Raw genomic sequence first — 137,170 nt, forward strand, 5'->3', positions numbered from 1 at the left:
GAGATTTGGTTTGTCAGCTAAAAAATTCAAAAACTTCTATAGATGTACAGTGGAGAGCATTCTGATTGGCTTCATCTGATTGGGGGTGGGGGCCACTGCACAGAATCAAAGTAAGCTACAGGTAACTATGGACGATGAGATAAAGAAATCTTTATTAGCAAGAAGAACTTTAATTCAAAATAGGCTTATTCCTTTTACAATGGATAATAAACTTTTACATAATTGGTTTCAAAAGGGGATTAAATAAATAGGTGATTGTTTTGAAGGAGGTATATTGATGTTGTTTGATCAATTAAAAAACAAATATAAAATATCAAATAACACCCTTTTCTGTTATTTTCAATTAAAGGCCTATTTACGAGATAAACTGGGTCAAACAATGTTAATGCCAAAACCTAGTGAAATAGAAGTATTAATTCAAAAAGGAAAAATTAAAAAATTTACATCTTGTATGTACAATTTGATTCAAAAACAGACAATTAAATCAGGAATTCATAAATCAAAACAAAAATGGGAATCTGATTTGAATGTTAAAATTGATGGAAAAAGCTGGTCAAGATTATGTTCTGATAGTATGATAAATACAATAAATGTCCGACTTAGATTAGTACAATATAATTTTTTGCATCAATTATATATAACACCACAGAAAATAAATAGATTAAATTCAAATATGTCTGACCAATGTTTTCGATGTAATCAAGAAATTGGTACTTTTTTACATTCTACTTGGTCTTGTTTTAAAATTCAACCATTTTGGATAAATCTAAGACTTTTATTGGAACAAATTACTGGAGTACAACTCCCACATAGCCCAATATTATTTTTATTCGGAGACATTGAAGGGACAATACCGAAACTTAAATTGAATAAGTATCAGAAAAAATTTATAAAAATTGCATTGGCAGTAGCCAAAAAAGTTATCGCAGTTACTTGGAAATCTGACTTATATTTAACTATGGATCATTGGAATAATGAAATATATAGCTGTATTCCACTTGAAAAAATTACTTATAATCTAAGAAATGAATATGATATATTTTTGAAAATTTGGCACCCATATCTACAAAAGATAGGACTAAATATATAGGTCCTTTGAAGATAAAATTACAAAGTAATTGGGAAAAATAAAAATTAAAATTATTTTGAACTCCATGGAACATGTGGGGATCCTCCGATATTCAGGCAATCTTTCTCTTTTTTCTTTCTTTTTTTTCTCTCTTTAGATAAGGGTTTAAGGGGAGGGGGAGGGTCAATATTATTTTTTTTCATTATTCTAATATTTCATTTTCTATGTAATTCTCTAAAAATGTAATAAATAATTTTTTTTAAAAAGTAAGCTACAGATAGAGGTAAACTCAGTCAGCTCCATCTTGGGTACTGGCCTCCGTAGTATCCAGGACATCTTCAAGGAGTGGTGCCTCAGAAAGGTGGCGTCCATCATTAAGGACCTTCATCACCCAGGACATGCCCTTTTCTCATTGTTACCTTCATGAAGGAAGTACAGAAGTCTGAGTGCATACACTCAGTGATTCAGGAATAGCTTCTTCCCCCCCCCTTCTCTATTCCCCATCCCCTTTTCCCTCTCCCACCTTATCTCCTTCACCTGCCCATCACTGCTGCCTGGCCTGCTGAGTCCCTCCAGCATTTTGTGTGCATTGCTTGGATTTCCAGCATCTGCAGATTTTCTCTTGTTTGCCATGGAGTAGTCTTCTTGGGTGAAGGATGTGTTATTTCTGTGGGCCCTGAGGTGACTGTTGAGCCCAACGTAGGGACCATAGACCCTTCCATAGATGAGGAAAGATGTTTTTGTGGTTGGGTGGATGGTAGTGGTGCACTCTTTCTATCAGTTACACAAGGTCTCTGCGTGCTCCCAATGAATGGACTCGACATACCCAATCTCAAGCCGAGCACTCCTCACTTGGAGAGGTTGTGAGTGGAGATTACCAAGAGTCGATGGGTGGTGGGGGTGGGGGGTGTATGATGTATTTCTTCATGGAGGCACTGAGCACATCCCTGAAACTTCCGTTTTGTCTGGCTGGTGATCTTTTCCTGTGACAACGAGAGTGGAAGGAGCAGCCAAAGGCAGGTACAAGAAAAGCTTTTAAAATCAAAGACGAAAAAAGGTCACAGTCAAGTTTATTGTCACATGCACAAGTACATGTATGCACAGGTGCGATGAAAAACTTACTTCCAGTAGCATCATAGGCACATGGCATCGTTTAAGCAGCATTCACAAGAAAAACATAAGCTAAACATAAATTATGCACAAATTTTACAAGAAAGAACACAGTTAGAATAAAAACACAAAATCCCTTTTAGTGCAAAGTGACTGAAGTGGTCATTGAGTTGCTGTACTGAGGAAGTGCTGGTTGATTGAAGAACCAATTGGTTTAAGGAAAGTAACTTCTTAAACCTGGTGGTGTGAGACTTCGGGCTTCTGTATCTCCTGCCCAGTGGTATCTGTGTGAAGAAGTCATGGGCTGCATAGAATCAGAATCTGGTTTAATATCACCAGCATGTGTCATGAAATTTGTGAACTTAGAGGCAGCAGTAGATGATAAATATAGAGAAAAAACTGAATTACTATAAGTATATATATATATATGTGTGTGTGTATTAAATAGATTAAATAGGTAGTGCAAAAACAGGAATAATAAAAAAATCACAAACAGGAGAAAATCTGCAGATGTTGGAAATCCAAGCAACAGACACAAAATACTAGAGGAACTCAGCAGGCCAGGCAGCATTCTGTGAAAAAGAGAACAGTTGCCGTTTCGGGCTGAGATCCTTCAGGAGGACTGGAGAAAACAGAGGAGTAGGGTTGAAAGGTGGGGGGAGAGGAGGGAGAAAGGCAAGGTGATAGGTGAAACCTGGAGTGGGAGGGGTGAAGTAAAGAGCTGGGAAGTTGATCGGTGAAAGAGATATGGGGCTGGAGAAGGGGGAATCTGATAGGAGAGGACAGAAGGCCATGGAAAAAGAAAAGGAAGGGGGAGGAGTATCAGGGGGAGGCGATGGGCAGGTAAGGAGATAAGGCGAGAGAGGGAAAAGGGGATGGAATATAAAGTGTTGTTCTTCCAACCTGAGTGTGGCTTCACCATGTCAGTGAAGGAGGCCACAGATATCAGAATGGGAATGGGAAGTGGAATTAAAATAGGCCATTGGGAGATCCCGCTTTTTCTGAAGGTGCTTGGCGAGGCGGTCTCCCAATCTACGTCAGGTCTCACCAACATACAGGAGGCCACATTGGGAGCACTGGACACAGTAAATGAACGCCAACATACTCACAGATGAAGTGTCACCTCACTTGGAAGGACTGTTTGGGTCTCTGAATGGTAGTGAAGGAGGACGAGGTGTAGGGGCAGGTATGGCACTTGTTCCACTTGCAAGGGTAAGTGCCAGGAGGGAGATCAGTGGGCAGGGATGAATGGACCAGGGAGTCATGTAAGGAGCGATTCCTGCAGAAAGCAGAAAGTTGGGGAGAGCGAAAAATGTGCTTGGTGGTGGGATCCCGTTGGAGATGGCGGAAGTTACAGAGGATTATGTGCTGGACACTGTGGCTGGTGGGGTGGTAGGTGAGGGCAAGAGGAACCCTGTCCCTGGTAGGGTGATGGGAGGATGGGGTGAGGGCAGACGTGCGTGAAATGAAAGAGATGCAGTTGAGCGCAGCGTTGATGGTGGAGGAAGGGAGACCTTCCTTCGTTCTGAAATGAAAAGTCTCATCCTGAGAGCAGATGCAACTGAGGAGGAATTGAGAGAAAGGGATGGCGTTTTCACAAGTAACAGGATGGACTACACCACGGACTGTGGTAGATTATTCCCATGTAGAAAGCACATTCCTTTTACAGTATCTGTTTGTAAGAGTAAGAGTGTTTGTATTTTAGTGTCTGTCTGTGTCGCACGGTCTTGGTTAATGTCTGTCTGTGTTACAGTGTCTATGTTAATGACTGTCTGTGTTGCACTGTCTGTGTCAATGTCTGTCTGTCTGCATTAGTGTCTTTGTGTTGCAGGGTCAATCTGTGTTAATGTTTGTATTACAATGTGTGTGTTCGTCAGTCTGTGTGTCATGTTATTTTGTGTGCCTGTGTTGGAGTATCTATGAGTGAATGTATGACAGAGAGTGACAACAGTTATGGTGCGAATGCACAGTGATGTTATGCGCCTTGGTTTTAGGATAGTGGGTAGCTGGCTGTGGGTGTCGGCAGGATTCCACGGCCTAGGTTAGTTTCCAAGGAGGGGAATCACTTTCATTACACTTAAAGAGCTGCAAGGGGACGACAAATGATCAGATTTCTCTGATGAAGAACATACTTTTATCCACAACATTTGTAAAAGAGCAGTACATGAAGTTCGAGTATCGCAGTTCAAATCCTTCAATGTAGCTCCTTACAGTCAAATGGCACTGCAGGGTACCTTCTACCACTTACAGCACTGATATTACATTCAACATTTGCATTATGTATTCAGGCTGAGGTTTAATTGCCAGCTTCCAGTCTTGAAGATGTTACATGCAGACTTTGAGAAGAGGCACAAAATCTGTGTTGCTGTAGTTTGCTGATGCACTCTAATTTTGGAGGCATCAGATCTTTAGCTGCCTTAACAAATCCACAGTCAGGAGGGGGTGGGACGGCTGCCAGAATAATTCGTACCTCGCTTGCAGATTGTTAACTGCAGGCTGCACCTGTTCTCTTGTGACGGGGGCCCCAGCTCAGCCCTTCATAACATCATCCCGATATTCTAATAGCAGGCAAAGTCTGCACCGTGCTCACCAGCTTTGTTTACATCAAAGTGAAGCTGTTGTTGTTTTTACACTTCAAAGAGCTCTGCCGGGGATTCAGCTCGGAGGGAAACAGGAAATAATCAACAAGGTCATTAGCAAGATGTTCAGATCAGGCACACTAAAGCTTTTAATTCTTTAAGGCTTGTTCTCTTCTTGCTTGCTGTTTGTCTCTTTGTTTCCTTATTTACCTTCCCTGTAACTTGCTTCACCCACTTTGCTCTTTCAGTCCCCTGGCCTTTTGTCACTCCGGTTAGCATTAGACTCCGTCCCTGCATCTGTACAGGATCACCGCTCTCCTTTCTCCGGGCAACTTGCTCACTTCCAGATTTTACATACCCCGCCAGGCAAAAGTAAATTTATTATCAAAGTACACACGTCATCATACACTACCCTGAGATTCATTTTCTTACAGGCATTTCTTGGAAAATAAAGAAATACAATAGAATTTATGAAAAACTATACATAACTAAAGACTGACAGAAACTAATATGCAGAAGACAAATTGCGCAAATACTGTGTATCCCTCTCAACCCCATTCTCCTGCCTTCCCCTGTAACCTTTGATCCCCTGACTAATTAAGAACCTATCAACCTCTGCTTTAAATATACCCAATGACTTGACCTCGATAGCCGCCTGTGGCAATGAATTCCACCAATTCGCTAACCTCTGCCTAAAGAAATTCCTCCTCATCTCTGTTCTAAATGGATGTCCCTCTATTCTGAACCTGTGCCCTCTGGTCCCAAAATCCCCCACTATGCTATAACCTCCTACAAAGTTAAATCAAGCGACATGGAGGACAGTAGGGCTTCGCTTCCAGATGAGCTCAATGCCTTCTATGCTCGCTTTGACCCTTTTGATCTCAGTATCTGAAGCTGACGTGTGAGCTGCTTTCAGGAGGGTAAATCCAAGGAAAGCATCCAGACCGGACAGAGTACCTGGCCATGTACTGAAGACCTGTGCTGACCAACTAGCTGGTTTGTTCACTGAGATCTTTATCCTTAAGCAGGCTTCAATTATACTGGCTTCCAGGAAGACCATGGTGACCTGCCCCAATGACTGTTGTACTTGCATCCACAGTGATGAAGTGTTTTGAGAAGCTGATGATGAAATATATCAGCTCCTGCCTGAGGGGCAACTTGGAACCGCTCCAATTTGCATACCGGAGCAACATGTTCACAGCAGATGCTATCTCATTGGCTCTTCACACAACCCTAGAACATCTGGACAGCAAAGATGCATACATCAGCATGTTCTTTATTGATTACAGTTCAACATTTAATGCTATCATCCCATCAAAACCAATCAATAAACTCCAAGACCTGGGCCTCAATGCCTCCTTGTGCAATTGGATCCTGGATCTCCTCACTTGTAGACCCCAGCCAGTTCAGATTGGCAAAAATACCTCCTCCATGATCTTCATCAGCACCACAAGGTTGTGTGCTTAGCCCCCTGCTCTACTCACTTTACATCTATGACTTTGTGGCTAAGCACAGCTCCAACACCATATTTAAGTTTGTTAATGACACCACTGTTTTGAGCCGTATCCAAGTTGGTGATGAATCAGCATACAGGAGGGAGACTGAAAATTTGGCTGAGTGATGTCAAAACAACAACCTCTCACACCATGTCAGCAAGACCAAGGAACTGACTTCAGGAGAAGGAAACCAGAGGTCCATGAGCCAGTCCTCATTGGAGGATCAGAGGCAGAGAGGGTTAGCAACTTTAAATTCCTAGGGGTACTATTTCAGAGGAGCTGTCCTGGACCCAGCATGTAAATGCAATTGCAAAGAAAGTACAACAGTGCCTCTACTTCCTTAGGAGTCTGCAGAGATTCAGCATGACATCAAAATCTTTGACAAGCTTCTATAGATGTGTAGCAGAGAGTGTATTAACTGGCTGCATCACAACCTGGTATGGGAATACTAATACTTTGGAAAGGAAAATCCTAAAAAAGGTAGTGGATTGGGCCCAGTACATCACAGATAAAGCTTGCCCAACCATTGAGCACATCGACATGAAATGCTGTCGTAGATGAAATCCATCATCTGAGATCCCCATCCCCCAGGCCAGGCTCTCTTCTCACTGCTACAGTTGGGTAGAAGGTACAAGGGCCTCAGGACTCACACCACCAGGTTCAAGAACAGATGCTACCCCTCAACCATCAGGCTCTTGAACAAAAGTGGATAACTATACTCACTTGCCCATCCATTGAGATGTTCCCACAACCAATTATCTCACTTTAAGGACTCTTTATCTTGTTATTTCATGTTCTCATTATTTATTGCTACTTAATTATATTTGCATTTGCACAGTTTGTTGTCTTCTGCACTCTGCTTGATCTTTGATTGATCCCGTCAAAGAGTTACTATTCTACAGATTTGCTGGGTATGCCCGCAAGAAAATGAATCTCAGTGTTGTATGTGGTGACATATATGTACTCTGATAAACTTACTTTTAACTTTGACATCCTCTCCACATCCACTCTGATTCTATGTCTTTCAATATTTAATAAGTTTCAATGATTTCCCCACCCCCCTCGTTCTTCTGAACTCCAGAGCCATCAAAAGCTCCTCGTACATCAACCCTTTCATTCCCAGAATCATTCTCGTGAATCTCCCCTGGCCCTCTCCAATGCCAGCACATCTTTTTCTTAGATAAGTGGCCCAAGACTGCTCACAATACTCCATGTGCGGTCTGATCAATGTCTTATAAAGCCCCAGCATTACATCCATGCGTTTATATTCTAGTCCTCTCAAAATAAATACTGACTTCGCATTTGCCTTCCTTACCACTGACTCAACCTGCAAGTTAATCTTTAGGGAATCCTGCACATGGACTCTCAAGTCCCTTTTCTCTTCTGATTTCTGAAGTTTCTCCCTGTTTAGAAAATAATCAATGCCTTTACTTCTTCTACCAAAGTGCATGGCCATACACTTCCTTACACTACATTCCATCTGCCAATTCTTTGCCCTTTTTGTCTAAGACCTTCTGCAGACTCCTGCTTCCTCAACACTGCCTGCCTCTTCAGCTTTTTGCGTATTATCCCCAAACTTGAAATGTAATAGCTCTATATAGAAAATATAATATATATATTATTTATTTAGAGATGCAGCATGGAATAGGCCATTCCGGCCCAAAGAACTGCATCACCTGACAACTCACCTATTTAACCCTAATCGAATCACAGGACAAATTACAATGACCAATTAACCTATTAACTGGTATATCTTTGGACTGTGGGAGGAAACTGGAGCACCCGGAGGAAACCCATGCCATCATGGGAAGGACGTACAAACTCCTTACAGACAGCATCAGAAATTAACTCTGAACTCCGGTAAGAAGAGAGCATGGCCTGGGTGGTGGTACTGCTCAATGATGGATGCTGCTTTCTTGTTTTAGCATGTCACGGAACTGTGCTCAGTGATGGGAGGGCTTTGCCTCGATGGACTGGGCTATTGCTGTGGGAACTCGCTGCATGGCCACAATTTCAACTTGCAAATGGTTTGGGTTACAAACAGTTCATAGGAACGGGACCCTGCCTTATCCTTGGGAGGACCTATATTCCATATCTCTATATGACGTCGAAGAAAGCCATTTCAGTCCATCCTACCTATGTTGGCTCGCAGAGCAATCTCATTTCAGACTAATTCTTCGCATTCCCATCAACTTCCCCCATATTCTATCCATCACTTACGTACTCAGGGTAATCTACAGCAGCCAATTAACCTCTGACCCTCATGTCTTTGGGATGTGGGAGGAAACCAGAGGTCCCACGGGAAAGCCACGTGATCACAGGGAGGACGTGTAAACTCCACATAGACAGTGCCAGAGATTCTGCCACCCAAGATTGTGGTTGAACTTCTACCTCAGTTGCCTTTTCCAGCACTACTTCCATATCCCTTGATTCCCAAGATATCCAGAAATCTATCGATCTGATTGAATCCAGTGACTGAGCCTCCACTATCTCCAGAGCAGAGAATTCCAGAGATTCACCATGTTCTGACAGCACAGTACAGGTCCTTTGGCCCACAATAACCTACTACTTGCGCCAACCTTATAACCTACTCCAAGATCAATATAACCCTTCTCTCCTAGATAGCTCTCCATTTTTCAATCTTCCTATCCATTTGCCTATCTGCATATATCTATATGGGGGTACCACGGTAGTGTAGTGGTTAACACGATGTTATTAAAGCTTGGGGTGCTCCAGAGTTTGGAGGTTAACCAATTACTTGAGAAAGCAGCTCTAATTCTGCAAAGTTCTTTGGAATGTTTAAACAGCGGGCAAAAGGGGCTTCGTATGACTCACAAGTGGTGGTGAATCAGCGTACAGGGGTGGGAAAGGACACCTGGTTGAGTAGTGTCACAACAACAACTTCTCACTCAACATCAGTGAAACTATACAGCGGAATGTTGACTTCAGAAAGGGGAAGGATGGCGATCGTGCACAAGTCTACATTGGGGGTTGGGTGGTGGAGAGTCAGCAGCTTTAAATTCCTGACTTTAACTTATCAGACGATCTACCCCAGGCCCAGCACACAGATGCAGTCATAAGGAAGGCACACCAGCACTTTTATTTTCTTAGGATATTTGGTTTGTCACCAAACACTCTAACAAGCTTTTACAGAGGTGCTGTTGAAAGTGTCCTGGCTGGTTCCATCATGGTCTGGTACAGCAAAGTGCAGGGATGTAAGAAGCTGCAAAGAATAGTGAACTGTGCCAAATACATCACAGGCATATCTCCCCTGCCCCCTTCCCACAATCATTGGTAGTATCTACATGAAGTGCTGCCTCAAGTCAACAACCCCCACCATCTGGACCATACCATCTTCTGGCAGCTACCAATGGGCACAAGGTACAGAAGGCCGAAGTCCCACACTACCAGGTTTGGTAAAAACTACTTCTGTTCAACCACTCAGTTCTTGAACCAACCTGCACACCCCTAATCACTAGAGTTTAGTAACACAATGACAATTTTCATCCCTTTGCAATTAAATATGGCTTTTTTGTTCTAATTGTGTCCTTTCTTGTAAGAATTATGTATGATAAACGTTTTTTGTGGGTATGTTACTTATCTGTTGCTTATGTGCCCATGATGCTGCTGCAATTAAGTTTTTCATTTCACTTGTGCACATACGGACTTGCACAGATGACAATAAACTTGACTTTGACTAGAAATGCTAGACCACTTATATTGCTATGATTGTCAAGTTGGAAATGAATCAGAATCAGGTTTATTATCACTGACTTATGTCATGAAATTTGTTTTTTTTTGTGGCAGCAGTACATAAGAAACACTATAAATTACAGAAAGAAATATATGAAAATTAAAATAAATAAGTAGTGCATTATCCATTAGCATGGGTTCATTATCCATTTAGAAGTCTGATGGCGGAGGTGAAGAAGCTGTTCCTACAATGTTAGGTGTGTGTCTTCAGGCCCCTGTACTTCCTCTCCAATGAAAAGAGGGCATATCTGGCTGGTGGGGGTCCTTACTGTTGGATGCTGCCTTTTTGAGGCCTTGCCTTTTGAAGATGTCCTTGATAGCAGGGAGGCTAGTTTATCTGATCAGCAACAATTCAAGTTCCAAGCAGCTCTTCCCAATCACTCATCTCCCTTTATGCATGGCCACAGTGCTGAAATCCAGACACACAGCCCTGTCTGCCCAAGTTTGTTCGGTTCTCGGTCATCAGACATCTGGATCTCCTCTGTTTCTCTGTCAAGTTCCAGTCTGACAGCATTTAAAACCTGACCATGTTCCTGTCCCGTCACCCATTCAGTCATTTCTTCATCAGGCCGCCGCTGCTGCTCTTCTTGGTCCTGCCCCATTGGCCTTTGACCTTCTCCACAGTGACTCAATAATTAGCAAAAGTTACAAGAATTCCTTCACAATGCTGTGACACTGAGAGAGAACAGGCCCACAACCTCTAGCAAGCTGAAACTATGAGAGGCACAGTGACTCCTGGTCTGAACCCCCAGAAACTATGGCAGGGAAATAACTCATTTCAAGAGGGATTTGCCCGCACAAATCCCTCTAAAGCACAATGAAGTCGGCTCAAAGGCCTCTACTAAAAGAGCAGCAAGAGGAATTTTGACCTCTCTTTGGAGTTTGCACGTTCTCCCTGTGATGATGTGCTCTGGCTCCCTCCCACATCCCAAAGACATGCTGCTGTGTGCAAATGGCTGCTTGATGGTTAGCACAGTCTCAGTGGGCCAAAAGGCCAGTTTCTGTGTTGTATCTATGACTCTATGACTTTCTTTTACATCCAAAAATGGCCCAAGCACAGGAATGTTACAGAAGTGTTTAATCTTTGGATATGTGATCAGGAGTTCACACTTGAGTCGGGGCTGTGGAGAAAGCATTCCAACAATCCCAGTGCTACGTTACTGTAACGCAGACTAACCACTGTTGTTGTGGTATTTCACATTACTCCAGAAATTCAGCTGGATCAAGTCCTGCTTGTGCATCCAATGCAATTTCTGCATCAATCATGCAGGAAATGGCGTTAGTCTCTGAGCAAAGCAGGGGAAATTGGACAAAATTACCATGGAATTGACTATTATTGGCAAGCCCGGGGCAAACTGGACTTTGCAGTGAACTGTCAAGCTGAGACCTCACTGCAATAAATCCCACAAACCCTTTTATTCTCCCGTTCCACAAACGCAAATCATACTGTTCTCGTCTCCTGCTTATCAGCCACCCAACTCCTTATTAACTCAGGCCTCCTCTGGATGGCCTGTCCTGGACCCAGCACATAGATCCAATAAAAAAGAAGGTATGTCAATGCTTCTCCTTTCATAGAAGCTTAAGGAGATTTGGCATGTCACCAATGTTCTAACAAACCTATACAGATGCACTGTATAAAGCATTTTATCTAGTTGCATCACAGCTTGGTACGGCAATTCCTGCACACAGAAACACGAGAGGATGCAGAGAGTAGTAGACAGAGTCCAGTCTATTGCAGGCACAGCCCTCCCCACCACTGACAGCATCTACATGAGGTGCAGCCTCAAGAAGGCAGCATCCAACATTAAGAATGGCCACCACCTGGGCCATGCCCTCTCCTTGCTGCTACTATTAGGTAGGTGGTTCAGAAGCCCACAATTACAGGTTCAGGAACAGCTTCCTTCATACAACTATCAGGTTCTTGAACTGACCTGTCCAACCCTAATCCTAACTCAGCAACAGAACAGCGCAGACATGATGCTTCAGTTGTACAAGACTGCACTTGTGGTATTGTGTATACTTTTGGTGGCCCTGATATAGGAAAGGCATCATAGAAATGGAAAAAAATCAGAGACAATTTACAAGGATGTTGCCAGGACTCAAGGTTATAGGGAGAAACTGGACAGGCTAGGACTTTATTCCTAAAAATATAGGAGATTGAGGGGTCACCTTATTGAGATGTACAATCATGAGGTTAGTAGAATGAAAATAAATATTCTGTTCATAAACAAGAGAAAATCTGCAGATGCTGGAAATCCAAATCGACACACGCAAAATGCTGGAGGAACTCAGCAGGCCAGGCAGCATCTATGGAAAAGAGTACTGTTGACGTTTCAGGCTGAGACCCTTCGGCAGGTCCTGCTGAAGGCTCTCAGCCTGAAATGTCGACTGTACTCTTTTCCGTAAGTGCTGCCTGGCCTGCTGAGTTCCTCCAGCATTTTGTGTGTGTAAATATTCTGTTTCCTGGGGTAAGGGTGGTGCATAGAGTTAAGGTGAGTGATACTAAACTTGATTCTGATTCTGATTTAAAAGGAACTTACGGTGCAACTTTTTCATGCAGAGGGTGGTGGGGCTGCAAGGGGAAGTGGTTGAGGTGGGTGCATTAATAACATTTAAAGTATTTTGGGTTAAGTACATAACTCTGCCATGGATGGACCCAAGCCTGGCTCCGAAAGGAGGAGGGTTCAGCATGGAGCTAGCAACCCCACCTCATAAAAGCCTAGAGCTACAGAAATGTCAACAGAAGCTCTAAGGACCTCATCCCTGGGAGGGGAAAGATACACCAAGAAGGTGGGCTAAACCTGGGGACAACTTGAAAGACTGGCCAGGACAGAGGACTCTGGAGAGCAGCTGTTGGCAGCCTAGGCTACAGTAGAGGTGTTATTTTTGCACAGTCATTTTACTTCACTGTCTTGTATAATTTCTGCATAATTTATGTTCAAAGTTTGAAGTAAATTTATTACTAAAGTGCATGCATGTCACCATATACAACCCTAAGATTCATTTTCTTGTGGGCTAACTCAATAAAACCAATAACCTTCATAGAATCAATGAAAGATATCACCAGGGCAAATAACCAGAGTGTAAAAGACAGCAAACTATGTAAATACAACAAGGAAAAAAAAAAGCAATAAATATTGAGAACATGAGATGAAGAGTCCTTGAAAGTGAGTCCAAAGGTTGTAGGTAACAGTTCAGTGATGGGGCAAGAGAAGTTGAGTGAAATTGAGTTGAGGATCCAATTGCACAGGAGGTATTGAGGCCAAGGTCTTGAAGCTTATTGATTAGTTTTGAGGAGATGATGGTATTAAATGCTGAGCTTTAGTCGATAAAGAGCATCCTGATGTATGCATCATTGCCGTCTAGATGTTCCAGGGTTGAGTGAAGAGTCAATGAAATGGTATCTGCTGTGGACCTGTTGAGTCGGTTCTTCTTAAGCACTGGTATAATTGAAACTTACTTAAAGCAAGTGGGTAACTCAGATTGCCAAAGTGAGAGGTTAAAGATCTCAGTGAACACTCTATCTTTTGATGATCAAAGTGAGCATAGAAGGCGTTGAGCTCAACTGGAAGCGAAGCTCTGTTGTCGCCAATGTTGCTTGATTTAACTTTGTAAGAGGTGATAGCATTCAAGCCCTGCCACAGCTGTCGAGCATCCTTCGTTGATTCAAGATTGACCTGGAATAGCTACTTCACCTTGAGATGGCTTTCCAGAGAACGTACCTGGACCTCTTGCAACTTTCTTGGTCACCAGACTTGAATGCCTCAGATCTGGCCCTCAGCAGACTGCAGATCTCATGATTCATCCAGGGCTTCTGATTGGGGAAGACTCTGAATAACTCTACCTACAACTTTTTTACAAAGTTCGTGACAACGATGGTGGCATGTTCTGTATGTTATCTTACCTATGTGCCTATGACGCTGCTGCGTGAGTTTTTCATTGTACCTGTACCTCATCGTACTTGTGCACGTGACAACAAACTTGACTTGACCAACAATTAGTCTTTTGCCCAAGACTTTGGTCATTTGCCTTGAACTTTTCAGCCTTTAAAGGCACTTTAGATATTGAGGTTGCTTTGAAAAACAGATTTGTTGTGAAGTGCTTTGGGATGTTCTGCACCTGATGTGAAAGATGGTAAGAGGCATTTAGACAGGCATTTGAATAGGCAAGGCATTGAAGGATCTGGCCCTAATGTGGGCAAATGGGAACAGCCCAGTCCTTCACAGGCAAAACCCTCCCCATTATTGAGTGCATTTACAGGATTACTGCCACAAGAAAGCTGCATCCATCATCAAGGACCCCCACCATCCAGGCCATTCTCTCTTCTCACTACAACCGTCAGACAGGAGATACAGGAGCCTTAGGTTCCACAGCACCAGGTTCAAGAACAGTTATTACCCTACAAACATCAGGTCTCTGAACCAGAGTGGATAACTTCACTCACCTCAACTCTGAAACTGATCCCAAAACCTACAGACTCACTTTCAAGGTCTCTGCAATTCATGTTCTTGGTATTTTTTTTTAATTTGCAAAATTTGTCAGACTTTATGTATAGTTTCCATAAATTCTGCTGTATTTCTTAATTTTCCTGGAAATGCCTGCAAGAAAATGAATCTCAGGGTTGAATATGGTGACATATATGTATGTTGATAAAACATTTGCTTTGACTTTGAATGGATGGGCAAAACAAAAATCATATGGACATGGTAAGCCAAAGGGCCCGTTTCTGTGCTGTACAATTTGGTGACTTCATAAATGCTTTTCACTCTTTACTCCAGACCTGTAAACTGCACTTCAAAGAGTCAGGTTTCAGAAACAGTTTAATTGCCTTGCATTTTGAATGACACACTGGGATACTTGGAAAAGCCACAGTGGCCCCTCTTTAAAGATGTGCTGCCTTATAAAAAAGTTTATTTCTAACAAATCTCTGGAGTGGTCTCAATCCTCATACTGTGATAAAAAGCCATGAGATGGTATTGTTTGATGTCCAAGGAGGTCAGTGCCCTTCTCAAGCTCCAAATTGAGGAAACAATGGAGTCCATTGCACAGCCTTCAAATGCTATGAGGAGCCGCTACACGGATGATGCTTAATGGGATGTTTGCAGGCACTTGTTGCCAAGCAAGTGAGAGGGAAAGAAAGGATTGCTGAAATTGCCTTGAGGTCCTCAAGCTGGGTTACAAACAGAAATTGCCCCAGAGAACACTGTAAACTTGTGTTCTTTGCTCAGGATGAACTGACTTCATGAAATCATTTGGCCACCTGTGTGAAAGATGCATTGGTCACCGATTCATAGAGTCATGCAGCATAGGTACAGGCCTCCATATGAAACATCTGAGAAGTATTTGATGGTTCTGGGTGTGCACTCACTGGAGTTTAGAAGAATGAGGAGGATCTCATCGAAACCTACAGAATATTGAAAGGCCTAGATCAAGTGGACGTAGAGAAGACATTTCCTATTGTGGGGGAGCTTAGGACCAGAGGGCAGAGCCTCAGAATAAAAGGATGTCCATTTAGAACAGAGATGAGGAGGAATTCCTTTAGCCAAAAGGTGGTACATCTGTGGAATTCATTGCCACAGACGGCCGTGGAGGCCGTCATTGGGTATATTTAAGGCGATAGTTGATAGGTTCTTGATTAGTCAGAGTGTCAAAGGTTACAGGGAGAAGGCAGAATAATAGGGTTGAGAGGGATAATAAATAAATAGAAGAGATTTGATGGGCGGAATGACCTAATTCTCCTACGTCTTATGGTCTAATGGCCCAAATGCCGACCATAAAGTAGCAAACTATGTCAGGAGTTGGTCTTTATCCCTCTCTGCCTTGGTGATGCAAATGCTCATGCAAATACTTCCTAAAGTTTTTGACAGTCTCTACCACACACATCTCCTCAGGTAAGTGCTCATCAGTTCTAGAAATCTACACTATATAGGGCCTGTACCTCTCCATTCCCTGCCTGTTTGTGCGTCTGTCTAATCATTGCCATTGCATCTGCTTCCACCACCTCCTCAGGTAGCACAACTCATGCATGATTCCATTTAATGGCTTCTGGACATTCTCTCATCCCCCTTCTTCCATCAGACAGAAGATATAAAAGCCTGAAAGCATGTGCGATCAGGCTCAAGGACAACACTATTATAAGACTATTGAACCATTCCCTAGTAGATGGACTCAATCTCACAATCTTCCTCAGTAAGATCTTGCACCTTATTTTCTGCTTGCATGGCACTTATTCAAATTTGGAAATAGTGCTCTGTACACCTATTAATATCCATTAAAACAACACTGGCCTCAGTACATACATTGGTGAACTCCACTGTTTACCTCCCTTCAGTCTGAACCATAGCTTTTCACCACAACTCCCTGTTTCCTGTCATTCTGCCCACTTTCTCTCCATGCTGCCACAGCCCCCATTAAGAGGCATCTTCTCAAATACTCTAAGTCCATAGATGCCACATTCCTTCTTGTCCCCACCCCCAGATACTTTATCAAAAAACTATCCATGTTAGTTTTTTCAAGGTTCAAGAATGTTCAACTAAATAATATATATACAAGGCTACTCAAACATTATTGAAAAATTAAATACATAACAGCATTGGGCTTTCGACTACCCCAGCAGACTTGCAAAGATTGGATATACAAGAAAATAGTTTCCTCCAATCAATCAACACTCCTCCAAGTGACTGTAAGTTGTGTCTGATCTTTGTCTATTGCCTTGCTTATCCCGACTGCTCTGTGGTTACTGGATTTGTTCTTGCATCCTTTTCAGTAACCACCCATGAATCTACAGGCATTTGAAAAATTACGAACAAGACCTCTACCATTTCCTTCCTTCCTTCCTGCAGCAACCTCCACCCCACCCCACCCCCAGGATGGATACCATCCAGACCAGATGATGTATCCATGTTGAGTGCAATTGGCCTTTCTAGTCCCTCCTCTTCTTCTTTTAATTTTGGCCCATCCAGCATGTTAATTACATCTTCCTGTGTTGAGACTCCAACAGAATCTTCTTCGCTGGTGAAAAATGATGTAAAGAAATCATTTAATACCCAGTTGTCCTCTGCCTCTGTGAGTTATGCCTTGTTGAAGGTGGAAAGGCCTTGGGGTGTCAGGAGGTGAGTCACTCACACAGGATCCCCACCCTCTGACCTGGTCTTGTAGCCACGGTATTTATATGGTTGGTCCAGTAACAGCCCTGATTAGGGATCCCACACCATGAGGTTCAGGAAGAGTTTTTACCCTTCTGCCATTAGGATCTAAAACCAGCATGGATAACTTAACTCACCTTAACTCTGAACTGATTTAACAATCTCTATTCTCGCCTTCAAGGACTCTACAACTCACGATTTCAGTATTATTTATTTATTCATTATTATATGATTATGTTTTTATTGTATTTACACATTGGTTGGTTGTCAGTCTTTGTGTGTAGTTTTTCATTGATACCATTGTATTTCTTTGTTCTACTGTGAATGCCTGCAAAAAAATGAATCTCATGGTGGTATATGGTGGCATGCAGATATATGTACTTTGATAATAAATTTACATTGAACTTGAACTTTGAACTTCCATAATGACCCCCAGTATATAGATGCTGGAGAGACTGGAAATGGTAATGGCATTGAATGTCAAGAGGACATTCTTTCTTATTGTTAGAGATGAATGTCTCCTGGCACTTCTTGACACAAATATAAGCCCATGTGAGAAGGTTATCCATGTATTGTGTAGGCCTCCATTAGTCTCGATAGTCCATGGATTTGCACCTTGGAAAGTTTCTGAGCAAGGCACTTAACCACGCATTGCTCTGCGACGACACCGGTGCCAAGCTGTATGGGTCCTAATGCCCTTCCCTTGGACAACATCAATGGCGTGGAGAGGGGAGACTTGCAGCTTGGACAACTGCTGGTCTTCCATATAAAAAAAACCTTGCCTAGGCTTGCGCCCTGGAAACTTTCCAAGGTGCAAATCCATGGGCTATTGAGACCAACGGGGGCCTACTACCATGTATTGCTTCAGGCAGGCATGGGCTGCTTCACTTGCTGAGGACTTGTGAACAGAAATCATTCAGGGAACATCACTACTGTTGTCCTTATAAGAAACAAAGTTCCAAACAACCTCCAGAGAAATGAGGAAGGAAAAGCTTAGCTTGTGAAGTCAACAAATAGGGAAGCCTAGATTTCCCTGTTTTCTGTTCATTGATCTCAGTGATCGTGGTTATATTATCGACAACAATTTGAATGGCAGTTGTGTGAGTGTGTAATGTGACGGTTTCCTAGCCAGAAATAAAACAGATAAGTCAACAATAACAATGATTCATTTTTAACATAGTTAAACAATATATTCCCCCAGGGTTGCTTACAAACTGATGATGAGCACGGAATGTCCCAGTTCCAGGTAATCTGCTCCCTTTTCTCTCTCCTCCTAGGCTACCCAATTCCTCCTACACCCAATCCAGACCCTCCCTCACCCACCCCATCTGCCCATTGCCCACACACTCCTCCCACTGTTCCTATCTGCTCTCCCCACATTCCTTATTTGGTTCCATGTTCCTCCCTCTCAGAATCAGAATCAGGTTTATTATCACCGGCATGTGACGTGAAATTTGTTAACTCAGCAGCAGCAGTTCAATGCAACACATAATCTAGTAGAGAAAGAAAAAATGATAATAATAAATAAACAAGTAAATCAATTATGTATATTGAATAGATTTTTTTAAATGAGCAAAAACAGAAATACTGTATATTAAAAAAGTGAGGAAGTGTCTAAAGATTCAATGTCCATTTAGGAATCGGATGGCAGAGGGGAAGAAGCTGTTCCTGAATCACTGAGTGTGTGCCTTCAGGCTTCTGTACCTCCTACCTGATGGTAACAGTGAGAAAAGGGCATATCCTGGGTGCTGGAGTTCCTTAATATTGGACGCTGCCTTTCTGAGACACCGCTCCCTAAAGATGTCCTGGGTACTTTGTAGGCTAGTGCCCAAGATGGAGCTGACTCGATTTACAACCTTCTGCAGCTTCTTTTGGTCCTGTACAGTAGCCCCTCCATACCAGATAGTGAGGCAGCCTGTCAAAATGCTCTCCACGGTACAACTATAGAAGTTTTTGAGTGTATTTGTTGACATGCCGAATCTCTTCAAACTCCTAATAAAGTATAGCCACTGTCTTGCCTTCTTAATAACTACATCAATATGTTAGGACCAGGTTAGGTCCTCAGAGATCTTGACACCGAGGAACTTGAAGCTGCTCGCTTTCTCCACTTCTGATCCCTCTATGAGGATTGGTATGTGCTCCTTCGTCTTACCCTTCCTGAAGTCCACAATCAGCTCTTTCGTCTTACTGACATTGAGTGCCAGGTTGTTGCTGCAGCACCACTCCACTAGTTGGCATATCTCACTCCTGTACGCCCTCTCGTCACCACCTGAGATTCTACCAACAATGGTTGTGTCATCAGCAAATTTATAGATGGTATTTGAGCTATGCCTAGCCACACAGTTATGTGTATATAGAGAGTAGAGCAGTGGGCTAAGCACACACCCCTGAGGTGCACCAGTGTTGATCGTCAGTGAGGAGGATATGTTATCACCAATCCGCACAGATTGTGGTCTTCCAGTTAGGAAGTTGAGGATCCAATTACAGAGGGAGGTACAGAGGCCCAGATTCTGCAACTTCTCAATCAGGATTGTGGGAATGATGGTATTAAATGCTGAGCTATAGTCGATGAACAGCATCCTGACGTAGGTGTTTGTGTTGTTCAGGTGGTCTAAAGCCGTGTGGAGAGCCATTGAGATTGCGTCTGCCGTTGACCTATTGTGGCGATAGGCAAATTGCAATGGGTCCAGGTCCTTGCTGAGGCAGGAGTTCAGTCTAGTCATAACCAACCTCTCAAAGCATTTCATCACTGTCAATGTGAGTGCTACTGGGCGATAGTCATTAAGGCAGCCCAGATTATTCTTCTTAGGCACTGGTATAATTGTTGCCTTTTTGAAGTAAGTGGGAACTTCTGTCCGTAGCAGTGAGAGGTTGAAAATGCCCTTGAATACTCCTGCTAGTTGGTTGGCACAGGTTTTCAGAGCCTTACCAGGTACTCCATCAGGACCTTCTGCCTTATGAGGGTTCACTCTCTTTAAAGACATTGGCCTCTGAGACGGAGATCACAGGGTCCTCAGGTGCAGAAAGGATTTTCACAGCTGTAGTTATATTCTCCCTTTCAGAGTGTGCGTAGAATGAGTTGAGATCATCTGGTAGTGAAGCATCACTGCCGTTCATACTATTGGGTTTCGCTTTGTAGGACGTAATGTCTTGCAGACCCTGCCAGAGTTGACATGCATCTGATATCACCTCCAACCTCATTCAAAATTGTCTGTTTGCCCTTGAAATCCCCTCCGCAAATCATACCTGGTTTTCTGGTACAGGCCTGGTTTTCCAGACTTGAATGCCACAGATCTAGCCTTCAGCAGACGACGTACCTCTTGGTTCATCCACGGCTTTTGTTTTGGGAATGTATAGTAAGTCTTTGTAGACACACACTCATCCACACAGGTTTTAATGAAGTTGGTAACAACTGCAGTATACTCATCCAGATTCAAAGGTGAATTCCTGAATACAGTCCAGTCCACCGATTCAAAGCAGTCCTGTAGGTGTTCCTGTCCTTCCCTTGTCCAAACCTTCTTGGTCCTCACTGCTGGTGCTGCAGTCTTCAGTCTCTGCCTGTACTCGGGGAGTAGAAGTACAGCCAGGTGATCAGACTTCCCAAAGTGAGGGCGTGGAATAGCACGGTAGGCATTCTTGATGGTGGTGTAGCAATGGTCCAGTGTGTTATTTCCTCTGGTATTGCAAGTGATCTGTTGGTGATAATTGCTTAGTGATTTTTTCAGACTGGCCTGTTTAAAATCTCACAAAACGTTGGTGAAGGTGTTAGGGTGTGCTGTTTCGTGCATATTGATCCCATTGCTCAGATCATCTAAAGCCTGCTTGACATTGGCCTGAGGTGGAATGTAAACTGCTACCAAAGTGACCCTAAATGGACCCATGGCTCTATCAGCTCCACCTTGTGCAGCCCTTTGTCACCTCCATCTCCCACCTCCCAGCATCTGTCACTATCTCCACCATTCCCTCACCCATCTGCCTATCACACCCCTCACCTGGACTGACTTATCACCTGCTACCTGACCTGGGAGCCGAATTAGGCCATTCAGCCCATTGACTCTGCTCTGCCGTTCCATCATGGCTGATTTATTATCCCTCTCAACTCCATTTTTCTGCATTCTCCCCATAATCTTTGACTCCCTTACTAATCAAGAACCTAGCAACCTCCGTTTTAAATATACCCAATGAATTGGCCTTCACAGCATTGCCACAGATTCCCCATCCTCTGGCTAAAGAAAATTCTCCTCATCTCTGTTCTAAAGGGATGTCCTTCTATTCTGAGGCGGTGCCCTCTGGTCCTAGACTCACCCAGTTTGGGAAACATCTTCTCCATGTCCATTCTAACTAGGCCTTTCAACATTTGATAGGAGGAATCTCATTGAAACCTAAGTCATCTAAACTCCAGTGAATACATGCCCAGAGCCATCAAACACTCCTTAAAGGTTAACCCTTTTTATTCCTGACATCATTCTTGTGAACCTCCTCTGGTCCCTCACCTCTTTATACTGACTATCTACCCTCTACTTTTTCAATCCAGATGAAGGGTCTCGACCCAAAACGTTGACAGTCCATTTCCCTCCACAGATGCTGCCTGAGAAAACAGAGTGTCAGAGGGCTGCGGGAGACTATAGGGTCAGAAAGGGTGAGAAAATGTCAGATTCAGATTCTCATTTATTTATCGCATGTACATTTGAAGCATACAGGGAAATGCATTGATTGTGTTAGCAACCGACACACCCAAGGACGTGCTGGGGGCAGTCCGCAAGTGTCACCATTCATTCTGTAGCATGCCCACAATGCTCGGCAGAACAACACAGAACACAATGAAGCAGACCACAACAAACAACTAAATAACAACAGCAAAACAAGCCCCGTTCCTCCCTCTCACCCACATACATACACAGCCCTCTAACCACAGGTCAGGCCGTCTTCTTCGGCCTTCAGTGGGCTCATCCCGAGCAGCAGCATAACAGAGGATTCTCAGATCGATAGGCTGTTCCTAGGGGCACACACTAAAACAGGCATCAAGTGCTGTTGGAAGGTCATCAATCAACTCGATGAAAGACTGCCTTTGGTTTGCCCAAAAGTGTGAAAAAAAAACACATTTGAGGATGTTCCGGGGGCAGCCCATAAGTGTTACCATACATTCCTGCACCAGGATAGCCTGTCCACAGTGCTCGGCAGAACAACACAGAACACAGCAAAACAGAACATAGTAAGTGACAAAGCGACAACATGAAAACAAGCCCTATTCCCACCCACAAACTCTAACTCCAGGACAGGCCATCTCTTCGGCCTCCAGCATCCAGCAGACTCGTGGATTGGCAGACACTGAGCCTTCGGCTTCCCTAGTAGACTTGCAAAGATTCACAGACTTAGGGTTCCAGCCATCGGGCATTGACTTCTGGACTTTCAATTGACCTTTGGGCTTCGATCTTCGATACTGATCCAAGACGCACCAATGACAATGAATCTGGACCCTAGATGAGGGTCCAAAATCCAGTCCACAAGCTCCAGACTCGCCAGTGATGGGATCCCAAAAATTAGGCCTTGAACTCTGGTCCCGTGATGACCTAAGGGGTCATCGGCCCTCATTCCTCTGGCCCGCACGGGGCTCTGATCATGGACCACGCTGACGACTGCAGTCCTTGTCTCCGCTGGTCTGCAGACCCAGCATCCCTATAATGGAAGTGTTTGGTATTGTTAACAGTGGGAAATGGTAGACATCACCAGCCAAAAAGACATGATAGAAACGGAAATCCTTTTTACCATTCGTCTCCATTGGTTGCTCGTCTTGTGCAGCCCATCCTGACAAAGAAGCCCTGATCATGAGACTCCTTCTCTGAAAAGGAGACCAGTCCATATGGACTCGTGACTCTTAAAAAAGAGCCTTGATGGAAAGCGTGACTCACTGTACTCTGCCACCACTGCACAGGAGACATTCACCATACCCCCTTAACAGATCAAACCTTGGAGTTTTCGAAGTACTCCACACAAAACAATCAACAGGACATCAAATCAGAGATCTATTTTATCACAAACTTTAAGAAAAACTCTTGCAACTGCAACTTTCAAAACCATAAGCTTGAGATTGGATGTTTAATTTTTAAGTACCTAATCTAGTGTACAAAAGAATATATATAGAAGTATTTTGTAACTTTTAATCCCGCGTTGGTGTTTTAAAGAGAGACAACTTAATGCCTTCAATTACAAGAGTTTTCATTGCAAACAATGAATAGGGGTGATTTCCTGTGGGGTGATTTAGCTCTTTGATCAAGTCAATCCAATTATCTTTGTGTGCAGAGGTCTCCCAGATGGTGATGGCTTCGTCAGGCTGTGTCAATCAATCCAAGGCTTGTGTGTCCAAGCTCCCTATCACAGAGATCCATCAGTGCCGACAGACAGTAAACCAACCGACTCCGCCCTTGGAGGTCCATTGATTTTAAAGATCTGACGCCTGATTGAAAAGTGCTCAAGCCATTCAAATCACGGCCAGGCGGCTGACTTCAAACGCCTTGCCGTTTATTGGCTGCTGAGAGGCCCACAAAAAAACCCAGATTATATTCAAATGAACAAAAGATCAGAACAGTGATCAGAAGCAAGCGGGGGACTCTTCTCCTTTTGAAATCAGTTTACCTGGAAACCGTGTTGCGAGGTTCAACCAAGATTGGTGAACGGTTGCTGTCTGCGGGACCAAATCATTACCACAAGCGTTTCTGCAGGTTATGCCGTTTTTAAATGTGTTAATTTTCAAATTGATATTTTTCTCTCTCCTTTAGTGTAACAGTAGTCTGAGTTCCCTTCCTTTCTGCAAAATATCATTCTTTATTTTAAAAAGCGCATTGCCAGCAAATCGATATCCCTCTCCGCGTTATTACCAGGCAGGTTATTGGTGAATGAACTTTTTTGCTCATTCGGACAATTTCCGCAACTTAGTCCTGAGATCACACGCAAAATTTTTCTGTTTTTTTTTTCGCTGGGAGTTTAAAACAATTTAAATGTGTTTTTCCCCTGTCAATTAATGCATTTAGTTGCGGAGGATGGTTTGTGTGTAATTTATACGCTCAGATGCTCGGACTGAAATGTAATATTTTTATAAACTGTTTAACTTTTATTCCCCTCAATACACGTGGAGCTGTTGTAAATGATCGATAATACTCGTGACAGGATACTAAGGAAAAGCTTTATCGATATAACCAATATGCAGACTTATGGGTCACGAGGAGATGTTTTCCGCCAATGTCACTTAAAGTAAAATTTGCGGATTCCGGTATTCTGTTTTTGACGGTGTAACAAAATGAATTAAATCGAGCAATGATTTTCCTCGTTCTCCTTCGAGAATATCTATTCAGGTACAAGAGGGAGAATTACTGTTATCATTGGCATTTTAACCGAATTGCAAAGATGAGCCAAGATTAGTAAATTACACAGCAGCATCAGTGAAAGCGATTAACTTTCCCAAACCGAGAGGGGGGAGTAAATTTCATGTTTCTTTTTGTGCATTGGGGAAGCTTGCAAGCATCATTTGGCTCATTCTTGCCGTACAAGTTTTTAAATATTTTCGCATTCTCCAGCTCTTGTTGCAATAATTCTCCCTTTTAAGTATTTACCTGTAATTCCTGTTAGAATTTGCTGTTGAATTTTAAGCTCTTTCGGGGGCACCCCACACAATAACAACTTGTTTTTCTCTGCCAATTATCAGTTTAATTCTGTGAGTTTTGATTAATAGGCTTTCTGCTGGGTAATTTGGTCAAACAGATTGGGTCCTGGGATTCAGAGTTTAGGAAGGATGTTAGTGCCCGAGAAAGGGGCAGAAACGATTTGCTGGAACGGCTCTGGGCATGTGGGGTCCTAGCGATGGGGTTAGACTGGAGAAGCTGGGCTTGCTCCCCCTGAAGCAAAGGAGGTTGAGGGGAGATGTCGTTGAGGTGAATAAACAAGGGAGTCAGGGACTGGAAGCCCTAGTTTAAACTTTAGAGTAAAAGATACAAGAGGTTGCTGGGGAGAGCCTTCTTCATATGGGGTGTTTCAAGATCCCATCCCCTCAGGGAATAGTGGAAGCAGTCAGCCAGTATCTTCAAAGAGGACACAAAAGACTCTGCAGATGCTGGAAATCCAGAGCAACACACACACACAAGTACTCAGCAGGTCAGGCTGCATCTATGGAAATGAATGTTTGGGCTGGAGAACCTCTTTCAGGATTGGAAAGGTGAAGGGGAGGGAGATGAAGTGAGAAGCTGGGAGGTGATGGGTGGACCGGCTGAAGGAGGAAGCTGATAGGGAAGGAGATTTGATCAAAGGGAAGGAGGAGGGGTCTCTAAGGGAGTTAATGGAAAGGTGAGGAGAAGAGCAGCAGTAAAAGGGGAACCAGAATGGAAAAGGCGAGAAGGAGTAGAGGGGAGAAATTACTGGAAGCTGGAGAAATCAATGTTCGTCAAGTCAGGTTGGAGGTTACCCAAATGGAAGTCATCATCCTGACACAGTGGTGTCAAGAAAACAACCTCTCCCTCAATGTTGCAAAAACAAGGGAGCTGGTTATGGACTACAGGAGGAATGGACACAGGCTAACCCCTATTGACATCAGTGGATCTGGGGTTGAGAGGGTGAGCAGCTTTAAGTTCCTCGGCATCCACATCACTGAGGATCTCACATGGTCTGTACATTCTGGCTTGTGGTGAAAAAGGCACAACAATGCCTTTTCACCTCAGACGGTTGAAGAATTCTGGTATGGCTCCCCAAATCCCAAGAACTTTCTGGTATGGGAACTGTACCTCCCTCAATCATAGGACTCTGCAGAGAGTGGTGTGGACAGCCCAGCACATCTGTAGATGTGACCTTCCCACTATTCAGGACATGTACAGAAACAGATGTGTAAAAAGGGTCCAAAGGATCACTGGGGACCCGAGTCACCCCAACCGCAAACTGTTCCAGCTGCTACCATCCAGGAAACGGTACCACAGCATAAAAGGCAGGACCAACAGACTCCGGGACAGCTTCTTCCACCAGGCCATCAGACTGATTAGTTCATGCTGACACAATTGTTCTATGCTATATTGACTGTCCTGTTGTATATACTATTTATTACAAATTACTATAAATTGCACATTCAGATGGAGATGTAACAAAGATTTTTACTCATGTATGTAAAGGATGTAAGTAATAATGTCAATTCAATTCAATTTGAGGTGTTGCTCCTCCAACCTGAGAGTGGGCTCATCGTAGAAGTAGAGTAGGCCATCGACTGACATGTTGGAATGGAAAGTAGAATTATAATGGTTGGCCACCAGGAAATCTTCACTGTAGCAAGAGTATGAAGGTGCTCAACAGAGCAGTGCCCCAAACTAGATTTGGTCTCACTGATGTAGAGGAGGCTGCACCGAGAGCACTGGACACAGTAGATGACCCTGACAGACTTTCAGGTGAATTGTTGCCTCACCGGTTTGGGGCCCTGAATGGCCCTCCTCTCAAAAAGGGGAATTAGGTTGGTATGAGAGTGGAATTGGTGCAGGAATGAGGCTGGCAGGTTTGCTGTAGAGAGCTGGGACTAACTATGGGATCTCTACATGCAATGGACTCAGTGCACCAATCAAGCTGGATCTGGCTACGAATGGGTTCTTGTATTTGAAGCTCTTTCACAGAGACAGAAGTTAAAGGGGGTTTAACCACATCCTCAAAATACCAAACATGAAGGGTGATCTTTAGTGAATCGGTGGTGGGATAACATACAGTGACACTGAAAAGGTGATGGGCTGTGGAAAATTTTTCAGATGCCCTTTAAATGTGGAATGTTTTGCCACAAGTGGCGTCTAGGGCAGGGCAGGTGTAAGGGAAAGGAGCTGGATAAGTATGTATCAGCCTAACTCCCTTTGCTGGTCTATCCTTTCACATTTCAGGTACAAATATGACACTCAGGTTGTTAACAATCTGGTTTTAATTTGGGCAACCAGGTAACTACAATATTGTCTGATTCACTTATTTGTCACATGTGCATCAAAGCATACAAAATTAAGGATATTAAGGTTACAAAAGACATTATAAAAACACAAAACTTATCTTCTTTTTCTTTCAGAAGAGGAAAATTATTTGAAGATCATTTCCCCCCTTTGAAATATGAAGATTCAGAAACGAAACAGACACGGTTATAACTTTTAAGTGCTAGTCCTCAATTTTTTTAAAAAAAGCACAGTGTCTGTTTCGTTTCTGAATCTTCATATTTCAAAGGGGGGAAATAATCTTCAAATAATTTTCCTCTTCTGAAAGAGAAAGAAGATAAGTTACATGTTTTTATAATGTCTTTTGTAACCTTAATATCATCCAGTTAAATCATTTGTTGAAGTATAGCTGCTGTTGAAATGTGGGAAAGCACTGGCTAAGATTTCACAGGCAATCACAGGCATTTTTTACTCAGAGAGTGGTTGGTACGTGGAATGCACTGCCTGAGTCAGTGGTGGAGGCAGATACACTGGTGAAATTTAAGAGACTACTAGACAGGTATATAGAGGAATTTAAAGTGGGGGGATTATATGGGAGGCAGGGTTTAAGGGTCGGCACAACATTGTGGGCCGAAGGGCCTGTACTGTGCTGTGCTATTCTATGTTCTAAGTTGTTTCTTTTTGTCATTGAGGCTCAGATGAGTCTTTTTGGATGTGGGGTGAATCACAGCCTAGTCCTGTCCTGGACCCTTCTTTAGTCCAGTCCTGAAGAACCAAAACTTCAAATGATTATTCATTTCTGTAGATACTGCCTGACCTGCTGAGTCCCTCCATCAGTTTGTGAGTGTTGCTTTGGATTTCCAGCATCTGCAGAACTTCTTGTGCTTCTGATTTGCCAGTCCTGTCCTGACTCTATGTGTTCATCCCTTCATCCCAACATGGACCAATAGTTTGCAAGCAGGGGCCTGGCTGAACTCTCCTTTCCCTTTCCTCTCTTAGGGCACTGAGGACAATTGCTCTGAGCTGGGATATATTTTGCACATAGCAAATTGCCACCATTGGAAGTGGAAATGTCAGTGGACTGGGATTTTAATCTCATTGATATGATAATTTTGAGAAGTCTATTGTTCAAACATACATAAAGAAGTACAATTGTAAATAGAAAACATAGGCTGGGTAGATTCCTCATTTATATAAATAGTATGTAATTTAAGGTTTAATTGTCTTTTTCTATCGGGGGCATGGGTTGATTTGGGAACAGTAGGGAATGCATCTGAGGGTGAATACACAGTCTTTGACCCTCATCTCCTAATGATCCTAACCCCCACAGGAGGCTGCACATGTATGCATCTTTTCCAAGTGCCCCTCTGGAAGTGAGAAAATTAAAATTCCTTTATATCCCCTGTTTCTGTGCATGCTTTGACTGTGGAGTAGGACATACCCCTCTATCTGGTGAGGACTGCTGCTCATCTTGCTCAGCAGTGTGCTTGAAATAGTTTTTTTAATAATGTATCTGCCATCAATTCCTGCTCCCATCTTCATATTGCTTGGTTCCTTCCAATTATCCTCCTCTCTGCCTGCTAAGTAAGATTTAAATAGTGTGATGGATAGTGAGGTCAGGAGTCCAATTTAACTCCTTATTACCTTATTGTCTGCCTGCACTGTGCCTTTTCTGTAACTATTACAAAACACGATGCCTCAAAAAGATGACAGCTGTCATTAAGGACATCCTCCTCCTAGGACAGGCCCTCTTCTCAATACCTACCATTCGGGAGGAGGTACAGGAGCCGGATGCATCCAAAGTTTTAGGAGCAGTCTCTCAGCCATCAGATTTCTAAACGGTCCATGAACACTATCTCAGTATTTTTGCTTCCTTTTTGCACTAATTATTTGATTATTTTAAATGTATTATTGTAATTTATAATATTTTAAATATTGCACTGTACTTTTGCTACAAAACAACAAATTTCATGATATATATCAGTAATAATAAACCTGATTATTTTGCAAGACAAGCTTGTCACTATATTTTGGTACATGTGGTAATAAACTAATTCCAATTATCATTCTCTGACTTGAAGAACATAAACCATTACAGGACAAGAACAGGCTTTTTGGTCCATGATGTTTGTGCCAAACATGCTTGCACTTGGTCCATATCTGTTTTACCTTTTTATATTTTCCACATAACATCTTCCCATTTCAACTCCAATTGTACAAGTTAAAAGTTTTGCAATGGATTTCCTTTACAGCATAACCCCATCCACCATATCTATATTGATTTCTTTGTTCTGGATCCATGGCATGGACTCCCCTATACACAAGGCGGGAGGCCTGTCCTGGATTTGGTGGACTGCCCAGGTAGGGGGTGGGAGAGAGAGAGGAAGGGGGCTTGTTTGTTGGTTGTTGATTTGTTGCTTGCTGTGTTCTGTTTTCTTTGGCTGAACAATGTGGGCACGCTCTGGCGCCGGAAAGTGTAGCGACACTTGTGGGCTGCCCCCAGCACATCCTTGGGTGTGTTGGCTGTTAATGTAAACAGTGCTTTTTCACTGTATGCTTTGATGCACGTGCGACAAATAAGTGAATCGGACAATATTGTAGTTACCTGGTTGCCCAAATTAAAACCAGATTGTTAACAACCTGAGTGTCATATTTAATCTGACACTCTTTGGACCTTTTTTGTAGGCATGCCTTCATCTAGACTGCCTGTCGCACTCCTTTCCCCCATCACCTTGCTTCAGCAGCTCATCAGTTGCTCACTCCCTCACCCGTGCCTTTGTTAGATGTGCTCTCCTGGCTGGCTGGCTTCCTGCTCTCTAATCATCTAGTCATCCAAAACTGTTTCGTGTCCTAACTTGCACCAAGTCCCTTCTCACTCATCTTCCACCTGTTGCTGACCTATATTAGCTCCCAATTTGTGGGTTTTTTTCCCCACTGTCTGCTCTGAATCCCTCGAATGGTTCATAGCTCATTCTGTGTAATATCCTCCAAATCTGCACCCCTGGCTGTACCTTCTTTGGAGTTTCCCCAAATGTAATTGTTGCTCCACTTCAGCCTTCAGCTGGCCAGGACCCTGAGCTTTGCAATTCCCTCCCTAAGCTGCTCTTTCTTTCCCCTGACCACTCCTTTTAAAACTTCCATTGAAACCTACAGTGCCTCCGGCCAAAGCATTTAATCATGACCTTGTGTGGCTCAACGTCAAGGTTTTTAGCTTGATCATATTCCTGTGAAGTTCTTTGGGGTAATTTCAAGGCACTATGCTTTGGCAATAAGTTAAAGGTGCCAAATTAAAGTGGTTGTGAATGGGATACAGTTGGTACACATCCATATGACATGTCACCAGGCTGTTGTTACCTCAGTGGCACAGTGGTGCCTGACCTTCTCTTCACCTGCCATCCACACAAATTTCCAGCTGGGGTCAATGGATGCCAATCCAAGAATGAGGGTAATGGAAAAACGTTGGACTGGGTGATGGTGTGTGTTTCAAAGTAGCTGGATGGTGTGATTGGGAGTGTATGGCTTATTAGGAGTATTAATGTGGCATTAATGGTAATGTAGTTGGTTGGCTTCCACAAAAGGAAAGTGTTGCAGAGCTATGCAGAAAGCTGGGTTGGATGATATTCCATGGCTCTTCAGGAGCTAGCACAAGCACAGTGGGCAGATTGGCCTCATTCTATGTTATCTGATATTCCCATCTCCAAACTGAGGGTGCTGAGGCCATTTGTGGCTTTGCTACTGCCCCAGCTGATTTAAAACAGAGCAGATGTGTGTGCTTTAATAGACCAGAATATATTCAGCATTAACTGTGCAGAGCTACTGGACGGATTTCACAGGCTGCTTTTCAGCTGAACATTTAAGATTTTTCAGTGATGAGTCTCCTATTATCAGTGATCCTAACCTCAAAACACTTTTGGGTAGGTTTTCAATGGGAATGAAATGGAGAGGTTTCTCATTTACAGAGGATATGCTGCACAGACTGACCATTCTGCCCTCTAACTGGATGGGCCTGGGGTTGAAGAGAGGGTCTGTTTAACTTTAACAGCTCTACCCCCGGGTGGGGTAGATAATTATTGAATTGGCTGAACTCCTGGAGAGAGAGTGGTTGTGTGGGATACTGACTAAGCAAAACTGCATGGCTGTTCAATGCTTTTTCCATTCTTACTCTTAAATCTTTGGCAATATTAACCTTCAATGTGCAGAATCTGAAATGCTTAGTTTTCTCTCAGCAATGCAGGAGTAAGGTAGTACGTACTTGGTCTGTGTTTCCAGTTCTCACACCCAGACTGGGTTTCATTAATTTCCTTCTCTTCACCACTGGGGCACAGTGTCTGACCCTTTGCATTGGTGTATCAGGGAACTTTTGGATGTGGACAATGTTTGCATGTGGCTCAGGTTCTGTTGAAGAGCCCCCCCCCCCACCCCATTCCCAATGTTCAGTGCACAGCAAGAGAGGATTCTAGTTTATGTTTGACTCACTTCAGTTAGCTTTGAAGTTTCATTTTACTTTGATCCCTCCATTTCTTGGGGTTGAGGATTAAGTGTATCCACTGCAGTTTTGAGTCGCCTGTGGGAGGATACTTCAAATGTGGGGAGGCCATGTGTGGACAGGCAGTAAGGGGTTAAGTTCAAAGATGATCAGAGGCCAGCCCTGATGCATGTGCTCCACATCCTTCCTTCTCCTGCCATTTTCAGCTGCCGGTTAGCGGCCCAGTGGTGCAGTGTGTAGGGCTGCTGCCTCAAATCTCCAGAGGCCCCAGTTGGATCCTAACCTCAGGTGCTGTCTGAGTGGATTTTGCATAGTTCTCATTGTGACCGCATGGATTTCTCTCTAGTTTCTTCTGACATCCCAAAGACGTGCAGGTCAGTGGGTTAATTGACCGTTGTATGTTGCCCCTAGTGTGTGGCTATAGCTGAGCGGTAAAATCCGGGGGAGTTGATAGGAATGCAGGGAGAATAAAATGGGATTTGTGTAAGTGGATGGTCGTCGTGGACTCAGAGGGCCGAAGGGCCTGTTTTCATGCTGAATGATTTATAATTGTCATCACCAATTGCCATCCTCGCTCTGTACAGCCTAGCTTGTTCCCCGCACCCAGTACTGTTCAGCTTCAGGAGATCGTGATCTCTCAGTTCTCTGTGTTGGTGGGTCTCTGACTGGCAGAAATGACAGAGCCTCACCCAGTACCATTGTATATCTTGTGTATACAACAATCCTAACAGTAGACCCAGAGTTAAGTTGTGGTTGATAAATTAGTTAGCTAAGGTTGGGGAGTGATGAGGATTATAGTTTATCAAATATGAGGGGGCATAATTTTAAGGTAATGGGTGGAAAGTATAGGGGGAACACAAAGTACACTGCAGATTCTGTGGTCAAATCAACACGTGCAAACAAGCTGGAAGAACTCAGCAGGTTGGGCAGCATCCGTTGAAACGAGCAGTCGAAGGGTCTCGGCCTGAAACGTTGACTGCTCGTTTCAACGGATGCTGCCCGACCTGCTGAGTTCCTCCAGCTTGTTTGTACGTGTTAAGTATAGGGGGGGGGATGTCAAGAGGCCAGTTCTTTACACAGAGTGATGGGTGTGTGGAATGCCCTGCTGGGGAGGGTGGTGGTAGATGCAGAAACATTAGGAACATTTAAGAGACTCTTAGTCTCATGGATGATAGAAAAACGAAGGGCTATATACTGTAGGAGGAAAGGGTTGGGTTGTTTGTAGAATAGGTTAAAAGGTTGGCACAACATCGTGGGCTGAAGGGCCTGTAGTGCTCCGTGTTCAAAGTTAAACTAATGAGAAACTGTGCTCTTTCTTATCCAGTGTATTGTTGACTGAATGCTGGCTGTTTTATATTGCATGGAGTCCATCTGTTGCCAGTTTGGTGGAATTTGCACACTATCACCCTTGTAAAACACACTATGTGGAACTACATTTGCCACCTGGAATATTTGCCCTCTGGAGATATTTCTGAGTGTGAGTGCACACGCTCATTAACTTAGTACTCAGTGATTTTAGTCATGCCAGCAAATACTCTCTTCAAATAAAGATTAATGGGTGAATTTTGCTCCAAGAATTCTTGCTGATTTGAATTCCCTCTTCTATCTGCCTGCCCCAAATTGCTGCCATTGAGCCCAGATGATCTGAATAGCTTGGCAAAGTGCTTGCAGCATGATAAGTCATTGGGTATCTTGTTGGCATCTCACCATTTTCTATTTTGACGTTGGGTTCAGAAATTAGAATACAAAATGGTGGTCGAGGTGGGGACCTCAGCACTGGAGAAGAGGGGATCTGTTTTTAAAAAGCATTACATTTGAAGTCTGCTCTGGAGAGTGGGGAATGATAGTCTCCTTACAATCCCACAATTAAAGGTTCATTTATTATCAAATACCCATATACAACTCTGAAATTTGTCTTCTCCAGGTAGCCACGAAACAAAGAAAAAAGATGAAAGTCTTTCAGAAAGAAACATCAAACCCATCTCCCTCCGCACAAAACCAAACAAGAATATTGACCACCCCAAAAAAGAACCTCTCCCCTGCACAAAAACCTAACAGAACATCAATCCCCAAACCCTCTTCCCTTGTACAACAAAATGGAAAAGGAACAGGTGATTTAAAAAAAAATACAGAATATATAAACCATAAGTCTGAAAAAGTCCGCAGTCCATAAATGCAGAACTATGATACCACCCTCCGATATCACTGACATTCGTTGAAATCTAATTGGTTTCTGTTTTTCCCCAAATAAATGTTGAAATCATTCTTTTCCATTCATTAAATTGCTTAAAAGGTACTTCAACAGGCAATGATTGAAAAAGAAAGAGCAATCTAGGTAATACGTTCATCTTTATGGCTTCTATTCGGTTATACATATTCATTGGCAGCAATGACCATCTATTTAAGTCTGCCTTAATATCAGCTGTTATGGGAATATAATTATGTTCGCAGATAGTAGACAAGTCTTCAGGTATTTGCACTCCTAAGTATTTAATAATAGTACCTTTCCATTTGAATTTACTCATTCTGTAAATGTTTTCTTGTGGTTCGTAATTAATATTTAAAGTTTTGGTGTTCTGTAAATTTAATTTATAGCCAAAGTAGGAACCAAATTCTTTCAGCAGAGATAATAATTTAGGCAAACCTGCATTGGGATTGGTAAGAGTCACTGACATTCATTGAAAGAGATACTCACTACTAGGGTTGCGGGACACTTGTGTTTACCCCGAGAAAGACTACCGTGACCACGAAGCCTTGCGCGGGCACCTGTGTGCGCATGCGTGACTTGTGCATGTGTGTACGTGCCGATTTTTTTTTTTCTTCTACAAATTGGATTTTGGCCGAATCTTCTCAATTCTGTTAAGTGAAACTACACTGTACATACATTATTTCTACTTTATATAGGCTGTGTATTTATCATATCATTTCTGATTTTACTGTATGTTAGTGTTATTTTAGGTTTTATGTGTTATTTGGTATGATTTGGTTATTTTTTTTGGGTCTGGGAACACTCAGAAATTTTTCCCATATAAATTAATGGTAATTGCTTCTTCGTGTTACGCCATAGGTATCATAGGAACGCTCTACCTTAGTGGGGGAAATACGGGACAAGGGCAGTCCTGTATGGGACAAACCAATTTAGCCCAATATACGGGATGTCCCGGCTAATATGGGACAGTTGGCAACCCTACTCACTACACAAACGCAGAGAGGCTAGCCACAGCTAGCTACAAGTGATAGGCCGCTCCAGACATCCCACCCTGCAAAAACTCATTTCAGGGAGGTAGCACCATCAATTTGTGGGAGACTCCCGGGAGAGGTGGGATATCTGCAATAGAGTAGCTCCTTAGCAGCTAGCCAGCTAGTTTAAATAACATTAGCCATGCTAATAAATGAATGACACATGTTAAACTCACCTCAACATGTCTTTTACAGTCATTTAACCCACCGTGGGCAATAGAAAAGGCACAGTTGCAAACAGTGCAGCGAGCAACACTGTCATTATTTTTGACCCCTATTAGGCAGGGGGACACTTTAGTCTGGGGTGAAGTATATTTTATATTTTCCTTTTTTTGGAACACTCTGTCATGGTGCTCTCGCTCTCCCTCAAAAAATCAATTTCCGGGATATTGTATATAATTTGCGGGCATCAGGGAGCTACGATCAACATGCGGGAGACTCCCGGAACTTCCGGGAGAGGTGGGATGTCTGCCGCTCACAGGTTTTTCTGCAGCAATCAAAACAAAAACAGTCAGTGTTGAACTCTCACTTGCCTTCCATGTTCACCTCAATGTCTCAGTCTTCCTTGATGCTTTAGTTGGTGATTAATGGATGCAGAAAACGCTGGAAACACTCAGCAGATCAGGACTTTGACCTGAAGTATTAACAGTCCCTACTTCCACAGATACTGCCTAACCTGCTGAGTGTTTCCAGAATTTTGTCTTTATTTCAGGTTTCCAACATCTGCAATTTTTTGACTTTGCACATACAGCTTCTATGTTCTCTGGGAACCCAGAGGCATTCATTTCATCTTGTGTGCTAAATTTCTTCAAAATCAAACTGCTGCTCAACCATAAACATGAGGTTAAGTTGGTGTGTAGCAGGTCAACAACACTTTGTATAGATTTGATAGATAAAAACAAAATATCAGTTGTAATCGTCCATCCTTGTCCAGTTTGTGTGATGTATAAACTGCCAAGGTCTAGTTTTATTAATGCCTTGTTCAGAGTTCAAATGCTCAATGTAAATTTATCAAAGTACACACGTCACTGTATACTACCCTGTAGAACAAAGAAATACAATATAATCAATGACAAATTATACACATAAACAAAGAAACGCGGAGAATGCTGGAGGAACTCATCAGCTCAGGCAGCACCTATGGAAAAGAATAAACAGTCAACATTTATTCTTTTTCAGGACCCGAAGAAGGGTCTTCGCCTAAAATATCAACTGTTCATTTTTCTCCATAGATGATGCCAGACCTGTTGAGTTCCTCTAGCATTTCAGAAACAGAAAACCTACAGCACAATACAGGCCCTTTTGGCCCACAAAGCTGTCCTGAACATGTCCTTACCTGAGAAATTACTTAGGATTACCCATAGCCCTCTATTTTTCTGAGCTCCATATACCTGTCCAGGAGTCTCTTAAAAGACCCTATCGTATCTACCTCCACCACCGTCACCGGCAGCCCATTCCAAATGCTCACCACTCTCTGCGTTTTTAAACAAAACAACTTACTCCTGACATCTCCTCTGTACCTACTTCCAAGCACCGTAAAACTGTGCCCTCACGTGCTAGCCATTTCTGCCCTGGGAAAAAGCCTCTGACTATCCACACAATCAATGCCTCTCATCATCTTATACACCTCTATCAGGTCACCTCTCATCCTCCGTCGCTCCAAAGAAAAAAAGCCGAGTTCACTCAACCTATTCTCATAAGGCATGCTCCCCAATCCAGGCAACGTCCTTGTAAATCTCCTCTGCACCCTTTCTATGGTTTCCACATCCTTCCTGTAGTGAGGCAACCGGAACTGAGCACAGTACTCCAAGTGGGGTCTGACCAGGGTCCTATATAGCTGCAGCATTACCTCTCAGTTCTAAAACTCAGTCCCACGATTGATGAAGGCCGATGCACCGTATGCTTTCTTAACCATAGAGTCAAACTGCACATTTTGTGTGTGTGTTGCTCTGGATTTCCAGCATCTGTAGATTTTTCACGTTTCCACATAAAGACTGACAAACAACTAATGTACGTTTGTACAAAAGAAGACTAACTGTGCAAGTATAAAAAAAATACTGAGAGCAGGAGTTGTAGAGTCCTTGAAAGTGAGTTCATATGTTGTGGTGATCATGTGTTCAGCATTGAAGTGAGTGAAGCTATCCACTCTGGTTCAGGAGCCTGATGACTGTTCCTGAACCTGGTGGTGTGGGACCGAAGACTCCTGTACCTCCTGCCCAATGATAGTAGCAAGAGGACAGCAGAGCCTGGATAGTGGGTCTTTTCTTGCCAGTGGAAATAATCATTCTCTCAGAATCGGGTTATAATATCACTGGCGTGTGTCGTGAAATTTGCTGTTTAGTGCAAAAGAAAGGGAAAAAACAGAGGTAGTTCATTGTCCATTCAGAAATCTGATGGCGAAGGAGAAGAATTTTCCTAACATATTGAGTGTGTGTTTTCATGCTCTTATGACCCCTCCTTGATGGTAGCAATGAGAAGAGGGCATGTCCTGGGTCATAGGGGTCCTTAATGATGGATGTCACCTTTTTGAGGCATTGCCTTTTGAATATGTCCTCAGTGCTGGGAAGGGTGATGGAGCTGGTTGAGCTTACATCGTTCTGCAGCTTTTTCCACTCCTGTGCAGTGACCCCTCCATACCAGGCGGTGATGCAACCAGTTAGAATGGTCTCCACCGTACATCTGTAGAAATTTGCAAGAGCCTTTTGTAACATACCAAGTCTCCTCAACCTCCTAATGAAATAATAGCCACCGTTCTGCTACCTTTGTAATTGCATCAATGTGTTGGGCCCAGGATAGATCTGAAGAGATGTTGACACTCAGGAACCTGAAACTGCTCACCCCTTCTACTGCTAATGGCTTAATGAGGACTGGGTGTGTCTATCCTCAGCTTCTGCTTTCTGAAGTCCACGATTAATTCCTTGGTCTTACTGACATTGAGTGCATGGTCGTTGCTGTGACACCACTCAACCAGATGATCTATCGCGCTCATGTACATCTCATTGTCACCATCTGAAATTCAATAATAGTTGTGGAAAAACAACAGTCGTGGCTTCGGTAAATTTATAGATTGAGTTTGAGCTATGCCTAGCCACGCAGTCATGGGTGTAGAGAGAGAACAGTGGGTTAAGCATGCATCCTTGAGGTGCACCACTGTTGATTGTCAGCAAGGAGGTGTTACTACCAGTCTGCACTGACTGGCCTCCCGTTATGGAAGTCAAGGATCCAGTTTCAGAGGGAGGTAATAAGTGTAGATTTTGGAGCTTGTTGATTAGAACTGAGGCTCAGATGGTGTTAAATGCTTGTGTATAATATAACACATCTTAAACAACTCTAATTCACGTTCTTATAAAAACCAGTATATGCAAGCTTGTCCTTCCAAATTCCATCCCACTGTAGCTGTCCAATTTCTACCATCCTACACAGATACTTGAGGTATATGGAACTGGCATAACTTCTACACTTGTACACACTTTGCTCAGTCTTGGTAATCTTGCCACTGAGTTGGAAAGTTGTTGCAAAGATCTGGTGGTGCTAACGAAAGATAGAAACACAAGAACATACAAAATAGGAGCAGGAGTAGGCCATCTGGCCTGTCAAACCTGCTCTTCCATTTAATAAAATCATGGCTGATCTGGCCACGGACTCATCACCAACTGCCTGCCTTTTCCACATAACCATTAATTCCCCTACTATGAAAAAAGGTAAATTCTCCCATAATCTTGGCTGGTATTAAGTTCATAACAAGAGTTAAAATCATTATGTAGAGCCTGTTTTCTTTTCCAAATGTGTGCAAAATGTCACGCGGACCCACATCCAATCTATCTATGTTTTGGCCGCTGCTAAAATGCTTGAAATTTTATCTGCCTCTTGCTTGTGTGTGTGAAACCCAAGCACAATCCTGGAATGCTTTGTAGTGTGGGGATGGGAGGGCAGGGCTTCCTTTCAATTCAATATGGGCTACTTTACTCTGGATTCTTAACTGGTCATTGTCCACATAAAGTAAGGTGAAATGTTTTTTATAAGATGGCTCAAAATGTGGCCCTAGGGAGCTAGAGAGTGTTCCTAGCTCTACTCTGCTTATAATTTCTCTGATGCATAGGTACCACCTCTTCCACACCGGCATTTGAATCACCAAAGCATAGAAGGCCATAAATCCAGTGCTGATAATTGGGATTAGTATAGATGGGTACTTCATGGTCAACATTTCACCTAGTGGGCCGAAGGGTCTTTGATATTGGACTCTGTGACCAATTTGGCAAAGCAGTCGGATGTTCTCCTAATAAAATGCCTGAACTACCTGTGGAACTATAGCTACTTTACACTCCCATTGTAAACACAAGAGATTTTGCCGATGCTGGAAATCCATTGCAACACACACACCCAATGCTGGAGGAACTCAGCAGGCCAGGCAGCATCTATCGAAATGAATAAACAGTCCTGATGAAGGGTCTCGGCCCGAAATGTTGACTTTTTAATTCATTTCCATAGCATGCTGCCTGACATGCTGAGTTCCTCCAGCATTTTGTTTGTGTGTGTTATACTCCTATTGGTTGCTGTTTAAAAACATTTCCTTTGATTTCATTTATTTTGACTGTCACAATGTACTTGCTGGTTCTGGTCACAAGTAAGGTTTACAAAGTGAATTTCTCAGACTGCATCTTTTTATATAGTATTGTAAATGTATAGTAATTCTGCTTTTTGCATGATTTTTAATCTATTCAATATACGTACACTGTAATTGATTTATTATTTTATTTTTCTTCTATACTATGTATTGCATTGAACTGCTGCTAAGATAACAAACTTCACGTCAAATGCTGGTGATAATAAACCTGATTCTGATTCCTATCAAAAGAATAATAAGCCTTTTTTTTGTTAGCTGGTCCAAGGACAAGAAGAAGAAATTATTTCTTTTCACATTTTTAATAATTTGTCGTCTGCTTGGTGGGTCAGGACTTTCCACGCTTGACTATTTTTCCTCCTTTTATATTTTCCAGCAATCAATACCAAGTTCTCCACCAGAATCTGTATCCGGTTTGTCCATGTTGAGTGCCACCTGTGGAAGAGTAGGACAAGTTGCACCAACCTCCACAGGCATCCCCCAGTTCCAATATGACTTGCCGATGGGGTCCTCCTCAGGAATGTTTCAGTTTTGGAGCAATGATGCATTCGGGAGTTCTCACACAATGTCATTCAGTCCTCCAAAGGCTCAATATGCGCTTGGGACTGTGCCATCAGCACTGACATCACGGGAACTTCCCCTGACCCCTCCAGCAGAATCAGTCTACACTTTTGAGTTATCTTCTGTGAAGATCTTGGCAACTTCAGTTTCTGAAGGCTCAGCCTACTCCTACCCAGAAGCTAACGGAATCACTCAGAACTTCCCCAACTTTATTCCTAGTTCTTCAGCCTTGCCAAACAGACATGTGTCACCCAGTCACCCGGAAGAAATCCCATGGTGGAGTGTGCAACAGCCCAATCCTGTCATTCCACATCATCTCCCCTTTGGAAGGGCCATGGTCTTGGGTCATCAAAGCCAGCTTTCATCTGCATTCCTTCAGACCTCTTCAAAAAGTCTTCTGAACTGTGCCCGACGTTGTAGGAGATGTAGGTGTCCTAACTGTCAGTCTCCAGGCACTAGTGGAGACCAAGGTAAGAAGAAACAGCATATCTGCCATATCCCTGGCTGCGGCAAAGTCTATGGAAAGACCTCCCACCTAAAGGCCCACCTGAGGTGGCATGCTGGGGAACGTCCCTTTGTATGCAACTGGCTCTTTTGTGGGAAGAGTTTCACCAGGTCGGATGAGTTGCAACGACATCTGAGAACTCACACGGGAGAGAAACGCTTCTGCTGTCTGGAGTGCGGCAAGAGGTTCATGAGGAGTGACCACCTCTCCAAGCACACCAAAACCCACCAAAATCAACGGATGAAACACCATGGCATGAGTTTGGAAAACATTAAGCAGGAGGAAGAAGGCAGAGCTTTCCTGTAGGACCAATGAATAAATTCTTGAGATGGCATGCGATTTGAGTTTTACAGATTGGGAAGGTCCAAGCTTAATTGCCTGGTCTGTGGATGATCTGATCTCAGCATGGGTAGTAACACTGAACCTGACCTTGGGTGTCTTGGGTTGGGGGAGGGAAACGTCAATGAGGGGTCCCAGGCAAGGAGCCTTTCTGTATGTAGCAAGTGTTGGGGAAGAGCTCATGTGTAATGTCTGCTCACATCCCTACCCTGCTCCGATGGCTAAATATTCTTAGGCTTCACTTGGTCAGGTGAAGTTCTGGGCGCAGAATGTACCCCTTGCATTAGTAACCACTTCTGAGAGAAAGGGGGTTGGGTGGGGGATGGTGGTGGGAAGGATGGTTCAAGGCAAAGATGTAGCAAAAAGAATGAAGAGTAAAAATCAAGCTGAAAATAAAGATTTGGACAGTGCAAATTATTAAAAAGAAAATGAGGAAATACAAGTACTTTAGGCTGAAGGAGGCAAGTGTAAAAAGACGTAATGGAAATTAAACCTGGTGATTGGAAGAATATTCTATACACAAGTGAATTGGAAGAAGCTATAAGTGATGGGCACCTTTTAGTGAAGAGTGGTTGAAGGAAAAAGTTATGACTGAAAGGCAGCAAAATGCACTTTGAAGTTTGTATCCAATAAATTATCAATTACAAACAACTCTATTCTGTTGGAACCTCTGTCCTGCATGTGACTGTGAGAGCTTTTGATTTTTTTTTGTCCTCTGCTGTATCCTTAGACAATTGTCCTGCAAAGTATGAGCATCTTTTCCCCAAAAGGACCAGGTTTGGCTGAGATTTTATGCATTGAATTTTTTTGTACATTTATCTGAAGAGAAGATTTAGAGTTTGGCTTTACTCTTTTTTGACAGACTGTCTAATACTGTTTAAATTGACAAATATGTGCCTCATAAGGTGTGTCAATAAAAGAAACAAATCACTTCTGCAACTTGCCTGTAATTTAAAATTTATAATAATGGTGCATTATTGGAAAAGCAGTACAGATTCTTTAACCTCATGCTGGACAATGTCATAACAGGGGACTGAACCCCAACTAATGCAATGTGCTGAATTTCCTGATTCATGCATTCACTAGAAAAATTTATATTTAAAAAAATGGGAGTATTTGAATTGGTTCTGGCACCAGTGGGCTAGGAGAGGAGGACTAAAACTTTCATGGTACCTCCCACCACTAAGTCAGCAGCTTCACCATTTACAATGTCCTTTCACAAAATGGTTTAGCCGGCCTACGTTGTGCATCCGTAACGTGGTAGTGTGTAGTGATTAGCATAACACTTTCACAGAGCAGGTGACCTGGGTTCAATTCCTGCCGCTATCCGTCCGTATGGAGTTTGTAGATTCTCCCTGTGACTGGGATTTCTCTGGGTTCTCCAGTTTCCTCGCACGTTCTAAAGATTTAAGGGTGATTGGTGATCGGTAAGGGTAATTGGTGACGTGGGTGTGATTGAGTGGCACAGGCTTGTTGGGCTGGAAGGGCCTGTTACTGTGCTGTACCTCCAATTTAAAAAAAACTCTGCTGGAAAGCAGCCCATTCACACTGAGAGGAACATTCATACTTGTGTCATTCTACAGATGTGCAGTAGCGAGCATCCTAACATGCTGCATCACTGCTTGGTATGGAAACTGCACTGTAGTGGACAGGCTCTAGAACAGGTAGCCGAAACTGCCCAACACTTCACTGGCACCAGCTTACCCACCATCAAGAACATGCATACAGAAAGTTGCCAGAAAAAGGCCAGTAATTTAATGAAGGATCCCACCCACCCTTCTCATGGACTGTTTGTCCCACTCCCATCAGGGGCCACCAGACTCAAAAACACTTCCTTCCCCCAAGCAGTAAGGCACCTCCACTCACTGACTCCAGCACTATTATTTCCTGTCTGTCACCTTGTGTACAGCCTAGTGTCACTTTATGGACGTACAATCAATCTGTGTATATAAGCGATCTTGTGTATTTATATTTATTGTTTTATTATTGTGTTCTTTATCTTGTTTTTTTTTTGTGCTGCATCCAATCCAGAGTAACAATTATTTTGTTCTCTTTACACTTACGTACTGGAAATGACATTAGAGAATCTTGATCTTGATCTTATTTGAACAATGGAGTGGCAGGGATATTGTTTAAATGTATTGAGGGCTGACTTCCTGAGCAAAGCAGCCCAAAAGTCAGCAAGAAATGGCTGGCTTTTAAAGTTGGGAGAGCAAGGCGGTACTAGAGTCACATAATTGTACAGGATGGAAATGGGCCATTTGGCCCAACTCATCCATGCTGACCAGTGGACAATTCCACAATAATCCTCTCTCTCTAGCACTTGGCTATGTAGTCTTTTATCCCTAGGCAATTCAAGTGTTCATCTCAACATGCTGTCAGCTACCCAGCTTCAACCATTCTCTGTGAATTTCAGGTACTTGACACTCCAATCCCCTCTAAATCTTTTTCAACATTCAGGCACAGGATATCCCAATGCTTCTACTTTCTACTCAAGTCAAGTCAAGTCACTTTTTATTGTCATTTCGGCCATAAATGCTGGTACAGTACACAGTAAAAACGAGACAATGTTTTTCAGGACCATGGTGCTACATGAAATAGTACAAAAACTACACTGAACTATGTAAAAACTACACTAGACTACAGACCTACCCAAGACTGCATAAAGTGCACAAAACAGTGTAGGCATTACAATAAATAGTAAACAGGACAATAGGGCAGTAAGGTGTCAGTCCAGGCTCTGAGTATCGAGGAGTCTGACAGCTTGGGGGAAGAAACTGTTACATAGTCTGGTCGTGAGAGCCCGAATGTTTCGGTGCCTTTTCCCAGATGGCAGGAGGGAGAAGAGTTTGTATGAGGGGTGCGTGGGGTCCTTCGTAATGCTGTTTGCTTTGCGGATGCAGTGTGTAGTGTAGTCTGTAATGGTAGGATGAGACACCCCAATGATTTTCTCAGTTGACCTCACTGCAGGGTCTTGCTGAGGCGTGACTCCTCAATGGGAAGAGTAATCTAATCCTGGCTAACTGGAAAGATTATGGATCCCAGCTACTAAAAGATAAGTCTTGTAATCATAGAGTCAGATAATGGTACAGCTCTCCTGCCTGAATCATCCACGCTGACAAGATGCCTATTGACATTAATCCCATTTTCGTGTACTTGGTCTTGTATCTCTCTATTTCTTTCCTATCCACGTATCTGTCTAAATGTATTTAATTGCTGTGATTTTATCTGCCTGTACCAACTCCACTGGCAGCTTCAAAAACAAGAGAAAATCTGCAGATGCTGGAAATCTAAGCAACACACACAAAATGCTGGAGGAACTCAGCAGGACAGGCAGCATCTATGGGGAGGAATGTACAGTTGACGTTTCGGGCCGAAGGGTCTCAGCCTGAAACATCCGAGTGTACTTTTTCCATAGAAGCTGCTTGGCCTGTTGCATTCCTCCAGCATTTTGTGTGTGTTCCACTGGCAGCTTGCTACTTATTTGCATATATAACCCCACTGACTCTTTGGAACCCAATAGTAAAGCCCCATCAAAGAGATTGTCCATTTCTTATTTCTAAGTTCTAACTACTTAGCCTCACTTGTTGATCCCTCCATCCTCCCTGAGTACTGCTATAGGACTCTCATTGATAAAAGTGCAACACTTCCCCTTTCAGAATCCCCTCTATTACACCTGAACCAGGAATGTTTAGCTGCCATTCCTGCCCTTTGCTAGCCACACTTCTGTGATTATCACGATCCCATGCGAGTTCCACATTGCCAAGAGTAGCAATCTTGACTAAGAGTTTTAGAAACCAGTAAAAGATGAACAAAGTGTTTATCAAGATGGTTAAGATGGAGCATGAGAGCAAATTAGAAAGAATTGTGCAAAATGTTTGCGTTTCACCAATTCAGTTGGCGCTGGCAATATACGCTGATGTTTTGTGGGCAGCTCACAAAGCTACTACGTATTCTATGAAATATAATTCTGAACCATGGTCACTACAATTCTCACCCTGTAATTTCCCTTTTAAGAGCTGTCTAAACAAACTAGCGATTGTTAAATTCTCCTCAAGCATTTGGTGAATTTGACTGTCAAGAATGCAGGTACAACCGGGGTGGCTGTCACTGGGTGGGGTGGTGGGAGGTGGAGCATTGCATTGAGGCCTGAGAGCAGAAAACAAACCCGTGTTCGGCTCCAGTGCTCCACATTGAGCCAGATTAAAATCATAGAGGCCTAGAATAGAAAACAAACAGTTGTTCAGTGCCATCTATCTACTTGACCCGTCTTCCCCTTCTTGATACTACCACGGCGCAGAAGTCTTGGGTCCCATGCCGCTAGATTCGGGAACGGTTGTGCCCCTGGACCATCTTCACTTGCCTCGGTGCTGAACTGACTCCACAGTTGTGGACTCATTTTCAGGAACTCTGCGGCTTGTGTTCTATGTATCTGTTTCCATTTACAAGTTCAAGTTTAATTATCATTCAGCTATACATGAATACAGCCAAACAAAACAGTGTTCCTCCAGGGCCAAGTTACAAAATACAGAACCAACGGTCATACACAGCACAAGACACATATAAGATGGCAAGTAAACATACAGTCACACAAAATAAATATATAGCCCAAGTCTCTGAGTAACATGTCCTGTAAATGGATGGTGCAGGGGTGTTTTCAGCAAGAACAAGCAGTTCTCAGCGGTCTGCAGATAAATATGTGCACACACGCACGCAATCCAGCTTGTCTTCCACTGAGTGAACACTGGAAGGAGCACTCAATCCCAGCATTGACGCCATGCTACACTACCTCTGGCACCTCCTCTCCTGCAATGCTGCATCAGGAAACCTGTCGCTTGAGGCTTAGTCCTCCCCTCAGCCGAGGCCATGCAGCCCCCCCCCCCCCCCCACTGTCAATCTCACCACTAAACAAGGGAAACGGTCATGCCGTATTTTATATTACCAATGTCCAACAGGATCATGCAAATGCAAGAGAAAAATCCAAGACAACCACTCACTGTTGAGACTGCATACCGCCTTTGCACACCTATTCTGATGCCTTTATATTGTGCGGTAACACAGTCTGCACCAAATCTAGCTCCTTCACCAATGAGCAGCTCACTGCAGTACTTGAAGTTCTCAATGTCCAGCATTGTCTTGTGATCGTAAAAAAGACAAAACACCTTTGGTTGGATCCAAGGATGTCACTGTGTATGAATGCACCACCCTCTTACCCTTTTTTTTACTATTTGTGTGACTTGTCCTCTTTTGCACATTGGATATTTGGAGGTCTTTATTATGTTTGGTTTATTGTTGATTCTATTGTATTTCTTTGTAAGAAAGTGAATCTCAAGGTTTAGTATGGTATACATACTTTGATAATAAATTTGAACTTTGAAGAGGTCAAATAAATTAAAATAGGAAATAAGAAAATGGCTGAGACATTAAACAAATATTTTGCATTTGTGTTCTCAATAGAACACAGAAATACTGCAGAACCAATGTGATAAATATTAGTAAAAAGAAAGTTCCAAAGATATTAAAAGCTGACAAATCCCCTAGACCTGATAGCCCAAATCGCCAAATTCTGGAGCAGACCCAGTGCGCTGCAAAGTCAAACGTGTAACACCACTATTCAATAAAAGAAAATGAGCTAAAATAGGGAATAGTAGATCACATAACCTGTCATCAGTTGGTGGGAAAATGCTGGTATTCTTTTTTTTTAAAGATGCAATAACAGAGCACTTAGAAGATGATGAATCAGAATCAGGTTTATTATCACTCACATATGTCATGAAATTTGTTGTTTTGCAGCAGCAGTATTTTACATAAAAATTACTATAAATTACAATTATTTTATATATATAAATAAAAGAGATAAATAAGTAGTGCATGAAGAATAATCCTCTTGAAACTAATCAATAAGCTCCAAGACCTTGTTCATCATGGCTGATTTATTATACCTCTCAACCGCATTCTCCTGCCTTCTCCTGTAACCTTTGATACCCTTACTAATCAAGAACCTATCAACAGTCACTTTAAATTAGTAAGGTTTATTACATATGAAACCTCCTGGTTTCCTTGGCTGCGTAAGTCTAGGGAAGACAACCTGCGGCCCCACCAAACTAATGAGATTGTGGCGCCCTCCCACCCAAACCTCGGTTTGTGTGGATGATGTGTCATTTGCGACCCTGTTACAAATTAGTGTCACAAAATAACAGACAGTACACCACATACATTTAAAAGATTATATTTATGAATCTTAATTTGACTAAGAGGTTAGTAAAGAAAAGAATTTAAAAAAAGAAAAGGGCCCATTTTAATGTGCACAAGTTGGAGCTCAAAGTTTCTCCATAGTTACCGATCCTCAATTGATCTTGCCCCTGAATTTGTTGAATCACGGTTCCACTCCGGGTCGAATCCTACGACCTCTTTTCTCCAGCACCTTCCCTCTTCATCCCCTCTCGAACAAAATCCCCAAGAACAACCTTGGTGTCCCTCACCAGAGAAACCTCCCCTGGCACACATTTCTCCTCATCTCTTATCATCAACAGTAACCCAAACACGCTGAAAACAGAACAGACTGCTCGTACAGAACTGCTAAATGAAATACATACAGCACAACAGTAAAAAATATGAACCAGGGCATTACACGTATATCATATTGGTATGTTTACTAATCTAATTATATCAGTAAAATTTCCCAAGATGCTTTACGCAGAGTGAAAGTCTGCAGAGATATATTATGAAAGATGAGAAGAGGTTTCGGTCAGACAGACAGACAGACAGACATACTTTATTGATCCTGAGGGAAATTGTGTTTTGTTACAGCCGCACCAACCAAGAATAGTGTAGAAATATAGCAATATAAAACCATAAGCCATAACCAGAGGGAAAAGATTTAAATAGGACTTGAGGGAGAGACTTTCCATGCAGAGAGGGGTGGGTATGTGGAACAAGTTACGAAAGGAAATAGTAGAGGGTGTACAATTACAACACATTTAAACAGCATTTTGACAGGTACATGGATAGGAATAGTTTAGAGGAATATGAGTCAAACACAGACAAATGGGATTAGCATAAATAAACATATTGGTCAGCATGAATGAGTTGGGCTGAAGGCCTGTTTCCATGCTGTGCTACTCTATCAATCTATGAAAGAGCCTGACTGGTACATTTTAATAAGTATTTTAAAGGAGGGCGAGCTGGGGAGGAAGTATCCAGAGAACAGGACTACAACTCAAGAAGGCATAGCTGGTGGAACAATACATTTGGGGATGATGAGCAATACACACAAAACGCTGGAGGAACTCAGCAGGCTAGGCAGCATCTATGAAAAAAAAGTACAGTCAACGTATCAGGTCGAAACCCTTTGACTGTACTCTTTTCCATAGATGCTGCCTGGCCTGCTGAGTTCCTCCAGCATTTTGTGTGTGTTGCTTTGGATTTCCAGCAACTGCAGATTTTCTCGTTTGTGATTTGGGGCTGATGGTCAGGCCAAAGCAGACTACAGGGAGGGGGAAGGGTGGGGGATTTGAAAATAAGAACATAGAATAGCTATCTCCCCTTCACCATTTTCTTGGCGACTTGAAATGTATATGTGCGTGGCTGGGAGGGAGGAATTGGTTTTGTTCCTTCTGGAATGTCTGGTTCATCTGCGATGTCATAGACCTGAAATATTAACTGTTTCTTTCCCCCACAGGGGTCACCTGGCCTGCTGAGTAATTCTAGTATGACTGGTTTGATTTTTGAAGATAACTGCTTCACTCTCTCAATATTTAGTTTGAGGATACTCTGTTATTGAATGTTGGTCAAATCGTCTGATAATATCGAGACAGCAGAGGAATCAAATGGTGATGGGTGAGGTATAGTTCAGTGACAGTATTTTTGGATGATGAGGTAACGTGAAGATAACTAATAGGAGGACCAAGAATAAATCAAGGAACACCAAGGGCAACCATGCAGGAACAGAAAGAGAAGTCTTAACGTGATTGCTTATGAACTATGAGATAGATAAGAAGGAACCAAATAAAGGCAAATCTGTGGACCTAGTGGGTTTGCATTTTCAAAGCATTCAAAAAAGTGCCACATGAAAATTACTGCATAAGGTAAAAGCTGATAGTTTTGGGGATAAAGCATTAGCAACTTGACTGCTCTTCACAAACCCTGACATCTACCAGCAAGAAGCACAAGGGCAGCAGGCACATGGGAACGTCAAGACCTGCAGGTTCCCCTCCAAGTCTCACACCACCCTGACTTGGAAGTCTAACACCATTCCTTCATTGTTGCTGGGTCTGAGTCATGGAACACCCTCCTCAACAGCCCCTCACCAGAAGAACTACAAGGAGGTGGCTCACCTCCACCTCCTCAAGGGTAATTAGCAATGGGTAATAATGTCTGGGTTATCAGAATTAACCACATCCTGCAAAAAAAAGATACATAATTAACAAAAAACATAAGGCTGGGACAAATAGGTTATTTTGGTCATTATAATTTGTAACAAGTGTGTACAGGGCAACCAAGGAGGGGCAGCACCTCTGCTTAAGGGGCTTGTCTTGTCCATTCTGTGGCAGTTCACTCACCTTTGGTACCCAGCAGGCATTCATTCCTCACTTTTGGCTACAAATAGTTGTTTGCATGTGACAGCGGCAATATCCCGGTATGCTGCTTCAACAGGTGGGCTAAACCAGGTGAGAGTAGTTGGTGGCCAGTGAAAATAGGGGCTTGCCTGTTCCAGCATGGGATGTCAGCTCCAGCAGACTGGCAGATGAGATCAACAATGAGATCCAATCACCAGGAAAGCGGTTCTACAATACTTTGTGACGAGTGATGGGCGTGACCAAGCACAGAAGAAATCATGGTCATCCACTGCAAACAAGGAAGACTCCAGTTGTGATGACTCCTCATACCACTGGACCTGGATGTCTGAGATCAAGAGAGAGCGGAACTGCCCCAGTGCAATGGTTTTTCCACTTTAAAAACTCTCCCGCACATGTTTCACCATCATTATCAAATCAATCTGTAAGAGAGTGTCAGAGAGATCAATAGCAGGGCCTCAAATATTATATAAATTACTTAGATGACGAGACCAAACATATTTGTTCCTATTCTGCTTGATGATACAGAGCTGGATGGATATAAGGAGTCTGCAAATGTTTAGATGATTGAATAAAACTACGGGCCATGAAGTCTAATATGAGGAAATGTGAGGTTATCCGCTTTAGGACAAGAAAACAGGAAAGAGGAATATTATTTAAAATACTGCAAGTTTATTAATTGCTGGTGTTCAGGTAGAGCTTGTGCACTTGTGTAAGAAACACAGAGCTAGTTTGCAGGCATAACAAATAATTGGGAATGCTTTTGAAATGATGGTCTTTATTGGCCTTTTCTATACTCTATCTGAGCCACAACTTTACAAGGTTTTGATGAGACCACACCTGGAGTTTTGGGCCTTTTATTTAATGAGACACATTCTTGCCTTGGAGATAGTTCAGAGAAGGTTCATAAATGACTACATGTGTTAAGGGGCTACCTTATGAGAAAAGATTAAACAGATTTTGCCTGTACTCTCTGGAGTTCAGAAAATTAAGAGTTAATTCTCATTGAAACACAAATGATTCTGCAGGAGCTTGAAAGGATGATGGTAGCTGAGTGTAACTGAATTAGTAATCCTAAAGTCTGAATGAGAGATAGTGATTCAAATCCCATAGCAGCTGGAGTATTTGAATTTTCAATTTAATAAAATGCTGCTACTAATAAACCTTGTGTCAGTAATAAAGTTACAGCACAGATACAAGCCCTGTAGCACTCTGAGTCCATACTGACCATTTACACTGATCCTACATTGATCCCACAGTCTCATCAACTTCATCATTCTACCACTGATCTACTCACTGGGTACAACTTACAGTGGGAAATTAACCTACCAACCCACACATGCTTGGGATGTGAGAAGAAAGTTGGATCACCAAGGGGAAACTCACACGGTCACAGGGAGAACGTGCAAATTCCACACAGACCATACCCAAGGTCAGGATCAAACCTGGGTCTCTGGAGCTGTGAGACAGTGTCTTCACTAGCTGCACTGTTGTTGTGCCCTTAATGTTGACCGTAGACTTCCCAGATGTTGATGAAAATCCCAGCTAGTCCACTAACTGACTTTAGGAAAGAAAGTCTGCCCTTATGTTCATCTTGAACTACCTGATGGGGCTATTGACTGAAATAGTCTTTCTTGGCCGGTCAAGAATGGCATGTTGGTGTGTAAGCTGATCTGCTGCAGTTCTCCATCTTCCTCCTCACTATTCTCTTCTTCAATGGATGTGAGTGCTTCTTCAAGGTAATACTAAGACATCAAACATAGAACACTACAGCCATGGAGGAGGCCCTTTGGCCCTGAGAGTTTGTGCTGACATTAATGACAACTCAAACTATTCCAACTTAACTGCACAGGGTCTATACCCCTTCATTATCAACCTGTTCTGTGTCTGTCTAAATGCCTCCTAAATGTTGCTATTGTATCTGCTTCCACCACGTCCCCTGGAAGTGTGTTCCAGACACTACCTATGTAAAAAGCTTGCTTTAGAAAACTCCTTTAAACTTTCCCCTCTCAGCTTCAACCAATTCTCTCTATATTTGACATTTCCACCTATAGAAAATGGCTTTGACTGTCTACTCTATCTATGCTTCTTATAATTTTATAAACTTCTCTCAGGTCTCCCTCAGCTTCTGCCACTCCAGAGAAAACAATCCAAGTTTGTCCAACCTCTCTGTATAGCTAATACTCTATAATCAGGTAACATCCCGATGAACCTCTTCTGCACCCTCTCCAGATTCTCCACATCCTTCTGTAATGGGGTGACTAGAACTGAAGTTTTATACAGTTGCAATGCCTTAAAACCAATCGCTTCAGGCAGATAGGGGTTTGTCAGTCATGGTTGGCAGCTCATCCAGAGCTCCGATCTCAAATGCCGCTGCCTTGTGGCTACACCAGCTCAAGGCTTCGGGAGTAAACCCCAAGGAAAAATCCAGAGCTGGAGTCATAAGGCAGTCCTACATTGAGTTCAATGCTGACTGGCAACTGCTGCGATGCTGCTGGTGCCAAACTGTATCAGTCTCTGCCGTTCCTTTGCATTCATCAGCTGCGTGGAGAGGGGGAGCTTGCTACATGGGCTTGCTCTCCATATTGTACTACTCAGGCTTGAGCATCTACATCCATGGTCAACCCTGACCAATGGAGGCCTCACTCACTCACTGAAGAATGACAATAAACAATCTTGAATCTTGTACCATTCGTTGGTACATTTGTTGGGTCTACTCTGCCAGTGCAAAGGACATACACAGAGCTGATGTTGGAAGAAGCTGAGACATCTTGCTTCATTTGCCAGGCTATTGCTTCACTCACATGTGGAACAAATCCCTAGATTTTTTTTGCATATCCACAAAGATTAATGGGGATGTTGCAGAGAGGACTGGGATGAGTGCACCTTTGTTGCGCCTAAATCTGAAGTCAAAAATCAAGCATACAAGTTTGATTCAGTTCCATGTGTATTATTTTTGTCATCAGAATTTGATAAAATTGCTTGTTGTGAGACCTAATCTCTCACCATCACAATATGTATTTCTTGGGCAACAGACACAAAATGCTGGAGGGACTCAGCAAGTCAGGCAGCATCTATGGAAGGGAATAAATAGTCAAGATTTTGGGCTGAGACCCTTCATCAGGACTGAAAGGAAGGGGGCAGCAGCCAGAATCTAAATTGGATGATCTCCCACTTCCACAAAATGCACTCTTTATCAGAGATTTGTCTGCTCAAGACAGCCTTTGTCCTTTCCTAGCTTAATGTTATGGGCAAACTTTCAAATGTTTCATCCATGTCAGTAATATACATATATCATGAAATCCACCCACCAATCAGAAAATGACTCCCCACTCATCTTCATCCAATTAGTTACCGGCATGTGTTACCTCCAAATGTATGTGTCCTAATGTTAGCAAATAAATGTCTTCTGGAAGGCAAGATCAACAATGTCCAATGCCTGGAAGGGCAGTATCATAGGATGATGTTGACACAGATTTCTGATGAAGGGTCTTTGACCTGAAGTATTAATATTGTTTCTCTCTCCATAGATGCTCCTGATTTTTAATGATCCTAACCTAGTCGCCATGCCATGAGATTCCTTAGAAGAAAACTAACTAGGCTGCAACATAGAACACAGAATAGTACAATACAAAAACAGGGCCTTTGGCTCATGATATTGTGTTGAGCTTATGAAGCTAATGACCCCTAATTAAACTATCTTCTTCCGCCTGCATACAGTCCATATCTTTACATTCCCTGCATATTCATATGCTTCTATCATATCTGCCTCCACCACTAACTTTGGCACCTACTAGTCTTTGTGTAAAAAACCTCCCCCACACATCTCCATTGAACTTTCCCCCTCTCACCTTAAATGCATGCCTTCTAGTATTGGACATTTTGACTCTGGAAGAAAGATACCAGCTGTCTACTATATCTATGCCTCTCATAATTTTATAATGCTCTGTTAGTTTTCCCCTTAGCCTCCGCTGCTCATGAGTAAGCAACCCAGTTTGTCCAAACTCTTTGGGCACATGCCTTCTAATCCAGCCAACATTCTTTAGCACCCTCTCCAAAGCCTCCACATCCTTCCTATAATGAGGGAACCAGAATTGAATGCAATACACTAAATGGGGCCTAACCAGACTTGCTACTCTGCCTTTAATAAGTATATCTTTTATGCTGAATAATACAGAATTAATCAATATCCTGAAAAGGCTCCAATCAAAATTTGAAGTACACCCAAATTTTTTCCTTGAAACTTATTTTCAATGATCACTGATGCTCAAAACTTAAGACCCACAATGCACGAACATATCTTTAATTTCATTTCTTCAATACTGAGATGATCACTTCCTCCTTAAGTAGACTGTTGCACCAGGTTAAAGTTCAAAGTACATTTATTATCAAAGTATGTATACCATATACAACCTTGAGATTCATCTGCTTACAGGCAACCACAAAACAAAGAAACCATATAGAACCCATTAAAAAAGACCATCAAACACCCAATGTGCAAAATGAACAAATCGTGCAAACAACAAAAAAAATATCATTCAGAGCTAAAGTTCATGACAGTGATTCCACGGACACAAAGTGAGTGATCAAGTCAAGTCAAGTCAAGTCACTTTTATTGTCATTTCGACCATAACTGCTGGTACAGTACATAGTAAAAATGAGACAGTGTTTTTCAGGACCATGGTGTTACATGACACAGTACAGAAACTAGACTGAACTACGTAAAAAAACAACACAGAGAAAAATACACTAGACTACAGACCTACACAGGACTGCATAAAGTGTACAAAAACAGTGCAGGCATTATAATAAACAGGACAATAGGGCAAGGTGACAGTCCAGGCTTCGGGTATTGAGGAGTCTGATAGCTTGGGGGAAGAAACTGTTACATAGTCTGGTTGTGAGAGCCCGAATGCTTCGGAGCCTTTTCCCAGACGGCAGGAGGGAGAAGAGATTGTATGAGGGGTGCATTACAGCCAGTCCAGGAGCCTGTTGGTTGCAGGCCACAGCCTCAATTCAGCACAGCAACAAATAAACCTTGCTGAGCAGCGAGCTGAACACCAACTGACCCGATGTTTAAGCTGGCCAAACTTCAGCTTACTTCTTGCTCTTGGACCTGGACCTTGCCTCTTCAATATGCTCTTGGGCCCAGGCCCCGCTGCCTCGATTTGGCCTGTAGTCAACCTTCCAATCTGGTCCAGGTTTAAATCAGTCAAACATTGGCTCGTTCCTCAGTCTGGGGCCAGAGCCGTGCCACCTCACTCTGCTTCAGATCTGGTGCTTTGAATCAGCTCTGAGTCCACTCCAGCAATGGCCTAGCATTGGGTCGTTCCTCGCTCTTGTGCCTGGGACCCACTGCTTTTACTTGGCATGTACATGCCTTGCCACAGTCATCATGCACCTTCGAAACTTCAGTTCACACCACAAAAATACCAGATTATACAGGCAGTTCAAAAGCTCAACTCCGGAAGGGAATTTACAGACTATTGATTGAAGTGATTGTTTTCCAGAAAAAAAAAGTGTGATTAATAGAGTAGTTAGTAGTTTTGTTTGCTGTCAGTAAGATGTTGCTGTGTTTCCCCAACACCATCTTAAACCGGGCTTCGCTCAACAGTTCCATGGTCATTATTATTAATCTGAATTTAACAATTGAAAGCTAATTTCCAACAATAAAAACCAATCATAAAGAGCAGTATCAACAACGTGGTCTCTTCTATAATGAAGACAGATTGGATGATGCTGTAAGTAAGATTTTCATTGCACCTGTGCATATGACAATAAACTTGACTTTGACTGCTTTGCGGTATACCTATGTTCAATCTGCAGGAGTGACCCCAACTTCTGCATTGCCTGCCTCATTACCTCTCCATCTCAGTCTGTATGTTACAAAGAGGCATATCAAAATTTTCAGTAACAGCACCTCATCTTCCACCTGGACATAATGCAGCTTTTTGGATTCAACATTGAATTCTCTAACTCTATGCAGCCTGCTCTCATTGTCTGTATCAGAATTGGCCATTTCTATCAGTAATATTGGATCAGTTTTCTCTCCATCATGCAAACTAGCTTCCCCTGCATTGATTCCTTCTACACTTCCTATTGCTTTGGAAAAGCAACTAACATCATCAAGGACCCTTACCACCCCGGTCATTCCCTCTTCTCTCATATCCTAACAGATATAAGGTACAAACACCTGAAAACACATGCAACCAGGCTCAAAGACGATTTCTATCCCACTGTTATAAGACTCTTGAATGGACCTCTCATATGCTAAAGATGAAACCTTGATTTCTCAATCTACCTCAACCTGGCCCTTGTACTTTATTGGTCTACCTGCACTTCACTTTCTCTTAACGACATTCTGCACACTGTTTAACCTTTTGCTTCCTTGAGTAACTTATGTATGTCATAATCTATCTGGATGGCACACAAATAAAAGCCTTTCAAGACATATGACAATAATTTATCAGTACCAATCACAATTAAAGCCTGGCCTGCTGGCTATGTCCCACGCCCCTGCATTCAGCAAAGCACACTGAGATAGGAGTGTAATCTGATTGCTACTGTCTACATTTACCCATTTAGTCTCACCCAGTCACAGATATTGTCTAATTGTCTACCCCATCTTCTCTGCAACTTAAAACTAACTTGTTTCCTCTCTGTCCCAGTTTTGATGAACGGTCTCTGACCTGAAACAGTAACTTTTTTTCTCTCTTCACAGATACTGCTTAGTGTTTGCAGCATAGTTCATCCTTATTTCGGATTTCCAGCACCTCCCGTTCTCTTGATTTTCCTATAGCCAGTTCATCAATCAGGTTGCTAGGAAACCATCTAATCCCTCCCTCTCACTGCTGGCCAATGAAAACGCGTAGTTGGCGGAAGCGGGGAGTTGGCATCGCTAGGGAGCGGGCTGGTCTGTGGGTTCGGGTTGTGCTCGCAGATATCTCACACCTCCCTCCGTTCTTGGGTAGTAGGAGTACACTCCTGGGGGTTTTATCTACTGCGTCGGCCACTCGGCTAACACTGACAGAGGTGTCGATGGGAGGGTCTCAGAGCGCGACGCTTCACGGCAACAGGACCAAAGGATTCCACGTCCTCCGGGTACGTAGGGTCACCGGAGCGGGGCGGGTGGGGACGTCGGCTGAAGAGCAACCGGACCGGGGCGAGACCTCCTTAAATCGTCTAGCTTCTTCACAGCGATTTGTCTCCGGATGGATGTGGACGGGACAGTCATTGCTCCCTGGACAGTGTGGCTGCACACAGGACCAACCACCCCCTCCCCACCCATTACCTCAAAATTGGGGTTTAACCGTTATTTAATGACGTCTCCTTTACACGAAGAATAATTCTGAAGGGATATCTCTCCCGATTGTGGGCTTTACCGAAGCTCTGTTTGGAGTCGGTCGGGGGTGATGTTGAGGAAATGATTAATGTGGCTTGTAATGAATGATGTGAATGCCATATCAAGTTATTCGTTTCTTGAGGTCTAAGTGAAGAAGGAAATGACAAGGGTTCCACTTGTTTTTAATCCGAGGTTCTGGAAATTTCCATGTGGTATCGATGTGTGCCTATAATGTAAAATTATCAAATTTGTCAAATATACCTTCTCTATACATGTAATGCTAATATCTGTCTAATGTCTGTCATTTACCCTATGATGTTTGCCTTTTAACCATCTCAAGTAATGGTCTTGCCTTTTGCTCTGCCTTCACTTACCGGTAGTTTTTTCAGTTGAATAAAGGTGCCGTGTGATGTTACTGCCAGATTACACATACGTTCCCAGCTCATAATGAGTACAGAGTGGAATTTCTTGGTTGACTTTGACTGTGTTATATTGGCAGTAGTTTAGAAGAGTGCAAATGCAGCTGAATAACTACATATAGATTAATTTAAAATGCCTCTTAATTTTAGCCAAAAAAGATGAAAATGTAGTGATGTGGCGATATCAATACAAGTGTGCCCTGCAGGTGTCCCAATTCCAAATGTATATCAAAGACATGAAATGAAAAATGCTTTTCTTTTCCCTTTTTAATCCAAAATGTATTGGAGCTATAAACATGTCATATAATCATAATGCAGTGGGGGGGGGGGAAGGGGGTCATGCAGCTCATCCCAACTACTTGAGATTGTCTAATTAGTCTAACACCTTTGGCATTAACTGAAGTTCTTTCAAATACATCCCAGAATAGTACAACATGGAAGCCCAACTCATCCACAGAGTCTAGTTTTCCATATTAACCCCATCACCCAGCACTTGCTCCATAGTCATCTATGCCTAAGCAATACATGTGTTCATTTAAAGACTTTAAATGCTGTCAGTGAACCATCTTCAACCACTCTCAGGCAATGTATTCCAGTTACTGTGGTGAAGGAGGTCCCTCTCAAATCATCTCTAAATCTCTTTTCCCTTTACCTGAAACCTGTCCTCAAGCTTTCCTGCAATCTATCCTTTGTAACTATTTTATGTGCCTTAGGCATGTAGCCTCTTAATCTATTTTGCTCCAGGGAAAACAGACCTAGCCTCTCCAGTCTCTCCTCATACCTGAACTGCTGCATCCCAGATAACATCCTGGTGAATGTCCTGTGCATCCAGCACAATCATTTCTTTCCTATACCTTCTTGCCCAGAACTGCAAACAGTACTCCAGCTGAGATCTGACAAAAGTTTTAAGTTGTAGCATAACCTTACTAATTCTGTATTCAGTGTTTTGACATACTAATGGAGATCAGTATCCCATATGTCTTCCTAATTACATTGACTACCTATGTTGCCACCTTCAATGATTTGTGGACTTGTGCTCTGTTCTTCTGTATTCCATAAGATCCCACCATTCATGGTGTATGTGCTAGCCTCAATGGTACTTGAAAAATGCATCTCCTCACGTTGGTCTGGATTAGACTCCCATGATTCATTTTTCAGCACATTTCATCCACATGTTAATATCTTTTTGCAGCATATATATCCAGCTTCTCTTTGAGAATTACAATTGAACCCACTTCAACCACCCATTTTTGTTCAGTTGTTTTCAAGACTCAAGTTTTGCTGGCTTGTTTGGCATTTATTGCCTATCCCTAATTTCCCTTGAGAGGGTGGGCAGAGCTGCTACCTTGAACTGTTGAGGTCGCTCTGGTGAAGGTATTCCCATAGTGCTATTGGGAAGGGATTTCCAGGATGATGAAAGATCAGGAATATATTTCCAAATCAGGTTGGAAGGATACTTGCCTCTATCCTTGGTGGCAGAGTCTGTGGGTTTGGGGGTTGTTGGGTGCAGTGTGGATGATATACACTGTCCTCTGGTGATGGATGTTAACCAAGTGGCTGATTTAACCTGCGGAGCTGAGTTGATTGAACATTGTTGAATCTAGGCAATTGGGAGTGTTCTGTTTTACTCTTGTGATTTAAGGATGGTGGATAGGCTTTGGTGACAGCCACTTGCTGTTCAATATCAGGCCTCTGACCTCTTAAATTTGTATCTGATCAGTGGATGCCCTTGAGATGTTGATGGTTGGAGACAAAGTGATAATCTATTGAATGTTAAGATGGGTGGATAAACTTTCTCATGCCTGTCATCAGACAGGATGAAGAGGTCAATACTCCCCAATGCCATTAGGCTTTACAATTCAAACGCCAGGACTTAAGAACTTTTAAAAAGCTATTATTAATGCTTTTTGAGATAGTGATTTAGATGCATATCATTTTTTTTTACTGAGTTAAGTATTGTATGTAATTAGTTTTGCTACAACAAGTGTATGGGACATTGGAAAAAAAGTTGAATTTCCCCATGGGGATGAATAAAGTATCTATCTATCTATCTATCTATCTATCTACAAACACCTAACAGTGTTGCTTGCCACTTATCTTGTGCCTGAATGTTGCTCCGGTCTTGCTGCATACAATTATGGGCTGTTTCATTTACTGAAGAGCTCTGGATAGAATTGAACACAATGCAAAAATTAACAAGCATAATCACTTCTGACTTTCGAAGTTCAAGTAAATTTATTATGCAAGTTCATACAGTATATGTCACCATGTACAACCCTGAGATTTGTTTTCTTGTGAGCTTACTCGGTAATTCCAAGAACCATAGTAGAATCAATGAAAGGCTGCACCCAGCAGGGTGGACAAACAGCCAATGTGCAAAAGATGGCAAACTGTGCAAGTACAAAAGAAAAATAATTAATAAATAAATGAGCAATAAATATCGAACATAAGATGAGGAGTCCTTGAAAGCAAGTCCATAGGTTGTGGGAACAGTTCAGTGATGGGCAAGTGAAGTTATCCCCTCTGGTTTAAGAGCCTAATGGTTGGGAGTAATAACTGTTCCTGAACCTGGTGTGAGAGTCCTGAGGCACCTTAACGGCAGCAGCGAGAAGAGAGCATGACCTGGGTGGTGGGGGTCTCTGATGATGGATGCTGCTTTCCTGTGACAGAGTTCCATGTAGATGTGTTCAGTAGAGGGGAGTGCTTTACCTGTGATGGATTGGGCTATATCCACTACTTTTTGGAGGATTTTCCATTCAAGGACATTGGTGGTCCCATATCAGACTGTGATGCAACTAGTCAATATACTCTCCACTACATGTCTATAGAGGTTTGTCAAAGTTTTAGATATCATGCTGAATCTTTGCAAACTTCTAAGGAAGTATGGGCACTGCCGTGCTTTCACTTGTGTGTTGGGCCCAGGACAGATCCTCTGAAATAATAACTGAGGAATTTAAAATTGTGGATTGGCTCATGGACCTCTGATTTCCTCTTTCTGAAGTTAATAATTAGCTCTTTGGTTTTGATGACATTGAGTGAGATGATGTCGTAGCACCATTCAGTCAGATTTTCAATCTTCCTCCTCTATGCTGATTCATCACCACCATTAATTTGGTTAACAACAGTGGTGTCATCAGCAAACTTAAATATGGCATTGGAGTTGAGTTTAGCCAGGCAGTCATATGTGTAAAACGAGTAGATCAGGGGGCCTAAGCGCACAGTCTTTTGGTGCACCTGTACTGATGAGGATTGTGGAGCAGCTGGTGTTTCCGATCCGAACTGACTGGGTCTGCAAGTGAGGAAATTAAGAATCCAATTGCACAAGGAGATATTGAGGCCAAGGTCTTGAGGCTTATTGATTAGTTTTGAAGGGATGATAGTATTGAATGCCGAGCTGTAATCAATGAAGAGCATCCTACTGAATGCACCTTCACTGTCCAGATGTTCCAGGGTTGAGTGAAGAGCCAATGAAATGGGATCTGCTGTGGACCTGTGGTGCCGGTAGGTGAAATGGAGCAGATCAAAGTCACTTCTCAGGCAGGAGTTGATATGTTTCATCATCAACCTCTCCAAACACTTCATCACAGTGGATGTAAGTGCTATTGGATCATAGTCATTGAGGCAGGTTACCACGTTCTTCTTAGACCTGATTGAGGCTTGCTTGAAGCAGGTGGGAACTTCAAACTGAGGTTAAAGATATCGGTGAGCTCTCCAGCCAGTTGATCAGCACAGGTCTTTTGTACTTGGCCAAGTACCTCATCTGGGCTGAATGCTTTCTGTGAGTTTACCCTCCTGAAAGATGAGTGACTCTCATGTCGCCCTCGGAAATTGAAATCACAGAGGCATCAGATTTCCTGCATATTTTGACGATCAAAGTGAGTATAGAAGGTATTAAACTAATCTAGAAGCAAAGCCCTGTTGTCACCTAAACCGCTTGATTTAACTTTGTAAGAGGTAATAGCATTTAAGACCTGCCACAGATGTCAAGTGTCCTTCATTGATTAAAGTTTAGTCTGGACTTGCCACTTCATCCATGAGATGACTTTCTGGAGATCATACTTTGGTCTTGTGTTTTTTTTACTTGATCGTCAGACCTGAATGTCTCTCTGATCTGGCCCTCAGCAGACTGTAGATCTCCTGGTTCATCCAGGACTTATGGTTGTGGAAGACTGGATTATTTTGTGGGGACGCACTCATTTATGACTTTTTTTAAATAAAATCTGTGAGAGCCATGGTGTATTCATTCAGAGCCACTGATGAGTCCTTGAACACAGCTCATTTCATCGACTTGAAACAATCCCATAGCCACTACTGAAACTCTCAAAACCATCTCATGAATAAATGGTTTTGTGGCCAAGTTTGCAGATGACACCAAGATAGGTGGAGGAGCAGGAAGTGTTGAGGAAATGGAAAGGTTGCAGAGAGACTTGGTCAGTTTAGGAGAGTGGGCAAAGAAATGGCAGATGAGATACAATGTTGAGAAATGTACAGTTGTACATTTTGGAAGAAGAAACAATTGGGCAGATTATTATTTAGATGGGGAGAAAATTCAAAAATCGGAAGTGCAAAGGGACATGGGGGTCCTAGTGCAGGATACCCTAAAGGTTAACCACCAGGTTGGATCGGCAGTAAGGAAAGCGAATGTTATGTTGGCATTCATTTCAAGAGGAATAGTGTATAAGAGTAAGGAGGTGTTGATGAGGCCTTGTCCAGGACAAGAGGTCACAGTCTTAGAATTAGAGGGTACCCATTTAAAACAGCTGAGGAAAAATTTTTTTAGCCAGATGGTCGTGGATTTATGGAATTCGTTGCCACATACAGCTGTGGAGGCCCAATCATTGAGGGTGTTTAAGGAGGAGATTGATAGGTATCTAATTAGTCAGGGTATCAAGGGATATATGGAAAAAGCCAGAAATTGGAACTAGATGGGAGAATAGTTTAGCTCATGGTGGAGTGGCCGATCAGACTCGCTGGGCCGAATGACCTACTTCTGCTCCTTTGTCTTGTGATCTCTTCATTGTCCTTGTCTCTAGAGCCTTGCTCCTTAGCTTCTGTCTGTATGCAGGTAGGAGAAGGACAGATTTCTGGGCATGGATTGGTAGGCATTCCTTATCGTAGTATAGCAGTGATGTAATGCGTTGGGACCTACGCTACAGGTCACATGCTGATGGAACTTGGTCATAGATTTCTTCAAACAGGCTTGTTTGAAAAAATCTATGCCCAATTACCATCAGCATGTAGCATAGTTGAAGTCCCCAACTATGATTTGAAATGCATGTAGTCATGTATCTCAAGTGCCTGATTACGGTTTTGTTGCGGAAGGAAGGTCACTGATAAAGCAGATGAGGATTGTTAGTCCCAGATTCTGTTCTGAGGGACACCTGCAGTGATGTCCTGGATCTGGGGTGATTGACCTCCAGTGACCACAGCCACAGTCTTTTGTGTGATGTATGACTCCAACCATTGAGCATCCATTGATTTCAACTTCCGGGCTTCTGGATGCACATTCAATTAAGTACAGCCTTAATGCTAAGATCTGTTATACAGTATTAAACTCTATTGGCTTGTATTGGAACAAGACTGATGGGGTCTGCAACTAAGAGTCAGTTTGGGTTTTGACAGGATTGTTGGTGAGCTAGTGAGTAATTCCTGTTTGATGGCACTGTCTTCTGTCACTTTGAGGCTGGGGAAGATGGGATGTGATGAGGAAATTTTGCTGAATTGAACTTGTATTGTTTTTGCACAGTTCATTTGTGATCATACTGATTCAATGTTTTTTTTTGGAGAAAAAAAGCTTTTTCTCTCATCTTGTCCCATGTTTGCCATAACAATGGCAGTTTATGAAGACAGCTGAGAAGAGCAACATCATGTTGCAATGAGACTGGGCCAGTTACCAAGCCCTTGCCAAAGTTGTCCATGTGCTAAAAATTCATCAAAAACTAATTTTAAAAAGTTAAATTCTATTAATGGAACTTCAATTTAATTATTTCTGTGTGTGACATTTTAGGTTTTCTATTTCCTCAGCAAAGGACGCTGAGCGTATTATAGCAATTGGAACCTTTTAACCTTTAGAAATGATGGAATAACTTTGCAAGCTGTACGCTGTGTTGTTGCTGGAGTAATTCTTGGTCTGAAGTGATTTATAATTGGGTCTTTGCTCCAAAAATTATTGACTTGTTAGGTATATGATTCTGCAGTGGTATAGTATTGAATCTTTATTTGCTCATACTTCCTTGCACATCCCTAAGATCTTGTGCCATGCCTTTTGAACCTCAGAGATGCAGAAGAATTATTGCTATCATGTTTCAATTGCCCTTCATGTTAATGGAGGATTTGTCTGGTAGTTCAAGTAGAGGTTGTGGACTGATTGCTTTGTAGTTTTCAATGAACATCAATGAGTTTTTGGTCCTCTTTGACTGGCCTCTTTTCCACCGGTACCACTGGTTGTCAACTCATTGCTTACTGCTGAGCATTATTGGTGCTGAATGCCCACTAGATTTCCTGTGTAAGTATTGCACTTCAAGAATAACTCATTTTGTGAAGTACTCTTGAAATATTTTAATTACTTCATTAAGTGCTGTAATTAAAATGCATTTAAATACATTCTGTTCACTTAGTTGGGGAACTGTGAAGGCTTCCTGTTGCCTGAACAATGAAGCTATTGTGCAGAACGGATAGGAACAGTATTATGTCAAATGGGCATAGAAACTGTATATAGTTTTTCAAGAGGATGTGTAACCTTTTATGAAACTCAAGAATTTAATCATAAATTAATATTATCTTTAATCATAAACTGGAGCTGTCAGTGGAATTCCAACGCTCTCCTGCATTGCAGTACATTCACACAAGGAGCAGTATTAGACTGGATGTGGAGTTTGACTTGATAACAGACTGGAGGTGGAGGGTTAAATTTATCAAAGCTGGTAAGTTTCTTTGTTTCCCAGTTGTCCTGAGATGAGAAACAACACACCCCAGGCTTAATGCCAAGTGGAATATTCCTGTGTGGATTTGATTTCCTCTTACTGGAAGATTGGGTGAGAAAAGAAAGTGCCTTTTATTCCAGAGTTTTCTCCCATACCCACCTTCCCCAAAATAGAATTGTGGTTCGAGGGCATCAGTGAACCCAGAAATGTTGAGTGTCTGAGGAAGCTGATGAGTAAAAAGTGTTCAGCTGATTTGTACTTCACACTCAATTGAGGTTGAATTGAAAGCTGAGACACATTTGTGCCTCTTGAGTGGCTATTTTAAAGATGGATGAGCCAGTTGTGGTTCAGCGGATAATAATTATCTGAGATTTAAAAAAAACAAATGGCGGAAACATTATGCTTAATGCTACCTCGGGCTGATTTTTTTTCCCTTTCAATCTTGCACTGGTGTCGTTAAGTTTAATTTGGACGTGTGTAAGATGCATAATTTATGTTAATTTAGCTAGTGTTAAATTAGTTTAAATTAATTGTCCTCTTGTAATATTCTATGCTATTGGTGCAAAAAGCTGATTTTCATTGCATTTACATCTTGTGTATGGATGCTTATGGCAACAAGAAGCTTGCATTTGAACACTCAGTAATTGGACAGCATCTTCAAAAGAAATATTTTCTTACAGAAACATCTGCATGATGCTAAGCTAGGGCATAACATCAGTAATGTTACCTGGGGTCATCAGATGTTTTGGGTGTCTCAACATCATACATCCTCGCCCAGGCGACCCAATAGGGGTTGATCAGACCCCGGCCTGTGCCCTAGCAGCAACCCACGGATCTGCCCTCTTTATCCAGAGCCATCTTGATGCTTTCTTTGCTGCATCTGTGGTGGTAGAAATGACTCTCCTTCTTCATTCTCCCGTGATTCCAAGTGCAGTGTATACTTTGCAGAGCGACTGGCCTGCAAAGCCACGACACCTGACCTCCACGGGCCAACACTTTGCTCTCCAGCCTCTTCTTTGGCAGTTGTTCTTCAGATCCTCTTTTCCGCTTGTAGGCCTCCTCCATGTGTTCTTCCCACAGCACGGTAAGCTCAAGCATAAGAATTCATATGAAGGGTGTTTGATCTGGAATGCTAACTCATTCTGTCTGACCTCAGTGTTTTCAACATTTTTGTTTCAGATTTTCTGCGTCCATAGTTTGTTCATTTTCAATTGCTCATCTCCTAATCTAGAACGACATTTCTTGAAACACTGTTAAGTGGACGAGACTCTCAATGATAATCACAGAAAAGACATTGTCACTATCTTGCTGCACCTTTGACTTGTCTTTCCTTTATTGCAGCAATGACTACATTTCAAAAAAAAGGGCTTTCATTGTTTGTAAAGTGCTTCCTGAAGCAGAGATTACAAAAGGTGCTATACAAATACAAGAATGATTTGCTTTCCAGATTTTTTGCCACTTTCCTGTCCTGAAGAAAGAGGATTGTTTCTCCACTAATATAGTAGGAGACATTTTGTTGCACAGAAGTGAGCAATCAGCTGTGCCTAAGGGCTGACCAGGGAAATGTGGGCTTTTCATCCTTGAAAAGGGTGATTGTGATATGCAATGGTCCTTTTGTATTTGTTTGATACCTCATCCGGTTTTAGGTTAGTAACATTTTGCATCTGCTGGCCTGCTTTTACGTTTGGATTAGAGAACCAGTAGGCATGCTGGGTGCTCCTTTTATACAGATTTTGAAAGAGTAAAGGCTTGGGATTGGCTCTACACATTTGCATAACCTAAAACAGTATCACTTATCTCAATAGCTATGCTTTAGAGGCACATTATCCTTTGCATGAGCCCCAATTTAATTACTGTAAATTTTGTGACACTGGAATGATGGCAATCTGTGTGTGTGTGTGTGTATGTGTATATATGTGTATGTATATATATGTATGTATGTATATATGTGTGTGTGTGTGTATATATATGTATGTATATATATGTATACATATGTATGTATATATGTGTGTGTGTATATGTGTGTATATTATATAAATAAAACAATTGTCATTCAGGAGTATTTATCTGTTCAACATTTTTATGTGGGTTACTCTGCCAAGTGACAAAAAATACACTACAGCATTTTTGTAACTCCCCTTTTATAAAAATCTTTGTGGTATCAAATTGGGCTGAGAATTGCTATTTTAGTTTGTGTACAGTGGCATCTATTCTCAAAGCCTGCACATGTTTACAATTGTGTACAGTTCTGGTCACCGAATTATAGGAAAGATATCAATTGTGTACAGTTCTGGTCACTGAATTATAGGAAAGATATCAATAAATTAGAGAGAGTGCAGAGACGATTTACTAGGATGTTACCTGGGTTTCAGCACTTAAGTTACAGAGAAAGGTTGAACAAGTTAGGTCTCTATTCATTGGAGCGTAGAAGGTTGAGGGGGGATTTGATCGAGGTATTTAAAATGTTGAGAGGGATAGATAGAGTTGACGTGAATAGGCTGTTTCCATTGAGAGTAGGGGAGATTCAAACGAGAGGACATGATTTGAGAGTTAGGGGGCAAAAGTTTAAGGGAAACATGAGGAGGTATTTCTTTACTCAGAGAGTGATAGCTGTGTGGAATGAGCTTCCTGTAGAAGTAGTAGAGGCCAGTTCAGTTGTGTCATTTAAGGTAAAATTGGATAGGTATATGGACAGGAAAGGAGTGGAGGGTTATGGGCTGAGTGCGGGTAGGTGGGACTAGGTGAGATTAAGAGTTCGGCACGGACTAGGAGGGCCGGAATGGCCTGTTTCCATGCTGTGATTGTTATATGGTTATATGTTTATGCTGGTGAGGAGTTTGGGTTGGGAGGTGCTGCTGTTAGACTTGGGAGAATTTTCTTGTCAATATTGATCACACATTAAGGGACAAAGAATTTATCAGTACAGTAATAGTGTATGGTAAACCTTTGTCACTTTCAAATTAAGTGGATTTGTGAAGCATAGATTCTACTATAGAGTAGGTGTAGCATTGAAGGAATCTTGGATCACTGAACCATTTTGATCTAGTTACAGAAAGAACTGCACTTGGTGGTCAGTGTAAATTTTCAACACTTGCACTTTTCCAATCTGTTACAATGCTTGATGATTTTTGAGAACAATGCTCTATTATTTGGCAATGTCTGTTTAAAGGTGGGGTTTCAGACGCATAATTAAAGATGTATTTGCCAATTCCTGTAGATTTTGGGCTTTGCTATACCAACAAGGATTCCTTCCAATGTTTAAGCCATTGCACCTGGCTCCATCTTTGGACTAAAGCAGCAAGCAATGTATGTGCATTCATCAGATCATCTTTTGATTAATTTGTTATATCCACTTTCATGGGCTTGGAGGAAGGTTGATTGTCTTGTTCAATGACTGGTTGCTAAAATTCAAATGGATAAAGCCTTCTGTGATCTTTGATTTCAATTTTCATGCAGATGTGATAACAGTGCTGGGAAAAGATCCATTTGCCAATTATCCCAGGGCAATTTATCTTTGTTTTGGTGACATTGGAAAATGTGTGAGTTTGCCAGCCTGCCAATATTCAATTTTCACTTGTTCTCTGATCTATTGTGTATTTTGTCTTTCAACTTTTGCCACTGTTTTTAAAATAATTGATATACTATAATCTCCATTATACCAAGCTGAATTTCTGCTGGCTACTTACCTTCAGATGGCGTTCAGGAAACAAGTCTAATGGGTGTCTCTCTTGAAAAATGGATTACACAGACCTTGTATGTAGCTCCTTGCACAACACAGAGAGATGGTAAGAAGTCCAACACCCAGATATACCCTGTATTCTCCCATGAACAAGAACATATATTTTTTTTGGAGAACTGTTGGTTTGCACTGCACTCTGTTGTCTTGCGTCATTTTTTTTATAATAGTACCCAAGAGAGCAACCCCATCAGACTGATTCTCCGTCTAGTTTTCCTGTATCCCCGCAACTCGCTTGCATGTCTTTAAGCACCCCTTTTCCACTTACCAGGGCTAGGAGGTAAGCATGGCATGTGGGAGGAAGCCAGAGTACTTGATGGAATTCTCATAGTCGCAGGAAGAGTGTGCAAACCTTAACACACATAGCAACTAGTGTCAGGACCGAACCTGGGTAGCTGCAGATCAGAGGTCACAGCATTAACTGCTGCACTACCATACCATGTTATTTTTTTTTAAAGAATGTGAACTAGATCCTGGAATTAGGTCATCCAGCTTGTTGAGCCTTTCGGTAAGATCATGACTGATTCTGTGATTTGTCCAACTAATTTTTCGATCTAGGTCTTGTATATACCCTGTATCCACGGTACTCTGAGGTAGAAAGTTACAAAGATTACAATCCATGCTTTAAAAAAAATTCTTGCCTTGATCCTAATTTGCTAGCCATATTTTGAGACTGTCCTGCCTTACTTTGAACTGCCTGGTTAGAGAAAATGGCCTCTGTCTACCTACTCAGTCACCTTCAGAATTTTCTTGATGAAATTGGCAGCTACTCCAATTCAGTGAGAATTTTCTGAAGTGTTGTTATCTCAATATTAGTTAGGTAACTCTTGATAACTTTTGGTCTATGCTCAGAAACTTGGTCTTGTGTGAGTGTTGGAATCTGCTGTCCATTTGAGGCCTGCTTGAGTTGCTTTAATGCTCTGTTTAGTGAGATGCTGCATTTCTTCTTTTGCACCTTCTTGTTAACTTGGGGCAGTGCAACTAAAAACAAGGAATTGGAGCATTAGCAGCAATGAATTTCCTAGTTTTCAGTTATTGGATAGGCTTATAGGCAAGTAGCTGAATTGAAGTGTTTATGAAGGCAGAGATACTTCTGTAATAGATATGGTCTTACCTGAAGCACAAGACTTAGAAGCAGAATGAGGCCACTCAGCCCATTGAGTCTGCTCTGCCATTCCATTGCAGTTGATTTATTATCTCTCTCAAAGCCATTCTCCTGCCTTCTCCCTGTAACCTATGACGCACCAACTGATCAAGAACCTATCATCCTCTGTTTTCACTATACCCGATGATTTGGCCTCCACAGCCATCTGTGGTAATGAATTCCACAGATTCGCTACACACTGGCAAAAGAAATTCCTCCTCATTTCAGTTCTAAATGGATATCCCTATTCAGAGGCTCTGCCTCTAGTCTTAGACTCCCCACTATAGGAAACATCCTCTCCATGTCTACTCTATCCAGGCCTTTCAATATTCAATAAAAAATGTACTGCTGCTGAAGCTGTAAAGATTTAGAACTGATCAGTCTTTAAAATGTTAATTTTGTTTGAACAGGTACAGGAGAACTCCCCGGGATACTGGGCTGGGCTGGAACCATTCTTTGATTTTATCATTTCAGCTGGTGACAAGAGGCTGGTGAGTTTGTTCCTGATATTTCTGCATCCATTTGGTGGTTAATGCTTGAGCATTTTTGCCTCTTTGATCAGCGGATTTTTCTAGCAACAATCAACATAAGGGGGGAGTCTATATTTGAAGTCTTGTTGTACCCTTTCTGAGGAATAATTATTGCTTTCAGTTGCAGATTTCTGCTTCTGTGCAATTCCCTGCTGTAGTTTTGTCCATTCACTTTATCATTGCTCAAATGAGGTGACATTTTATATGGATTATTGCAACCTTCCTGATATGTCTCCAAAATAAGTGGCACTGTACTTCACATCGTCAAGCCCCTCTGATTTTACTTAACTCAGCTTGCAGCACTGATCTTGTGGCTCTTGCCTCATAACTGTGTCGCTGCCTGCTATAACCCCTCAATCCACCTTGAAAACCTCTGACACAAATAAATGCTAAAATCAGAATCGGTGTCAGATTTAATATCACCAGCATATGTTGTGAAATTTGGTAACTTTACAACAGTAGTACAATGAAATTCATGATAAATGTAGAGGGGAAAAAACTGAGTTGCATTAAGTATATATGTCTATTAAATATTTAAGTTAAAATAAGTAGTGCAAAAGAAACCAGAAATTAAAAAAAAAGTAGTGAGGTTTTATGCATGGGTTCAGTGTCCATTAGAAATCGGATAGCAGAAGGAAAGGAGCTGTTCCTGAATTGTTGATTGTGTGCCTTCAGGCTTCTGTATCTCCCTTCTGAAGGTAACAATGGTGGGGGTCCTTAATGATGGACGTCCCCTTCCGAAGGCACTGCTCCTTGAAGATGTCTTGGATACTATGTGGGCTAGTATCCATGATGGAGCTGAGTAATTTTACAAGTTTCTGCTACTTCAGTCTTGTGTAGACTCAGCCCAAAATGTCGACTGTGCTCTTTTTCATAGATGCTGCCTGGCCTGCTGAGTTCCTCCAGCACTTTTGTGTGTTGCCTGGATTTCCAGCATCTGCAGATTTTTCTCTTGTTTGTGAATGGTTGTATCATGAGCAAATTTAGATGCTTTTTGAGCTATGCCTAGCCACACAGTCATGGGCGTAGAGGGAATAGAGCAGTGGGCTAAGCACACATCCCTGAGGAGCACCAGAGTTAATTGTCAGCGAGGTGGAGATTTTATTTCCAATCCACACAGACTGTAGTCATCCAGTTGGGAAGCTGAGGATCCAGTTGCAGAGGAGATACAGAGGCCTAGGTTCTGTAGCTTTTTGATCAGGACTGTAGGCATGATGGTGATAAGTGCAGAGTTTTGGTCAATAAACAGCATCCTGACATAGATATTTGCATTATCCTGGTGATGCAAGACTGTGTGGAGAGCCACTGAGACATGGTGTCTGCTGTGGACCTATTATGGTGAAAGGCAAATTGAGGTGGATCCAGATTATTTGATTTGGTCAGGCAGTAGTACTGTATTTGGATCTTTTGCACTGTTACTGGTAAATTGCCTTTTCGTCATTTATGGAGAGGATGGAATGGGAGGGTAAGGATCCCTTTAGGGCTCCTGAGTACCATTTTTTAAAAACAAATGGACAGAGTACTCAACCTATCAGGTTTTGGGGAAGGAAGAGGGGAGGATGACAGAGAAGGTGTGCTGAGTGTTAGCTGGCTTGTAGCTGAGGGAAAATTAGGAGTTACCTCAATGTTATCTGTGTGGTTGGGGTAAGGGATGAAAGATACTTGATTGGTACTACTGACTACTAGCAACACCCATTAGCACTTTTCCTTGCAGACTGTAAAACAAAGGAAGTATTCATTCTTGTTTCTTTTCCATTTCAATAGGCCAGCACTGTAAAATAATCAAATGGTTCAGTGCAGTTTTGCATATCTTGGCTGTCAAAATCTCACCACCTAATTTGTGAGGCTTCTGATACAAAATCTGGCTTTATGGGTCCAAATTTCCCACGGTGCATTCACTCTGGAAATTTGTTTCACAATGCTGCAGAGAAGAATTGTGGATATTCTTGCTGTGCTGTTTGGCATGCATGGTTTCATCACTATAGAAAAGTACACTTAATATTAATTAACGATTCCTGAAGTGAGCTTGGCTCACAGAGGAGCTCTGCAGCTTTACTGCTATACTCATTCTTTGTGTGGCAGAGATGTGTTACTCAAGGATTAGATTTCCCTCTTCTTGTGGGCTGTTGAAATAGCTCACAGCACTATTGCAACCATATTTTCTCTCTCTACTCACCAGCACAGCATGTTAGTGTTTATTTTTACTTTCTTATCTTTCCTTACAGATGATAAGATACAGATCCACCAATGCAAGCAATTCTTGATGCATTGTCCAACAGGTTGCTTGTTTTGCACATGTAAATTGGCAATCTACCCATTACAACAGGCTTGAACTCCCCATTCTTCTAAATAACACCATAGAATGTTCAACAATCTACTACTGCAGGCAGACATTTTAGAAAAATAGAAACAAAACCTACAGCACAATACAGGCCCTTCGGCCCACAATGCTGTGCCAACATGTACTTTAGAAATTACCTCAGGTTATCTATAGCCCTCTATTTTTCTAAGGTCCATGTACTTATCCAGGAGTCTCTTAAAAGAACCTATTGTATCCACCTCCACCACTGTCGCCAGCAACCCATTCCATGCACTCCACTCCCTGCGTTTTATTTTAAAAAAAAACTTACCCCTGTCATCTCCTCTGAACCTACTACCAAGCACCTTAAAACTGTGCCCTCATGTGTTAGCCATTTCAGCCCTGGGAAAACGCCTCTGATTATCCACACGATCAATGCCTGTCATCATCTTATACACCTCTATCAGGTCACCTCTCATCCTCTGTCATTCCAAGGAGAAAAGGCCAAGTTCACTCAACCTATTCTCATAAGGCATGCTCCCCATCCAGGCAACATCTTTGTAAATCTCCTCTGCACCCTTTCTATAATTTCCACATCCTTCCTGTAGTGAGGCGACCAGAATTGAGCACAGTACTCCAAGTAGGGTCTGACCAGGGTCCTGTATAGCTGCAACATTACCCCTTGGCTCTTGAACTCAATCCCACAGTTGATGAAGGCCAATGAACTGTATGTCTCTTTAACCACAGAGTCAACCTGCGCAGCAGCTTTGAGTGTCCTATGGACTCTGACTCCAAAATCCCTCTGATCCTCCACACTGCCAAGAGTCTTACCATTAATACTATATTCTGCCATCATATTTGACCTACCAAAATGACCCACCTCACACTTATCTGGGTTGAACTCCATCTGCCACTTAGCCCAGTTTTGCATCCTATTGATGTCCTACTGTAACCTCAGACAGCCCTCCACACTATCCACAACACCCCCAATCTTTGTGTCATCAGCAAACTTACTAACCCATCCCTCCACTATAAATAAAAATCACGAAGAGAAGGGGTCCTAGAACAGATCCCTGAGGCACACCACTGGCCACCGACCTCCATGCAGAAAATGACCTGTCTACAACCAATCTTTGCCTTCTGTGTGCAAGCCAATTCTGGATCCACAAAGCAAGGTTCCCTTGGATCCCATGCCTCCTTACTTTCTCAATGAGTCTTGCATGGGGTACCTTATCAAATGCCTTGCTGAAATCCATATACACTACATCTCCTGCTCTACCTTAATCAATGTGTTTAGTCACACCCTCAAAAAATATTCATTCAGCCTCGTAAGGCACGACCATGACAAAGCCATGCTGACTATTCCTAATCATATTATGCCTTTCCAAATGTTCATAAATCCTGCCTCTCAGTGTCTTCTCCATCAACTTACCAACCACTGAAGTAAGACCCACTGGTCTGTAATTTCCTGGGCTATCGCTACTCCCTACCTTGAATAAGGGAATAACATATGCAAACCTCCAATCCTCCGGAACCTCTCCCGTCCCCAAAGATCATCGCCAGAGGCTCAGCAATCTCCTCCCTCGCCTCCCACAGTAGCCTGGGGTACATCTTGTCCGGTCCTGGAGACTTATCCAACTTGATGCTTTCCAAAAGCTCCAACACAACCTCTTTCTCAATGTCTATATGCTCAAGCTTTTCAGTCCGCTGTAGTCATCCCTACAATCGTCAAGGTCCTTTTCCATAGTGAATACTGAAGCAAAGTATTCATTAAGTACTCCTGCTGTTTCCTCCGGTTCCATACACACTTTTCCACTGTCACACTTGATTGGTCCTATTTTCTCATGTCTTATCCTTTTGCTCTTCACATACTTGTAGAATGCTTTGGGGTTTTCCTTAATCCTGTCCACCGAGACCTTCTCATGGCCCCTTCTGGCTCTCCTAATTTCATTCTTAAGCTCCTTCCTGCTAGCCTTATAATTTTCCAAATCTCTGTCATTACCTAGTTGTTTGTTGTTTTTTTTTTTGAACCTTTCATAAGCTTTTCTTTACTAGATTTTCAACTGCCTTTGTACACCACGGTTTCTGTACCCTACCATCCTTTCCTTGTCTCGTTGGAATGTACCTATGCAGAATGCCACGCAAATATCCCCTGAACATTTGTAACATTTCTGCTGTACATTTCCTTGAGAACATCTGTTCCCAATTTATGCTTCGAAGTTCCTGCCTGATAGCCTCATATTTCCCCTTACTCCAATTAAACTCTTTCCTAAATTGTCTGTTTCTATCCCTCTCCAATGCTATGGTAAAGGAGATAGAATTATGATCACTACCTCCAAAATGCTCTCCCACTGAGAGACCTGACACCTGACCAGGTTCATTTCCCAATACATTTCAAGTACAGCCTTGCTTCTTGTAGGCTGTATATTCCCAATGTATATTTCTACATATTGTGTCAGGAAACCTTCCTGAACACACCTAACAAACTCCACCCCATCTAAACCCCTTGCTGTAGGGAGATGCCAATCAATATTGGGGAAATTAAAATTTCCCACCATGACACCCCTGTTATTACTACATCGTTCCATAAACCGTCTCTCTATCTGCTCCTCGATGTCCCTGTTAGTATTGGGTGGTCTATTTTTTTAAAAAAACACCCAGTAGAGTTATTGACCGCTTCCTGTTTCTAACTTCCACCCACAGAGACTCAGTAGGTAATCCTTCCATGACATCCCTCCTTTTTTTGCAGCCGTGACACTCTCTCTGATCAGCAGTGCCACGCCACCATCTCTTTTGCCTCCCTCCCTGTCCTTTTTGAAACGTCTATAGCCTGGCACTCTTAAGTAACCATCCCTGCCCCTGAGCCATCCAAGTCTCTCTAATGGCCACAACATCATAGCTCCAAGTACTGATCCATGCTCTAAGCTCATCTGCTTTGTTTATACTCCTTGCATTAAAATACACATATCAAACCAGTCTGAGCACGTCCCTTCTCTATCACCTGCCTGTCCCCCCCCCACTTACTCTGCCTACAAGCTTTCTCTATTTGTGAGCCAACTGCCTCTTCCTCTGTCTCTTCAGTTCAGTTTGGTTCCCACCCTCCCCACCCCACCGGCAATTCTAGTTTAAACTCTCCCCAATAGCCTTAGCAAACCTCCCTCCCCCTCAGAATCAAGTGCAACCTGTTCTTTTTGTACAGGTCACGCCTGTCCCAAAAGAGGTCCCATTGATCCAGAAATCTGAATCCCTGCTCCCTGCTGCAAACCCTCAGCCATGCATTTATCCTCCACCTCACTCTACTCCTATACTCACTGTCGTGTGGCACAGGCAGCAGTCCCGAGATTACTACTCTTGTGGTCCTGTTTCTCAGCCTCTTTCCTAACTCCCAGTAATCCTGCTTTCAGGACCTCCTCCCTTTTCCTACCTATGTCATTGGTACCAATATATACCACGACCTCTGGCTGTTCTCCTTCCCACTTCAGGATATCGTGGATGCGATCAGAAACATCCCGGACCCTGGCACCTGGGGGGCAAACTGCCATCAATGTTTCTTTCCTGCGTCCACAGAATAGCCTGTCTGACCCCCTAACTATCGAGTCCCCTATCACTGCTGACATCCTCTTCCTTTCCCTATCCTTCTGAGCCACAGAGCCAGACTCTGTGCCAGAGGTGTGACCACTGCTGCTTCCCCCAGGTAGGCTGTCCCCCCCCAACAGTACTCAAGCAGGAGTACTTATTGTTAAGGGGAGATACTCTCTAGTATCTTGCCCTTCCCTCTCCTGACTGTGACCCACTTATCTGTCTCCTGAGGCCCCAGCATGACTACTTGCCTTTAGCTCTTCTCTATCACCTCCTCACTTTCCCTGACCAGATGAAGGTCATTGAGCTGCATCTCCAGTTCTCTAACCCGGTCCCTAAGGAGTTACAGCTCGATGCATTGCCGCATATGCATCTGTCTGGAAGACGGGGAGTCTCCTAGACATCCCACATCTGATACCCAGTACAGAACACCGGCCTCGCAGACATACTTTCTATTCCTATTCTTCACAAGTAACTTGCCTCGCCTTGACCAGTTATCGCCGAAGCCCCGTTGAGTCAAAACCCTCCGACTGACTCCTTCTACTCAGTCGCTTGTTCTATAAGGCTGTCTTCTTTTTAAATTCTTCCCACCAGTCTAACTCGCTGGCATCCATGTGCCTGTGCAGTCATGCCTCGATCAAACCACTGAAGGAAAAAACATCAAGAGCGGCAAAGCTCTGATGCTGCGGCATTGAAATTTGTTTGCTTCGTGGATAAATTTGCATGTACAGTGAAGTGTTCTACCACTGAGCTAAAATAGTCTGCAAATGGACTAACCTGTTACTCCCCATCTCTCCAGAGTAGTTTTCTTTCATGGTCCCAGCTGCAAGTTCCACTCTCAAATTGCTCTGTGGGCCTTCTTAATATTTCTTTTTGATATCAGATGAATCAATTGCTTTTCAGAAAATATGCCTTGTTATCAAGAGTGCTATTAGAGTGTGATGTGCTGCTTTCCTTATTGAGAAGTAAATTGTCTTGTGTGCTACTGAGCTTCTCCACTGCCATCTTTGATAGACGGGCTGACATCAGATAGACTGGGTATAAATTTGGAGTCTTCAAAGTTCAAAATCAGTGGACTTTTTATTTCTAATCCATGCTTTCCTCTTTTTTAAGGATAAAGATGACAATGCACTAAGGGAGCTGTTACTAGGCAACGTGGAGAAGTCGCTCAAAATGGCCATTTACAACACCAAAACTCAAGCAGTTCGCGAAGTTAGTGCAACACCCAGTAACCTTTGGGGAGGACAAGGGCTGCTTGGAGTCAGCATTCGGTTCTGCAGCTTTGAAGGAGCAAATGAAAATGTTTGGCACATCCTGGTATGTACAATATCATTCTGAGCACGGTTACCAGGCTGTGTCAATGTGTCTAGCTGCTGACTCTGAGCTGGTTAAGGTAATATCATTCTACCCAACATGTTGTAGTGGTTTCCTTGGGATTCTAGAGGGAATAAAATCTACATGAGAGTGTAGTTCATATACTCAGCAGGTGAGTCTACAACATACATACATTTGCCTTGTAGCCTCTAATCTCCAAAGCTATTAAAATTTTGCTTATTCAAATTTTTTAATTTTACAAGTGTGCTCTCTATGGATTGCTGTCAATTCAGAGTCCACCTCCGTGAAGAAATGGTTAATGAGCAGAACAGACTAAAAGAAATCTCAGGCATCCAACTAGGGATGGAGAAAGAGGCTCTCTTATTTCTGACCAATAGGGCTCTAGGTGCCTGCATTGCATCCTACAGTTAAAGGAAAAGCTATGACACGTGTCAGTTATTTAGTACAGTTAATGGAAGATAGTACAAATTGCTTTTGTATCTTAGTGTTACTTTAACTAGGCATTTCAAAGAGCCTGAAGGTAACTTACTAACTTCAGCCCAATCGTAGCATTCAATACAATACAGGCAGTCCCCGGGTTACGAGTGAGTTCCGTTCCTGAGTCCATCTTTAAGTCGGATTTGTACGTAAGTCGGAACAGGTACATCCGGTATTATTTTAGCATCAATTAGTCAAACGTTTGTCTTAGTATATATTATATATTTTACCTATCTATGCATATAAAACACTTAAGAAACATGTATTTCAATAATTAAACCACTGCGTTGCTTAGTAATAATTGTAGCTTTCATCAGGGCAGGGCCTTTCACATGCTCTATTATTCTCACTTTATCCTTTACCTGTATCCTTTAAAGTTATTCCAATCGTTGACCGACTGTAGCCTAACGCTTTTCCAATGACCGATGGTGTTTCACCTCTTTCCAATCACTTTATAATTTCCACTTTATTTTCAATCGCGATCGTTTTCTGTTAATGGAACAGAAAATTGCGGATTTTATGTTCTATCGCTGAGCAACAGTGAACCGTCTGATTGACCTATCAGAGTTCTCTTTACGAACTAGTTGACTTGATCAGCATTTCTGATCTGGCTATTGTTCACGATCGCACTTAATAAAAAAAAAATACAGCAGCAGCCGCAGGCGGCGGGTCGCTCTGGGTCCTAAGGTCCACCCACACTGAGACCGGTTAAATGGGACAAGAGGGAGTGGTGCTGACTGGAAAAGGGGGATCAGGGTGAATCTTGCCAAGAAATATTTAAGCCAAATACAAAGTTACACACTCATGACAGTGTTAACAGCAATGACTTTAAATGGTGGACAGCGTCGTGATCCGACTTAAAATGGCGGATGGTGTTCTCCTCTCTCCGTTCGTAAGTACGACTTGTCCGTAAGTTGGACATTCGTAACTCAGGGACTGCCTGTAGTTCAAGTTATGTAAGCAAGATTTTAGCCTGCTGTTGAAGACACAAGTTGCATGCTACATGGAGTTGTCAGCAGCTTGTCAAGACCAAAACTTAGCTGTAGTATTTTTAACTCTTGCTTTGGCTAGCAGCTTAATATAGGGGATGATAGCTCCCTGGCCCGGCCAAACTTAATCCCATTTGGGTGGATGCTGCGAGATGTGTCTCCTGTTACAAATCAGTACCCCGAAATAACAAACAGTACACAATATGCAATTAAACGATTGAGCTTTATAATTCTTAATTTGACTTTTTTTTTAAAAATGAAAAAGGGGCCCATTCTCATGAAACAGTCTAATGCACAATGTTAGAGCTCACTGATAAGGCCGTTCATCCACCAATGACCTCCTCCGATTGTCGCTGACCTTCGGACCCTTGCTTCAGGTCCACTCCATCCATCTACCAACTCTCTCCATTCACGTCTTCTCTCCTCATCTCCCCCTGGCAAAAGACCGTGAATTCTCGGCTCCCAGACACACAAGAAAGAACAACATCCCGCTCATTGGCTATCATGCCCTGTTATCTCTAGTCATAACCCAAACATTGCTGCTACAGAGAAACCATTACTGTACCTCAGCAGTGGAACATTACAGAGAAGCCACTACATTAGCAGTGAAACCTTACAGTGTGTTACATATAATTAATGAGAAATAATAGGCTCAGCCAAGCTGGTAGTAATGTTGACAAAGCATAGGCTGACCAATCCATAACAATGCAGGTTAGAATAGTGTAATTTGAAGTTGCATTTTATAGGTGGCTGAATAACTGATGGCAAAGACTGAAATGTTGTACTTGATGAGAAGATGCACCATTGGTACATCATTATGTTTTCAGAATGTAGTGGGACATAAATTTGATCCAGAAATGTCTGAGATTGTCTTTCTGTCTGCATTATCTTGCAGAGAAGAAATATTCTCTCTCCAGTTAGCTGTTGTGAGAAGTAATTGGGAGATTTTGCAGTTATTGCCCTCATCTCAAACAACCTTCAATACATCCTTGCCCTTCAACTTGTTTCTTTGGGCCATCTTGTCATCTCATATTGGAAAGAGGCCATAACATTAAAGCTGTAATGCTGCTTTTATATGTTGCACTATGATTTATTGTGGCAAGGCACCCAACTTCTGTTTGAGGTTTACTTTTCCTTTGTAAAGCAGAGAGTAATGCTCTCATCGCTGAGAGGAAACGAGGCACCTTGGACCCAAGTGAATCTGCAGACTAGGACTGTGAACTTATGATAAGAAATGAGGGAGGGGAAATTCAGTGCCACATCAAGATCACAAAGGTTAGGGGTGTTGGAGAACAGAAAGCAGAAAAAAAAGTCTACATTTGTTTTTTTTTATATATAATTATTGTCCATTGTACCATAGGTGTTTAGGGCAGCAGTAAATGTCCTCCATCTCTGTATGTCTGTCCTTGGCTGCTCAGATGTAGAAGGATTCTTTATTGCTGTTTCTGTAACAATTTTGTTTTACCAGTCAGGGTTGTTGGCCCTGAGCTGAACCCCTAAACCTGGAGGACTGGTGGACCATTCTTAGTTTGGCCTTTACCCTTTGACCTGTTTGGCATGGATGACCCTGCCAAAGCATAAAGCCCTGACTCCAGTCAATGTAGCTCTCCAAGTGATTGAGGCACACAAGCCTGCAAACATGACAAGGTTGTGGTTCTCTTGGAGGTGCTTATAATTGCATTGAATTAATCCTGATGAGATAAGATTGCCATGCATTCATTTTCAATACCAGAGAAGTTAACAGGCAGTGATAAGCACATTATGCATTAAAATAATGCTTAGACTGGAAAGGGCAAAACTTAAGTGGAACTTGTTCATGTCTGCTGTGCAAATAGGCCAAGTTTGTGCCACTTAATGGTAAGGTAGCCTAAGCTAAGGCTGTTTGTTTATTTTATTTAGTGTAACAGTGCAAAGTAGGCCCTTCGAGCTGTGTCACCCCAGCAACTCCTGACAACCCCAATTTAACTCTAACCTGGTCACAGGACAATTTACAATGACCAGTTAATCTACCCAGTACTTCATTCGACTGTGGGAGGAAACTGGAGCACCTGGGGAAAACTCTCACATTTCTCCTTTGCCCCCTCACCCCACCTTCCTGTTCTGGCATCTTCCCCCTTCCTTTCAAGTCCTGATGAAGGGTTTCGGCCCAAAATGTTGACAGTTTATTCCTCTCCATAGATGCTGCCTGACCTGCTGAGTTCCTCCAGCATTAGTGTGTGTGTGTATGTGTTAGTTGCTCTGGATTTCCAGCATCGACAGAATTTCTTGTGTTAGTAATACCACAATACTGTCTGGAATTGATATTTGCTGTCCCATGTGATTTCTTAGCTTGCTAAGTCCCCTGTTAGTATGACTGGGTAATCTGTTTTGTTTTTGCCTTGAAGTAGTCTCCCTGGTGTAGCACCAGCAATTGTTTCTGCAAAGTCTTACAAATCCATCAGAAAAATGAGTAAGCATCTGTGTGCAAGCTCCCTTTATCTAACATCCCCAGCGTGAAGGATTAATAACCTCAGGGGAGGCTACATATAGAAGGGAACTGCCAGATGAAAAGAGGATTAATTCAAGCATGTTCTCGAAGGATTGGTGTTTGTGGGGGCAGGGAGAAGGAGAAATGCAGTACATCTTGGGAATCGTTAGTGTACGGCTGCTCAAGTGAGCTGGTGTTGAGAACTTGGACTCACGGCACTGGGAGCACACAGAAGCTCCCCAGAATAAAGAGGAAGGAGTACACCATCTCCCAAGCTACTTATTTGTCCATCTCCTTGGACACCTCTTGCCCTATTTGTGGAAGAGTCTGTTGTTCCAGCCTCCATCAGTCACCTCAGGACCCACCAAACCAGAGTTGGAGCAAGTCCTTCTCAATCCTGAGGCACTGCCTAAGAAGGATGGAAGCTAAAATGTTTCTGTTTCTAAAATGTAAGCTTCTTACATTATCAACAGGAGGAAAGGAGCTATTAAATACAGAACTAAACATCCTATTGTGATCCCGAGTCTGCTGAAACTGGGTTTTGCATTTGGTTTTTACTGGAGAGGGAAATACTGTCTAGAATTCCTGTTTCAGATGGGAAGTTTACATGTATGGAGGCTCAGTGGCCACTTTTATGTATGTAAAACGAATATCCGGGCAAGGAATCAAGTGGGAACAATTGGCTCTTTCTTTTTAAAGAAAAATAAATGGCCATGAATTTGGCTATAATATTTTCAGCATTTGGGTGGGGATTTGTAACAGTTACTCGCTTTGTGTGTTTGTATCTGTGCTCATCTATTGTTTAAATCTTGCAGGAAGTGGAGCCCAATTCCCCTGCTGCATTAGCTGGTCTGAGGCCATACACAGACTACATTATTGGAGCTGAAGCCATACTTAGTGAGGTGACTGCAAATTGCTGCTTTTTCCTCCTTGGAGGGAGTTATTAAATCTGTATGTGAATGTAAGAAACAGAAGCAAAGCCATTCAGCCCCTCAGACTTGCTCTACCATTGAACAGAATGTAGCTGATCGTTTACCTCAGTGCCACTTTCCTGTAATAATCCCAGTCCCATAAAGTCCTTAATATCTAAAGATACATTCATTGTTCTCTAATGTACTTGGTAATTAAGCCTCCACAGCCCTCTTGTTAAAAAGCTTCAAAGAGACTCAACCTTGTGGGTGTAAGAAGGTTGTTTTCTCCTTGTCCACAATGGCTGACTCAGTATTTTGAGACTGCGACCCTGGTTCAAGACACCCTAGCCTGGGAAACGTTCTTGCATTTTCTCTGTCATGTCTTATGAGAATTTTGTTTCATTGAAATAGCTTCTTATTCTTTTGAACGCAACAAATATGTTTATATGATGAACATGCCATCTCAGGAGGCAATTTAGTTAACTTTGTGCTTTGTCACAAATATATCCTTAGGTGGTAAAATTAGATTCATCTATAATATTCTAGATGCAGTCCCACCAGCGTCTAATGTTGTTTGAGTAAAACTTATTGCAAAATGACCCAAATACAAGACTACACAAGGTCCACCATACCTTCTCAAAGCAACATATACAAAATGCAGGAGGAACTCAGCAGGCCAGGCAGCATCTACGGAAAAGAGTACAGTCGCTGTTTCGGGCCGAGTCGACTATACTCTTTTCCATAGATGCTGCCTGGCCTGCTGAATTCCTCCAGCATTTTGTGTGTGTTGCTTGGATTTCCAGCATCTGCAGGTTTTCTCCTGTTTGTGATTTGGAATACCAACATGCCTTCTGCCTTCCTAATTGCTTGCTGTAGCAGCACAATAACTTTCAGTGATTTGTGTTCAAGTACCTATCAATCTCTTACTTTTTGACCGAAAGTATGATCTGACTTTTTTCTATATTATGTTTTAGTCATATCTTTGCTCATTCGTTTAGCCTGCCTATATCCCCCCTAAAGCATTTCTGCATTCTCCTTGTAGCCCACAGGCCCTGTTTTTTCTTCTGTATAGCTCTGTGACACTAATGATGTCAGGCTAACTAGTCTATGGTTTATTTCCCTTCTCTGTCCTTTCTTGTCTGATGAAAGCCTTCTATCTATAGTTATCAAGAACAGTTAAAGAAGCCATCATGAGCACTTTCCTTTGATCTGATATAGCCAAGACAGCAATATTTTATTAAAAGTGGACCAGGAGTATGAAATTCTGCAAGATGACAGTCAATGCATCCACTATCTCCACAACCTGCATCCTAAGGTTTTGAAGGTAGTTGCTCTCGTGTCTTGGGGATTTATTGTTTTAATTTTGACTAATCCATTAATTTCACTATTATCATTTTTTTCTCATTGATGCTAATTTCTTTTGTGCTCGCTTACTGTAGATATGTAGTCTTTCACTACTTCTGACTGATTTTCTATATAATCTCTGCATCACTTTTCATTTCTTCATCCATCACCCTGAAAATAGTTTCTTCTGTTTCATTCTGTTGGGGAAAGCACATTAACTAATCTTTACCTTTTGTCATATCTATCGCAGCTCTTGCAGTTTGTTTTGTACTACTTGCTGGTCTGCCCTCGTGTTCTGATTTCCCTTTCCTAATCAAAGTCTTGCTTCCTTTGGATTCTGAAGCCTTCACAAGTTTTCTGCTGTTTTGGCAACACTATATCAAAAGGGAAAAGCTCATAATGTTATATTTAACTTTCCTCCTAGATCTCTTTATGTTTTTGCAGGGATTAACTTGAATGTCAGTTCCAGATTTCCTATATCTAATTTTCACCTCGTGCCTTCATAGTTGCTTTATTCCGATTTAAGATGCTGGTTTGTGATTTGAGTAAACACTTATTTTATATAATGATCACTACTGAGGCCTAAATATCCATTAAATTCCTTCATATGATGCAATACTACATCTTGATGCAGCCTCTTCCACTCTTCTGCAGATGTTGATTTTTTTTTTTAAGATTCTGACTTTCCATGAATGTTTTCCACATTATTGCTGCCAGTCTGATTTTTCTCAGTATATATACAGGATTAAAGTAACATGCCCCTCTAATTTCCTGATTTGTACCCAACTCTACAGTCCCACTGCTGTTTGGGGTCCTGTGTACAACTTACACCAGAGTTCCCTGCCCCTCACTGTTTCTTAGCTCTACTAAAACCAACTACTATTTGATTTTTCTGAGCTAAGATCCTTAAAGGCAGTAGAGTTATCCCATTCTTTAATATCATGGCTTTATGCATTTTCCATTTATCCCTCTCCTCTAAAAGCAAAGTATGCTGTATTTAATTCCTAATCTAAGTCATCTTGTAGTCTCGTCTCTCTAGCAGTAATTAATTTGGGCCTATTTATTGATTTTTATGTGTGGCATTAATTCACCTACCTTGTCACAAATATTGTTTGTGTTCAAATAAACAGCTTTGTCTATAACCTTTTCTGCATTTTTCCTGAACCCACCCCACCATGTCCTCTCTCATTCATCATCTACAGGCCTAGTTATTCAACTTGTCAAGCCGCAAGTCCTAGCCTGATTCAAGAGAATCCTGTCTCGACAGAACAGTTTCCTCTTTCCCCACTACTGGTGCCAGCCGTGTGAACTGAAATTCACTTCTCACGTCAGTCTTTGGGCCACTTATTAGATTGCCTTGTGCTAATTTGTATGTGGCTCATGTAGTAATCCAGTGATTTATCATCTTTGTAGTCCTGCTATTTTTAAAATTTCACTTGTATTCCTCAGGAGAACCATCTTATTTATCCTTTCTATGTCACTGGTTCACCACCTAACAATACTATTCCTTATTACTGATACTATCTTTTTCACTCCCTCAATTTGAATGGCTTCCTGCTCCACAGTGCTGTGATCATTTTGCTCATTATCCCAGCAGTCACCGCTTTCATTCACACAGGCTGCAAGAACCTCAAACCTGTTGAACTTATTCAAGCTTGAGGCTCCTGCAGCACTACATTCTGTTTCTGATGCACCATCAATAACTCTCTGAGACGTGAGGCGAGATATCGGCTTTTATTGAGTGGAAGAAAGAACAAGCAGTAGTTGACCACCATACTACATCCTGGAGAATGAGGCCGGGCTCAGGCCTCAATCGCCTTTATACCGGGATATGTGGGAGGAGCCACAGGAGCAGTCAGCAGGGGGCGTGTCCAGACAGGTATATGTAGTTCACCACATTCACCCCCTCCTTTGTTTTAAAAGAGAGTCCCCATGGGGTGAAGTTTCTTACAAGTATATTTACAGGTTAAGTCAATCAGGTGGTCGAATCTGTCGCTGCGATCTACGTAGCACCGGCTGTGATTGCACAGGTGCCGGTGGTGATTGCACCGGAGACGGTGGTTGCACTGGTTCCGGCCTGACTGGAGGTGTCAGCCCACTAGGCGTCAGTGATCCCTCATGCGTGTGCGAGGCGCCTGGTATATGCGCGTACGAGACGCCCGGTATAGGAGTGTCGTGAGGAGTCTGCGTAGGGCTCGGTGTGCGTGGTGTCACCTCGGGTACAGAGTTCATAGTTACCGTGGAGTGTTCAGGGTAGTGGTCTGCTGCTCCTGCGGGCGCCAGGTCGCGGACGGAGACCGTGTCCTCCCGCCCATCAGGTAAGACCACGTAGGCATACTGGGGGTTCGCATGTAGAAGGTGAATCCTCTTGACCAGCAGGGAGTATTTATTGCTCCTCACATGTTTCCGGAGCAGCACTGGCCCTGGGGACGTCAGCCAAACTGGTAGGGTGGTCCCAGTGGCAGACTTCCTGAGAAAAGAGAATAGGCGCTCGTGAGGAGTGGCATTGGTGGACGTACATAACAGGGAGCGGATACGGTCGGGATCAGGGCCAATGACCCTGTTTTCTACGACATACCCAAGGATAGCAAGTCGGGTGGTTCCGAACACACACTTGTCCCTATTGTAAGTAAGGTTCAGGGCTTTGGCCACTTGGAAAAATCGTTGGAGGTTGGCGTTGTGATCCGGCCAGTCGTGACCACAGATGGTGATGTTATCCAGATAGGGAAATGTGGCCTTCAGTTGGCACTGGTCCACCATCCGGTCCATTTCCCTCTGGAAGACCGAGACACCATTTGTGACACCGAATGGGACGCGCAGGAAGTGATAGAGCCTGCCGCCTGCCTCAAAGGCGGTGTAGGGGCGGTCCTCTGAGCGGATGGGGAACTGGTAATAAGCGGATTTCAGATCTATTGTCGAGTACACCTTGTACTGAGCTATCTGGTTGACCATATCCGCGATGCGGGGTAGGGGGTACACGATTGATGGTTTGACTATAGTCCACGACCATCCTATTTTTCTGCCCGGTCTGAAAAACAACCACCTGGGCCCTCCAAGGGCTAAAATTGATGCACCATCAATAACTCTCTCTGAGACGTGAAGTCGAGATATCGGCTTTTATTGACTGGAAGAAAGAACAAGCAGTAGTTGACCACCATACTACATCCTGGAGAATGAGGCCGGGCTCAGGCCTCAATCGCCTTTATACCGGGGTCTGTGGGAGGAGCCACAGGAGCAGTCAGCAGGGGGCGTGTCCAGACAGGTATATGTAGTTCACAACAGTTTCCCAATGCTTTTTTTTACTGCATTTCAAATACTGAAATGTAACCATGCATTTCTTGTTAAGTTTGTCAGAAAAAGCATTTAAGCCATGGAAGCAGATTTGCAAGGCAGTTGCTCAGTACACCTACTGAGGACTCTAAGGATCATGGTGTATCTCAATTATTGTTCAATATCTAAAGCTACAGTAGTGTTAACCAATGCTCCTTGATGGATTTGTAGATGTATTATGTTGGCTGATGCGACAATTATTGAAGAACAGAATTAAAATTAAAAGTTAGTTCTGTGAGATGTGCATCTTGTATTGCTATCTCAGTGACTGATACTTAAATGCACATCCTTGCAACCTTGTTGTATGTAGCTTTAATTTTCACATGTAATATGACCACACAGCAGGGAGGGAAGTCACAAACTGGAGGTGATCAGTGTAGTTACGCGGTGTCTCTATTTCTTTCTTCGTTAGATTGCCGCAATTGCATTTATTTACCAGATTAAGTGAAATCATGGCTGTTAATTCTGATATGGGGAAGCTGTAATTTATTTGTTCCTCTGGTGATTTAACTGCACAAGTCTCTGTGACCCCAAGTAGGCTTACTATACCTGATTGTTGAAATCCTTCTGTTTTGAGCATGAAATAAGTTGCTTTGTATTCTTTGCAAAAAGTGAGGCAGGGTGGTGTGGGAAGCAAACAAGTATTTTTTTGTGCCTTAACTGTTGGTGACTAGATTGGAAAAGAGGAACAAATCAGGGTACTAATGCTGTGTTTTGTTCTTTCAGTCTGAAGACTTGTTCTCTTTGATTGAATCTCACAATGGAAAGCCGCTAAAGATCTACGTGTACAACAATGACACAGATAATTGTAGGGAGGTGATTATCACACCAAACAGTGCATGGGGTGGAGAGGGCAGGTATGGTGTGGTCAGATTTACCTTTTTGTTAAGTCTCCTGTACAATTTGTTTGAGTGGTTTGTGTTCAAATTTAGATTGTCTGTCTTATAACATGGTGATCAGTTATAATGTTAAATAGGGTATGAAGTCTGTCGGTATTAATTCATCAGCTTTGCTAAGTAGGTTATGTGAACCTCTATAATATTGAATTATATAATTTTCAAAATTTTCCTCATGTAATTTTTGTCTTTGTCAGTTAATATTTAATACTTTTTGTTTCTTAAACAGAAAATGTGCTGAAGCCAAGTTGTGTGCTTAGTGGATGTAAATATTCCAGGTCTACTAAATCTGGCATGATTTAAGCTTTGTAGCTTCTTCACCACCCCCTTACCTGTCCCACTGAAATGATGTCTTTGGCAATCAAGATACCTTGGTCCCATCTGGGTGTTGTGGGGGGGGGGGGGGTAGGGCACAACTTTGGGGAAAATTCAACACTTGAGAAGTGTCCAAGTGGTTCCAAAAGATGAGTAACCATGAAATGTACTGGCCTTACTCGCCTCATAAAATACTTGGAAGCTTACTACAATTCAATGCAATTAGGACCCTCAGTAATTCTGTTTTAAGTCATCCATGTGCTGATCTACAATTATACCGTACAACATGACGAGTAGAGTTCCTTGTTTTATAATGAGGGTTTTTTCATATTGAAATATAATTGGATCTTCATAGGTCCTGCTCTTAGTGAATTAGTAATGTTTAGGTTGACATTACCTGTGGCTGTGCTAGAACCACATGCTGGTAATCAGTGGCCTATGTGCACAACCAAACCAGCTTTAGGAGTAGCTTACAGCTATTTGTAATGGTCAGTGCAAACCTGTGGCATAGTGAAGCACATGTATATTGATCAATTCTCTCTTCTTCCCCCCCCCCCCCTCCCAATCTCACCCCAGATTCTGCCTGACTTGTTCATTGCTTCATATTCCAGCATCTGCAGTTTCTTGTGTCTCCTGTACAGGGGCTCCTCACGCTATGGAAGAGCTGACTTGCAGACATATAACTATGCAAATTCTCCCATAAATTTTAAAAGAATTCTTCAAGATGAGAAAGTTCATTATAGAAATGTAAACATCTTCAGGACTTAAGGAATTGCTATATGGAATAAGACATGGGAGCAGAATTAGGCCATTCAGCCCATGTAGTCTGCTCCGCTATTCCATCATGGCTGATCCCGGATCCCATTCAACCTCATACATCTGAATCTTGCCATATCCTTTGAGAAGACAAATGTGCACGTTAATCAAAATCATTGAAATTGTTCTTTGCCAATTTGTGGAAAGTTCAGTTTACATGTCGTTCTCAGGAACAGGACCCTTGTGTAACTCCAAGGACTACCTATACTTTTTAGAAAGGATAACTCGGCTACTTGAAATTGATGCAGAATGTAAAGCCTGAGGCACGTGGTTTAATTGTTTTGTACCTTTTTTTTTTTGCCCCCCCAGCTTGGGCTGTGGAATTGGCTATGGATACCTGCACCGGATACCAATCCATAAGCAGCTAATAGAGCGGAAGGTAACTCCAGTTCTCCGAACTAGCTTGCCTGTGAGTCCCATGGTAAGTACTGGAAAACTTCAGTGACAGAGGCGTTGTGTTTAGTTAACATATAATCTCTCTAGTTACAAGCAAGCATAAACCTGGGTGGTAATTTTATTGGTACCTTTGTGATTATTTTTATCAGTTTAGCATTTTGGAACAATTCCTCACATGAGTTTTGCTCTAATGTAGCAGTATGATTTACATTTGACAGAGGATTTAAACCAGTGCAGCTTTTTTTTTGGTCTGTCTGTTGATTCCAGGGAATATTTAAAATGCATATCATTCAAAGAAAAACATGGAGTTCTGACTCTTCCTTCAACCACTGCTACCCAGACAGTTCCATCAGTCACTTGTCCATCTACAGTTTGTGGGATTTCACTATGCGCAAAAGAGCTGTCACATTCACTGTTGTAACCAGCTGTGCACATTACTGCAATTCATTGTATGTGAAACTTTTTTAATAGGAGAAGTGCCAAATACTAGGAAATGTGTGGATTATATGGAGCAATGGGAGGTGTTGCTGAATGTAGAGAAATGCAACTGTGGAAGGGGAGAATCAGCCAGCATTACTAAATCTAACTTTTTATTATTATATAACCAGGTCAGTATCAGATTGGTGCTTGTGTGCAATTGACACAACAGCAATCACACATTCAAAGTGGTATTTGACAATTGTGCATGGAAGGCACAAAATAAACATTCTACATATTTTTTCCCTGCTCTGAATAGTTCTTGAGAACATGGTCAGATTTGATACTGTGAGTAATTGGTATTATTTAAATCAGTTTCAGAAAGACTCAGCTAGTTTTGTAGTACATACTTGATTGTTTTACAACATTCAGGAATGGTGTATCCTGAAATTGGTCACAGGTTACTCCGTCATGCATATAGCTAGGGTACTCTAAAACTTGAAGTGATCCATTCTTCATTTGTTGATCCTAGACAGTTGAAAGTTGGCAGTCTGCAACAAACAATCTGCTGGAGGAACAGTGGGATGAGCAGCATTTGTAGGGGAGAAAAGGAGTTGTTGAAGTTTCAGGTCAAATGCCTGCATCAGGACTGAAACACTAATAATTCCTTAGTGGCACGCAGCTTGCAAGGCTCCTATTTATCTATTGACTTTCTCTGATGGTATAGGAAGGTCTTCCTATTGCTGTAAAGGGGAAGCTTGCCATATGTCAAAGAACATACAGTACAGGTCTGAGAAAGGAAATGGGAAGCAATTGCCTGTCTGTTGAGATGCTAATATTAATGAAAGTTCAAAGACCTTTTATTGAAATGTCGACAGAAATAAATTATGAAATGGAGAACTTTTAGTGGAGCTTAGCTGAGGTGCTAAATACTTAATTTGGGTATTTGCCAAAGCTATAATAAAGGAGATATTTCTTCATATAAGATATGAAAAATAGAGAACATACAGAAGCCTGTTGGGACCTGAGTGGCAAAGTAAGTCTGTAGCAAGTAAGGATGTATATTACCGTCAGGATCTTCCAAATCAATTGAAGGGTTGAGTGGTAATGTTTGGTGGAGGGAGGGGCCCTGGAGAAAATGCTGCCCCAAAAAGAGGTGAAGGATAAACATGGAGCTGCTGTCTGGCAGTTCCAGTGACCTGGGTCATATCCGAGCCGTTGCATGTTTTTCCTTAAGTGTACCAGATTCCTTCCACATCCTGAGCCATGCGGGTTCATAAGTCAGTTAGCTGCTAAGTTACCTCTAATGGGTAGGTGAACAGTAGGAGTTGATGAGCATTTTTTTTCCTCCTCCAGTCCTGATGAAGGGTCTTGGTTCAAAACGTCGACTGTATTTTTTTCCCACAGATGCTGCCTGGCCTCCATCATTTTGTGTGTGAACTCCCTGTGTGTTGCAGGGAGAACTGCTGTTTGTTATGCTTGACTACTGCCAATTTTTAAATTTGAAGATAACATGAAACTTGGAAAATGTAGTAAACTGTAAGGAAGATAATGGTCTTCAAAAGGACATCCAATGAGCTGGTGAAATGGGTTGGCAGGGTAAATCTGAATTTCAAAGTAGAAAGAATTATGTTTTGACAAGAAGAACAAAGACCTTACAAAATGGTACAATTTTAAAAAAGGATGTTTGTGCAAATAATAAGGATTGTAGGGTAGGCTAACAAAGTAGTTATCAATACAATCTTAATAACTTTAATGATCTTTATAAAAGTTATTCTGAGCCTTTATAGAACATGTAGCTTGATCTCTGGTAAAATATTGGAACAGATTTTGCTGGACCTAGTCAGACAATTGGCTCTGTATGTAGCAAAATTGGGGACAATCATTGTGACTGACTGCTGCATTGAGTTCTGTGGTGGCATCTGTCTCTCCAAGTCCTGGACTGAAAACATCTCCACAGAAGTCCATGATTTCCATGGTAATGGCTACATATGGATTGTTCCCTTTGGAACTGCCAACCTTGGCCAGGGATATTTAGTCCAGAGTGTCCCATATTTGGCAGCATGCTTTTGGAACAGTGTGAAAGCTTTGGAGAGGGTACAGAAAAGATTTAAACTGTTAAATCTTTTCTGGAATGAAGAGCAGTGGGTACCTAGAGAGCTTGGCGAAGCTGCTGTTCTTCAGAACACACTAAGGAGATTTGAGATGCTGAAAATTACTCATGGTTTGGATAGCTTCACTTTAGTTTCAGTGGTTGAAGACTGATAACACAAGGGGATAAGTCCAAGGTCATTGGCAAAGAACCAGCAGCAAAATGAGTGACGTGAATTGATGGAATATGAAGAGCAGCATGGAACCAATTGGATTGCTGTCAAAAAGTCTGGGACAGACTCGGTGGGCCAGATGAACTTTACTAGTACTGTACTATCGTATGATTGTGCATTTTATTAAGTAACCTGCGCTCAAGTTGGTGCCAAAGCGCAAAATAGAATGCTCTGCACAGCAGGCAAGTAACAGTTCTGCAGTGAATTAGGACCACAGTGTTGATTATGGCAGCAAGTTTTAAGCAGAGCCAGGTCTTCCATGATCTATGCTATCTAAATATGATAATAGTGGTTTTTGTAGCTGCTCCTATTCAGTGTTAGTTTTTTATATGGTCTGATGTTGTGTGTGAAATCCACAGAAGTTGAGTTTTAATTGATTATTTAAGTCACCAAAAAATCCCAGGGAATACATGTGAACGTTGGAAGCCATTCTGCCTGGAGCAAAATGTGCATACTTGTTCTTCCTCTCGTGTGCCGTGTTGGTGATGACACATTTAGGGTTAAGTTCTAAAGTTTCTTTTCTTTGTAGGTTCCTCTTTCAGCTCCAAGTGCTCCTGCAATGAATAACATGCCCTCAGGTCTGCCAAAGGAGCTGAGTGATCTCAGGCTGAAAACAGCATCTACTTCAGTCCCAGGCACATTCTCACCAGGTACCGGTAGAATTACTTTAATGGTGCAATTACATCAAGTACTTCTCAACCTAATTTCTGGAATGCCAGCTCTTGCACCCTGTGCTGTTGAAATCATCCCTGGCTTAAATAACAGGGAGATTTCGGCAGTACTCTTATCATGGGTACAAGCACTGCCAATAATGTGGGAAGATCTTACTCCACTCATGCATATTCCTATAATCTTTTCAGTTTCTTAATCAGTCCACTGTTGCTGCAGTAAGTTCTAGCCTGAAGCAACTTGCCAAGGCACTTTCAAAATTGGCTCTCAGACACAGAACTTCCATCAACCAAAAGAATAAGTGCATGAAAATGTACCCACCAAGCTTCTCACCATCTTGACTTTTGGAAATACATCCTAATTGAATCAAAGTCCTGGAACTTTCACCTTGAGAGCACTGTGGTACCAGCTTCATGACACAATGATAATGGTTCAAGAAGGCAACTAATCACCACTCAGACAATTAAGGATGATTATTGGAACAAAAATAAGTTATTCAGATTCTTAAGCCTGTTCTGGCATTTGACTTTTGATGATGGCTGCTCTGTATCAACTCCATTAACCTACTTTGGTTATGTAACCCTTACTGCCCAAAAATAATCCTTCAGTTCCCATTTGAAATTGTTCCCTTGCTGAGGCTGCTTTTTGGGGGAGCAAGTTCCAAGATTTCTACAACTGTGTGGAAAGATGCTTCCTGGCATCACCCTTGATCAGCCCAGCCTTAATTTTAAGGTTATAGCCCCCTTGCTCTGTACCCCCAATCAATCTTAAAATAGCTGGGTTAGATCACCCTTTCATTCTCTGTATTCAAGAGAATACAGGCATAATCTGAGCATTATATCTTAATTTAACCTTTTAATTGTAGTGTATCTGTACTGTACCCTTTCTAATCTAGTGTCTTTCCTGTGTCATGATGCCCAGTCTTTGTGGCTAAAAACTCTCAGCAGGTTGGATTCATTCATTCTCTTCCTTGCAGATTGTGCAGTTTTCAAGCTCTAAGTGCAAGTTCTTCTGCTATCCAATTCAATTGCAATGGATCTGCTGAATCAGTAAATTAATAGCAAAGCTCTAAAGGCAGCACTGGTCAATATTGGCTTGGGGAAATCTGGCAGTATTAGTGGAATTGTCCAGTTGCTTACCAGGTGCTGGCTATGCCAGTTGTTTGAGGTGCTTGGAAGATTTGTCTGCCATTCAAATCTGACAAACTGAAGAAGGGCCAAGGAACTAGATGCCACAAGAGCAAACTCCTTTAGTAGCCGAACAGTTGACAGAACTGGAATGGACGTGGAGGAGACTGAGGGCTCTGAACGTGGGAGCAGAGGAGACAACTGTTAATGCTTGGAAGTTGATGTTGCAATGCTCCATGAACAGCAGAAATTATGTGGTATTGCTGTATTAGCTCTAACTTGCTGTACTGCAGACCTCCTTATGTTTTTCTTTTCTAGTGATGTGCTGTGGGTGTTTAGCTATCATAGGTCTTGTGTGCACATCCATGTTGTTTTGATTTTGCTAGTGATTCTGTACTGAGCAAATTTTAGCACTGCTTGCTGGGATTTAAACACAGAGCGTGGCTGCATCTGACAATAGTTTTGTTTTTGCCTTATACTTTTTACCCCTATTAAGTGAAGGCTGGTTCACTCCATCTGACACTTGTAGGTAGTTTTTATTTAAACCTCTTTCTCTTTAGGTTCTAGTATGTGTCAACTAGACCTATGACTTTTGTCCTTCCAGTTATGTTATTTTACATTTAAATCTTCTATTCATCAACAAATCCCATGCTGTCTTGTGGATTGTTCAGGTATTGCAACCTTCCAGCAAGAGGATAATAAAGCTATAGGTAATAATTCAGAAAGGTAGTAAGCTCCCAAGTTACAAACGCTCGATGGATGTACAGCCTGTACGTACAAGCATTCAGGAGACACCCATGCTGGGTTTTCCAGCTACTGTGGCACTATAGGCATCTTGTGGGAACTCAGTTTGTGGCAACTTCTGGTTGAGCTACACACTAACTTTGTTGGCATATGTTTTATTTAATTATATTGCCAGTCAGCTGCATTTTCAACTTGCAAATTGCTTGGGTTTGAATTCTCAAGAACAAAATCATGTCCTAACCTGGGAAAGGATCTATAATGTACTTGTTCTGAAAATGTACCTTTTTTGTTTTTACTATGGATGTACCTTACAGTACAAGTTTGCCCCATAGCCATGAGACAGCATTGATGGATAAATACTGTATTTGTCAATTACAGTTTGAAACTTTCAATAGTGAAAGTTAATTGAAGTCAATTTGTATATACAGTGTATATGTGTGTATTTTCTTTTAACTTGGCATCTTGTTTCATTAAATATTGCTTCACCTGGTCAAGTTATTTTCTTTCCCATTCTTTGGTTGAGAACAATTTTCTAAGATGTTGCATGGTCTGAATCCTGTCAACATTGTGGGAGTACCTTTATCTGGCAGACTGCAGTGCTTCAGAAAAGCAGATTACCACCACTCCCTTGAGCAATTGGGGATGGGCTTTAAATACTGGACTTGCATTGGTGAGGGCCAAAGGATGTTCACAAGAATGATCCTGGGAATGAAAGGTTAACATATGATTGGTGTTTGATAGCTCTGGGCCTGTATTCACTGGAGTTTGGCAGAATGAGGAGGGATCTCATTGAAACCTATCGGATGTTGAAAGGCTTGGATGGAGGAGGGGATGTTTTCAACAATGAGAGTCTAGGACCAGAGGGCAGAACCTCAGAATAGAAGGGTGCCCCTTTAGAACAGTGATGAGGAGGAATTTCTTTAGCCAGAGGATAGTGAATCTGTGGAACTCATTGCCACAGATGGCTGTGAAGGTAAAGCCCATTGGGATATTTAAAGCTGAGGCTGAAAGGTTCTTGATTAGTAAGGGTGTCAAAGATCACAGGGAGAACACAGGAAAATAAGGTTGAGAGACAATGTATCTACCATGATGAAATGGCAGAGCAGACTTGATGAGCTGAATGGCCTAATTCTGCTCCTATGTCTTGTGGTCATATTCATTAAGGTCTCACCCATCTGATATGTCTCCACACATAGATGAGCATATTGACCCTGTACTCGCCTGAGTTACACTTTTGCTCTTAATGTGTCTATTTAATCTAATCGGAACAACAAATTTCACAACATATGCCAGTGATTTTCAACCTGATTCTGATATGTGGTGTCTCTCAGAATTCTCCTATCTGTTAAAGCTATCAGCACTAGTTCCTGTATAATTTGTCACTACATTGCCCTACTTCCTCCAGGTTATCTATCTACAGTCCTCAATCTTCAATCCTTATGCATTTAAGTGGCTGAACTTTTTTTTTTGTTGAAACCATCACCTGTGAGGATACAACTAAGTTTATTCATTCATAATTTAGGTTCTTGCCTCTATGATCTTGTCAACAGCACCCATCACTACTTTTGGACTTCACCTGCAGCCATCCAGTTATTTGGATTCTTTGACTCAGATCAGACTCCAACTTTGTGCATATTTTTGTTCAACTGTCAATGTACAGTAGCTGCTTGGTAGCTCATATTTCTTTCCCATTGCACACTTGAAACTACATAAACACCCAACTGATTATTTAGATTACATTTTGTCAATAAATTTGTACTAAAGACTGCATACATTAACTTTCAAACTGTAATTCAACTTTCCCTCAACAGCTGAATCACAGAAGTGTTACTATGATGTGAAACAACATACCAGTCTCCATTATAAATGTGGACAGCAATTCGCTTTTCATTTTACATTGTGGGTATGATGGATGACTTTAAAATGGCATTTAGATTAAATCCCTACAATTGCAGATCTGTCTGATCTACAGATCTATCCAGGATGTAATGCTACTTTTGTCTATTGCAGCCAATTTTAGCTGTAAATGCTGTGTTAATTTTTCAGTTTTCCAAGCTGTGATTATATTGTTACATTTTTCTTTTTCATTATTCATACAATTGACATCATTAGTGTTTTCCTAAAAGATTTGGAAAATTTTAGTTATCCATCTTTTCTGATACCATAAAGTATTGGAGCAGAATTAGGCCATTTGGACCATCGAGTCACTCCACCATTTCACCATGGCTGATTTACTTTTCCTCAACCCCAATCTTCTGCCTCCTCCCCTGACCAATCAAGAATCTATTGATCTCTGCCTTAAATATACATTAAAGACTTGGCCTCCACAGCTGCCTGTAGCAAAGAATTCCACAGATTCACTACTCTCTGACTTAAAAAAAAAAATTCCTCCTCATCCTCTCCGTTCTAAAAGGACACCCTTCTTTTGAGGCTGTGTCCTCTGGTCTTTGACTCTCCCACTATTGGAAACATCCTCTCCACATCCACTCTATCAAAGCCTTTCACCATTTGATAGCTTTCAATGAGATCACCCCTCATTCTTCTGAATTCCAGTGAATACAGTCCCAGAGCCATCAAATGCTCTTCATATTACAAGCTGGAATAATTTTCGTGAACCTTCTTTGAACTCTCTTCAGTTTCAGCACATCCTTTCTAAGTTGAGGGGCACAAAATTGCTCACAATACTCCAAGTGAGGCCTCACCTGTGCTTTATAAAGTCTCAAATTGCATCCTTGCTTTTGTACTCCATTTCTCTTGAAATGAATGCTAACATCGCATTTGCCACCTTCACCACAGAATCAACCTGCAAGTTAACATTTAGGGAATCCTGAACAGGAAGTGACCATACACTTCCTGACACTATTCTATCTGCTACTTCTTTGTTCATTCTCCTATCAGTCTTAAGACCTTCTGCAGACTCTCTACTTCCTCAAAACTACCTGCCCCTCCACCTATCTTCATATCATCTGCAAACTTTGCCACAAAGCCATCAATACCATCATCCAAATTATTGACCTATATCTGTCCCAACACAGACCTCAGTGGGACGCCACTAGTCACCAACAGCCAACCAGAAAAGGCTCCCTTTATTCCCACTCTTTTCCTCCTGCCAATCAGCTAATGCTTTATCCATGCTAGAATCTTTCCTTTACTACCATGGGTTCGTAGCTTGTTAGGCAGCCTCATGAGTGTCACCTTACCAAAGGCCTTCTGAAAATCCAAGTACACAATATCAACTGATTCTCCTTTGTCTATCCTGCTGCTTATTTCTTCAAAGAATTCCAACAAATTTGTCAGGCAAGATTTTCCCTTAAGGAAACTATGCTGTCTACAGTCTATTTTATACTTCCAAGTACCCTGAGACCATATCTTTAATAATGGGCTCCAACATCTTCCCGCTCAGAGGTCAGACTAATTGGCCTATAATTTTTCTTCTGCCTATCTCCCTTCTTGAGGCACTAATTAAGAAATTTGTTCCTTTTGTTCTTTGAACTTTTTTCTTCTTGTCTTTTCCCAAGGCCTTAAATTTATGCAAGGACTTGACCTGCCTTTGCTTCCTCTAATCTACATGCTTCCTTACTTGCATTATCAATATCTTTTTCAACCTCCTGGCCTTAGTAAATGATCAATTTTAGACAAAAAAAAACATGCATGCACAGAACCAGCTCTGTGCCTTTTACAAACCACGCAGAATGCATCAAATTTCACTGCAACTTGTAAGATTTGGGTCAAAGTGCTATCAATCTAGTGTGGTTTCGTTCCCTTACTTCAGCAACATTGTTGTATTATTGCTATTTCTTGTAAAGCTGCATTGAAAATCTCACCAGCTAACCTGTCCTGTACCCACTTAGTATTGAATTCCTTTTTACTTGGGGCATTATGACATAATGAATATGTTCATTGAGACCAACTAAAGTAATTAAATGTAGGAGAGATTTAACAGTCTGGGAATCCTAAATTGTTGGGTGTCATGTAGTGTAGGAGTTAGCATCTACTACAGCTTTCGGCTTCAGAGTCTGGAGTTCAATTCTAACGCTGTCTGTAGGGAGATTGTACGTTGCTGACTGTGAATGTTTGTTTCCTCCAGGTGCTCCAGTTTCCTTCTATATTCCAATGATGTAACAGTTAATCAGTCATTGTAAATTGTACTGTGTTTAGCCTCAAGTTAAATAGGTGGGTTGCTGGGCAGTGTGGTCTGTTGGATAAGGGCCTGTTCTGTGCTGTATCTCTAAATAAATAAAATCCAGAGTATGATTTAATCGTTGAATCGCAATGGAGTTTACATTCCCATTAGTCACAGATCAATACTACCTTGAGTTATTGCTCTTCCAGTTAACACTGGTGGTACAGTGTTGCCCTTTGCTAATCTTGGGGCTATCAGATGTACTGAGCCAATTATTCAGCTCTTGGTTTTGCTTGTTGCATGCCACAATGGTTCTTTTGTGAACACAACAAAAAAAAGTTTAATAAAGTTAGATCTTTTCAAACTCGTGGACACCAGGATCTCCACTGCTGTTACTGACTGTTTTTGCTGCTGGTGACATTTATCCTGACAGGAATGGGAAGTTACTTGGTGATATTTAGAAAGCATCATTTAACACAATGGACTATTGGACTTGAGTTGCATTTTATCTTTTAAATTATGCTGGCAAACGGAAGTCTGATAGTGGTCCGATTTGACAATAAAGCTCTTGGGGCATTCCTGTGACTGAAACTCCGCACTGCAACTTTGTAGAACTAGGAGTATATAACACTAGTTTGTTGCTTTTTTTTTCTTCAGTATTTAAAGGGCTGTCTGCTGAAGTCAGGAGCTGGATTGGGTAATTTAAAAAAAACACAAAATACCGAAGGCCCTTCAGATACAACCTAATGTGCAACAACCGACAGAATGCTTTACCTAGCATTCAGCTGCTCATTCATTGGGTGCTTCAGTGATGATCTTGGAAGAGCCTAGACCCAGAGAGTCTTCAGCCATTGCACCCCTCCTGGAGACCTCTGAGCAAAGTATTTGTAGTCTTGGCTCTTAAACTTCTCTCCATGGAGGTGAAGGTCACATTAATGCTCTGCTTCCTTGCCACAGGATCTTTCCAAATAGCAGCGGGTCTCTTCCCTATTCACTGTTGCATCAGAGAGGCTCTGTGCTTACAGAGAAATTGCTTTTATTTGCTTTGATTTCAGTGAAGAACAGAACAGGTAATAATACCTCGGCCACGACTAGCTCCCTATCTGTATGGGCAGAGGAAATTTTTAAAGCTATTTCTTCATGGCATCTGGGCATCATTGATAAAGGTCTCATTTATTGCTGTTCCTTACAGTTGACCGGTATTTGCCAAGGTATTTCAAGATGGCAGTTCTGGTTACTGAGTAACCATGTGTAGATGCGATCAGATAAAATATGCAGATCTTATCTGGTAAGCATTCATGGCTCTGATCTCACAGTAATCTCATGGTTTCATGACCATTATTATGGATACAACTGCTTTCCTTTAAATATTTAATTAGCTAAATTCTCTAGCTGCTGAGCTAAATTTGAATTGAGTTGATGTTTTTGGATTGTTAGTCTAACTTTCTGGTTTACCACTTCATTAATTCACCTCTAGGTTTTGCAGTAAATTAAGCTCATATTCTCCAGTGTAGAAGAATGAGAGGTGATGTCACTGAAATGTACAAAGTATTACACAGCTCGAAAGGCTGGATGCAAGGAGAGTATTTACTCTGCCTGAGGAAACCAATGCCAAGGGTTACAGACTTGGAACATGGGCATAATACTGGAAAATGACATTGTAGTGGTAGATTGGCCATGATCTTTATGAATAGCAAAGCAGGCTTGAAGGGCCAAATGGCCTACTGCTATTTTTCTACTACAATACTGTATGCTAGTGAGGTTTGAAATTGGAAACAGATTTGGAAACCACCAACAAACTCTATTAACCCTACCCTAATCGCGGGATAATTTACAATGACCAATTAGCCTATTCACTGTAGTTTTGGACTGAGAGGAAACCGGAGCACCTGGAAAACCCAAGCATTGCATGGGGAGGATGTACAGAGACTCCTTACAGAGCAGTGCTGGAATTGAACTCCAAATGCTGGAAAACCCCATGCTGTAATAGTGTCACACTAACTGCTACACTACCATGGTGCCAATAGTGGTTAATATAATAATATTAATAAAATAGTTTATAGTGATTATAAACTCTCAACTGCGGCTGAAAGGACAGCGACGGAGGGCACAAGTTTAATTAATTGGCGGAAGAACCAGAAGTGACATGATGGAAAACATTTTTGCATAGTGATTGGTTCAGTAATTAAATGTACTGCTTGAGGGTGGTGAGTGGAGATGAAATAGAATCTTCCAAAAGTAAATTGCAACATTCTTAAAAGAGAGGGCATGCAAGAATACAGGGGAAAAACTAGGGGAAAGGGACTGACGGAATAGTCTTATGGGTTGAACATCCTCTCCCTACACTAGTATCCTGATGTAAGAAGCTGTATTCATTGAAGTCTTGTTTTGCCACTAGCCTGCTGCTTGTTAGCCTTGTTGTATTTTTTTAAAAAAATTAAAACCAGTCAAGTGGAAGACACCAGTTTGCGTTTTCACTGTCTGATCTAGACAATATCAAGTGCAGGTGGAAAGCTTTCTAAAAGGCTTCAATGTCAAATTACAATGAAACCTTGAAATTATTGATTATACTTGAATCGAATGTGTTATAATATGACATGCTTCCCTCTGCAGTACTTAAATGCTAACTGTCTTGCTTACAGGTTCTGTGGGAGTTCCATTGTTTCCTCCTTTGAAGGAACCTTTCACTGTGTCATTAGCGAATGCATCTATCACCAGTACTATGCCAGGTATGCCTATGAAAATACATTGTACAATTTGAATAGATTTTGTCACTCAGCTGCTTGATCTATCTGGTTCTTCATTATACTGTGTAATCTACACACATTTCAATGAATTACTCATTAATACCTTTTAACAGAGGTTAATCAATAAAATTGCATGCCTTGTGTCTTTGGTTTTCCCATTTTTGTATTCCCATCTTCCTGTGGACCACCAAAATATTGCTGCATCAAAGAATGCTGTTAAGTTGACATTGCAATGATATTTGTTGATTTTCTTTTTTAGAAAAAGGGGTTATTCTTGTTGGGATACAAGAAGGGGAAAATTCACAGATAGAGGGAGAGAGTGGATGATACCAACAATACCACACATTAACTGTTTCCAAACATGGATATGGCATTTCTATTTCTTCACAATTTTAATCAGCTTGATCTGTCATCGTATCTAATAAGACTTCTGTTTGCTCCATGTATAAGTAAACAAATGATCTTCTCATTCTGTTTACTTATTCTCCTTGACCTTGTTTATCCATCTTAATGTAAAACTTGAAATAGTCTCCTTTCACAATCTTCTTTTATAATCTTTTTTAAAAAATATATATATATATCAAAGTCCCCACTTTCTTTTCACTTCACCTCTTCTACCTTGTATTCCACCTTTCTAACATCCGCTTTGGTCCAGCCTAGTGCACTTGGTTTTGTATGTGGTCCTCAGACCTTCCCTCTTGGTCACTACTCCCAGAGAGATCACTCACTGCTCCTGTAGGGATGCTCACTCTGAGGAGAAAATCCTGTGAACAGGATTCCATTCCTTTTCCTCACTTGCTCCCATACTGCAGCAGTCAGTAAGCTGCAGATCTGGTTGAGGAGTCCAGTGGCAAGGGCTACAGACTTGGGTGCAAGAAATTGACTTGGTAGTGGTAGATCAGTCATGATCTTTGAATAGCAAAGCATGCTTGAAGGGCCAAAAGGCGTACTGCTGCTATTTCTTGTACTGCGATGCTGTGTGCCAGAATCTTTGAACAGTAATGGTTATTTTTATATACATTCCAGATCTGTCTGCACATTTCCTCTTCTGTTTCCCTCTGAGTCATCAACTCTTTGAAACACCACCTTTAATCTTTAAATATGACCCTAGTTTGAATCTCTGAACATTGGTCCTCTCTACAGCATGTATTTCCTCATTTTCTCCAGTGATCTTACTCCCCCTTCTTTGTTGCCCATTCTGCCCTCTGAATAATATTGTAACTTAATATCTTTATCTTCCACTCTGTAAACAATTTCCTGTTACAGTTGTTAAAGCCGGACATGCTCTGCTTTTTATTTCCAGTGTTTAGTAAGACTTAGTTTCTCTTTGTCCAAGTTAGTATATGGCACCTTTCAATAACTGTTTTATTTTCCTGCTTTTGTCTTGTCAATTTTACTTTCCTCCTCTACTAATTGCTGTTGTCTAATTTCTTTTTACATGATTGAAACTTTTGCTATATAGTTACCTTGCACTTAACAAGCTGCTTCCATTCTGAAACATTTTTCTGTCCTTCTGAACTGTGGTCTATGATGCCTGAAAAGCATCAAAACTATTTAGGACTTTTTGCCTCAATAGATGGAACATTCTTCCATTAAAAACCTCCTGTTACCACAATTCCAAAAGAATTGCCAGTATCCCCTCTTCTCTGCCTTCCTACACCCCACTCAATTCCCATGTTGAGTCATTTCCTTTTATTAAATACCACTGTAACCTGTTTGATGCTCCTATCTTGTGGCCCTTGTTCATCCACAAGGGTAACAGAGTGACTAGCTATAAGACCATAAGATATACAGTAGGAGCAGGTCATTTAGTCCATCAAATCTGCTCTGTTATTTCATCATGGGTGATCCATCTCCCCCTCAGCCCCAATCTCCTGCCTTCTTCCCGTATCCCTTCATGCCTTGACTGATCAAGAATCTATCAACCTCTGCCTTGGATATGCCTAATGACTTGGCACACAGCCGTCTGTGGCAACAAATTCCACAGATTCCCTACTCTGGCTAAAGAAATTCCTCATCTCAGTTCTAGATGGATGTTCGTCTATTCTGAGGCTATGTCCTTTGGTCTTAGACACTCCCACCATATGAAGCATTCTCTCCAAATCTATTCTGTCGAGGCCTATCAACATTCAATAGGTTTTAATGAGATTCCCTCACATTCTTCTGAATTCCAGTGATGGCTGTGGGCCATCAGATGCTCCTCATATGATGAGCCTTTCAATCACGGAATCATTTTTATGAACCTCCTTTGAACCCTCTCCAATGTCAGCACATCCTTTCTTTGATAAGGGGCCCAAAGCTGCTCTCAGTCCTCCAAGTGAGGCCTCACAAGTGCTTTATAAAGCCTCAACATTGTGTCCTTGCTTTTATATTCTATTCCTCTTGAAATGAATGCTAACATCACATTTGCCTTCCTCACCACCAACTTAACCTGCAAATTAACATGCATGAGAACTCCCAAGTCACTTTGCACCTCAGGTTTTTGAACTTTCTCACCATTAAGAAAATAGTCTATGCTTTTATTTCTTCTAGCAAAGTGCATGACCATACATTTCCTGACACTGTTCCATCTGCCACTTCTTTGCCCAGTCTCTTAATCTGTCTAAGTCCTTCTGCAGCCTCTCTACTTCCTCAAAACTACCTGCCAATCCACCCATCTCGTATTGTCCACAAACTTGGCAACAAAGCCATCAATTCCATCATCCAAATCATTGACATATAATGTTTAAAAAAAAAAGTCCCAAAACAGATCCCTATGGAACACCACTAGTCACTAGCCAATCAAAAACTGCTCCCTTAATATCCACTCTTTGCCTTTTGCCAATCGGCCACTGCTTTGTCCATGCTAGTACCTTTCCCATAATAGTATGGGATGTTGGTAAGCAACCTCGTGGGCACCTTGTCAAAGGTCTGAAAATCAAAGTACCTGCTTGTTACTACTTCAAAGAATTCCAACAGATTTGTCAGGCAAGATTTTCTCTTAAGTCAACCATGCTGACTATGGCCTGTTTTATCATGTGCCTCCAATAACCCCAAAATCACATCCTTAACAATCAACTCCAACATCTTACCGACGATTGAGGTCAGACTAATTGGCCTGTAGTTTTATTTCTTCTGCCTCTCTCCCTTCCTGTGTGAAGTGACATTTGTAGTTTTCTAGTTCTCTGGAACAATGCCAGGATCCATTCATTCTTGAATGATCATTACTAATCCCTCTACATTCTTTTCAGCCACTTCTTTCATAACCCTGGGGTGTAGATGTAGACCATCTGGTCCAGGTGACTTATCTATTCTCAGACCTTTGTTTCTCAAGCACCTTCTCCCTAGTAATGGCATCTTCAGACACGTCTGCCCTCTGACACTCTTGAACTTCTGGCATACTGTTAGTGTCTTCCACAGTGAAGACTGATGCAAAATACTTAATCAGTTTGTCTGGCATTTCCTTGTTTCCCCTATTACTACTTCTCCAGGATCATTTACCAGTAGTCCGATATCTACTCTCACCTCTCTTTTATACTTTATATATCTGAAGAAACTTTTGGTATCCTCTTTAATATTATTGGCTAGCTTCCCTTTGTATTCCATCTTTTCCTCTTTTACGACTTTTTTAGTTCCTTTCTGTTGGTTTTCAAAAGCCTCCAATCTCCCATTGTAATTTGTAGACCACATCTTTACTACTGTTTGCAGGTCTGTATATAATTCCCATCAGGGTCTCTTACCCTTGCGGTTTCTTGGCTCTACCCACAACAATTCAATACCTTCTGATCCTATGTCACCACTTTCTAATGTTATGATTTAATTTTTTACCAACAGAGCCACCCCACCCCCTCGGCCTACCTGCCTATCCTTTCAATACAATGTGTATCCTTGGATGTTAAACTCCCAGCTATAATCATAGAAACATAGAAAACATACAGCACAATACTGGCCCTTTGGCCCACAAAGCTGTGCCAAACATGTACTTACTTTAGAAATTACCTAGGGTTACCCATAGCCCTCTATTTTTCTGAGCTCCATATACCTGTCCAGGCATCTCTTAAAAGAACCTATTGTATCTGCCTCCACCACCATTGCCGGTAGCCCATTCCACTTACTCACCACTCTCTGCATAAAAAAAGCTTACCCCTGACATCTCCTCTGTACCTACTTCCAAGCACCTTAAAACTGCACCCTCTTGTGCTAGCCATTTCAGCCTTGGGGAAAAAACATCTGACTATCCACCCGATCAATGCCTCTCACTATCCACGTGATCAATGCCTCTCATCTTGTACACCTCTGTCAGGTCACCTCTCATTCTCCATTGCTCCAAGGAGAAAAGGCCGAGTTCACTCAATCTATTCTCATAAGACATGCTCCCTAATCCAGGCAACATCCTTGTAAATCTCCTCTGCACCCTTTCTGTAGTTTCCACGTCCTTCCTGTAGTGAGGTGATCAGAGCTGAGCACAGTATTCCAAGTGGGGTCTGACCAGGGTCCTATATAGCTGTAACATTACCTCTTGACTCAGAAACTCAATCCCATGGTTGATGAAGGCCAATGCCTTCCTAACCACAGTCAACCTGCGCAGCAGCCTTGAGTGTCCTATGGACTTGGACCCCAAGATCCTCCACACTGCCAAGAGTCTTACCATTAATACTATATTCTGCCATCATATTTGACCTACCAAAATGAACCATCTCACGCTTATCTGGGTTCTTTCAGCCATGACTCAGTGATGTCCACAACATCATGTGTTCCAATTTGTAACTGTGCTACTAGTTCACCTGCCTTATTCTGTATACTGCATGCATTCAAATATAACACATTCAGTCCTGTATGATTTTTGCCCCATCATGAGCCTCTCTTTGCTCACAGTCTCACTACACTGTGCCTCTGTTTGTAAACCAGCTACCCCATTCTCAGCTTTATCACTCTGGTTCCCATCCCCATATACCAAGCTGTGGTATAGCTAACACGAGGAAATCTGCAGATGCTGGAAATTCAAGCAACACACACAAAATGCTGGTGGAACACAGCAGGCCAGGCAGCATCTATAAGGAGAAGCACTGTCGACGTTTTGGGCCGAGACCCTTCGTCAGGATCTCGGCCTGAAATGTCAATGGTGCTTCTCCTTATAGGTGCTGCCTGGCCTGCTGTGTTCCACTAGCATTTTGTGTGAGTGGTACAGCTGTTAGTTTTGCTTCCTCACAGCTCCCAAAGACCTGGTTTTGTCCTGTCTTTGTGGAGTTTTGCACATTCTTCCTGTGTGGGCTTCCTCTGGGTGCTCTGGTTTCTTCGCGCATCCCAGCGATATACTGGTAGGTTAATTGGATGCTGCAAATCACTCCTTGTAAGTAGCAAAAGAATCAAGGAGTTGATGGGCTTGTGAGAGAGAACAAGTCACATGGCTACAGAAGAGTAAAGAGAGGGGAATGGAACTAATGGAAATGCTGTGCTGGGAGCTGGCCTGACGTTCAGATGCTTTAAAACAGACAGCAATAAATGATTAACTGCAGTTTCATTTGCTATAATCAGCTACCTAAATTTAACATTCAGAAGATGGATAAACTTACAGAATTGCATATTTACAATCGTAGCACATCCTGTGTTGGCGCGTGGCCTAGTGGGCAAGGCATCAGACTAGTAACCTGAAGGTGACTGGTTCGAGCCTCAGCTGAGGCGCGTGTTTGTGTCCTTGAACAAGGCACTTAACAACACATTGCTCTGCGACGTCACTGGTGCCAAACAAATTTGTCCTTAACTGTGCATTAAGTGGCAGGAATACACCTTTAACAATGAGGTAATAGTAGGAGCTATGTCTCACCTATATAGTTTAAATAGAACAGAAAGCCACGAAGTAACACTTAGAAGATAAATTCCGTGGAGGTTTTATTTTCCTGAAGACTGGTTCTCAATTTAGTTAATCCCTAATTATTTTACATAATTTCATAACCCCAGAATGATCCCCAACAGTGCCAGCCAGCATGAGTTTTGGTTTGCGTTCAACCGTCATACAAATATGCCTGTAATACTTTGGGGCTTAAGGACAATTTCTATCCCACTGTTATACTATTGAACAGACCCCTCGTATGCTAAGATGGTCTCTTGACCTCACAGGATACCTTGTCATAGCCTTGCAGATTGTCTTCTTGTACTGCACTTCTTCTGTAACACTTAATTCTGCTCTTTTTCTGTGCACTGATGTAATGAAATGATCTTTATGGATAGCATGCGAAAGATTTTTGCTATACTTCTGTGTGTGACAATAAACCAATTTACCAGTTAATATATTTTTAAGAATCAAAACCGTAGTTTCCCCTCTGCTGCTGTTTATACTAATGAAGATGGCTAGATTACGGTTAGATTCTCTGTAAACTACTTTGGTAACTAGGCAGCATACATGGTTTTCTACTGTCTACAAAAGAGTTGGTTGTTGACTTCAGGAGAGCACGGAGCGACCACTCTCCGCTGAACATCAACGGCTCCTCTGTAGAGATCATTAAGAGCACCAAATTTCTTGGTGTTCACCTAATGGAGAATCTCACCTGGTCCCTCAACACCAGCTCCGTAGCCAAGAAAGCCCAGCAGTGTCTCTACTTTCTGAGAAGGCTGAGAAAAATCCATCTCCCACCCCCCATCCTCACCACATTCTACAGAGGATGTATTGAAAGTATCCTGAGCAGCTGCGTTACTGCCTGGTTCGGAAATTGCACTGTGTCAGATTGCAAGACCCTGCAGCAGAGGGTGAGGTCAGCTGAAGGTATCATCAGGGTCTCTCTTCCCGCCATTACAGACATTTACACCACATGCTACATCCGCAAAGCTAACAGTATTGTGAAGGACCCCACGCCATTTGCCATTTACTGTGTTTATTGTCTTGTTATTAATTATTGTACTGTCTTGCACTGTTTTGTGTACTTTATGTAGTCCCGTGTAGGTCTGAAGTATAATGTAGTTTTGTGTTGTTTCAGATAGTCTAGTGTAGTTTTGTATTGTTTCATGTAGTACCATGGTCCTGGAGGAACTTTGTTTTGTTTTTACTGTGTACTGTACCAGCAGTTATGGTCGAAATGACAATAAAAGTGACTTGTCTTGTTTGTAGAAAGTTCTCCATGCAATGTAATGCCTTTTGTTAAAATGTTAAAACCACCTTTCAGCAAACCATCTTTCAGTTAATGACTGGAAAGCAAATCGATTGTGATTCTCAGTTGACTTTAAGCTACACATTTTTGCTCTTGTTCTGCTTACAGTTGTGTGCATGGTAGTTCAGTTTGCTGTCCTTTTCCCCTAGGTATGATAACTGCACCACCAGTGTTTACCAACTTGCCTAATTTTCCAAATCTGAATGTGGCTTTTCCCAGCCTTTCCATGGGATCATCGCCAGGGATAGGAGAAAATCCTGTGCCTACGTCTACAGGTAAAATTCCTATCCAATCTTTCCTCATAAATGAAGTGTTCTGTCCCAGGCCAAGTCCCTGGTGAATCTTAACCCTCTTCATTGCTAGCATTTTCTTCATATTGTTTAGTAACCACAACTGAGCACAATATTCCTGTTCTGTCCAAACCAGTGTTTTATAAAGTAGTGCCACAACCTCCCTGCTCTGTGCCCCAGCTGTTGAAGGCAGGCTTTACTGTCTTGTCCACTTGTGCTGCCACCTTCACAGATCTTTGACCTGTACACCAAGGTCTCCCTGTTCCTCCCTAGGGCCCTAGTATTCATTCCTTATTATTCCTTTCCAAGTACATCACTTTGTAATTGTCAGAATTAAAATCCATTTGCGATTGGGTCTTTCCAACTGAACAATATTGTTCTGTAGCCTAATACTATCCTTTTGGTTTTCAACAACACTGCCAGTTTTCATGTCATCTGCAATCTTGGCAATTAAACCCAGTAGTAGTAGAGAACTATGTTCTCCTAAGGAATTTGGCTATTGGTGGGTCCTTGCGTAGCTATAGAGGTCAATCCAGGATCCACATATTTTGCTGCAGTGTGGACAAGTGTAATATTTTCCTAAGGAGTAATGGTGTTTTGGTACAGTCTCTCCTTTTACAGCTTCTACATTTCACATTTAAATCCTGGTCTGGGATGAAATAGTAGAACTAATCATTGTGAAATGGTGAAGATGCTATAATAGTAGGATAGTTTTGGACTTGTGCAAGGTGTGGACCTGACTGTACTTCCTACTGTTTCGTGTTAGATGTGCATCCTCTGTAGCCTTGATTCTGGTGTCTTTTTTTTAAATTGGTTGCTTTTTGTTCCAGATTCATCCTTGTCAGCTGCCAGTCCAGTACCACATCTGGTTTCATCCAACCTTCCTCCTGCAAATCTTGGCACAGCTCCTGTGCTTCCAGCTTTCTCTACAGCACCACCAGTTTGCCCCAGCCATTCAACTTCATCAGAGAATATGACAATACCTTTTCACTCTCAGTGGAGTAAAGTCTTGGATTCCACACCTGCTGTAGCTCAGAAATAGTCTCTTCCCAAAGGCTGAGATGAAAAGTTGTCTTCCGCACTTGTAATGAAGCTGCCAGAAGATATAATCTGTTCAGAAAGCACTAATAAACTACTGAGGGAAGCTTACCCCAACACGAGTAGCACTGCCACAATTCTAATTGAATAGAATCCTACCTACTTTTAATAAATGAGTAAGGCTTTCCAATCTAGCAATGTGTATGTAGTTGTCAGTCTGACTCTAGCAGCATGACAATCAAAGTTCAAAGTACATTTATTAAAGTATGTATACATTATACAACCATAATTCATCTCCTTACAGGCAGCCACAAAACAAGAAAACCCCAAAAGAACCCATTTTTAAAAAACTGACAAACACCCAATGTGGAGAGAGTGCAAACAATAAAAGTAAGCAAATAGCATTTAGAACAGAAGTGAGTCCTCAGACATGAAGCCTGGAGCAGCCAAAGTAGGCCCACAGCCTCAGTTCAGCACGATAGCAGAGTAAATGGTGCAAAACCCACAGACACTAAGCTCAGAGCAACCAGAGCAGGCCCTCAGCCTCAGCATCAGCGTCAGTTCAGCAAAGAGTGGAGTAAATGTCGTAGAGCCTGCAGACACGAAACCCGGAGCGGTCCCACAGCCACAGCCCCAGTTCAGCACATTGCAGAGTAAACCTTGTGGAGCACACAGGCACAAAACCCGGAGTAGTCCCACAGCCACAGCCACCACCTCAGTTCAGCACATTGCAGAGTAAACGTTGTGGAGCACACAGGCACAAAACCCGGAGTAGTCCCACAGCCACAGCCACCACCTCAGTTCAGCACATTGCAGAGTAAACGTTGTGGAGCACTGGGCAGAACCAGCCCAACCCTTGCCTCTGATCCCAACACTCTGCCTTTTCAATCCATCTGGCCCAGCTTTTAAATCGTCCAAACATCGGGTTGTTCCTTGCTCTAAGACCTGGGCCCTGTTGCATTGATATGCTGTCAGCCTGGACCCCGCCACCACGTTTCAGCCCCTACCTAACCTTTCCAAATCAGCTCAGCACTTGATTGATCAAACTGCACACTCTGTTTTGGTGGACCAGCCCCAAATCTGCTTCATATAAGCTGCTGCAGTGGTGATAGGAGATTCCACATTCAGAGGAAAATAGGCGAGATTCTATGGGTATGATGAAGCATACCAGATGGTATGTTGCCCTCCAGGTGCCAGGGTCAGTGATGCCTCAGACTGGGGTCCACAACATTCTAAAGGGGGAGGGGGAGCAACCAGAAGCCTTTGTACATATCAGCACCAATGATGTAGATAGGTCCTGAAGAGAGATTTTAGGGAGCTAGGTAAAAAGCTGAAAAGTAGGATCTCCAAAGCAGTAATCTCTGGATTGCACTCTGTGCCACGTGCCAGAGAGGGTAAGAATAGTATGATTTGGTAGATGAATGCATGGCTGAGGAACTAGTGCAGGGGGCAGGGGTTCAGATCTCTGGATCATTGGTATCTCTTCTAGGGAAGGTAAGACCTGTTACAAAAGGTCTTTTGGGTTATATTCTTGTGGGTAAGTTTACTGGAACTGTTCAAGGGGGCTTAAATTGGCAGGGGATGGGGACTGGAGTGATAGGGCTGAGGATGGGGCAGTTGGTTTATAAACAGTGTAGTGAGTCTGCTAACAAAGACAGGCTGATGATGAGGCAATATTGCAGATAAAGGGATGAGCTGTAATGTAAAAGAAGGACAAAATTGAAAAGGGTGAATGCAGGCTGAGGGTGTTGTATTTGAATACACAATATACAAAATAAGGTAGATGAACTTGTAGCCAATTACAGATTGGCATGTATGATGTGGATCACATCACTGAGTCATGGCTGAAAGAAGATTGTAGCTGGGAGTTTAATGTCCAAGGACACATGTTGTACTGAAAGGACAGGCAGGTAGGCTGAGGGGTGGCTCTGTTGGTAAAAAATCAAATCAAATCATTAGAAAAAAGTGACATAGGATTGGAAGTTGCAGAATCATTGTGGGTACAGTTAAGGAGCTGCAAGGGTAAAAAGACCCTGAAGGGAGTTATATACAGACCTTCAAATAGTAGCAAAGATGTGGTTTACAAAGTATAACAGGAGGTAGGACATGCACATCAAAGAGGAAGTGTTACGATAGTCATGGGGGATTTCAGTGTCCATTTAGATTGGGGAAAATCAGATTGGTGTGGGATCTCAAGAGGGGGAGTTTGTAGAATGCCCTTTTTAGGGCAACTCATGGTAGAGCCTACTAGCAGATTAGCTATTCTAGATTGGGTGTTGTGCAATGAACTGGAATTGATTAGATGCCTTAAGGTAAAGGAACCCTCAGGAGGCAGTGATCACAATATGATAGAATTCACCCTGTAATTTGAAAAGGAGAAGCTAAAGCCAGATGTATCAGTATTGCAGTGGAGTAAAGGGAATTGGAGGCATGAGAGAGGAGCTGGTAAAAATTGATTGGGAGAGAACATTAGCAGGGATGACAGCAGGGCAGCAAATCAGAAGGTGTAGGATAGATGCATCCCAAAGTAGAAGTATTCTAAAGGTAAGATGATACAACTGTGGCTGACAAGAGAAGTCAAAGCCAACATAAAAGCCAAGGAGAGGGCATATAGTAGAGCAAAAATTAGTGGGAAGTTAGAGGATTTGGAAAGCTTTTAAAAGCAACAGAAGGCACCTCAAAAAAAAAAGTCATAAAGAAGGAAAAGATGGAATATGAAAGCAAGCCAGCCAGTAATATTAGAGGATACCAAAAGTTTCTTCAGATATATAAAGAGTAAATGAGAGGTGAGAGTAGATATTGGACCGCTGGAAATTGATGCTGGGGAGATGGTAATAGGGGACAAGGAAATGGCGGACAAACTGCATAAATATTTTGCTTCAGTCTTCACTGTAGAAGGCACCAGCAGTATGCTGGAGGTTCAAGAGTGTTCGGGCAGAAGTGAGTGAAGTTTCCATTATTAGGGAGAAGGTGCTTGAGAAACAACAAAGTCTGGTAGATGAGTCACCTGGACCAGATGGTCTACACCCAGGGTTATGAAAGGGGTGGCTGAAGAGATTGTAGAGGCATTATTGATCTTTCTAGAATCAATGGATTCTGGCATGGTTCCAGAGGACTGGGAAATTTGCAAATGGATCTCCACTCTTCAAGAAGGGAGAGGACAGAAGAAAGAAAATTACAGGCCAATTAGTCTGACATCAGTGGTTGGGAAGCTGTTGGAGTCAATAGTTGAGGATGTGATTTTGGGGTTATTGGAGGCATGATAAAGTAGGCTATAGTCAACATGGTTTACTTGAGGGAAAATCTTGCCTGACAAATCTGTTGGAATTCTTTGAAGAAATAACAAGCAGGATAGATAAAGGAGAACCAGTGGATGTTGTGTACTTGAACTTTTCAGAAGTTCATTGACAAGGTGCCTCACATGAGGCTGCTTAACAAGAGCCCATGGTATTACAGGAAAGGTACTAGCATGGAGAGAGCATAGGTTGATTAGCAAGAGGAAAAGAGTGGGAATAAAGGGCCTGAGTCGACGTCGTGGGCCGTGTTGGAACCACTTCTTATGTTATATGTCAATGATTTGATCTGAGTAGCCTCCAACCTGATGGCATGAACATCGATTTCTCGAACTTCTGGTAATGCCCCACCCCTTCACCATTCCTCATTCCCCCCCCCCCACCTTATTTCCTTGCTTGTCCATCACCTCCCTCTGGTGCTCCTCCCCCCCCCCCTTTCTTTTTTCCACGGTCTCCTGTCCTCTCATCAGGCTCAACCTTCTCCGGTCCTGTATCTCTTTCACCAGTTTACTTCCCAGCTGTTTACTTCAGCCATCCCCTCCGAATTTCACTTATCACCTTGTGTTTCTCTCTTTCCTTTTAAATCTACTCATTTTTTTTTCTTCTCCAGTCCTGCTGAAAGGGCTTGGCCTGGAATGTCGACTGTGCTTTTTTTCCATAGATGCTGCCTGGCCTGCTCAATTCCTCCAGTGTTTTTTGTTTTGTTTGGATGATGGAATTGATGGCTGTGTGGCCAAGTTTGCAGACAATACAAAGATAGGTGGAGGAACAGGTAGTTTTGAGGAAGTAGAGAGGCTACAGAAGGACTTGGACAGATTAGGAGAATGGGCAAAAGAATAGGCAGATAAAATACAGTGTTGGAAAGTGTATAGTCATGCGCTTTGGTAGAAGGAAATAAAAGCATAGACTATTATCTAAATAGAGAAAATTCAAAATATGAGGTGCAAAGGGATTTGGGAATCCTCATGCAAGATTCCCTAAAGATTAATTTCCAGGTTGAGTCAGTGGTGAGGAAGGCAAATACAATGTTAGCATTCATTTCAAGAGGGCTAGAATATAAAAACAAGGATGTATTGTTGAGAATTTATAAAGCACTGGTGAAGCCTCACTGGGAGGATTGTGAGCAATTTTGGGCCCTTTATCTAAGAAAGGATGTGCTGACATTGAAGAGGGTTCAAAAAAGGTTCACAAGAATGATTCAGTGATTATCATATGAGGAACATTTGATGTCTTTGGGCCTGTACTCGGATTCAGAAGAATGAAGAAGGGGATCTCATTGAAACCTAACAAATACTGAAAGGCCTTGACAGAGTAAATTTGGAGGTGTTTCCTTTGGTGAGGGAGTACAAGGCCGGAGGATTCAGCTTCAGAATAGTGGAACATCCATTTAGAATGGAGATGTGGAATTTCTTTAGCCAGAGAGTGGTGAATCTGTGGAATTCGTTGCCACAGGTAGCTGTGGAGGCCAAGTTATTGGGCATTTTTAAGCCAGAGGTTGATAGATTCTTGATTAATCACAGCACAAAGGGATACAGGGAGAAGGCAGGAGATTGGGGCTGTGGTGAACTATGTAGACCTGTCTGGACACGCCCCCCCACCTGCTGACTGCTCCTGTGGCTCCTCCCACAGACCCCTGTATAAAGGCGATTGGAGGCATTGCTCCTCCTTCAGTCTCCAGGATGTTGTGTGATGGTCTCTTGCTGCTGCTAGTGCTCTCTTCCAGCTAATAAAAGCCTATCTGTTGCCTCACGTCTCTGAGAGTTATCGATGGTGCATCAGGGGATGACAGGGAACTGGGTCTAATTCTGCTCCTTTGTCTTGTATTCTTGTACTCTAATCGCAAATTCGGCACTGCATTCCTGTAAATATCAGATCACATTGTTGAAACCTCGATGTTCACACAAGGTGACTTTCCCCATGCATGTTTTCCAGTGCACACACATTATCTTTTTGGCATGTTAAGTTTCTTGTATTTTTCCAAACAAGTATTTTGTATGACATTTTAATGACTGCTCTAGCAGTCTATTGGAGTGTGGGCCTGAGAGTTGATTAAAGTTTGAGGCAAAGCAGTTAATTGCAGCATTTTAAACAAAACTGCTCTGCCTTCTTTCTGTCAAGTTGAATAGTTTCTTTGGATCTACCAAGTATAGATTTAGTTGCAGATTTTGTTAGAGGTACAAGTTTTCCTTTTTACCCTGACATTCTGTTTGTGCCTGATCCAAATTTAGTAAAAACTCAAACCTACCAGGTAAGTTATGCTAATCAATATTCAGCAGTTAATCAAAACCGACAGTATTGCAGAATGCATTGAACCATTTCTCGTGCAGGAAATGCGCTGTAAAAATATGGTGTAAACACGTTTGTGTTAGTTTATGACCATATACCTGTAATTATGATTACGTTTTGTTCAGCATTGCACTCTATTAATGCTAAATTAAGGTGTTTAGAGATGGGTGAAATTTCTGTGGTCAACCCATGGGATTTCTCACTTTTTCTGTTTGCACTAATCTTTCAGCAAAGTCTGCAAAATTGATTAGTGCTGCAATCTACTTATTCTCAAATCGGATCTTCCACTGTTAACAAAGTATTCAAAACGTTTCCAAGTGCTTCCATTTAATATTGAAACAGGCTCTGTGAGGTTTTAATGTGGCCAAAGCCATGCCACTAATAACCTGAAAATGTTTTTTAAAATACTGAAAATAAAAATGACGAAACACTGAAAACACTCACTCAGGTCAAGTAGGATCAGTGGAGAGAGAAACAATTGATGTTTCAGGTCAAAAGACATTTGTTAAAACTGGGGAAGAGGCAAAATAAACTTGTTATGCTGCAGGAAGGGTGGATGTCTGATTAATAAAACCACAGGGATACGTTGTAAACAAGGTTCTTGCTCTCCAACTGCTCCAATTCACTCATTGAACAGATAACTTTGTTTACATCCTATCCCCATGGTAGCCCCAGTTTTACCTTATCAGAGACGCACACCTGCCCTGTAGCTTAAATTTTTTTCTCGTCTGTTCTGATGAAGGGTCTTTGACCTGAAACATTGGCCCGGTTTCTCTTCCCACAGCTGTGCTCTGATTTGCTGAGTGTTTCCAGCATTTTCTGTTGCTTTTGATTATGTCGTTAAATAAGCAGAAAATTAATATCATGGTAAGAAAGCAAGTCAGCAGTTGAGTTTCTCTAGGCTCCCGCCACCTGTTTGTAAACTAGTATAAAGTGATGTCGTTGCCTTGTATTCACAGTGGATCTGGTCCAATGCTGTTCAGATGTCGAGGTGTCTTCCTTGCTTTGTCCTTCACTATAATAATAAAGGCTGGTTGCCCATGGGAAAAGGGAAATGATGGAAACCATTTTAACTCCTCTGTCCAAGCAGCCAATCCTTCATTCAGAAAGAAGAGGGCTTTCATGTTTGTATTAATAGAATGCTCATTGAGAGATTTGGCAGTTCTTTCCAAAACATTTTATTCCTCTTCCTTTCCCCACTGGGCCTGTAAGCATGTAAATCTTAAAACCTTTTCTATTGAAGATTTGCTATACTTGTTAAGTAATAACACCAGAGGATAGTTTCAGCTGCCCCCCTGTTGTTCCAAATCCTTCACAGAGTTGGATATGCACCTTGCATGCATGTGGAATATGTTTTTGAAATGGAATCTGGTTTAGATAGATCTTTAGCTGGATTGAAGTATATGCAAACTGACCAAATATCTTGTAGAACTGGAATGGTTTTCTTTGAGTGCAGAAAATGGCTTGCAGTTCAAGTTTTGATCATCCTTAATTTTTTTTATTATTCAGATACAGGATCATTATATTTGAAACTGGGCATATAATAGTATGAAGCCCCTTGTATTTCTATAAAGTGAGTGATTTGTGCCTAGTATCATTGGCAATCATATTGTTTATTTCTTTGTGACCAGCAGTATGTCATTGTGACAACAACCTGGCTTACTATAGACTCTTCCCAATTAGGCTCTGAGCTACTGATTGCAATATCTAGCATACAGTATAGGGTTTTAATGACTTATTTGGGGAGCACTCAGATTGTAGTTCAGTGGCTTTGTGTTCTTTTAACATCTTATTAATGTCATACTATGTTCTTAAAGTTTAATGTTTACTGTGAAATATCCCTTTGTTATAAATGTTCAGTCATTTGCTTTGAGTGTATCAATAAAAATGGTGATTGATATCCTGTGTTTTCTGCAGTATAGGATTTCTTCAAGCAGCCCTTCATTCTGTAAATTACAAAGCTATTACTGAAGGGTTCTACATCTCTAATAATGTTTTGGTGAAATTGGTATGATCTTCCAGCTAGATGTGGGTTGCAATTCCCAGCCCAAGAAGGAACCTTGGACATCAAGCCCTCAGCTAAGTTTTGAAGCCACCTTCTGATCAGATGAGAAATCCACTGAGTGCAAGCTGAATTTATAACCATCGGTCTGAAGCTGTTTGCACTGCAATATAGTATTGGTCCAATCATGATCTTGGTTAAGCAAGTTCATGAGATTTAAGTTGATTTTATACACAGAATTAGGTAGGCTTCACTTGTGCATGCGCTTTCTTAGCTAATCATTTGAGCATTTCAACTCTCCTGAACATTCATATTTATATCTGAAGAAATAAACTAAGAAAATAAACACAAGGAAAGGTTGAATAGGTTAGGATTTTATTCCCCAGAGCATAGGAGATGGAGGGAGATTTGATAGAAGTGGACAAAATTGGCAGTATAAGAAAGTAAATGCAAGCAGTCTTTTTCCACCTGAGTTTGGGTGGGACTACAACTAGAGGGCATAGGCTAAGGGTGAAAGGTGAAGTGTTTAAGGGGGAACTTGAAAGCAGGCTTGATTTCAACATTTAATAGAAATTTGAATCAGTACATAGGAGGGTATAGTCTGGGTGCAGGTTGATGGACTAAGATTAATAGTTTGCACAGACTAGATGGGCTGAAAGGCCTGTTACTGTGTTCTATGACTCCTATAACTTTAAATGGCAGGATCAACTATCCAGAAAGATCTAGGTACAGATTTTCCCACTCAGCCCCAATTTCCTGCCTTCTCCCTGTATCATGCCCTGACTAGTCAAGAATTTATCATCCTCTGCCTTAAATATACCCAATGACTTAGCCTCCACAGCCACCCGTGGCAATGAAGGGGTGGAGCAAGAGTTGGCAGGTAATTCATCATTCTCTTGCTAAAGAAATGTTTTCCTTATCTGTTATAAAAGGATGTAGTGTGGAGGATCTGAGAGATCTTGGGGTTCATGTCAACAGGACTCAAAGCTGCTGCATAGGTTGACAGTGTTAAGAAGGCATATGGTGTGTTGACATTCATCAACCATGGGATTGAATTCAAGAGCCATGAGGTATTGTTACAACTATGTAAGACCTTGGTCAGACCCCACTTGGAGTACTGTGTTCAGTTCTGATCATCTCACCACAGGAAGGATGTGGATTCTATGGAGAGTGTGCAGAGGAGTCTTGCAAGGATGTTGCCTGTATTGAAGGGCATACCTTATGAGAATAGGTTGAGTGTACTTGGCCTTTTCTCCTTGGAGTGATGGAGGATGAGAGGTGCACAAGATTAATGAGGGGCATTGATCATGTGGATAGCCAGAGACTTTTTCCCGGGGCTGAAATGGCTAACACGAGGGGGCATAGTTTTAAGGTGCTTGGAAATAGGTACTGAGGGGATGTTAGGGATAAGTTTTTCACACAGTGTGGTGGGTGTGTGGAATGCACTGCCGGCAGCGGTGGTGTAAGTGGATACAAAAGAGCCTTTTGAGAACCTCTTAGATAGGTACACAGAGCTTAAAACGATAGCAGGCTATGCACTAGGGAAATTCTAGGCAGTCTCTAGAGTAGATTACATGGTCAGCACAACATTGTGGGTTGAAAGGCCTGTATGGTGCTGTAGATTTCTATGTTCAATGCCCCCTCTCATTCTGCAAATTTAGTGAGATTACCTTTAGGCCATTTAATACTATGTGAGGAAAGGAATTGCAAACAGTGTTTGTGATTTCTCCTTCCTTACACAAGATTAAGTATTAATCTCAGATGAAGACCTTCATGAAATCAAATTAGTGCAGAGGTGAGTTTAAATTTCTCTTGTGCTGGGTGGATGAAACCTGGGTCTGTGCGGGGTATCAAAAGGTCAAAACAGAATGCGAGAAATGTTCAGTTGGCCAGGCACCATCAGTAGGGAGAGCGGTGTGGGTTTTTAGGCCTTTCACGTGAGAAAGTGTGTTTGTTAAACTGGAGAGGGAATGGAGCAAAGAACCCAAAGATTGTCTATGCTAGGGTGCAGACCCGAGTTGTCGAGATATATATTGAGCCACTTTCATCTCCTCCCTGAGGGACGTAGGAATATGCAAAGTGGTAGATGTGGGTACCATGATTTATTTATTTTTTACCATGATGACATTAAAGAAACACTTAAAAGATACCTGGATAGAAAAAGCTTATGGGGGAGATGGGCCAAGTACAGGTGAAACCACTTTTTACTGGGCGTCTCTGGAAATGTGGCTTGTTAGCCCCTCACTAACAGCCACTAGATTCCACTGTGAGAAACCCACCTTTCTCCGGCTTTGTACATCTTGGGTGTATACAGCTTTGGTTCCGCCCACCAAAACCCTGGTTTGTGTGAATGCTGTGTGATTTTACTGCCCCTTGGCAAGAAACAACAGATCGTGCACTGCATACAATTATAAAGAAGCATATTTAAGAATGTTAACTTAAACAATCAGTTATTAAGGAATGAAAAAGGGTTCCATTACACCTAGCCAGTCACTTGTGCAGGGTGGAGCTCAAATCTTCCAGAAGCTATTGCTTTTGATGTACACACTGCACCTTCTGAAAGTTGCTCGAAATTCATTTTGAACAAATGAGTCTCCCACAAGAATATTGGTTCTTCCTCCTTGAAGCCATTTATCTGCATTATGCACCTTGTGCAACAGGGACGGCATCTTCTCCCAGATCCCGCCAAAAAGACCAGTGTCCCTCACAAAAACTCTGCCCATCGTTCTCAAACCTTCTCCCCTTTCCACCATCCTGATTGGCTGATGCCACATTCCTAAATTGAGCAACAAAGCCCCTCATCTCAGCTCAAACCCAAACAGGCTGAAAGCAGAATAGACGGCTCTTGCAGAACTGTTAAAATGAAATACCTACAGCATAGCAGTAAAAATCTTAAGCAGGGCGTTAGACAGGCAAATAGATTAGATAAACATCTTGATGTTTTGGTGCTGTACGACTAAACCCCTTTAGTGTTATAGGGTCATACAGCAAAGAAAGAGGAGAGATAGCTGGTATAAAGAGCTAGTAGGTGATAGGTGATTGCAAGTGAGAAGGGAAGGGGGAGGTGATAACAAGTTCAAGTTTATTATCTATGTACATATATACAACCAAATGAAACAATGTTCCTCTGGTCCATGATGCACCCATACAACATGTATCACACATAGCACATAAAACAAAACATTACCACAGATAAGTCAATAAAATATAATTCAAAATTCATGTAGTGAGCAGCACAGGTAAATAGTAAACAGCTTGCTGTCCTAGTGATGAGACTGCAGTGGTGGCAGAGTATTAATTAGTCTTACAACCTGGGCAACAAAGTTGTTACCATCTGGCAGTCCTAGTCCTGATGCTTCTGTATTTCCTTCCTGATCACAGTGGGTCAAAGAGATTGTGGGATGGGTGGTAAAGGATCCTCAACAATGCTTTGGGCCCTTGAATATGATCCTGGTAAATGTCACAAATAGGGAGGTGGGAGACCTCTAGTGATCCTCGGCAGTTTTTATGGTCCTCTGTAGGATTGTGGCCTGTTGCTTTGCTGCTTGCATACCATACAATGATGCAGCCAGATAGGACACACACAATGGTACTACTGTAGGAATTTGTTAGAATGGGGATGTGGAAGCATTGCCTGCCTCAATCTCCTCAGAAATGTATGTGGAGGTAACAAAGGGCTGAAGGTGATGGTTGAAGACAGTGAGGCTTGGAATAAAGCGAAGGTGAGGAGGGGAGCAAGAAGGAATATGTAGGTGATGGACAAGTAGGGAGGGGAAAAGAGTAATAGGGGCTGGTTGGACCAGGAGGAAAGGAAAAACAAAAATGGATAAAGGGACAAAGTGTGAGGTGTTACGGGAAGTTAGAGAGTTCACACCATGTGACCATGTGGGCTTCCCCCTCCACATCCCAAAGATGTGTGGGTTGTTGGGATAATTGGCCACTAAATCATCCCTAGTGTGCAGGTGAAGGGTGGAAGCTGGGGAGGTTGTAACATTATTAGGAATGTGGGGGAAATAAAAATGGAATTGGTGTAAATGGGTGGTTGATAGTGGGCACATACTCAATGGGCCAAAGGGCCTGTTTCTGTATTATATCTCTCCAGCTGTGCTTCCATTGTCCACCAGATCCTCTGAGAGCTCCTCAGGCAGGGAGAAGACAGACCCTTCTGCCTCACAGCGGCTATCTCAGACAGCACTCAATAATCTGCAGGACGTGCTCTGAAGGTGGCCCAGCAATGGTGAAAGAAACTCCGGAGCACCAATCAACACTCCTGTAGAAGGAAGAAAGTCCTGGGGGATAGCTCTTCTGTGCTGACCAAGATGCCCCATCTAAGCTAAACCCACTAGCTTGTGTTTGGCCTAAATCCCTCAAAACCTTATCTACAGTATATACCCATCCAAGTATCTTAAATGTTGTTAAAGTACCTGCCTTTACCTCTTCCTCTGGCAGCTCTTTCCATATATTGATCACTCTCTGGTTGATTAATGTTGCCCCTTGTTTCCTCTCTCACCTTAAACCTATGCCTTCTAGTTCTTGATTCCCCAACCCTGGGGTAAAAGAAGACTGTGCATTTACTCCATATGTGCCCTCATGATTTTCGTACACCTCTATATGATCACCCCTCATTGATGGTGGGGGAAGGGCACTGAATCATAGTACCATTTACCAGTTAAATCTCTGTGTGCCTGATAAGATTATGTCTAATGTTTTCTTCTAGCTCTCTGTATTAAGTGTATGATCTTTCTTTCTTTATCAATCTTTTTATTAATTAAAAAGTACATATGTATAAATGAGAATTATCTCAAATATCTATATTGATAACAATTCATATAAAAAGTAAAATAAACATCAAGATCTTACATAGTATTAATCTAACAGTATATAATAAAAAATAAGAATCGATTCTCTTATCATTCCATGAAAAGAAAAAAGATAAAGAAATTTTTATAATTTTTATATACATAGAAAAACCCACTAAACAAAAAAAAAGAAAAAGAAAACAAAAAGGGACTGAGCAGCCCATACTGAGAGCAAAAGCAAGAAAAAAGAGAAACATTCTGATCAAATCCAAAGTTTTGAGAAAGTAACTGGAAGAGCAATAAATCAAACCATATGAAAATATTGAGTAAAAGGTTGCCAGGTTTCTTCAAATTTAAAGGATGTATCAAATGTCCGACTTGTTATTTTCTCTAAACTTAGACAGGACATAATGGAGGTAAGCCAATAAAAAACAGTAGGTGGATTAGAGTCCTTCCATTTAAGCAAAATGGCTCTCAGCCAATACAGTTGTAAAAGCTATCATCTGTTGAGCAGAAACAGGAATATACCCTGCTTCCGGTGGAGTGATCCCAAAAATTGCTGTAAGTAAATTTGGTTGTAGGTCCAAATTGAGGACTTTTGATAAAGTTTTAAAGACCTCTTTCCAAAAATTATCTATCTTGATACAAGACCAAAACATGTGTTAAAGTAGCCACCTCAATATTACATCTGTCGCAAATAGGGTTAATATTGGAAAAGACACGGGCTAATTTATCCTTTGACATATGCGCCTGATGTACTACCTTGAACTGTATCAAGGAATGGTGGGCACAAATAGATGAAGTATTTACTAAATGAAAAATTTTATCCCATTGATTATCTGAAAGTGACACTCGAAATTCCAATTCTCACGCAGCTTTAATTTTATTGTTAGATAACATTTGCAAATTCAATAACCATTTATAAATTATAGCTGTCAGTCCTTTTTGAAATGGTTTAACCAGAAAAAGATTATCTATTATACTGGGTGAATAAGCTGAGGGAAAATCTGGAAGTAAACTACGTAGAAAATTCCTAATTTGTAAATATCTAAAAAAGTGTGCATTAGATGAGTCATATTTGTCCACTAACTGAGTGAAAGACATTAAACAATCCCCTATAAACAAGTCTAAAAAAGTTGTTATTCCTTTGGTTTTCCAAATTAACAAGGTCTGATCGGAAATTGATGGGTTAAAAAAAATTTAATATGGATTTTACTAGAAAGAACAAAGTTATTAAACTCAAAAACTCTACGAAACTGAAACCAAATTCTTAATATATGTTTAATAATAGGATTGAGGTCTCAACTACCAATCTTAGAAAGCAAAAAAGGAAGAGCTCCCAGTAAAGAGGCCAAAGAATACCCCTTCACCGAGTTTTCTCCAAATCCACCCATAAAGGACAGTCATGTGTATCTGAGTAATGAATCCAAAAAGAAATATATCAAATATTAATTGCCCAGTAATACATTCTAAAGTTTGGCAAAGCCATACCACCATACAGTACTTTTTAATTTCTGCAATAAAGGTTTACTCAATCTAGGATTTTTTATTATTCCAAATGTACGATAGAATTTTAGAGTCTATTCTATCAAAAAACAGTTTAGGAACAAAAAAGGGGGATTTCTTGGAATACATATAAAAGTGTATGATCTTAATTGGTAGCATTGATCTTTCAGTCAAGACCAGAATACACATGCCAACTGCTTAGGAAGGAGGCAAGCTGTCTGTTGAGAAGTACTTTTAAAAGCTGAGCAATTACCTCCCATTGTTCCATGACACACAACGGTCGTGAGTTAACACGGCTCCCATTCCTGTAATGTGGTTATGGTGATGCAGAGTGGGACTTCTGATTTCCAGAAGTTTCAACTCTCGGGAATTTCCCCCCCACTCCCCCCTGTATATATTGTGTTCTGAAAAGCTTTGGCTGTGCATTCTGGAGAAAGAGCTGCAAGAAGACGCTAAAGGTTGAGAACAAAGCTTGACTAGAAGGTATTACACCTCCTCCCTGCTGTGCTGAACACAGTCAGCCTCATTCCCTGTACTCTCTCTAGCAAAGAATTGGTTGACCAGCAGGTAATTCCTATCCCAGGCAGGAGTTTTGAAGTCAGAAGTCAAGTTTAATGTCATATATAAAGTATGCATGTGTACACACAGGTGGAATGAAAAGCTTACTTGCAGCATGTCACACACTCATAAGAAACATTCATAAAAGCAAAAAGTTAGGCATAAATTATACACCATTTTTAAAAAGTATACAATTAGAACAAAAATCAATTTCAGTGCAAAGTGATCAAAATAGTCATAGTATTGTTAAACTGTAGTGATTAAGGTTATACCATTTGCTTCAAGAACTGAATGGTAGAAGGAAGTAGCTGTTCTTAAACCTGGCGGTGTGGGACTTCAGTTTCTGTACCTCCTTCTGAGTATCATCATTGGATGGTGTGCAGAGAGTCAACGTTGATGATGCTGGTTCACTGTATCATTAGGTGAACATTGGAGTGTTTGTTGGAATTAAAAACTTCAACAGAATCTCATGACTCAATATAAATTACAAAATTGGAGCATGGTGACCTACCTCAGACACATTTCCCCTTCACTATCCCCTCCTCATGGGATTCCTTCAATATCCAGAATTCTGTTGACTTCTGTTTTGAATTAAGCCAATGACTGACTTCTACAGCCCTCGAAGATAGAAAATTCCAAAGATTCACTGCCCTTGGAGTGAAAAGTCTCAACAACTCAGTCTTACGTGACCAGTGCTTTCACTTTCTGACGTTGATCCCTAGTTCTAGATGCCTCAGTCAAGGAAAATGTTTTCAACATCTTCCCTTCATTTACCTTGTCAAGCCCTCCAAGTGTTTGGTATGTGCAGATGAAGTCATATTTCATTCTGAGGGGTTTTATCTACTCGATTTTCCTTATACAAGAAACCCACCATTATAGAAATCAGCCTGGTGAACCTTTAGCATATCTGCACTCCAGCAAATATAGTTTTGGAGGTAAGAATGCCAAAATTGTAAATGATACATCAGTTGTGATCTCATGAAGAGCCTATGTAATTGTGGCAAGATAGCTTTAGTCTTACCCTATAATCAGATCCTTGTACAGTCTAGGCCAATGTGACATTTGCCAGTGTTTTGCATGCTAGCTGTGGAAGCACACCCAGGTTCTTTTGTACATCAACACATCCCAATCTCTCACCATTTAATAAATTGTCAGCATTTGATTTTTTAAACCAGTTAATAACCTCACATTTTTCCATATTGTGTTCCACCTGCCTTGTTTCCTCACTCAGTTTGTCCACATCCTCTTAGAATCTCTTCACACCCTCACCACAATGCACATTCCCACTTAGTTTTGTGCCATCATTAAACTTAAATGTTACATTTGGATGCCCTGGGCAAATTGTCGACATGAATTCTAAATGGCTAGAGCAAGAGCACCAGTTGCTGCAGTGTTTCACCAGCATTAGTCACAAAGTAATACAACATGGAAACAGGCCCTTCAGTCCAAATGTCCCTTTCTAAGCTAGTCCCATTTTCCTGGTTTCGGCCCATATCACTCTAAGCCTTTCCTATCCATGTACCTTTTAAATGTGGTTAATGTACCTGCCTCAGCCACTTCCTCTGGCAGCTCATTCTGTATACTGACCATATGGGTGAGTGAAAAAGCTGGTCCTCAGATTCCTGTTAAATCTCTCCCATCTCACCTTAAACCTGTGCACTCTAGTTTTTGATTCCCCAACCATGGGGCAAAGACTGAGAGCATTCACCCTATCTCCCTCCATAACCTCAAGACTCAGTCTCGCATGTTCTGGTGAATAAAGTCCCAGTAGTCTGACAGGAAGTAATTTGCAGAACTCTGGAGAGAGGGTGAGGGAAGGGGACTCCTTTAATTACTCTCATCCTGTGGTATTCTGCAAGGGTTAGTATTGGGATCACTTCTTTTCTCATTATATGTCAATGATTTGGATGACGCAATTGATGGCTTTGCGGCCAAGTTTACAGATGACACGAGAATAGGTGGAGAGGCAGGTAGCGTTGAGGAAGCAGGGAGTCTGAAGAAGGACCTAAACAGATAGAGAGAATGGGCTAAGAGGTGGCGGATAGAATAAAGTGTAGGGAAGTGCATGGGCATGCTTTTTGGTAGAAGGAATAAAGGTGTAGTCTACTTTCTAAATGGGGAGAAAATTCAAAAATCAGAGATGCAAAAGGACTTGGAAGTTCTTATGCAGGATTCCCTAAAGGTTAACTTGCAGGTTGAGTAAGTGGTTAAGGAAGACAATTGCATTCATTTTGAGAGGACTAGAATATAGAGCCAGGCTTTATAAGGCATTTGTCAGACTGCACTTGGAGTATTGTGAGCAGTTTTATGCTCCTTATCTAAGAAAGGATACGCTGTTATTGGAGAGAGTCCAGAAGATGTTCATAAGAATTATTCTGGGAATGAAAGGGTTAACTTACTATATGAGGAGGATTTGATGGCTCTGGGGCTGTACCTACTGAAGTTTAGAAGAATGGGGGGGATCTCATTGAACCCATGGAATATTGAAAAGCCTAGATAGATTGGATGTGGAGAGGATGTTTCCAATAGTGGGTGAGCCTAAAACCAGAAGGCACAGCCTCAGAATAGAGAGACGTCCATTTAGAAGAGAGATGAGAAGGAATTTCTTTAGCCAGGCGGTGGTGAATCAGTGGAATTTGTTGCCACAGACAGCTGTGGAGGCCATGTAATTGAGAATTTTTAAGTGAAGGTTGATAGGTTCTTGATTAGTCAGGATGACAAAGGTTACAGGGAGAAGGCAGGAGAATGGGATTGAGAGGGATGATATATCAGCCATGATGGAATGGCAGAGCAGACTCGATGGGCCTAATTCTACTCATGTCTTATAGTCTTATAGAGCCGGTACAGATTTGTGGGACTAAATAACCTCTTTCCCTGCTGCAAGTGTTCTTTAGTGCTGTGAAAATGCCACACCCAAGTTTTGCAAAGCCCATCCAGCTCCTTATACCATCCATGATAAAGTAGCCAGTGAGCTAGATCGCATGGAGTCTGAAGGAGTTCCTTCCAACGTTGAGCAGAGCCCATGGGCAATACCAATGGACCCAGTATCCAAGAAGAATGGGTCTATCAGGATCTGCCGTGACTTGAAGGTCATAATCAACCCGGTACTGAAAGTAGATCAATGCCCTCTGCCCAGGATAGAGGATATCTTTGCAAACCTTTTTGGAGGGAAACACTTAGCTGAGGCCTACCTACAGATGGAGAAGAAGAAGAGTCTAAGGGTTTCTCAACATATACACTCACAAGAGGCTTTTTCACTATAATAAACTTATTTTTGGAGTAACATCTGCACCTGCAGAAAGCTATGGACCAGGTGCTGCAAGGCTGCCCAAGCACTCGGTGTTACCTGGATGACATCATTCTTACTGGTGAGGATGACAAGGAGCATCTCCAGAATCTCAAGACAGTGTTAAAAAGATTAGAAGATTATGGGCTCAGACCACAGTGCAACAAGTGTGAATTCTTTAAACCAGGCATCACTTACTGTGGTCACACCATTGACACACAAGATTTACACAAGTGTGTTGAGAAAAATCAAGCAGTGGTGGATGCTCCAAGACCAAAGTTGTGTCACATTTGCGGTCCTTTTTAAGATCTTTCAATTACTATAACAGGTTCCTGTCGAACCTGCCTAGCGTGCTCTGCCCCTTGAACTTGTTACTACAGTTCGGGAAGAAATGACAATGGACAAAGCAGTATGAGGTGGTTTTCCGAAAGACAAAGGAAATAATAATGTTAGACACAGTACCCACACATTATGATCCATGTCATCCAGTGAAGCTCGCCTGTGATACCTCACCTTATGGTATTGGTGCAGTCATGTCACATGTTATAATCAATGGCAGTGAATGTCCCATAGCCTTTGCATCCTTGACGTATTCTCTCTAATGCAATTTGAAAGACTCCCTATTACAGCGCAGATGATCCAAAGGGAAAACAGAAAAGACCCCACACTGTCAGATGTCTACATGGAAACCCAAAATGCCTGGAATGTGCAGCAGAAATTCCAGTTCTTCCATTTTCACCAGTACCACGATGAGCTTGTCCTTGACAGGGGTTGCCTTATGGGGGGGAGGGGGGAGGAATTGAGAGTTATATCATCCAAGCTGAGAGTGGAAGTGTTGGAGGAGCTACATGTTGGTTATTTAGGTATGCTTAAAATGACAATGTTGGTTTGAAGCTTTATTTGGTGGCCTGGGATGGATCAGCAGATTGAGCAGCTTGCCATGCACTGTCCGGGATGCCAACATGTCCAGAAGATGCCAAGAGCAGTGCCATTCCATCCTTGGGAATGGCCTGTATTACTCTGGCAGGGGATTGCTGTGGATTTTTTTGGACCATACACGGGCAAAAAATTTCTTAGTAATAGTGGATGGAGCTACCAAAGTGGCCAGAAGTGTTCCCAACAGCCTCCATGACAACCTCACACACTGTTGTTGTGTTGAGAAGCCTCTTCTCAATGACTGACATTCCAGAACACAGTCAGTGAGAATGGACCACAGTTTGTTGCGGAACAGTTTCAGTTATTCTTGAAAATGAATGGAATAAGACATATTAAATTTGCACTGTATCACCCAGCTACAACTGGCTTGGTGGAAAGGTTTGTTCAGAGTCCAAAGAACACACTGTGGTCAATGTCAGCAGAACATACCACACTGACACCTAATCAGAAGCTCCCCAATTTCCTCTTTGCGTGTCGCAATGCAGTACACACCACAACTAACAACTCACCTGCTGTACTATCACTGGGTCGTCCCTTGTGCTCACGCTTGGATCTCCTCAAACACAACCTCAGAAGGAGTGTGCAGGACACACATCTGAGACAAACTGAGGGATCCTCCAACAAGGGGGTTTGATGTTTCACTCCTGGACAAACAGTCCTGTGAGGAACTACAGAGGTGATCAAAAGTGGGTACTTGGGAAGATTAAGGACAGAACTGGTCCGCTCTCCTACACAGTGGAGATTGCGTCCGATGTCATCTGGAGGCAACATGTCAATCAGCTGAGGAGAGCAGAGTCAATTGTTAGAGCAGAAATGTGTCCAGAGCTGTCAGAACCACTTCCTGCAGACCCAGAGTCAACTCCCACAACCACCAGGGATGAGGCCACGGAACCTGAGATTGTAACACAGCCTCAAGTATCTCATTCCTGGCAAAGTAACACCAACCCCCCCCCCCCCCCCCCCCAAGCAATACTCCACAGTGATTAAATCTTGAATGTTACCTATGGGGGCTATGCTTTGTATGTCTATATAGTAGTTGTATTACATATAGCATACTGCATGTGTGTGTGTGTGTGTATATATATATATATATATACCTGTATGTGTGTGTGTGTGTGTGTGTATCTATTTGTGTGTATGTGTATGTATGTATGTGTGTGTGTGTGTGTATGTGAGTGTATATCTATATATATATCTAAGAAGGGAGGAGTGTAGTATATTTAATATTCAGTAATATTTGTGCAATATTGTAAATTTATTGTTTGATTAAGCATTATTTTCTGTTTACATTATTCATTATGGGTTATAGGTAAGAAGTGCATGAATGACATACGTCATTAGATATGAGCGCCACACTAAAGAAAAATTAAGTACACACGTTTCCCAGCTCCTGTGTTTTCTTTTCATTAGTTTCTGGAGTTGCAAAATATAATAAAGACCACACAAAACTACAGGAATATGATGTATGATTTTGGTTTCTTTCTTTAAATGATGTAATATCATTGGACACAAAATACTGGAGGAACTCCGCAGGCCAGCCAGCATCTATGGAAAGGACCTGAATCTGCAGAATCTCTTGTGTTTATAATAACATTGGAGGCAGATTCATTTGACTCATTCCTGCACAGAAACATTTGAGTCATACAGCACAGAAGCAGGCCCTTCAGCCCAACTGGTCCATGGCAGCAAAGTTGTCCCATCCAAGCTCGGGCCATTTGTCTGTTTTTGACCCATATCCCTCTAAACCTTTCCAATCCATGAACCTGTCCGAGTGTTTTAAATGTTGTTATTGCGTCTGCTTCAAGCTCCTCCTCTGGTGGTGGATTCCACACAGATACCACCCTTTGTGTAAGAAAAAGTTTCCCCCTCAAGTTCCTATTAAATAATTCCCCCCCATCCTAAACCTATGCCACTTAGTCCTTGATACCCCAGATCTGAGGAAAGGACTGAGTGCATTCACCCTATCTATGCCCCTCTTGATATTGTACACCTCTGTAAGATCACCTCTCAGTCACCGACACTATGGGGAATAAAGTCCTAACCTGTCCAACTTCTCCCTATAACGCAGTCCCTTGAGTCCTGGCAATATCCTTGTAAAGCTTTTCTACACTCCTTCCAGTTTAATAACATCTTTCCTATAGCAGGGCAAACAAAGTCAAACATGATACTCCAAGTGCATCCTCACCAACATCCTGTACAACCACACCACCATCTCCCAGTCACTGTAGTCAACGTCCTGAAAGCCAGTCTGCTTCAGCGCCCGTGACATCACTTTTATGGGACCACGTAACTGTACTCCGAAGCCCCTCTGTTCTGCAACGCTCACCAGGGCCCTGTCGCACTCAGAGAGGCTACATTGCTTGGGTCTGTATCCCTTGAAGCTCGGAAGAATGGGAGGTGACCTTATTCGAACATATAGGATCCCGGGGAGCTTGACAAGGTAAACACTGGGATGCTTTCACTAGTGGGAGACCCATGAACAAGAGTAAGGGGCTGGTCACTTAAAACTGAGGTGCGTGGTGAACCTCTGCAACCTTTGCCTTGGCCACTGATGAAAGCTGGATCGCTAGACATATTTAGACCAGAAGACCACCAGACGCAGGTGCACCATTCAGCCCATCAAGTCTACTCCACCATTCCATCATGGCTGATTTATTTTCCTTCTCAACCCCATCCTCCTGACTTCTCCCCATAACCTTTGATCAAGAAACCATCAATTTCTGCTTTATGACTTGGTCTCCACAGCCATCTGCAATAATGAATTCCACAAATTCACTATCCTTTTGCTGAAGAAATCACTCCTCGCCTCTGTTCCAAAGAGATGTCCTTATATTCTGAGGCTGTGCTCTCTGGTCCTAGACTCATCCACTGTTGGAAACATCCTCTCCACTTCCGCTCTATCTAGGCCTTTCAAGTTGGCATCTTCCCTAAAGGGATGTCCTTCACCTGGTATAAGACTCTTATCTTGTTGAATAACTCCCTCTTGAAGTTTTTTGAACCATGGTTCCACGGTTCAGTTGCTCATCCTTCCTACAGCCCCCACTCTCATCCTCACAGGGGGCACCTATCTGAGGCTGTTGAGCAAGCTCAAGGGCTGAGGTTCCTCCATTACTACCTCATGGATCCTCCTACCTGCCTCACTCACAGTCACACCTTCTTGTCCCTGGCAACAGGCCAAATTTGAAGTAGTTAATCTAGTGGGATTAATCTAATCTGTTGGGGTCATCTACTGTGTCTGGTGCTCCCAGTATGGCCTCCTGTATATTGGTGAGACCCAACATAGATTGGGAGACCGCTTTGCCGAGTACCCACATCAGCCAGAAAAAGTGGGATCTCCCAGTGGCCACCCATTTTAATTCCACTTCCCATTCCCATTCCAGCATGTCAGTCCATGGCCTCCTCTACTGCTGCAATGAACCCACACTTAGGTTGGAGAAGTGACACCTTATATTCTGTTTGGGTAGCCTCTAACCTGATGACATGAACATTGATCTCTCGAACTTCCAGTAATGGTGCCCCCTTCACCATTCCCCATTCCCATCTCCCTCTCTCACCTTCTCTCCTTGCCTGCCCATCACCTCCCTCTGGTGCTCCTCCCCCTTTTCTTTCTTCCATGGGCTTCTGTCCTCTCCTATCAGATTCCCCCTTCTCCAGCCCGTTGTCTCTTTTGCCAATCAACTTCCCAGCTCTTTACTTCACCCCTCCCTCTCTCCTGGTTTCACCTATCACCTACCACCTTGTGTTTCTTCCTCCCCTCACCCCACCCGCCTTCTTACTCTGATTTCTTATCTTTTTTCTCCAGTCCTGCTGAAGGGTTTCAGCCCGAAACGTCAACTGTACTCTTCTCTATAGATGCTGCCTGGCCTGATGAGTTCCTCCAGCATTTTGTGTGTGTTGCTCAACAGAAAATGTCTGCTTGCAATTACCCTATCTATACCCCTCATAATTTTGTATACCTCCATCAAATCTCCACTCATTCTCCAACAATCCAGGGAATAAAACCCTTTTCCTACAACTCAGATCCTCAAGTCATGGCAACATCCTTGTAACTCATCTCTGTACTTCCTCAATCTCATTGACACTTTCCTGTAGGTAGATGACCAGAACTGCACACAATACTCCAAATTAGGCCTCACCAACATTATATATAACTTCAACATAATATCCCAACGCCAGTATCCAATGAAGGCCAATGTGTCAAAAATCCTATCTACTTTCAATGAATCATGAACCTGCATTTCCAGATCACTTTGTTTACCACACTCTTCAGTGCGCAATTGTTCACTGTGTAAGCCCTACCCTAGTTTGTGCTCAAAGTGCATTAAATTCCATCTGCCATTTTTCAGCTCATTTTTCCAGCTGGACCAGATCTCGCTGCAAGCTTTGATAATCTTCCTCGCTGTCCACTCTACCCCCAATCTTGGTGTCATCCACAAATCTGCTGATCCAGTTAACCACATTATCATCCAGATCATTGAAATAGAAGACAAACAACAATGGACCCAGCACCGATCCCTGCGGCACCCAACTAGTCACAGACCTCCAGTCAGAGAAGCGATCATCTGCTACCAGCCTCGGTTTTTTTTTCCCACTAAGCCAATTTACTATTTCATTCTTAATGCCAAGTGACTGAACCTTCTAGACTAGCCTCCCATGCTGTCAAAGGACTTACTAAAAGCTCTTGCACTTTATTTGCCTTCCTGAACTGCACATTCTCTCTAACACTCTCTTCTGCATCTGTTTTCCTTTTCACTACCTTGATCAACTAATATATGGAATGATTTGTCTGAATGGCACATAAACAAATGATTTTCAATGTATCTCCATACATGAAAATCTAGTCAGGTGGAAGAAGGTAGCATACATGAGGTTTAGGAAGCAAGGATCAGAAGGGGCTATTGAGGAATATAGGGTAGCAAGAAAAGAGCTTGGGAAGGGGCTGAGGGGAGCGGGGGGGGCATGAGAAGGCCTTGGCAAGTAGGGTGGGGGAAAACCCGAAGGCATTCTTCAATTATGTGAAGAACAAAAGGATGACAGGAGTGAAGGTAGGACCGATTAGAGATAAAGGTGGGAAGATGTGCCTGGAGGCTGTGGAAGTGAGCGAGGTCCTCAATGAATACTTCTCTTCGGTATTCACCAATGAGAGGGAACTTGACGGTGAGGACAATATGAGTGAGGTTGAAGTTCTGGAGCATGATGATATTAAGGGAGAGGAAGTGTTGGAGTTGTTATAATACATTAGGATGGATAAGTCCCTGGGGCCTGACGGAATATTCCCCAGGCTGCTCTACGAGCTGAGGTAAGAGATTGCTGAGCCTCTGGCTAGGATTTTTATGTCCTCTTTGTCCACGGGAATGGTACCGATGGACTGGAGGGAGGTGAATGTTGTCCCCTTGTTCAAAAAAGGTAGTAGGGATAGTCTGGGTAATTATAGACCAGTGAGCCTTACATCTGTGGTGGGAAAGCTGTTGGAAAATTTTCTTAGAGATAGGATCTACGGGCATTTAGAGAATCATGGTCTGATCAGGGACAGTCAGCATGGCTTTGTGAAGGGCAGATCATGTATAACAAGCCTGTTAGAGTTCTTTGAGGAGGTGACCAGATGAGAGTAGTGCAGTGGATGTGATCTACATAGATTTTAGTAAGACATTTGACAAGGTTCCACATTCAGAAAGTCAGAAGGCATGGCATCCAGGGAAATTTGGCCAGGTGGATTCAAAACTGGCTTGCCTGCAGAAAGCAGAGGGTCGTGGTGGAGAGAGTACATTCAGATTGGAGGGTTGTGACTAGTGGTTCTGGGACCCCTACTTTTCGTGATTTTTATTAATGACCTGGATGTGGGGGTGGATGTGGGGGTAGAAGGGTGGGTTGGCAAGTTTGCAGACGACACAAAGGTTGGTAGTGTTGTGGATAGTGTAGAGGATTGTCAAAGATTGCAGAGAGACATTGATAGGATGCAGGAGTGGGCTGAGAAGTGGCAGATGGAGTTCAACCCAGAGAAGTGTGAGGTGGTACACTTTGGAAGGGCAAACTCCAAGGCAGAGTACAAAGTAAATGGCAGGATACTTGGTAGTGTGGAGGAGCAGAGGGATCTGGGGATACATGTCCACAGATCCCTGAAAGTTGCCTCACAGGTAGATAGGGTAGTTAAGAAAGCTTATGGGGCGTTAGCTTTCATAAGTTGAGGGGTAGAGTTTAAAAGTCGTGAGGTAATGATGCAGCTCTATAAAACTCAGATTGGGCCACACTTGGAGTACTGTGTCCAGTTCTGGTCGCCTCACTATAGGAAGGATGTGGAAGCATTGGAAAGGGTACAGAGGAGATTTACCAGGATGCTGCCTGGTTTAGAGAGTATGCTTTATGATCAGAGATTAAGGGAGCTAGGGCTTTACTCTTTGGAGAGAAGGAGGATGAGAGGAGACATGATAGAGGTATACAAGATATTAGGAGGAGTAGATAGAGTGGACAGCCAGCCTCTCTTCCCCAGGGCACCACTGCTCAATACAAGAGGACATGGCTTTAAGATAAGGGGTGGTATGTTCAAGGGGAATATTAGAGGAAGGTTTTTTACTCAGAGAGTGGTTGGTGCGTGGAATGCACTGCCTGAGTCAGTGGTGGAGACAGATACACTAGTGAAATTTAAGAGACTACTAGACAGGTATATGGAGGAACTCAAGTTGGGGAAATATATGGGAGGCAGGGTTTAAGGGTTGGCACAAACTTGTGGGCCAAAGGGCCTGTACTGTGCTGTACTACTCTGTGTTCTGTGACAAGAAAATAGTAATAATAATTTATCTAAGAGAGAAGAAGAGCTATGCAATCTAATTTCTAGACAGATGTTTAAGTTATTGCTTTTCAATTCTATCCTTTTAGACTGAGTTACATGTGCTTTGGTCTGTTAATGAGCATCATTGTGTCCCTACACTCTTGAATCCCTTTAATAAAAGCAAAGAATGCTGGGAATACTCAGCCGGCCATGCAGCGCCTGTGGAGAGAAGAATATAGTTAATGTTAGTTAAACATTTTTTTTTAAATTTCAGCTTTCCTTCATGTGTGGAGTATTGATTTTGTCCCCTGATTCCTTCACCATGGAGACAGAATTATTCAGGCAGTGTGGTATCTCCCTGTACTTCTAACCAAATGCAACTCCTCACACCACTCTAAGAGAAGCATTCCACTTGCTAAAATATTTAACGTCTCCTATTGCCAGGCAGCACGTCCCCGCCAGCAGGTTCAGGAGCAGTTACTTTGTTCACAACTATCAGATTCTTGAACCAACCTGCACAACCCTAGTTACAACCTCAATAATGGAACATTACAGGCCACCTCTTGCACTACCAGAGATTTGCTATTGAGTGTGTTTTGCACTAATGTCCTGTTTTATAGTCTTTTATTGCAATGTATTGTATAATTTATGCATCCTAGATGTTCTGTGTGTTGTCTATACCTGCGTACCTGTGATGGTGTTGCAAGCAAGTTTTTTACTTTACCTGTTCCTTTCTATATTGACGCGCAGTACCTCTTTCATTTCATAGCATGTCACACCAGACAGTCAGCTGTTCTTGTCTGGCGCGTGGTGTCAGGATTGGTCTCCTTTCGGATTAACCGGGTCACGATATGAACGTTCCTGACTCGGCCCTTGTTTTTTTTTACGAGGCTGAGTGGCCAGCTCGACGCTCAACCCGCCACGGATGGAAAGCGTGTCCGGGAGTGGCCCGACTTGGATTTGAACTTGGGAGCCTTCGCTTCCGAAGTCCGGCGCTGATGCCACTGCGCCACCAGCCGGCTATAGTACCTCTGAAAAAGGGATATGGCAAATGAAACAGATATGCTATGTTCATGCATCAGTCACTTTATGGAAGTCACTTTAAATAATTGTTCAAATAATTTAATTCATGTGAATATCATTTCACGTTAAAATAAATTATTTGAACAATTATTTATAACTAAATTGAACAGGTTTCAACCTTGTCACAGATGCACATGATAATAAAATCAACTTAATGAGTTGATACATGATATTATGACCGTCAATAATGAATAAATATAGATTACACACAGTCTCCTGGAGGTGGCAGTAGGTTACCTCTGCACTGAGCATCAGCTCAGAAGAAAGCATCTTTAAGTACAATTAAAAAAGGGTAAAGCTGGTATATTTGTTCTCATGGGCCATGTAAAGGGCAGCCTGAGCAACAGTATTGCTTGTTTCTCCTGATGTTGCCTTCTTTACATCATTGAAGACTAGGAAATCACTTTACCTTCTCTTACTCCACCATGGTCAATTCCATGGCCATGAACCTGGTCTGGAGCTTCCAGCTGCCAGACATTTTAATTCCCTCTCCCCCCCCCCCCCCCCCCCCCCGCATTCCCACACCAACCTGTCAATCCTCAGCCTCCTCCACTGCCAGGGTGAGGTTAACCACAAACCAGAGGAACAAGATCTCCTATCCCCCCTGGGTAGTCTACAGCCCGATGGCATGAACATTGAATTCTTCAACTTAAGGTAACCTGCTCTCCCTCTGTCACATTTCTCTCTCCCCCTGATCTATCCAGTTCCTCCCCCAGCCCCGATCACCCTGGCACTTACCCCTCCCCCACCCACTCCCATCTTCCCATCACCCACACACTCCTCCCACTGGGTCGCCTCCCCCACCCACTCCATCACCCACACACCCATCCCACTGGGTCCCCTCCCCCACCCACTCCATCACCCACACACCCCTCCCACTGGGTCGCCTCCCCCCACTGTCCCATCTGCCCTCCCCACCTTCTTCTCCAATCAGATCCACCACCTGTGGCCATTGTCACCTCCACCTCTCACTTCCTATCACTCATTTGCTATCTCTGCTCTCCTCACCTCCATCTGCCTGGCACCTGCCAGCTATTGCCCCGCCCTTCTACACCTTTTTCTACTGACTATCTCTCCTCTCTACTCTTTCAGTTCAGATGAAGGGTCTTGACCCAAAATGTCAACTGTCTATTTCCCCCTGCAGATGCAGCCTGACCTGTTGAGTTTCTCCAGCAGTTTTTTTTGTTATCCAGTCACTCTTCACTGGCTGCACAGCCTCAGTTGGAATGTGTATTTATACAATTATATAACTGACATTAGCTGATTTTCCAGGCCTCTACCTTTCCACATCAAAGTTATAGGCCTTGTAATGCCCATGCTGGGGTTTCTGCTCCTTGTGGCCCTTTCAACATCTTTGCTCAACCTGCATTGGGTCACTGTTTAATGATGCTAATTTTT

At 42.2% G+C, this 137,170-nt stretch overlaps 2 protein-coding genes across 5 annotated transcripts; both read left to right on the forward strand.

The window, feature by feature from the left end:
- Positions 1-23,738: 23,738 nt before the first annotated feature.
- Positions 23,739-41,614, forward strand: LOC140741569 (transcription factor Sp5-like). Its single transcript, XM_073071872.1, has 2 exons — positions 23,739-23,871; positions 39,805-41,614. The coding sequence occupies exon 2, from the start codon at positions 39,850-39,852 to the stop codon at positions 40,798-40,800; it is 951 nt and encodes a 316-aa protein (XP_072927973.1). The 5' UTR covers positions 23,739-23,871; positions 39,805-39,849; the 3' UTR covers positions 40,801-41,614.
- Positions 41,615-56,293: 14,679 nt separating this feature from the next.
- Positions 56,294-121,615, forward strand: LOC140741215 (Golgi reassembly-stacking protein 2-like). 4 transcript variants are annotated; one of them, XM_073071155.1, is made up of 10 exons: positions 56,294-56,510; positions 69,384-69,464; positions 76,495-76,698; positions 81,465-81,551; positions 86,961-87,091; positions 88,571-88,682; positions 91,928-92,048; positions 100,704-100,790; positions 108,079-108,204; positions 120,963-121,615. In XM_073071155.1, exons 1-10 carry the CDS (start codon positions 56,448-56,450, stop codon positions 121,112-121,114), a joined length of 1,164 nt encoding a protein of 387 aa, XP_072927256.1. In that variant the 5' UTR covers positions 56,294-56,447; the 3' UTR covers positions 121,115-121,615. The 4 variants fall into 4 exon arrangements, with proteins under 4 accessions (XP_072927256.1, XP_072927255.1, XP_072927259.1 ...); XM_073071154.1 differs by lacking the exon at positions 120,963-121,615 and adding an exon at positions 109,050-111,882; XM_073071158.1 differs by lacking the exon at positions 120,963-121,615 and adding an exon at positions 109,050-111,882 and having other exon boundaries at positions 76,495-76,593.
- The last annotated feature ends 15,555 nt before the right edge of the window (positions 121,616-137,170 follow it).

Source organism: Hemitrygon akajei, chromosome 18 (assembly GCF_048418815.1).
Source record: "Hemitrygon akajei chromosome 18, sHemAka1.3, whole genome shotgun sequence".
In the NCBI taxonomy this organism is placed as follows: Eukaryota; Metazoa; Chordata; class Chondrichthyes; order Myliobatiformes; family Dasyatidae; genus Hemitrygon; species Hemitrygon akajei.

Bases quoted from the DNA above. Each gene is read 5' to 3' on its own strand.
- LOC140741569 (XM_073071872.1), top strand. From the start codon at position 39,850: ATGTTGAGTGCCACCTGTGGAAGAGTAGGACAAGTTGCACCAACCTCC.
- LOC140741215 (XM_073071154.1), top strand. From the start codon at position 56,448: ATGGGAGGGTCTCAGAGCGCGACGCTTCACGGCAACAGGACCAAAGGA. The intron at 56,511-69,383 runs GTACGTAGGGTC...TTGTTTGAACAG, and splicing joins AAGGATTCCACGTCCTCCGG to GTACAGGAGAACTCCCCGGG. The intron at 100,791-108,078 runs GTATGCCTATGA...CTTTTCCCCTAG, and splicing joins TATCACCAGTACTATGCCAG to GTATGATAACTGCACCACCA.